At 33.3% G+C, this 144,179-nt stretch overlaps 6 protein-coding genes, 1 long non-coding RNA gene and 1 pseudogene across 7 annotated transcripts; 5 read left to right on the forward strand and 3 right to left on the reverse strand.

Annotated features, from left to right (window-relative positions):
* Nucleotides 1-29,539: 29,539 nt before the first annotated feature.
* LOC110613269 (lysine histidine transporter-like 8) lies at nucleotides 29,540-32,094 on the forward strand. Its single transcript, XM_021754319.2, has 5 exons — nucleotides 29,540-30,104; nucleotides 30,195-30,331; nucleotides 30,467-30,894; nucleotides 31,143-31,274; nucleotides 31,457-32,094. The coding sequence occupies exons 1-5, from the start codon at nucleotides 29,692-29,694 to the stop codon at nucleotides 31,940-31,942; spliced, it is 1,596 nt and encodes a 531-aa protein (XP_021610011.1). The 5' UTR covers nucleotides 29,540-29,691; the 3' UTR covers nucleotides 31,943-32,094.
* A 3,573-nt stretch (nucleotides 32,095-35,667) lies between these two features.
* LOC110613181 lies at nucleotides 35,668-38,205 on the reverse strand. The gene is made up of 3 exons (XM_021754188.2): nucleotides 37,591-38,205; nucleotides 37,311-37,496; nucleotides 35,668-36,040 (listed from the first exon to the last, which is right to left on the reverse strand). Exons 1-3 carry the CDS (start codon nucleotides 38,023-38,025, stop codon nucleotides 35,753-35,755), a joined length of 909 nt encoding a protein of 302 aa, XP_021609880.1. The 5' UTR covers nucleotides 38,026-38,205; the 3' UTR covers nucleotides 35,668-35,752.
* Nucleotides 38,206-53,448: 15,243 nt separating this feature from the next.
* LOC110612846 (L-ascorbate oxidase homolog) lies at nucleotides 53,449-56,967 on the forward strand. The gene is made up of 7 exons (XM_021753667.2): nucleotides 53,449-53,681; nucleotides 53,810-53,919; nucleotides 55,027-55,297; nucleotides 55,399-55,501; nucleotides 55,585-56,296; nucleotides 56,425-56,503; nucleotides 56,618-56,967. The coding sequence occupies exons 1-7, from the start codon at nucleotides 53,526-53,528 to the stop codon at nucleotides 56,828-56,830; spliced, it is 1,644 nt and encodes a 547-aa protein (XP_021609359.1). The 5' UTR covers nucleotides 53,449-53,525; the 3' UTR covers nucleotides 56,831-56,967.
* Nucleotides 56,968-65,048: 8,081 nt separating this feature from the next.
* LOC110613728 (rop guanine nucleotide exchange factor 1) lies at nucleotides 65,049-69,715 on the forward strand. Its single transcript, XM_021754989.2, has 5 exons — nucleotides 65,049-65,679; nucleotides 66,151-66,267; nucleotides 66,379-66,917; nucleotides 68,371-68,724; nucleotides 69,140-69,715. Exons 1-5 carry the CDS (start codon nucleotides 65,403-65,405, stop codon nucleotides 69,566-69,568), a joined length of 1,716 nt encoding a protein of 571 aa, XP_021610681.1. The 5' UTR covers nucleotides 65,049-65,402; the 3' UTR covers nucleotides 69,569-69,715.
* Nucleotides 69,716-71,635: 1,920 nt separating this feature from the next.
* Nucleotides 71,636-78,300, reverse strand: LOC110613439 (F-box protein SKIP23). Its single transcript, XM_021754567.2, has 2 exons — nucleotides 77,011-78,300; nucleotides 71,636-72,223 (listed from the first exon to the last, which is right to left on the reverse strand). Exons 1-2 carry the CDS (start codon nucleotides 78,208-78,210, stop codon nucleotides 72,173-72,175), a joined length of 1,251 nt encoding a protein of 416 aa, XP_021610259.1. The 5' UTR covers nucleotides 78,211-78,300; the 3' UTR covers nucleotides 71,636-72,172.
* A 16,106-nt stretch (nucleotides 78,301-94,406) lies between these two features.
* Nucleotides 94,407-96,164, forward strand: LOC110613064 (premnaspirodiene oxygenase). Its single transcript, XM_021753988.2, has 2 exons — nucleotides 94,407-95,330; nucleotides 95,428-96,164. The coding sequence occupies exons 1-2, from the start codon at nucleotides 94,410-94,412 to the stop codon at nucleotides 96,061-96,063; spliced, it is 1,557 nt and encodes a 518-aa protein (XP_021609680.1). The 5' UTR covers nucleotides 94,407-94,409; the 3' UTR covers nucleotides 96,064-96,164.
* On the reverse strand, nucleotides 95,323-95,948 carry LOC122723508. Its single transcript, XR_006350414.1, has 3 exons — nucleotides 95,834-95,948; nucleotides 95,639-95,761; nucleotides 95,323-95,508 (listed from the first exon to the last, which is right to left on the reverse strand). It is a non-coding gene; the product is annotated as an uncharacterized LOC122723508 (long non-coding RNA).
* Nucleotides 96,165-100,545: 4,381 nt separating the features above from the next.
* Nucleotides 100,546-102,259, forward strand: LOC110612602 (annotated as a pseudogene).
* The last annotated feature ends 41,920 nt before the right edge of the window (nucleotides 102,260-144,179 follow it).

A 144,179-nucleotide genomic window follows, 5' to 3' on the forward strand; every position in this document is an offset into this window, starting at 1 on the left:
TTGCGTAAGATTGATCTGCAATGGAAGAATTAAAGGAGTTTCATGCGATGGAAGCTGAAGAGGTGCAACTAGAAGAGTTGCAGGACTGTCCTGCGGTCCAAGCTGAGGTGGTTCAGTTGGAGTTCCTTCTGACTGCACAAGATTGATCTGAAGAGGTGTGATTGGCTCTCCTTTGTTCTGTGCGTGTTCGCAGTCCACCTGTTGGATGTAACAGTTAGTTTCTTTCAATTCTGGCTCTTTCTGGGTTTCTTCCCTGCAAAGATCATCATTTAGTATATCATCTTGAAAAACATTTTCACTTAAAGAATCAATGATATCTAAATTATCAACAGGTTCTGTTTGATCAGTTGGTTTGGACAAATAGTATTCTGGTTGTATTTCTTCAGAAGCTTGTTCTTGTACTTGCCAACTTTCCTCATCATCCTCTACATCTTGAAGCTCTTCCTCTCTTCTTAACATGATCGCATTTAATGAGGTGGCCATTTGACCCATTTGTTGTTGGATCATTTGTAAGGTCTTCACTACCTCATTCATAGTGTTATTGTCCACTGGAGGTGCTGGTTGGGCTTGATATTCTCAATAATCCTGGTAGTTGTTAGCCTCAACATAACCATAGTTCGGTTGGTCTCCCCAATATGGATTGCATGTGTTATGGTGGGGATCATGTCTTGGCTGTTCATAGAATCCTCCATATGCATGAACTGGTTGATCTCTTGCATAGCCATAATTCTGAGGGTCTCCCCAATATGGATTGTATGTGTCATGGTAGGGATCATGTCTTGGTGGCTGAAAGTGTTGAGCTCGACCTACGGTATAGCTATCCACAAGAGCGGTTAGTTTTGAAATTCGAGAATCAAGATCAGATGTACTTACCTCATCCATGATTCAGATCTGCGATGGAAGCTTTTTGTGCTCATTTTTTTTTTTTTTTTTTTTTTTTTTTTGGTATCTTAAGGAAGAATGTCCTTGAGTGCAAATTTGGCCCTAAAAGAAAAATAAACAAGTTAGATCAATTCCCCGGCAACGGCGCCAATTTTTGACTCGCGGTTGTCAAAGCCGGCCAAAAATAACCTTTCTGGTTATCAACAATTTACAACTGCAGATAGTGGTGAAAGGATCGAATCCACAGGGAATTGAGTACTCACCTATTTCTCTTATCAAGACCAAGAAAACAATAATAAACTAAAAATGAGATAAATACTGAAAGTGGGATCAAATGAGATAAATAAAAAAATGAGATAAAAATAAATTGCAATAAAAGTAAAATGGGGGTTTGAGATTGATTTAATTAATAAACTACTAAAAGCAATTAAAATAAACGAATAATAAAATAAAAGAGAAATAAATAATAAGAAAGCTCTAGTTGAAGTATTGGATCCACTTTAGTCATTAGGATTGATCACAGACACTTTGTTCTTTTGGGTTAATTCAATAGATTAGTTTATGGAGATGGAAGACGCTTCTCACCACCATTATCTCTCCTTATGATTAAACCAATTAGAGAACGTCCTCTAATTAATTACTAATCAACAAATTGCCAAGGAACGTCCTTGGGCCTTAGGCATCAAAACAATTGTCAATTGCATTAAGAAATAGAGAGATCCAATCCTAGCTACCCAAACGTATGGAGATAACGCTAGATCATGCAATTTTCTTGGGTTTTATCCCAAGTGTTCTCATGTAAGAATAATCCAAGCAATTACGGACTTAAATTATTCAAACTAACAAATAATTATTTTGCAATAAAAATCAACGTAGATTTCAATAACAAAATAATATGAGAATTAAATATGAAATTGCATGAATATTGAATCTCCAAAATTAAACAATATTTGATCAAGTCTCACAATCCATTAAATAACTAAAGTTTCAACCAATATTCAACTAGATGGAAAATCAGCCACTCATTAACTGAATTGAAAACAGAAAAATAAAATAAAAAAAGAAAAAGAAAAGAAAAAGAACCCGAAGGTGGTGGAGCTTGCGGAATTGCCGAATGGAAGAGATTGTGCTTAATTCGGCCACTGAATGGCCTTTAAATAGGTGCAGAGGGGCCACGCTGTTTAGGAAAATTGCTGGCCTGGGAGTGGATCGAGTGTGCGAGTGTCTACGTGAAGCTGGAGTGGAGGCGCGTGAAAATGGGAAGTGCATTGCTGAGGAGCTTTGGTTCGTGTGAGCGTGAGTTGCTGGAGCACTTTGGTGGAGCCCATGTGCGCGCGCTTTGATGAAGTGAATTGGAGTGCTGCTTTGGTCCCGTGCAAGTGGAGTCCATGCGCTCGGCTTGGCCCACTGGAGGGATTGGCGTTGAATGCAGGCCATACGAGCTGGGTCCTCGCGAATGGCTTGGTCCACGTGCTGGTGATCGGCCCATTTGCGTGAATTCTTTGGTCCAAGTGCTTCAATATTTAAGCTTTAAAATATTTTCCCCACTCAGCTTGTCTTGAATCCAATTTGGCAGACTTTCTCTCTTTTGCTCCAAATAATGCGGTTTTAGGGGGATTTTCTCCAAATTGTCCTTTTATACCATTTTCTGCAAAATAATATTAAAAGCAATAAATTAAGCAGAAATCATGTAAATATTTATCAATAATATTAATATAAAATGGACTAATTTATGCTCTATCAGTAGTCAACAAGAAATATAAACACATCCATTTAAAAAAAAAAGAAATATAAATGCATACACAGGATGTGAAAAAAACTGAATATTCATTCATATAAAAGGTTGATCATTTGAATGATAACATCAGTCTTATCATTGTACTGATCAAGTCCATTACATTGCAAATGAAATTTTTTTCTATTACATTATAAAATATATGTAAAAAACCTATCTAATTTCTTCAAAATTGTCCAAAATAGCTTCACAATATCTGCATATTTGAAATTACCAGTATATATCCAAAATAGCTGCACATCAAAAGATCTCAAAACCTATAAATGAAATCTGTAAAAAAAAAAAAAAACAAATATCAAAAGTTGCACACTAATTATGTTAAAAAAAAATTACAATTTCATCCAATTTAGACTAAATTAAAACTCATCAAATCTGTCTAAAAAAACATGTTACACATCTAATATATCGAACAAAAAAACTCACAATCTGCACACCTGTCCACAAAAAACATCACAACATGCAAAAATAAATCTGCCCAAAAAAACATAAGTTCCAAAATGTCTTTAATTTTCCAAAATGCATATTAGTTTACTGATGCTTGGCTATGAAGATCCATTAGTTGAGTAGAATTAATATCCACTGTCTCATGTCCAGTCTGCCCCATTTCAAGATGACTTCCCCTGTAACTACTGGTGGACTGCAATCAAAATTAGTAAAAATAGTCAAATAAATTGAAACAGTAAATGGACATATATGTAAATGAAAATAATAATTAAAAAGATATTCTTACCCCACCAAGTGTAACCTGACAGGTTCCTTTGTTATGTCCCAACTTGTAACACCTTCTGCAAACCACTGTGCCATTCCTTGTCCTCTGTGGAGCTGGACCTGCCTCACCATCTTCTCTCCTCCTTGCCTTTTTTTGTCTGTCTGGTTGCCTTTTCAAAGGAAGAGGCTGCATTGATGGGTGATCCTCATTTGGTTGCAAATCCCTTTGTGGTATGAGATGTATTGCATATTGATATACCTTTTTGTATGCAGAAATGGTGAAAACATTCATCATAAAAGTTTTCAATCTCAGCTCTCTTGTATCCTATTGCTCTAGCAGCATGCTTGCATGGCGAACCTGAAATGTCCCACCAACCACATGAACAATGTAATACCCGGCTAGACTCCGGTATCGGAATTCCTACCGTCCGGTGGAATCTCGGGTGTCGGAGACCTCTAGAAGGGTAAAACCATGTTTTTATAAGATGTTTTTATGTGTTTTATGTTTTTAATCAAGAAAGAAAATGAGTTTTTACATGAAAATAACCTTGGGGGAAAACTCAGGTTCAGCCGCCGAACCTCAAGTTCGGCCGCCGAACATGCATGCCTTCGGGAGCGCTATTAGGCCCCCGAAAGCATAAGTGAGGGAAGTCCAGGTTCGGCCGCTGAACATGGCATGCATGCGGAGGCACGTTCGGCTCCCGAATGTGGCCTGGCCAGCCACCTATAAAGGGGTCCCTTAGCCGAAAACGGGCGAGCTTTTTCCCCATTTTCGGCCAAGGTGAGCTCTCCGCCGCCCCTCACCGATCTTGAGTTCCTTCCTTCAAATCTTTCATGATTTTCACTAGTTTTCACTTTGTTTTGAAGATTTTTCGAGTATAAGAACAAGTTTTGAGCTTGGAGATCCAAGGAGCTAAATCTCTCCCAACTCCAAGTTAGATCGCCTCTACTCTCGATCTTCAAGAGGTAAGAGTCGATCTCTAGCTTATGATGTGTTTTAAACAAGTTTTATACAAGTTTATGGAGTAGAAATGCATGTTTAGGTTGTTTTGAGTTTATGGGTTTAAGGTGTGTTTATGAGCAATGTGGGTATATTTGATGTGTTGTAGTTGGGGTTTAGGCTAGTTTGAGACCCCTATGAACTTGTATGCTTGATTGTGTATGATTAGGAGTGTTGTAGAATAGGTTTATGCATGTTTGAAAGGTTGGGAGGCGTTTGTGCATGTTGGAGCTGAGTTTCTGCCACTTTGGAGAAACTCAGGTTCGGTCGCCGAAGGAACTTTCGGCCGCCGAACCCGCTTGTGGAGGCAGCCTTCGACTGCCGAAGCCTGCCCCCGAAAGAGGACTTTCGTCTCTGGAGGGCAGTTTCGGCCGCTGAAGGTGCCGCCGAACCTGCCTGACTTTCGGCTCTGGAGGGACTTTCGGCCGCCGAACCTGCCGCCGAAAGTGCCCTGTCCAGCCCTCCTTTGCATGTTTTTCTATGATTGTTTCATGATGTCCTAGGGGGTTTTTGGGGAGTAATTTAGAGTTGTGTTCATATATGTTTGGTCCCTCATTTGAGTCCACCTGTGTAGGTTCGGACCCGAGGAACCGAGGACCCCAGCAGTGAGTCAGCTGCTCCAGTGTCTGGTCAGAGCTATCCAGAGGTGAGTGGAATAACTCATTACGTTTTAAAAACAAATAATGGACATTTTAGCATGATGCACGCATCATTAATGCCATGAGATATACTAGGTTGTTTGCATTAGAGTTCACGAATATGTTGCATTGCATATTTTGTTGTTGTTGATGTGGATGAACGTTGGATGATCCATAGCCCTCGATCTATGATGTGACGATATGATATGTATGATATGGAATGTAAGACCAGTGGGACCCATTCTACGTTCGCTGGCACTATGTAAGAGAAAGACCAGGACCCATTCTACGTTCTGGCACATTGGAATGTCATGTTATGCTATGTAAGAGAAAGACCAGGACCCATTCTACGTTCTGGCACTATTGGATATGTAGAGGGCTACTCGTGACAAGTTTATCCTTGATGTGATATGTTTGTGATGTGATGCATTCCATGAAAGCATAAAATGTTAATATAATGTTTTTATTATTCTGCTCACTGGGCTTTATAGCTCACCCCTCTCCCTTAATCCCTAGGTTTGCAGGTACAGGATAGAGCGGGAGATTGGATAGAGTAATGCCTTAGTCATGTAATAGTTCATAGTGGACATGATGGATATTGTGATGTAATGTTGAGTAATGTAATGATGATATTGAGGTTTAGAAGTATGCTTGACCATAGTATGTTGTAAATCCCTTTTTAGATACATGATCATAAATGTTTATGGATGATTATGTTTAACCAAACTTAATGCATGATTTTGTCACCCCATTGGAGCTTTGATGAGGACTCCATAGTGGGGTTAATGTTAATGTCCATGTTAATGCATGCACAGGTTGAGTTTGGTTCATGAATGAAAAAGAAAAGTTCAAATTTTTATGTATGTTGTTGATCATGTATGGGATTAAACAGGTTCACAGGATGTATGTTTGGCTTGCTAGGGGTCCCGGCGGCCTTAAGTCGATCTGGATTCTAGCGCCAGTAGCGGTCCGGTCTCCGGGTCGTTACAGAGTGGTATCAGAGCCCTAGGTTCATATGATCGGACCTAGAGTGTCGGGCTCATAGATGTTCTAGAAGGTCAAGCACAATAGGAAGATCATGTCCACTAGGATAGGATGTTGAGTCCTGTCTTGTATGATAATGTGAAATGCCATGAGTACGTGCATGAGCATTAATGCTATGATATGTATGCTATGTATGTGATGCAGGTTCATGTGTTTCCACATGAACCATGTGATGCTGATATTTTTAGTGTTGTATACTGTTTTTCAGAAAACAGGATGAGAGGAACTCGTCGATCTGCACGATTAACTGGAGTACCACCTCAGGATGAAGGCACTGATGCCCGTCCTCCTGTATTGCCTAGAGCAATGTCATGTAGATCAAACAGAGAAAGAGTGTCAAGGGACCCTAGAAGGTCTTTTGATGCTAGCAGAAGGGGGATAGATAGAGGAGGAAGTTCTTCAGATGTGAGGGAGGTTATGGAAGAGGATCAAAGGAGAGATGGGAATCTGGATGTCAGTATGTCGGAAGAAGGGATAGGGGAGTCTCAGGGAGGCGCTCAGGCCTCGGGGTATGGTTTTCAACCCCATTATCCACCCTTCCCACAGGGTTCGGGGTATCCGATGGGAGGCACATCGGATTACTCCAGCTTTAACCCTTACCCTACCTACATGCCTTATCCACCTTTCTATCCACCTTACCCACAGTACCCAGCTTATTCACCCTCACCCTTCTATCCTAACCTAGCAAACCCCACCTCGGGGAATGCTGCACCCCCACCTCCACCACCTACAGAACCAGCAGCCCCAGTTGCTCAACCTTCGAGACCTAGCTCAGCCGGTGGGAGCAAGGTGAAGATGACAGATTACCTTAAGCTGGATGCTCCCAAATACAAGTCAAGGGATGACCCCTTTGAGTACCTGAGGGTAGTGAAGACGATAACGGACGAGCTAGGGGCAGACGACAGCAGGGCCATTCAGATGGCAGGGTTCACTTTAAAGTGCAAAAAGGCACGGGAATGGTTCAAGTGTTATGTGGACCCAAGACTAGACGGCATGACATGGGAGGAATTTGCAAACGAGTTTGCTGGATGGGCTTTTCCAGACAGTTCCAGAGAACTGAAGATGATTGAGTTTGAGCAGCTGAGGCAGACAGAACACATGAGTGTAGAGGAGTACACGGATAAATTCTTGGAGCTATTGCCTTTTTCAGGGCAAGCTCTAGATACAGATTCGAAGAAAGCCAAGAGATATGTTATGAAACTGCATTCTAGGTACTCCTCTTTAATTCAGTCAGTTGAGAGGGAAAGTTTCCACACTGTGGTGGATATGGCCCGAAGAATGGAGGCTAGTGCTATAATTGAGGGGTCAGTGAAGCAGTCAGTGACCCAATCTTCAGGGGTTAAGACCCTAGGTAGAGGAGGCCTAGGTCCCTCTTCTCAGAGTTCAAGTAGCAAGAAGTGGAGTAACACCACCAAGAAGCCGAAGAAGAACAAGTTTTGGAGTAAGTTGAAATCCGGTCTGGGATTAGGCGGTGGCTCGAGCTCAGGCTCAGATGGTACAGAATGCCTAAGGTGTGGGAAGCCACACAAGGGAGTGTGTCGGGCTGGGACTAATGCATGTTTCAGATGTGGACAGGAGGGAAACATGGCTCGGGAGTGTCCTAGAGCACCTTTTATGGGCCAGCCCCAGCAAACAGCTTCTGGTAGTGTGGCACAGCCAGCAGCTCCAGCCAGGATCTTCACCATGATACAGCAGGAGGCTAACACATCCAACACCGTGGTGTCAGGTATTCTCATCATTGGGTGTTCTGATGTGTATGCTTTAATGGACCTGCGTGCATCTCATTCTTTTATTGCTCCGAGAGCCGTTGAGAGGTTGGGTCTGATAGTCTCTGGGTTAGAGTGTCCCCTATGGGTCAGTGGATCCAAGTGTGACCCGTCAGTGGCAGAGTCAGTCTGCCAGTACAGTCCAGTTTTTGTTGAGGGAAGATGCCTTTCTGCCGACCTTGTGGTTCTAGATTTGACAGATTTTGACGTCATTCTAGGGATGGATTGGCTATCTACCCATGGTGCTACCTTGGACTGCAAAGACAAGGTAGTCAGGTTCAGAGATCAGAACGGGTCAGAGGTCATCTTCAGAGGAGACAAGAGGGGTACATCTAGAGGTCTGATATCAGCTCTTCAGGCTCGTAGGTTGCTTAGGAAGGGATGTCAAGGGTATTTGGCTCATGTGAGAGAGTTAGATAGTCAGGTCAGGGAGCCAGCCTCAGTACCAGTTGCCAGAGAATTTCAGAATGTTTTTCCAGAGGAGCTTCCAGGACTACCACCTGCTAGGGAGATAGAGTTTGAAATCGAATTGATGCCTGGAACTAGACCGATCTCTATCCCTCCCTACAGGATGGCTCCAGCTGAGTTGAAAGAATTGAAGGAACAGTTGCAAGAGCTGGTAGAAAAGGGCTTCATCCGACCGAGTACCTCACCTTGGGGTACTCTAGTCTTATTTGTGAGAAAGAAGGATGGGTCCCTTAGACTTTGTATCGACTACAGGCAGTTGAACAAAGTCACTACCAAGGATAAGTACCCATTGCCAAGGATCGATGATCTATTCGACCAGCTAGCAGGAGCGGGTTGTTTCTCCAAAATAGATTTGAGATCTGGGTACCATCAGCTGAGGATAAGAGAGGAAGATGTGCCAAAGACAGCTTTCAAGACTAGATATGGGCATTTTGAGTTCCTAGTTATGCCGTTCGGGTTAACCAATGCCCCTGCAACATTCATGGATCTCATGAACAGAGTATTCAGCCAATACCTGGACCACTTTGTTATTGTCTTCATAGATGATATCTTAGTGTATTCCAGGAATGCAGAGGAGCATGCTCATCATCTGGGGTTAGTTCTACAGACCTTGAGGGAACATGGCTTGTATGCCAAGTTCTCCAAGTGTGAGTTCTGGCTGAGGAGCATCTCTTTCTTGGGGCATGTGGTATCAGAAAACGGAATAGAGGTGGACCCCAAGAAAGTGGAAGCTGTAGCTAACTGGCCTAGACCCACCACAGTAACAGAGATCAAGAGCTTCTTGGGTTTGGCAGGTTACTACAGGAGGTTCGTTCAGGACTTCTCCAAGATAGCAACTCCTATGACCAGACTGACTAAGAAGAACCAGAGGTTCGTGTGGACCGACCAGTGTGAAGAGAGCTTTGAAGAGCTCAAGAAGAGGTTGACTTCAGCACCCGTGTTAGCCCTGCCATCTAGTAATGAAGACTTCTCAGTGTATTGTGATGCGTCCCGTGTGGGACTGGGTTGTGTGCTAATGCAGAATGAAAGGGTGATTGCTTATGCTTCCAGGCAGCTAAAGAAGCACGAGTTGAATTACCCTACACATGACCTAGAAATGGCAGCGGTAATCTTTGCACTCAAGATGTGGAGGCATTACCTTTATGGGGTAAAATATGAGATCTTCACAGATCATAAGAGCCTGCAGTACATCCTGAGTCAGAGAGAGCTGAATTTGAGACAGAGAAGATGGGTAGAACTTCTAAGTGACTATGATTGCAAGATCCAGTACCATCCGGGTAAGGCGAATGTTGTGGCAGACGCCTTAAGCCGGAAATCACTCGGCAGTTTATCCCACATATCAGCAGAGAGGAGGCCGGTGGTGAAGGAGTTTTACAAGCTCATTAGCGAAGGTATACAGTTGGAGTTGTCTGGTACAGGTGCTTTGATTGCCCAGATGAGAGTGGCACCCGTGTTTCTGGAGCAGGTGGCTCAGAAACAGCATGAGGACCCAGAGTTAGTGAAGATTGCCAGGACTGTTCAGTCAGGCAAAGATAGTGAGTTCAGATTCGACAGCAAGGGGATCCTCCGCTATGGGAGCAGACTATGTGTACCAGATGACATAGGGCTAAAGGGAGACATTATGAGAGAGGCTCATAATGCAAGATACAGCGTTCACCCCGGAGCCACCAAAATGTATCAAGATTTGAAGAAGGTCTATTGGTGGCCAGCTATAAAGAGAGAAGTGGCACAGTTCGTGTCAGCCTGCGAAGTGTGTCAGAGGGTGAAGCTGGAACATCAGAAGCCGGCTGGAATGCTTAACCCGCTACCTATTCCAGAGTGAAAATGGGAGAACATAGCTATGGACTTCGTAGTGGGGTTACCGGCGACGTCCAACAGATTGGATTCCATATGGGTGATTGTGGACAGACTCACCAAATCTGCTCACTTCATCCCTGTCAGGAGTGGCTATTCTGTGGACAAGTTGGCGCAGGTGTATGTTGATGAGGTTGTCAAGCTGCATGGGGTCCCTGTTTCTATAGTATCTGATCGAGGGCCCCAGTTCACCTCCAAGTTCTGGCGGAGTCTGCAGAATGCCATGGGTACCAGGTTGGATTTTAGCACTGCTTTCCATCCACAGACGGACGGACAATCAGAGAGGACCATCCAGACGATAGAGGATATGCTCATAATGTGTGTGCTGGACTTTGGCGATTCTTGGAGGCAGCATCTACCTTTGGTGGAGTTTGCCTACAACAACAGCCATCATGCTAGCATCGGGATGGCTCCATATGAAGCTTTGTATGGGAGGAAGTGCAGATCGCCTGTTTGCTGGGAAGAGATTGGAGAAAAGGCCTTGGCAGGGCTTGAGCTAGTAGAGATCACCAGCAGGGTGGTACCCATAATCAGAGAAAGGATCAAGACTACTGCAAGCAGACAGAAGAGTTATGCAGACATCCGCAGGAGGCAAGTAGAGTTTCAGGAGGAGGATCTGGTATTGCTCAAGGTGTCTCCTATGAAAGGAGTGGTTCGCTTTGGGAAGAAAGGTAAACTAGCCCCACGATACATCGGACCCTTTGAAATCTTGCAAAAGATTGGGAATGTGTCGTACAAGCTGGATTTACCTGCTTCAATGGAAAGGATCCATCCGGTTTTCCATGTTTCCATGTTGAGGAAGTTTGTGTCAGATCCGGGCAAGGTTCTTAGTGAGCCTGATGTGGAGATCCAAGAAGATCTCACTTATGTTGAGCAGCCAGTACGGATCATAGACACCCAGATCAGGAAGCTGAGAAACAAGGAAATCCCGATGGTGAAAGTCCTGTGGAACCACCACAATTTGGAAGAATGCACTTGGGAGACACGGGAGTCCATGCTCCAGCAGTACTCTTATCTCTTCTGAGGTTAGTTTTATGTGTGTTTTATATGTATGATGTGTGTTATGCCTTGCTTGTACTAGTTGAGGAACATTCGGGGACGAATGTTCTTAAGGGGGGGAGAATGTAATACCCAGCTAGACTCCGGTATCGGAATTCCTACCGTCCGGTGGAATCTCGGGTGTCGGAGACCTCTAGAAGGGCAAAACCATGTTTTTATAAGATGTTTTTATGTGTTTTATGTTTTTAATCAAGAAAGAAAATGAGTTTTTACATGAAAATAACCTTGGGGGAAAACTCAGGTTCGGCCGCCGAACATGCATGCCTTCGGGAGCACTATTAGGCCTCCGAAAGCATAAGTGAGGGAAGTCCAGGTTCGGCCGCCGAACATGGCATGCATGCGGAGGCACGTTCGGCTCCCGAATGTGGCCTGGCCAACCACCTATAAAGGGGTCCCTTAGCCGAAAACGGGCGAGCTTTTCCCCCATTTTCGGCCAAGGTGAGCTCTCCGCCGCCCCTCACCTATCTTGAGTTCCTTCCTTCAAATCTTTCAAGATTTTCACTAGTTTTCACTTTGTTTTGAAGATTTTTCGAGTATAAGAACAAGTTTTGAGCTTGGAGACCCAAGGAGCTAAATCTCTCCCAACTCCAAGTTAGATTGCCTCTACTCTCGATCTTCAAGAGGTAAGAGTCGATCTCTAGCTTATGATGTGTTTTAAACAAGTTTTATACAAGTTTATGGAGTAGAAATGCATGTTTAGGTTGTTTTGAGTTTATGGGTTTAAGGTGTCTTTATGAGCAATGTGGGTATATTTGATGTGTTGTAGTTGGGGTTTAGGCTAGTTTGAGACCCCTATGAACTTGTATGCTTGATTGTGTATGATTGGGAGTGTTGTAGAATAGGTTTATGCATGTTTGAAAGGTTGGGAGGTGTTTGTGTATGTTGGAGCTGAGTTTCTGCCACTTTGGAGAAACTCAGGTTCGGCCGCCGAACCCGCTTGTGGAGGCAGCCTTCGGCTGCCGAAGCCTGCCCCCGAAAGAGGACTTTCGTCTCTGGAGGGCAGTTTCGGCCACCGAAAGTGCTGCCGAACATGCATGAGTTTCGTCTCTGTCTGGGAGTTTCAGCCACCGAAGGTGCCGCCGAACCTGCCTGACTTTCGGCTCTGGAGGGACTTTCGGCCGCCGAACCTGCCGCCGAAAGTGCCCTGTCCAGCCCTCCTTTGCATGTTTTTCTATGATTGTTTCATGATGTCCTAGGGGGTTTTTGGGGAGTAATTTAGAGTTGTGTTCATATATGTTTGGTCCCTCATTTGAGTCCACCTGTGTAGGTTCGGACCCGAGGAACCGAGGACCCCAGCAGTGAGTCAGCTGCTCCAGTGTATGGTCAGAGCTATCCAGAGGTGAGTGGAATAACTCATTACGTTTTAAAAACAAATAATGGACATTTTAGCATGATGCACGCATCATTAATGCCATGAGATATACTAGGTTGTTTGCATTAGAGTTCACGAATATGTTGCATTGCATATTTTGTTGTTGTTGATGTGGATGAACGTTGGATGATCCATAGCCCTCGATCTATGATGTGACGATATGATATGTACGGTATGGAATGTAAGACCAGTGGGACCCATTCTACGTTCGTTGGCACTATGTAAGAGAAAGACCAGGACCCATTCTACGTTCTGGCACTATTGGATATGTAGAGGGCTACTCGTAACAAGTTCATCCTTGATGTGATATGTTTGTGATGTGATGCATTCCATGAAAGCATAAAATGTTAATATAATGTTTTTATTATTCTGCTCACTGGGCTTTATAGCTCAACCCTCTCCCTTAACCCCCAGGTTTGCAGGTACAGGATAGAGCGGGAGATCGGATAGAGTAATGCCTTAGTCATGTAATAGTTCATAGTGGACATGATGGATATTGTAATGTAATGTTGAGTAATGTAATGATGATATTGAGGTTTAGAAGTGTGCTTGACCATAGTATGTTGTAAATTCCTTTTTAGATACATGATCTTAAATGTTTATGGATGATTATGTTTAATCAAACTTAATGCATGATTTTGTCACCCCATTGGAGCTTTGATGAGGACTCCATAGTGGGGTTAATGTTAATGTCCATGTTAATGCATGCACAGGTTGAGTTTGGTTCATGAATGAAAAAGAAAAGTTCAAATTTTTATGTATGTTGTTGATCATGTATGGGATTAAACAGGTTTACAGGATGTATGTTTGGCTTGCTACGGGTCCCGGCGGCCTTAAGCCGATCTGGATTCTAGCGCCGGTAGCGGTCCGGTCTCCGGGTCGTTATAAATAAGTTCTCCTTTCAAGTGAAACTGCAAACCTACAAGGACCTTCATGACATTCAAATTCATCATTTCTTCCCGGAATTAACTTCACACATCTACTCTGGTTTATAATTTGCCTCAAAGTCTTCTGAATTCTTGGGGTCACCTTACCTTGCCAAGTTGCAGCCTTCTCATACCTTTCATGGAATTTAAGCATACATTTATGCCTTACCTTCTCAATTATCTGAATGATTGCCAAACCCCTCAGATTTCCAATCTAACTGTTAAATGATTTAGTGAAATTGTTGGTGTAGTTGTCACACTTTGCTGTTGTCCAAAATGCATGTCTTGACCAATGTGAAAGTAGTATATTCAACAACCAATCATGAGGCTTCTGCTCCTTCTTAGGTTTTATATTTTTCGTATGCAGCATAAGGAGCTTTGGCTGCATTCTAGAAGTCCTTCTTTAATGTCAATCTAGGAAACTCTTTCTTGAAATTACTGTATAAGTGTCTACAGCAAAACTTGTGAGCAGCTGAAGAAAATATATCCTTCATTACTTCCTTTAATCCCTGCAAAAAAAATAATTAAATTTTCATTATATAAAGTCTATTAAAATAATTGTAAAAGGGATATAATGCAAATAATGAATATATACCTTTTGTCTATCAGACATTATTGTCCATAAACTGTCATCTGTACCTTGCCCAATACGTGATTCCATGCATTGTAGAAACCACCTCCAGCTATCTCCACATTCAAATTCAACTACTGCAAAAGCTAAGGGCAACACTCCCCTGTTGCCATCCAATACAATAGTACATAGGAATATCCCACCATAAAGTCTCTTAAGATGACATCCATCCAATCCAAAAAAGGTCTACATCAATCTATGAATTCTGCTCTAACAGCATCAAACATGATAAACACTCTCTTGAAGACCCTAGGTTCATTAACATTAACAGGTTCGGTACTTTGAATTTTCACCTTAGTACTAGGATTGAACATCTTCAAGTAGTGTATATACTTGTGCAATTGTTTGTAAGAGTCTTCATGCAAACCATTTTTTTTTTTTTGCCTTACATTTGGCTCTATACAACTGCCATATAGGGAGCTCATCACCCCACTTTTTCTTCAACTCATTTTGCATCAATTCATAACTTATTTCAGGATCAGCTCTCAAACTATTGTTAAGCTTTTCAGCAATCCAAATGCAAGTATGGTTATGATTTTGGTTGTCAATTGATCTTATGCATGTATGTTCATCTTGTAATATTTTAATTATAAATATAATCTTGTCAGGTAAAACAGAAGCATGAAATCTCCAAGGACAAGTACTATTGCCACGTACTGCAGTCACTCTTTTATTATTATTTTTCTTTCTAATTATTGTAAAGCTCCCTTTGACTGCATAGTCCCTAAGTACATTTCTAACTGCTTGGACATTATAAAAAAATTGACCAATTTTAAATTATATTTCTTCCCCTCCTTGACAAGAAAATGGATATGAGTATAATCCTTTTAAAAGATCTTTTCATTTTCTCTGACAACCCTGATAATCTATAGTTCTAGCTTCTTCATCAACACTATCTTCATCTCCATTATGAAAATTAGAAAAAGGGATAAAATCACTTTCACCCATCATTTCATCCTCCATCTCATCCTCTTTATATAATTCATCATTATTATTATCTTCATTATCAGCACCCACAGAATCAGCACCAACAGAATCAACATCCAGAGATTCTGTACCCACAGAATCTGCATTATCCTAAGCTTCTTCTACATTTTCCTCATCTCCTTCTATGTTTTCCTCTTCTACATTTTCCTCCTCTCCTTCTATATTTTCCTCACTCTCTACATTTTCCTCCTCTCCTTCTACATTTTCCTCCTCTACTTCTATGTTTTCCTCACTTTCTACATTTTCTCTACCTTCTACATTTTCATCTTCTCCTTCTATGTTTTCCTCCTCACCTTCTACATTTTCCTCATCTTCACTATCCTCAGTATTGGGACCCTCAATATTAACTTCATGAAACACATCCTCATTGCCCCTAACAGAACCTGCATTATTGCAACTACCACTTTTCCTCTCATAATTTTTAACTAGTACAGTTTCAACAGCATCAACTTCCTGCTCAATTTCAATATAACATGCATTTTTTCCTTTCCTATTTCGTTTAGGTATTTCTACATTTAATGTTACTGCCTTAATTGTAACAGCTAAGGGTATTTCTTCGTTTTCCTTGTAAAGCTCAACTATAAGCATTAAATCAACATCATTCTCTATTGTGAAACCATTACCAGCCTTAATATCTGTAAAATAACTCTTAAAATCCAACAACTCATATATGTCAGTCAACAGTCTGATGTATGAGTACCTGTCAGCAAGCAAATTGTTCATTCTCTCCTCACGCCCTTCATATTTGATTAACAAATTGTATCTCTCAGATTTATCCATTGCTATCTGCAAAAATGAAAAGAAAATTACAAAATTAATTTCCAAATCATTAAACCTCTAATCTTAACAGTAAAACAGTAAACCCTATAAAAACCAATAAATAAAAAATTACTTATTGTAACTCAAAAAATTTAAACAATAAAACAACGAATTTATTTTCACCGTAAAACAAAAGGGTTTTTCATACCTTCGAAATGGACCACGATTTCGTTTTCTTCTGCGTATATGAATACTGACTCCACCTTCAGAATATGGTGGGTTCAGTGCTTCTCGAGAAGATCAATGAATGAGAGACAATGAGATCACAGAGAGAGCGCGAGAGAGAGAGACAATGCTTCAACAGAGATAGAAAGAGCACGAGAGGGACAAGTTTCAATTGAGACAGAAGGGTTTAGTTTCGATAGAGAGAGCAATATAGAGAGCGTGAGAGAAAGGGACAAAACTGAGAGAGAGAGAAGTTTAGACAAAGACAGAGAGAGCACGAGAGAGAGGGAGAAGAAAGAGGAATATGGTTTCGTGATTTTGAAATAAAGAAACTTTTTGTGAGGGTCAATTTTATCAATTCACCTATCCCAAACGATCATTTTGGACGGAATGACTACGAATTCGGACGGAAGAGAAAGTGAGGAACTGAAGTGTTGGATCGTCAAAATAAAGGGACAAAAGTATTAATTATGTTAAATCTCAGGGACTAAAAAATAATTTTTTTTTAAATTTTATAAATATATATATTTTACAATAATTATTGAAAAATTATTAAAGTAATAAAAATAAATAAAATTTTCAAAAAATATAAGAAATATTAACATTTTAAAATATAAATAATTAATACATTCTTACAAATAACAGAATAAAATATTAATTTTAATTAATAATAATGTTATCCATTTAATATAGTTTTTATTATCTTAATTTATATATATATATATATATATATATATATATATATATATATATATATATATATTGTCAAAATTAAATTAAACTGATTTAATTGAAAAGTTGAATTATAATTTAATTTAATTTAAATAATAAATCCTTTTTTTAATAAAATCGAAATTAAAGCGAATCAATCAAATGTTAATCAAACTGCATTTACCGATCAAAATTCTAAAAAATCTTATGCTCGCAAAAATTAGTATCTGAACACCTTCACTGTATTACTATAATATTGCACTACTTATATCCTTTGTAATTTGAAAAAAAAAACACTATTGATAATAATTTATTAAATTACTTTATTTTATTTTTTTCTTAAAGGTTAAAACATACATTAATTTTATATGTATTATTTTATATAATTTTAATATAATCATATTTATTTATTTATTTATTATTATAAAATTTCAATTTTAAGTTTTTCTCATTAAATACAGTTATATTATTATTTAAAATTCTTAAATTTAATTAAATCTATTTTAATAATTATTTATAAAAATATTAATTATAATAAAAATATTATTATTAATTTTATTATATTTATCTAGTAATATAACAGTTAAATCGCCATTCGATAATTTAAATTCTTAATTCTCATCGGTTGATTGATTGGATCAGATTTAAAAAATAAATTAAATATATATATAGTTTTTCTTGAATAGCCTTAATAAATCAACTCATAGAACCAATCTCCAACACGTAATCATATTAGGTATGAACTCCTTTTAATCTTCTAGATACGGAATATGAAATATTTTTAAAATTTGAGAGTAGTATTTTACGTTTTTAATTAATGAGCTAATTCGTCGGATGGTGAATAATATAAAAAAAATAAAAAAAATTGAGCATAACTAATTATATATTTTAATTAATTGGCAATTGATTTTGGTAAATTCACATTAATTATTTAGATTACATCATCGTTTGCATGTAATAAATAATTAATTGTTGAGATTCTGTCCCTCAAGAATTAGGATCAAATCCCCATCTCATTTACTCAGATCCAAGCTAACAGATTTCTCAGGAAGTATATGACTATAATTCTGATTTTATTACTTTAAATATTATTTTTTTAAAATAAAAATTTTGTAAATTAAAAAAATAAAAAATTTTCATTTCAAATAGCATAATTGATTGAAAAGAATCAAATGAAATTTTTATAAAATTTTTAATTTCAACATATTATAATATTGAAATGTAAGTAAAATTTTTTATTTCAATCAAAAGATTATATTATTGAGATCTGATTGGAAGGGAAATAACTTTAGATTTCCGGTTCAAGTGGGGGCAAATCGGACGTTATCTCCAAGCGGTGTGATTGGGGTAATCGGCAGTGCTCCTAGGTTTTCTATAATGGGGTTGAGTTGATTCGATAATTGTTTCTATAATTTGATTTGTTTGAATTATTTTAATAATTTTTCAATCTAAATTCATTTAATTTGTTCTTTGAATTTTTTTTATAAAAATAATTTATATTTATCTATTATCTTTTTTTTTCTAAATATATATATATATTTATTTATTTTATTATACCGGATTAACATAATTTGGAAGTATTATTTTTTAAAAAAAAATAAAATTTTATTTATTTATAAAAAAATAAAACATTTAAATTTTCCATCACATTAAAGGCAAAAATAAATCTACAAACACCATAACTTAAAAATATTTATTAATTATATGAATAGCTAACATATAAAATATTTTTAATTATATTTTTTATTTTTTAAATTATTTTAATACTCTTAATCTTCATTGGTTCACCTATTTATTTTGCATTTCTTGTTGACAGAATCTAAATTCGTTTAACTTGTCTTTAAGATTTTTAATACAATACATGTTTTTACAATCTAAATTATTTAATTTATTTTTAAAATTTTTTTTTTAAAGTTGATTTAATTTATCTTTTAAATATTTTTACACAATTGAAATACATTAAATTTGTCTTTTGGATTTTTAATAAAAATCAATTTACATTTCTCAATTAATTTTGTTATATATATATATATATATATATATATATATACACTCTTATACTGAGTTGATACAATTTTAAAGTGTTATATTTTTAATTTTGAAGTGTTATATTTTTTAAAAAAAATTCAGCATAACAAAGATAATAACAAAACGCTAGGCTTAATAATATTTATTAATTATATTGATAATTAATATATAAAATACTTTCTAACTAAAATTACTATTATATAGTTATAAAAAATAATTATATTATATATATCTTTAATAAATAAATCTAATCTTTATTAATTAGTATAATATAAAAATTGAAAGTATAATATAAAATATTGTAATTTATTTATACTATTATTCAAAATAAATGTAAAAAATATATTAAAAAATTTAATAATTTTATGTGATATTTTGATCGTGAATTTTGATTTCAAATTTTAATAAAAAAACTCTGATTCTTTTATTTTTATTACAACTTCAGTTACTCTAAATAATTTTTTTTAAAGTAAAATTACTGATTGTATTAATAGAATATCATCTCAAACAGAGAGAGGATTATACCTAATAGATTCTCTAGCTAAAGTATGAACAGATAGAGTAGCATTACAATGAACCCATCTAACAGAAATATCAGTTTTAGAGTCTAACAAAAATTTACAATCATTCAAAATCAAACCCTTGCATAAGATAATTTGGCAAAAATGCTTTTTAAGTGTATGTCTAAACCCCTGTATAAGATAATTTGACAAAGATACTCCTCTTTTCTCATCTCTCGAACATAAATCATTAAAGTCTCCCGAACAAAATCACGAACGAGAGCTTCTACGAGGTAAAGCTCAAATAAGGTTCCAAGACTGACATCATCGTTGCGATTCTAGAAACCCATAATAACTAGTAAACCTCCATTGAACATTACCTTCTAAAACAACCGAATCAATAAAATTTAAAGAAAAACCAATCACAGAAACATAGACATGACTCTTCTACATTAACGAAAGGCCTCATCCCAATCATTGTCTATTGACTGAGAAGCAACCATCAAAATGTAAAAAACTACGAAAAAAATTTCATACGAGAACTAAGAACTTTTGTTTCCATCAAAAATAAAATGTCTGGCTTGTAACTAGTAACCAAATCCTTCAATGCATTAGCTGTCCGAGGATTGCCGAGTCCTCGGCAGTTCTAACACGGGACGATCATTGCTTTCGGCTATCTCGACCTTTGACGGGATGAGCCGCTTCACTGTTGCGTGTCAAATTAACATTCGCATGGGTGTTGTTAGAGGCATCCTGTTGAGAGAAAGGAAAACATGTAACAACGTTATGTTTAGTGTTTCTTGGCCTTTTTTTAGCATCATTATTTATTCGGGCTGCAATCTCCTCATCAATCTTATCAGAACTGCCTTGGCCCATGGAATTCTTGTCCATGTCCATAATATGGTTCTCAATATCCTTATTTACAATGGGTTAGACTTTTATCCAATAAGGAGAATTGCCTATTATGTGCTGCCAAATTAGTGTTTTCAAAATTGCTAGTTGATGCCAATCCTGTCATAAATCCCGGTGGAGCAGAATTGTCAGAATCACGCAGCCACAGGCTTATCAGTCTCTGATTCCGACGAACAGGTACTCTGAGAAAATCACCCCAACCAAATTTGATATCTTTTTTCTTCCACTTCAGCCGCAAGTCCAAGAAAGCCTCCACATGACCCAGTTTCCCACATAGATAGCAAACAATAGTCAGCTTTTTCGTATTGAAATTTTACAGTAAATACAGTACCATCATTTCCAACAAACTTCTTCCATCGTTTTAAAGGTTGCCGAATGTTCAAACAAACTTTAACTCTCGTAGGGCCCGGCAACATAACTGAAATATTTTTTATATCATACTCTTTATAGTGGCCAACAAAATCCCTGACCAATTTAGCCAACGTCTCATTATAATAACCAGAAGGGAGGTCTTTAATTAGAATCCAAAAATCAGAATGAGTTAGAGGGATATAGAGATGATTTTTATTACCTTGTATCTCTTTTCAAACAAGCAAGAATCGATTGTACAACTAAGGACTCTCATTCCCTGTATTTTCAAAATCAACATTATTAAAAAACTGAAAGAGATATCTTTTTGCTTCTAATTTCATAATAGATACCCCTCTAACGGATGCCATAAATCTGCCAAAGAGGTATACATATTTTGAAAATTGATTGGATTGCATATGAAAAACATCCCCACCATACAGAAATCATAAGTGACGATCGGAACATCCCTGGAACTCTTAATAGGAACAACAACATTTTCTTCTTTATCGATAGTCAATTAACGCAGATCGTCTTCCACGAAAAAGGGAAAGAAGAAGTTACATTTAAAAAATAAGAAAAAGTGAGAGTATCGAACCACGAAAATACCATGGAAGAAAACTTATTACTCTAAATATTTTTAAAAGTAATATAAACCTCTTAATTATAAAAAAAAAATTATTTTTTATTTTTTATCAATAAAATTAATAACTATAAAATTAAAATCTATGCAATACCGATGGTGTCAGACCAATTAATAAATATATACTATTTAATTTTATACTATTATATTATATATAAATATTAATATTAATAATTAATTATAATAAATATGTATGAGATAATTGAAATAAAGTTTATATATATAATAATTATATTATTAAATTATTGATATATATAAGGAAAAAAAAAAAAGAAGAATTTTATATATATGTATATTAGTGGTGGGGAAGTCATGTGACGATTGACAATAAGAAACTATTTTCCTGAAAAGCGTAACTAACAATAAACAACTTTATGGCATCCCATGATCATCATATGAGCCAATAATTAATTAAAAATTCTTCTAAGCAATCAACACATGTTCATTGTTCTTTATTATTTTAGGATATTCATATCTGTTTTTTTATTTTAATATGAAAAAATCTTATGGTTTAATTAATTCTTCTTTATTATTAAATTCTCCAAGATTCTATCCTTTAGAAACAAAACAAAACAATTAATTATTTTAATGGAGGATGTATATTGTATACTTGCCATCCACGCTAAGGGAATTAATTTATAGATGATTTATAAAAATATTATTTGAGTATTGTTATTATTAAATTAATTTATATATTTTAATCAATTCATAAATATAATTTTAAGTTTTAAATTTATTAAATACTTTCTTAAAAAGTAGGCAATAAACTATCACTGTATATAAGGACACATGATAAAAAAATTTAATAAAATCAATAAAAGATTTCACCCGTATAAAGAAAAATTCGAATGGCTATAATGCTCGGTATTAAGAGAAAAGAAAATACAGGTATTTAAGAACATATTGGTCTCAAATCGATTCAGTTCATCGGAGTTTGCCCTCTAAACTATAGGACGATACTCATAAGAAAATTAATGTTAATAATTACAATCCAGTTAATAATTACAATCCAGCAAATCCTCTTCACGCTTGTAATCACGGGATTCCCGACTAACTAGCCGATCAAAATCCCTTACTAACAAGCCAACCACATTATTATCGGATTATCGAAATATATTATATTTACCTCTATTTTCTTATAGTATAAAAAAGGAACGATTACAGATAAAATGGTATGCTATTTTCTAATATAATTACTCTTAAATTCTAAATATTAAACTCGTCAATCTCTTTAATTTACTGAGCATTAGAGTAGCGACAATAATAGACGCCAACCATTTTATATTTTATATCTTATAAGTGAACTAATCATAATACGACTCCGTTAAATTACTCGGTATAATTCCATTTTGATCATATCATAAATTTAATTTAAGCAACATCAATATTTACCAACAAATTTATAATGAGCATATAATTAGCAAAAGATTTGGAATTTGTTGATAATTGCTACCGGTTTTATCATTGTTATTTATCAACTGTTATATGAGAGAAAAATAAAAAAATAAATATTATTATCTCTCGATGAATTTATGGATGAATTTTAAATCTATTTATAAATTTAAAAATAAATTTTAAATTTAATATAGTTTTAAAATTTTAAAATTATTTATAATTAAAATGATAAATTTTATTATTATCATTTAAATTAGTTTAGTAAGATTTAAAATTATTTTCTTAGTATAAATATGTTTTTATTTATATCTAATAATCGATCTATAATGAGAAAAAATAAATAAATAAATGAAAGAAAAATTTTATTAAAATTGAAATTATATCTAATTTTAAATAATTCTATTAAAATTTAAAAATTAAATTAGATCGTTAAATAATTAAAAAAAAATTAGTTTTTTCTTGTTATTAGGAGTATTACTTAAATTTTGATACCAAAGTCTTGGCTGAGGGGCTTATTCGTACACTCCATTCCTTGTCCCGGTATTATATTTACAGGAATTATTTTCTCGTCCCTTCTTGACAATTTGATTTACATTAATCTAAACCTCTATTATTTGTGAGAAAAAAATTTATATTAGAAATACTTTTTAATAAAATAATTTATTTTTATTATTTAATTTGAATTTAAAAAATAAAATATATTAATAAATTATATATAAATATATTAATAAATTATGTATAAATATATTAATTTTTTATTTAATCAGAAAAATACTTTAATAAATTGAAAAAAATCTGAAGCAGTCCAATCTAATCCATTTGCTGCGCAGACTCTCAACCCCAGAAGGCGAACCAACTTATTGACTTGAAAGAGATGAATACAAAACACAGTCAAATACAATTGCAATTGCAAATTGAATTACTATAATAATTCTATTTTCAAATATTGAATTTTGGTTTATTGATTATGTCTTTTTCACACTTTTTTAAATGGATATTGAAGAGAAAGTAAAATTTGAAATTTCTAAAATTTATTTAAATATATTTATTATTGTATTAAATCTGTAAATAAAATAAATATTATTTTATTAAAAAACTAAAAAATAAATAAAATAATATTTTATGACTACCAGTTTAGCTCACGTGGAAAGAATTTAGAAACAGGAGGGTTCTAAGCAGCATCGTTTAATCATAGATTAGCGGCAGCAGACCTTATTTGAATTCAATACAACTAATCTTCCTCTTAATTCCATTTGTTTCCTCCCTATTACGTACAAAATTATATAAATTTAAAAATAAAAAATCTGTCATTCTCTGTCTTTATTAACATGCATGCATCAAAGAATATTATTATTTTTTATTTATATATTAAGATTTAAATCTAAAATTTAATTATTATATATTATACAGCACTATGATATTATACTATGCAAAATATAACTTTTTTCAAGAAAAAAAAAAAGACTAACTAAATAGAACAAAATCTGCTATAAGTTACGCCACGGTGATCGTAGAAAATTCAATGCCGATGGTCCGGAGGGGGCTGGAATAGCTCATGCATATATTGACAATGAAATCAGCAGCGATCCAACGCTGGCACTAGCAGGAGGGGCCGCCACATCAGGCATGACATGGATACACTCAATCAATGGAAAGCTATTAAAAGTAAAGGTTTTATTGTGATGAAAAGAGCATTACAGCGATCTATTATAACAATGTCCCATGACTCTCAAAATTTAATTCTAACCTTTTTTTTAAATATTCACAATATTAAAACAATAAATAAATATACCTCGCTAACTAAAAGAAGCCCACCCATTAATAATTGATAACTTGGCAAGTCTTCGCCTGTTGACTAGTGGTCATAGAGCATCTTATCCGTAACCTAGAATGCAAGAAATCTTGCTCGAATAAGACCAACTGAGGCACCATTACTTAGCCGTTGCTGATGGAAGTCTTGCTCGAATAAGACCGACTGAAGCTCCATTACTTAGCCGTTGTTGATGGATCAACAGTCAATACATAATTAACACAATCTCTATGATCATGGATACACTAATTAGTATCTTTGAATTTTATGGGCTTGGATAATTGATTTCATTTTCTTGTTTTCAAGTATATAATTCCTGCAATTCAATAACATTTACTACTTTTTAAAGTATTTTATAACATTATTATTGACTTAGATATCGTCGGAATGATTGCTACGAAATACTAACTACCTCAACATTATTTCATTTTATAAATAGTTATTTGGATACATCAATGTCTATATTTTAAATAGCAATGCAAAATTTTTTATATCACATCCCCTTTTAGATGCATGAAACAATTATCAAATTTAATCCACAACTTGTTAGCATTGAATCTCCTACCCAACTTAGGCCTACGAACAGGGCTCACAGCTTTGCCACCAACTATGAACAATGGCCTTATCAGGCTACAAAACCCCACTCTCCATTGATCTCCGATAAAATTAGGGATGTAAATGAACTGAGTCGAGTCGAATTTTAAAGAATTCAATCTTAATTTGTTAAAGATTTTTCGAGTTCGAGTCGAACTAGAGTCTTACTCATTTCGAATTCGAACTGAGTATTAATAAATTTAAGATTGATTCGTTTAGCAAACGAGTTTAGATGAGTCGAATTTTTATCAAATTTAGTCTCCAAAAGTTCGTAAACAGTTCAATTTATTTACATGTATAATAAGTTTTAATTTAAAACTCATAAGTTTAAAACTAAATAATTTTAGTTAAATAATTATATATACAAATCAGCTCGTAAATTTGTAAAAAATAAAATTTTAAATCTTAACGATTCGAATATTTAGAAATTTTAAAAGTGTAACTAAACTATATAGAGCTGAATTTAAAAAAAAAAAAGTTTGACACATGAAAATTATATGAAGGATTTGAATTTATTTCTTTTATAATATTAATTTCAACCTACTCAACAAAATCATTCACTGAGTCTGTTCGTGAACTTACTCATGAACTGAAAAATGAGCTGAACTCACGAGTCTTAACAAATCGAATATTATATAACTCAAATTTGGCTCATTTACTAAACAAGTCTAAAATTAAGTTCAAATTTAATTTATTTAAAAATCGAGTCAAACGCAATCAAACTTTTATCAAGTTGAATATCAAATAATTCACAAACAATTTGATTCGGTTATGCTCAAGTAAAATATACTACTGTTAAATCATACCAGTAAAATTAACATATTCCCATTTGAATTTGTTTAATTATATCTACATATTTGAATTTATTTTTGAATTTATTTTTTAGTAATTTATAAATTAATTGCATTTATCTCGAAACTCATATTTAATTATTAACTAATCAAGTGTTGCTTGAATATTATAAACTTACTTAATGTTAATAAGTATAATTTTCATAAAAATATTTAAATTTATTTTATAGCATTCCCAAATTTGTAAACATCATCATTTATAAAAAAAATCTCATATTAATTAATTATTTACATGTGAGTAATCAGTATTAAATATCTAATTATAAAATCTTATTTTGATGTGAATGCAATTCTCAAACTCATTCTAAATAATCATAGTATCCATTAGCTTATTTTGAAATCATTCATTTTATTAAAAAAAAAAAACAAAATAAATACTTATAAAATTATACACAAACTTTTAATTTTTTAAATTAATTTTTTTAAAATTAAAAAAAAATTAAATTCTTCCATTTAAAATAAGTTTATGTAGTTTAAAGTAACTCACATGTTAGTATTTTTAAAGTCAGCTATTTAACCATTGGAATTTTAAAAATCTACAAATTATTGACTCCAATAAAAAATATATATATTTTTTAAATCATCAAATATATTAAGAGTAAAAAACATCATGAAAGGTTCATTTATAACCCTTCTAAGATAAGAAGATTCACAGTAGAGTCTAGAAGCTTAGACTAAATTCAAACCAATCATCGTGTGTTCTGAAAGATAAGCATCCACAATCAACTTCGCATCCATCTCAATATGAATATCACAAAATAAATCACCACACAACCAACTCAGAACCTCTCTTAAAAAAAAAACTTCAGATAAAGCAGACAAAATGTGACCATTGTAAGTGTTAGACAAGCTAGAGGCAAACATACTATTAGAATCCTTAATAACCGTTCCAAAGGAGATACACTTCAAATCCCTATGTAGGGAGCAACATCCACATTATATTTCAATTTGCTAACTATATGTTTTTTATTAACCAGACAGAACCATAAGGTTAGAAACTCCAAGACAACTTACTCGAACAGACTGTCATTCAGTCAAAAGGGAAGAAACCACTTGAATAATAACAGCAGCACTAGCAACCTTTTCTTGCCACACAAGCAAACAAGCAAATTCCTATGACACCATATACTCTATATAGTAACAAAACTGTGTAAAGAAGAAAAAGACATCAAATCCACACTTAGCAACAACAAAACAATGCAAAAAAATATATAAGTCATCCTCAACCATGCCACATGTAGGACAATCCACAGCTAAATCAATAGATCTATTGGTCAAATTTACCCGAGATGGCAAAACTCCTCTTAAAACTCTCCAAAAGAAATTCTTAACTTTAGGGGAAAGATGAAACTTTCAAATCATCTTCCACTCACTTGGCACCACAAATTGAGAGAACCCTTCATCATTCCTACTAGCAACATGATACCCAGATTTGATAGAGAACTTTCCATCCTAGTGAATTGTAATCCCTTTATCCATATGACTAGTCACACTAAGAGGAATTTGAGGAATACTTTGCACATCCTCCATTGTAAAAAGCTCAGTAAACAAATGTTTATTTCAATCTGTACCCGTCATCGACTAAACCTGACACCTTAAACTCCTGCAAACCATCAATTAGAGAAGTCTGAATGAAAAAATTATCCTTATTAGGAAGCCATGGATCACCCCAAATATTAATCAAAGAACCATCCCCAATTCTCTATCTAACACCAACATTTAGCAAATTTTTGAACGGTGAAAGACTCCTCCAAATAAAACTAGGATTAGAGCTCACCTCTATTGAAAGGAAATTACCATCTGGAAAATATTTAGTTTTGAGTCATAAATAAGTTTCTAACCCTACTTTCCCAGCGTTGCTAAATTAAAAGTAGCTATCTCTTAATTGGCAAATAAGTAATAGTAATTTACTTTAATATTTGAGAGTAAATGATTTTTTGAAGTAAGATTTTTAAGATATTTAATTAACGTCTGAAAACTTCAATTTGAACTTTAAGTAAATTTTTTTTTCTTTTTTTTTTTAATAGAGATTCGTGGGATTACATACTCAAATGTAAATCTATCTGTTTGAGTAATATATCTTGAATTACTAAACCAAATTAAGTTAGTATAGTAAATTTTTTTTAAAAAAAAATTTAACACATTTAAAATATTTTCATTCGATTTTTAAATAATAAAAATTATAAAAATTTAAGAAACCACCTAACAGCTTTGTACTATACTTACGTCCACGAGTAATATAAATAAAAATCATAATAATTTAATTTATTCAGACATGTTGACTTTTTATAAACCGCTTACATAGAGGGTGAAAAACAACAAAAATATTTTGGTTGGTTCTTTCAATATTTCTCTTAATGCCACATCATCTTCAACCGGCATTTAAAAGCATTTTTTATTTTTTATTTTTATTATCAGCCAAATCCAAAGAAAAAAATTTATACTATATACTATTATCCTGATGGACAATAACTTTTAAAATAGTGTTATTATTTTAATTTAATTAAAAAATAATATTAATTAAATATTAAATAAATAATAAAAAATTAGTTAATTTTTAACTAATTATTATCAGAAAATTTATCAATGTTAAAATAATTAAAAATTAATAGCTGCTAAAACAGACTGAACGAGGTATATATATATAAAAGATGGTACAGCTGAGAGAACTGTTGATTTCATTTTTAAATAATACCCATATGTTCTCTTTTTAAATAATACCCATATGTTCTCTTTTTAAATAATCCTTCAACTTGTATGTGCTGTCTTTACACATCCCTCTCTATCTCAAAAAAAAAAAAAAAAATCCCTTCTCATGTGGAAACCATTGATATTATCTCATTACACTTAACTATTTTCTTATTTTATTTAATAATTTCACAAACATTTAATTATTATGAAATAGAACTCCAAATCCATTCTCACAAGCTAATCAAATCATTCTAATTAATTGATTTTTTGAGAGGTTTATGATAAGAAAAAGACTCTATAGCCCATTAATTATTATTTGACCTATTAAATTTTTATTGAATTAAAAAATTATTTTTTTATATAAAAAAATTATTCTCACATAACCGATGACATGACACATATGTCACAATCTATATATAATCCTTAAGAAAAAAATTCCATCAGTAATAATTAATTTTTTATATATATTTATTAACTAATTAAGATTTATAGCGGATATGTCAGTTTGTTAAAAAAATAATATTTTTTTAAATTTTTAAAAATATTTTATATTTAAAATTTAAATTTGAAATTTTTAATTAAGTGTTATTCTATTTTAGTAATAATTGATTTTAATGTTGCATAACTTAGGACTAATTCCAAGTCAAAGATAGAGAGGTGAGGGCTGCTTTTTTAAGTGAATAGGGGTAATAAATTTTGACCAAAATTTTGTGAAGCTGCTTCATAAGACCGGCGATATGTATAAAGAAATGGGAATGGCCTTTGTTTGACGAATATGGTTGGCTGCTTATATCCTTTTCCATGTCCTTCATTCCAAGTAGAATATTTTGTATCATTTTTCTATACTCTGCGTGGCTCATTTCCAATTATTATATTTCACTTTAGGAGCAATTTTTGCTTGCTGATCAGACCGGTCTGATTTATAATAGACTCAAAATATTTGAATTTTCATTATTTGTTTACATATTTCGATGCAGGTTGGACACCCTTGAGCAGCAATTTAGCTCTATATATAGTTGAACTTTTATTTGTTGGGTTTGGAACATAGGAACTAGCCTCTCCTCTAGCTTCAGGCAAAGTCTTGGAAAGGAAAAATGGCTGATGCTTTTGAATTTGGCTCCACTCCTGCGACACCGAAACCAGCTTCTGTCGCAGCCTCGACGCCTCCTATATCAGCTCCGCCTTCACAATTCCACTCTCCTTCCTTGTCTCGATCACCGTTGTTATCCACCGGTGATCATATTCAGCCTGCAAGCACAAACAGAACCCCGAGGACTTCAACTCCGAAGATATCAACTCCAAGACTTCGAACGCCACGGTTTATTACCCCTTTAGGTAGCCCCATCAGAAGGGCTCTTCACCTTACTAAGCTTGACCCTCAAGATGCTTGGCTTCCTATCACCGAGTCCCGAAATGGGAACAAATTTTACGCAGCGTTTCACTGTCTTTGCTCCGGGATTGGTGTTCAAGCACTCATCCTTCCTGTTGCCTTCACCACTCTTGGTTGGTAAGTGAGAAAGATATATTCTTGGTTGGTTTCAAGCAAATTATAGCAAGCAGCTTGAGCTATATTCATTTGATGTTTGATTACGTACAGGGCCTGGGGAGTCATAGACATGACCTTGACATTTTTATGGCAATTGTACACTCTTTATCTCTTGGTACAACTCCATGAATCTACAGAACAAGGCATTCGATACAGCAGATATATGCAGCTCGCAAACGCTACCTTTGGTAAGAATTCTAGTGTTTGACACAATTTGCTATGAAGTACTTCTCTTTCTTTGGTTCTTTGGGTATTTGGAGATGATTAATCAACTAATAATCACCAAGTGTTTGATATATTGTTCGTTTGATCTTAATTTTCAGGTGAGAAGTTATCAAAGTGGCTTGCGCTCGTCCCAATCATGTACCTATCAGCAGGGACATGTATAGCTCTAATCATCATCGGAGGATCAACATCAAAAATGTTCTTTCAGACAGTATGTGGAGAGACATGCAACGTCAAGACATTAACAACTGTGGAATGGTACTTGGTGTTTACATGCGGTGCAGTTGTTTTGTCTCAGCTTCCAAACATGAACTCCATAGCTGGGGTGTCGCTAATTGGAGCCATCACTGCTGTTGGGTATTGTACGATTATATGGGCAGTTTCGGTCGCCGAAGGAAGAATGCCTGGGGTTTCATACAACCCTGTGCGAGGTTCTAGCGATATAGAAAGAGTTTTTGATGTGTTAAATGCGCTTGGAATTATTGCTTTTGCCTTTAGAGGTCACAATCTCATACTTGAGATTCAGGTATGTATAAAAATCGTATATATGCAAGTTTGTCAATTCAACTTCTTGATTTCCTAAATTAAAAAAAATTCTAATCTAAGAAAAGTTAGGCATGGGTATAGATAATTTTTTAGCAATAAGCCGGAGATGTTGAAATTTCACAAGTCATTTTTACATAACAAAGTATGTTGGAAGTCAAAGTTGAAAGCTTTATTTCATTTACAAGGCAGTTAATAATATTAAATGCAAGTCTTAATGTAAATCTGCAGGCTACAATGCCTTCAAGTGAGAAGCATCCATCACGAGTGCCCATGTGGAAGGGTGTGAAGGTGGCTTATGCACTTATTGCTATGTGCCTATTTCCTCTCGCAATTGGTGGCTATTGGGCTTATGGTCAAATGGTATTAACTCCTTTCCCTTTCTTCATACTTGTACAACCTTTTTTTTAATTCTCAAATCAACAAAATTAATTATATTACTTAGGAAAAATTACTTTTATATCCTTAGGATTTATCAAAATTAACATGGGTATATATAATTCTCATATCTAATAAATATTTATTTATTTACTCTTGACTTGCAGATACCAACAGGAGGCATGTTAACAGCCTTATTTATGTTCCATGGAAGAGACACTTCACGGTTTATTCTAGCTTTAACAAGTTTATTCGTCATAATTAACGCATTAAGCTCATTCCAAATCTATGGAATGCCAATGTTTGATGATTTAGAGTCATTATACACTCGGAGAATGAAGAAGCCGTGTCCGTGGTGGCTCCGGGCGATTATCCGAGCATTGTTTGGTTTCCTGTGCTTTTTCGTGGCGGTGGCAATCCCATTCCTGGGAAGCATGGCTGGGTTAATAGGAGGAATAGCATTGCCAGTGACATTAGCTTATCCATGTTTCATGTGGCTTAAGATGAAGAAACCAGAGATGTATAGCCCAATGTGGTTCCTCAACTGGGGACTTGGAATCTTTGGTTTGGCTCTCAGTGGAGCTCAGATTGCTGCTGGGATATATGTTGTTGTTAGTACTGGTACCAAAGTTAGCTTCTTTAATCCACAGTAGTTTGATTAATGTCTTTAATTTGGAATAGAGTGGAGTGAGCATAATTGTAATTCTAGGGTTTTTTTTCTTATTTTTTATTTGTTCTTGTGTAATTGTGAGATTTATTTTCTAAAGAGGAAATAAATATAATACCAGAATTTTTTTTTTTTTAAATAAGGTTCTATGTTTTTCTGCATATAGGTATGTGTTTGCTAGCTACTTATTTAATTAGAGACATTTTAACACAATAAATTAGGTTATGATCATGTGATCATCTCTCTCATAATTTTTATTTATCATTTTATTTTTAATTGTTTCAAAATAATTAACTTTCTTTCTTATATATATATTATCTATATCTCATAATTTTTATTAATTTTTTTAGTTGTGTTTAAATTATTATTACTTTATTTTTTTCATTATATATAAAAATTCACTATTACAATCTTATTTAATTTTATTTTTAAAATAATTTCTCATTAATTGTTATTTTTTAAATAAATATTTAAAATATATTTTAATATTTAATAAAATTTAATATATTTAATATAGATATAATTAAAAAATTAATAAAAAAATTATTTTTTTAATATGTGTAAAAAATAAAATGGACAAAAATTATAAAAATAAATGAGTATTATGGTTAATATAAATTAACTATTATAATTTTATTTTATTTTATTTTATTTTCGATATAATCCCTCCTTAATCATTTTTAAATGAGAATTCAAATAATCTATCAACATTTAAATCAAACTATTATATTATTAATAATGATTTTATTATTTTAATAAAATTAAAATATGTTATAATTAAAAAATCATCAATTTAACTAAATAACTATTATTTTTAATTTAAATAAAAAAATTAAAATAGATAAATATTATGGAATGCAGGAGATATTTATTTTACTAATTCAAGAATGGTGAAAAAATTTCAAAATAAATAAAAATAAAAATAAAACTAAAGTTATAAATCTCACCTTTTATATAGTATCGGTGGTGAGTGATAAAATTCACCACTTTTTTATACTAATTTTAATAATTTTATTATTTTGATGGTAATAAATTAATTTTTTATTTAAATCTTGATTTTAGATAGAGTTGAAACTGAAAATATGAAGGGAAATTAACAAAGGTATTGTAGAGCTATTTTGAACGATTCTTCGTTTTTCTTCGTTTATTATTTAAATTAAATAAATTTAAAGTCTATATGAATTATACTCCAATTTATCTACTCTATCTATAATTATTATTAAATTAAAAAAATTAATTTTAATTAACGAATTCGATACCCATCAATTAAAAATTCTAAAATATTATTCATAATCCACTAATAATATATATAAAGAATTTGTTGGAATAGCAAAAAAAATTAGAAACTAACTAATAAGTCTTATTGAGTTAGCAACCCTCCTAAAAAGTTAGATTATGTAGATATAATTGGAATCATAATAAAATAAATAAATAAATAAATTGAATCATTTCACACAATTTAAACATTAAACTAACAAAAAATTCAAAAAATATATAAAAATTTCTAATATCAATAAAAATGGATAAGGATCTTTAGAAATTGAAAGAAATATATTGCTAATTGTAGGCCAAAAAATATACTAAATTTATAAATAAAATTTAGAAACGAATTTCATTCAGTTTTTAATTTAATTTTAAATTGTAAATGTTAAAAAACTCAAAAAAATTTAATCTCTTTTTATATTATAAAGCAAAAAAACTCCAAAAATAAATAAACAAATTAATCTGTTTTTAAACTCCAAAGTTAAAAAAAAAAAACTAAAAATTTAGGAAAAAATATTTCATCATGTTTTATACCATTTCTAAATAATTAAGATTAAAAAAATCCAAAATTTAGAAATATATTAGATAAGGAATTTAATGGTGAATTTCAATCCGTTTCTAAATTAATAATTTTTTTGAAATTCGTTTCTAAATTGTGAAACTTTATAAAAAAAATGAAAAACTTAAAAACAACTTTGAAAATTTGTTTCTTTAGGGTCGGATACAAATTTATTTTTATTATTATCAGATTGCAATTCATAAAAATTGCAAAGAAATATAATCTACATTTTTTTTTTCTCTGATAATTTTCTTCCCTTTATCTTTTGCTTCCTTTTTTTGTATATTTTATTTTTATTTTCTTTTACTTTTTCTCTTTCTTATATTTCCATATTCACTTCTTTTATTTTTCATTACCTTTTCTAATTTTTCATTTTATGTATTTCACTTTTCCTTCATTTCTCTCTTTCCTCTATTTTTTTTTTCCATTTTCTTCTTTTCATCATTATTCTATTAATTTTTTCTTCTTTGATAACTATTTCTTTTATTTTATTTTTATTATAGTATAATTATAATACTTTCTGTAATTTGTTTTTAATATTGATTTTATTTTTCTTTTGATTAATTTAATTTTATTAGTAATTTCATTTGTAATACTACTATATTTATTTATTTAAAGTATTATTTGTGTAGTGATTTTAGTAGTAGTAGTAGTTTTTTATTGTATTATATTTTAGTTTATTTAAAATTTTTATTTTATTTTTGAATGATTTAAAATAAATAATTTTTTTTAAAAAAAAATTGAATAATTTATCATATAGCCCTTGAGGTTTAATAAAACCTACAAATTAATCCCTGCTATTTTAGTTAGAAATAATTTAGTTTCAATATTTCATTTTGTTAATAAAATTGCCTTTCTGTTAAAATTCACTGTTAAAGTATAATTCTTTAAATTTTATTTTTTATAATAATTTAATTCCTTTATTTGTAGTAATTCATAATAATTTAGTTCTTACAATCTTAATATTTATAAAAATTTAACCTTTTTAATTTGAATCGACTTTATTAATTTATGATTAACAATAAATTTCATAAAAGGACTATATTGTAAAGGTTAATTAACCAGTTTTCGTGAATTCATATTTATATCTTAAATTTTTAATTTTAAAAATTTAAATTAAACATTTAAAATTTATTACGATTTTATCCATAAATCTAAATTAATAGATGGTACGTGACATTTTCATATTTCGATCAAAATTGATTTGGACTCATAGATAAAATTGTAATAAATTTTAAAAGTTTGATTTGATTGTTTAAAATTAAAAATTAAAAATATAAATATTAATGAAAATATTTAAATTATTTAGATTAATTGGTTTATTTGTAAATTACCCCAATTTTTTCATACCAAAATAATATAAATGTCAAAATGCAAGCCCAATTTGTAATATTCGAGTCCAACTATACAGATTTTTAGTAACAGACAAAGCTTCGAAACCCAGCCAACCAAAATCCCTGCATGCTACTCCGATGGCTACCTGCATGCTACTCCGATGGCTACCTGCATGCAACTGGTGGCAAATCTGCTATTCCTTTCCGAAATCATAATAGAAAGACCAAGTTAACCCTCGGCTAAATATATTTAAAAAAAATATTAAAGCATTTTTAAAATTTTAAAAAATCTTTTAATTAACCCTTTTTTTCTTAATTTTAGTAATTAAATATTATAAAAAAATTTAAAATATTCTGCATAAAATTTTTTACTCAATTAAATAATAATTACCTTCCATTTATGGCAGATATCCACAGAAGTTAGAAACTTGAGCATATTTCTACAATTTTATGCCCATAATGTTTTAAAATCTATAAAGGCTATACCAATTTGCATATTTCCTCAGGCAATAGCATGTAAATCATTTTTGTGCAAAGAGGTGAATTGCATGCATATAAAAAAAGCAATACCTACATGAATTAGTAAGAGTTGATATTCACTAGAGACAGAGAAAAGCAGAAGCTTAATTAACATCCTTCTTCAATGGTAAATACAAGAAGATTTCAAATCAATGGGATTGCCAAGTTTGTTTCCATGAAGAGTAACTGGGCATCTGATATGTTTGTAGAATTTGGACTTAACCAATCTTCCCAAAATGTAAGCTCTTGACCTCACCACAAATGTCAGATTCAATGGCACTGCTACTTTTTCTATGTGATCTTTTGCATTGGCAAGAAGTGGCACTCCTCCATACAGTGGAATTTCAGAAGCTTGCACTACTGTTATCACTCTCCTCTGGCTCTTCCTTGATTGTCTGAACTTTTTCATCTATGTGCATTCATTTCATTCACCCATCAAATTTTCATGTAGAAAAGGTTGAAATTTAGCAAACAATGAGCTGATATTAATTAGACATAATATTCACAAACTTATTTTTAAAAAATAAAAAAATTACCACTTAATCCCTATAATATTAAAAAATTTATTAATTGATCCTTCAGATTTTTAAAAACTATTATTAATTGATCCTTCGTACTAAAATACCTCCAATAAAACTTTTACACTCAATTATTATTTATTTTATTAGTTAATTAATTAAATAAATATATGAAAATTAATAATTCATTAAAAATGTTAACGATTACAAAATAAATGATTAAAAATTATTTTAATAAATAATTATAGTTTTTAATTTTTTATATTATTTATAAATATTAAATAAAAGTAATAAATATACTAAATAATGGGGATGTGCAACACACTATTTACCTTAAACATTCACTTTCTTAAATTGATTGAATAAAATAAAAATTTTCTTATACACAAATATAACTCTCATGTTATTTATTTTAATTTTATCAATATTATTATTATAGTGGTTAATTATTATATATTTATTGTAAATAAATTTTTTTTAATAGTATATATATATATTACAATTTTATTTCTAATAAATATATATTATCTTTAAGGGTAATTTAGTAATTGAAAATAAATGAATTTCAATTTTGAAATTAAATCAAACAAAAATGATATAAAATTCAATTGAATTATATAATTTTTATAAAACTATATAATTCTGAAATTTAATTGAATTTCACATGATTCTAATCATAAAATTGAACTTCATAATACCTTTAATTATAAAACTGTGAAAAGTGATAATTTTATTTAGATTTTTAATAATAAATAGTTAAATTTTGATATATTTAATATAGAGTAATTTTTGGTCTTTTTATACCATTTAGAGGATACAACATATCCACGTAATTTTAAAATAAAAAAAACTCTTTTGCCCCCTTTTTTTCAAAAACAAAGTTTAATAATTAAAATGACCATACAAACAATGGGCTCCATGCCATTTCTCTAACAAAAAGGACTGGTCTATGTCTTAGGGTTGGTACTGTCCGTTTCAGGCACTCCATTTAGCCAACCAATACAATAAATGGGGCCCATCCCCCAGCGTTTCCAATTCTCCAAAATCACCCAAAATTCCTGTTGGGTTTTGTCCCTGAAACTACTTTCGAATGACAATTCTACCCTTCTACTAAGCAGCACTACATTTCTTAACCCAGGATGAAAGAGTATATTCACTTACCTGCCCAGAGGCGATCTTCAGCTGGTAATAATGTAGCTCCAGAGGAGTAGAGGTGACGTGCACGGCGAAGAATGTGGCGGGATTTCTGTAGTGAATCTTCACCGTAGAATTCAATGACAGCATGTCTGTTGGAACTCCTGTCTGATCATTTCCGGCTTGCACGTTAAAGTTCTCGAAAACCATGTTCTGCTTTAATTAATTAATTTTGCTTTAGATAAATTTTCCCACTTCCCAAACACAAAAGGCATAAAAATAAAGAATTACAAGGCTAACACAGCACCTTAACGAAGATTTCAGGCTTGTAGGCCTTACTGGCGCCCCACAAAATCAAGCAGAAGATAGTGAACAGCAACACGAAGATAATTAACCCAAACAGATACAATCTCACATTCCGAGTTGAACCACCATCATCGCCGTCCATTTCATCATCATCATTGTCATCCTGATTAATCTTTACGTGCTTCCAGGCAGAGAGGCTTCTGGGATTCTTAAGAGACTCCGAGAAACGCGACGTGGAGGATTCTCGAGAGTGGTGAATAGGTGAACAATGGTAGTAATGGTGGGCTGGCGAACCAGTTGGGCTAGACCCATATGACATTTTCTCCACGTCGTGGTTTGAGGGGCTCTGTACGTAGTACATCGGTCGCCGCGTTGGTGATCGCGGCGGCCATGAGGTGTCAACACTGGTTCCCTCAGAGTCTGTCTTGGCGTGCATATTGGAAAAGAGAAATGAATTGAAATTTATCGACAAGAAAAGGAAGAGACCGGGACAGCTTCCTAAGGAAGCAAAGAAGCAGAGATAAAAAGAAGGATTAACGAGAGATTCTTGAATCACGAGACGAGGAAAATTGTATCGATGGGACTAATGGGGGATTTTTGAATCACGAGACAAGGAAAATTGTATCGATGGGCTCTGTAGCTCGTGTCGTTTTGGGGAAAATGGAAAAAAGCCGACTGTAAAACGACGCGCGTGCGTATTGTTGACGCTCTAATCCAGTGGGACGCTTTGGTGATGCTGTGTTCCAACTCTCAAGGCGTAGTCGCTGGAGAAAATAAATCCAAAGGTGAAAACAGTAGAGGTGAGATCCACTTTCTTTATGGTGGTTTGGTATTCAAGATAGTAGGAGGCAGCCCCAGCCACGCGCGAGATTGGTCCTAACAGGGAGTTTTAATACGTACAATTTAACCGATGATAGTTGGAACGAGTAATTGGAAATTTTTTTTAATGTAATTGAGAGTATGATTTAATCAAATAAATCTCATATATATTTATTTTATTTTTTAATAAATAAAATAATATTTATGAAAATAAAATTTTAGTAGGAGCAAATTTGATATTTTTAGAAAAAAAATAAAGTAGATGAAAAATCTGAGAAAGAAATAAGAGAAGGATGTGGGGGGAAATGGCCTGGATTTTGCATCCCATCCCCTCCCGACTTGAACCAACTTAATTGCAGCCATCATAACCTGACCCCTACCATCACATACCTGCATCACTATTTACTCTATAACAGAAAATATTTATTTAGATTGGATTCTTATAGACCATAATATTTACTCTATAAATTCTTAAGAACTCTATTTATATAAGAATTTTTATAATTTTAAAACTAAAACTCTAATTTAACTATTTTTATTGAAAAAATTATATAAAATTACTTGAAAAATTGCTTTAGATACATTTATTTCAGGTTCTTGATGGAAGGTGTCTGGGCGTACGGGCTAGAGACGGAGCTACGGCGAGGCAAGAGAACCATGGACCTTCTGAAAAATTACAAATTATATAATTTTATATATTGTAAAAAAAATTATTATTAAATTTCTATATATTTAAAAAATTTATTAATTAGTTTTTATTTTAAAATTATTTAATTAAAATATTTTTTATTTTATAAAATTAAATTTTTAAATCTTTTATTAAATAAATTCTAATCTGCTTTCAATAATATTATTTAGTTCATTTAATGTTAATTATTTATTTGATTTTATCCCTCTCATTTTTTATTTTTTCAATTCAAAAAATTTATTTTTTATTTTTAAAATTTCAATTCTAATATGTAAATTTTTTTTAAAAAATTATTTATTTATTGTGTAATTTAATTTTATATGCTAATTTTATTATTAAAAAATAATTATCTCACTTAATTAATTTCTAATTTATTTATATAATTAAAATTATTTGTTAAGGTATCTAAATTTTCAGAAATAAATTTTAAATTTTTATAGATAAAACTATTTTATGATTAATGTTTTATTAATTAATGAGTTTTATAGACTATTTAAATTTAAAAAATAATTTAATTTCAAAAATATAAGTTTAATGAGTAATGGGTTAAATATTTAAATATAAATCAAGTATTATTTTTTATAGATAATAAGTTAGATTATTTAAATTTAAAAAAATGAAATTAAAATATTATTCCTATAACTAATGGGTTAGATAATTTAATTTTAAAAAATAAAATTTATAATAAATATTATATTAAATTATGATGTTAGTTTAATATTATTATTTTTTTTATGGATTTGATGCCATATTCATAATAGAAAGATTTTTTTTATAATAAATATTATTAAAAATTGATTTCATAATAAAATAAGAGATAAATTCATTCAAAGGTATATTTATAAATATTAAAAATAAAATTATTATTATTATATTTTAATTAATAAAAAAATTAAATAAATTGTAATTTAATTATAATATTATATATATATAATTCGCTTTAAAAAATTATTAGAAAAATATAAAACTTCCGTGTAAAATATGAATACTTTAAGCAACAAAATAACCGTATAAGCCGGAAAAAAAAAATAAAGGCCAACCGTTCCTTTAAAAGCAGAATTTCAATTTAAATAAAATTAATATAGTAATAAAATTTAAAATTTAAAAAAATAATTCAATTTTATATTAATTTTTAGCCAATCAACATAGAAGTAGAAATTCTTAAAAGAAGTAGAAATTTTTAAAATACCCAAAACAAATATACAAAATAGAAAATTTTGGCCGTTACGTAGGTGATTAACGGGTTGAGTTGGATATTGCCATATTTTTAAAAAAAAAAATTCCATTTTTATAAAAAAAATACTTTTCTATTTTAAATTAATAAAAAAATGTGATTTAACTAAAAACTAATGTATATAATATATAATTAATAATTAATTTTAGTATAACATGTATATATACGTATATGTATGTATAATTTAAATGAATATAAATATTAATTTTAAAATTTTTTTTTTTCAATTCATACATAATATATCTAAATTATTTAGTTGTTTATATTCAAACAACTGTAATTTCCGAACTTGTTTCAATTTATTATTTGAGATAATTCAGTTTTTTTTTTTTTGTATTATGCAGTTGATTTTTTTAATTTTTTTTTAAAATTAAAATATTAATTTTAAATTTTTTTTCTCTATTATAAATTCCCATTATGTAATTTTCTTTCAAGAGTTTATAGTTAGCTTAAAATTTATTTATTTATTTATTTCTATTTATTTTAGTTTATAGCTATATTAAAACTTATATAATTTGATTTTATAATAATATTATATTTTTTATTTTTATTTAATGTAACCTAATTTTAATTTTACTTCTTTTATTTTAATATAAGAATATTCTATTTTACTTTATTTTAATTATATTCAAACACTAGTTAATATCATTAATTTTTTTCTTCATATAGGATGATATTAATATATTATTTCTAAACATATTTTACATAAAAATTATATATAAAATAAATTTAAATATTATATTTTTAATAAAATACGTTAAATTTCTGAATTTTAACAAAACCCACGAGTTAATCTGTGTAGTAATTGAGTCTTTAAATTTTAAATCTGTTAAATAAATTGGTCATTTTGTTAAAGAAACACTAATTTACAGTTAATTAATTTTCTAAAGACAAAATTACCCTTAAACAATTATAATATTTTCTTTCCCTGACCTCTCCATTATTGACCACCTGCAATCACTAGAGCTTATAGCCATGGCATTTTCAAGCGTCCTAACCTCACTCAAACAAGGCAAGCCCCAAACTATTGAATTTCTTTTTACAGCCTGCTTAGAAGATTGAAAACAAAAGTCAATGAAGCACATATGTTACGATAGTAACTGTGGCCAAAATTATTTTCCTGATCATGATCTATTTTGTAGTTCCCGAGAGCAACGAGGGTGCCATAGCCGAATTTCTAACCAGCGAAAATGCTGAGATCTAAACATCGTTTAGATCTCCCAACTATCCACTAAAGGCTCAAAATGCAACGTTCTTTATACTTGGACCATATGCACAAGTGTCTTCGCAACTTTGGTTGAAAGAGTGAATAGATTTTCCATACTCTTTAAACAAAATGATTTGAGGTTGAAAAAAAAATATGAGAGATGGTAAATTTATTTTTTATTTTATTGAACTGATATTTATATATATTTGTAGAGGATTTTAAATTTGTTATTTTATAATATTTACAATAAAAATAAATACTACATAAAGAATTTTTATAAAAAGAATGAGAAAGGACACTATATTTTGCAACCTCTTGTTGTATTATTCTGGTCCAATCAACATTTTCAGTATCAGTTTTGGCTTTTGCATCTGTCTCTGGCATCTTTTCTACAACATTTGCTACCATGTTGCTTTTGTTGAGTCCTCTTTTTTGTTTGAATTTTGCAAACCATTCGAGATAGCCATGCAACTTGAAATAAGTATCTTTGGTGTGTCCAATACTATTGTAGTAATCACAGGTTCTAATTCCTTCTTTCTTTGGAATCTTTCCTTCTGAAACTGATTCTTACCGACATAGCAGAGTTAAAAATATCGGTAGAATCAACATTAATTTCTTTTTATTTTTCTACTCTTAAGACTATAGAATAAGCCTTATTTATACTTGGAAGATGGTCCATTAAAAGGATTTGGTTCTTAACATGCTCATAGGTGTCGTTCAAGCCCATTAAAAATTAGATAAACTTATCTTCATTTGTGATAGCATCTAGTTCAGTTGCAGCACTACATTCACATATAGGTAATTGTTTTAAACATGCTAATCCATCCCACAGCCATTTGAGTTTAGTAAGATATACCATAATGGATGCGTTGGATTGAACCAAAGAAGTTATCACCCACTTAATTTGATAGAGAAGGGGTTCATTACTTTCTCCAAACCTTGCCTTTGAGTTCTTTCCAAAGCTCCTTTGAGGATGATGCATATATGAAAGCATCTATTAATTCCTTTGATATTGAGCTTAAAATCCATGATGTTACCATACTATCTACCTTCTTCCATTTCTCCATATTTGCATGTTCAGTAGGTGGTATCTCACAAGATCCATCAATGCAGTAATAAGTATCGTACCAAGATTATCTGAGTTTTGCAAGTTAAGGAGTCATTGTTTGGTGGACTTGTTCTCTGGTAGCACGTGGTACTGCAATAGGAGGTGCTTCAACAGCTTGGGCATTAGGATGACTATTTGCTAAAAATTATGAGCTGAGAGATTAAGGTTTACAATAGTACAGATGGCTCTAATACTATTAGGGGTGAGCATTCGGTCGGTTCGGTTCAAAACGAACCAAACCGAATAAACCGAAAACCGAAATTTTAGTGTTTATGAAAACCCAACCAAACCGATTTTGGTCAGAAACCGAATCGAACCGAACCGGTCTGATTCGGTTCGATTCGATTCAGTTTGATCGGTTTCGATTTTTAATAATTTTTTTATTTTTTACACTTTATTTTTAATATTTTAAAATTTAATTAAAATATTTTAATCTTAATATGATTTAATTTCTCTATCTTATTGAAAAAATATATTATTATCACTAATCGGTTCGGTTCGGTTTTTTCGGCTTTTTTCTGATCAAAACCAAACCGAACCGAAATAACCGAAATTTCTGAAATTAAAAACCGAACCGAAATGTATAAAAAATCGAATCAAATTTTCAAATCGATTCGGTTCGATCGATTTTTTCGGTTTGAACCGAATACTGCTCACCCCTAAATACTAGGGTGTAGTCCATAGATTTTGGAGGTCTGGAGTCTTAAAGTCCCCTTGAAAAGTTGCAATATAGAGCTATTTTGCACTTCTCTTCCTCCCCGTTGGTCTCTGCCGAATGTTGGGATGATCAAACATGAATTTGGATGCCACGACTCAAGCTTCATCTTATGGTCTTTGTTTAGTAGTTGAGCTTCGATTTTTTTATTTTGTCATAATATGATACTAGAAATGGCTAATTGACTAGTCGAATGAAGGTTATGTCTTGAACAATAGCTTAGCATAAGCTATTATGCTTATTGTAATAATCCGACTAAAATTAATTATTTTTTTCACTTAGTCTGATTATTCTAAGTTGTTTTAATAGTTTTGAACTAGATTACATATAACTTTCAACTTTTTAATATGAAACTGATATGAGACTTAATATTCTCACTTAATTTTATTAGTTTTGAGCTAGGTCATATATAACTTTTAACTTTTCAATATGAAACCGAGGTTATTTAACTTAATTTTACGATACTCTTATCATAACTATGCTATGTTGCACTATACTGAATTGGATATAATTATTAAACTAAATCAGACTCTTAATATTATAGTGTGTTAGTGCTTTTAGTGATTCAATCTCCCTTATCAGTAGCTATTTTCTTACATACCCATTAATTTTGTATTATTTTTTTAATCTAAAATAAATTTTAAATTCATTTTCTACCTACCTCAAAATAGCTAATTAAATTATTTTAATAGTTTTGAAATTGAGTCATATGTAACTCTTTAACTTTCCTATATTAAACTGATATGAGATTGTGGCACTTTTTTTAGATTATGCTGAGTCCATGTTTCACTTTTTGTTTCTGATATTATGTAATGAGGGAGAGCAAACCAAGTGGCCCATACATTAGGTGAAAAGTCCATCTGTACTTTCCTCTGCCCTTCAATTTGATTTGGCTTCAATAGGGAAAATTATTTTTTAGTTCTTGAGATTTAACGTAATTAACACTTCTATTTCTCTATTTTGGCGATCCAACACTTAAGTCTCTCACTTTCTCTTCCGTCTAAATTCATAGTCCTTCCGTCTATTTAAGCCGTTTGGTCAAAAATTTAAAAGTGAGAGGTTATAATTTTTTCCAAAAATATCATCCTCTTAATGTGAAATTTCTATTTTTCTTCTCTTTCATATATTTTCTATTTCATTTTATCCATTGTTAAATCTCCTCTTTTTTTTCTCTCTCTCTCTTTTTTTCATCTTTCTTCTCTCTCATATTTTCTTTATTTCCTTTTGACACTTGTTCTTGGAGGATTTCACTCTCCTTTGGACTCAATTTTGATCTAGGAATGAGATCAATCTGATGTTGAATATCCCGTAGAGGTGGAAGCTTGGATGATTCCTCCACTATCTTAGGAAACGCCTTCAACTTTTTTTTTCTTTTTTATCTTTTTTCTCCCTTATATTTTTTCTATTTTTTTTTGACATTATTGATTTTTCTTTTTTTTTTTCTCTTTTTCATCTTTATTCTCCATCATATTTTCTCTATTTCCTTTTGACATTGTTAATTTTTCTTCTTTTTTTTTCTCTTTTCCATCTTTCTTCTCCTTGAATCATTATTTGAGAGTTACAGAAAGGGTAAGAGTTATGGTGAAGAAGAAGAAGAATAATAAGTTACAGAAATGGTAGGAGTTATAGTAAAGAAGAAGAAGAAGAAAAAGAAGAAGAAGAAGAATTTACAGTGAAGAGGCATTGGGTTTGAGTTTTGTGATTTTGAAATAGCGGGACTTTTAATGAGAGTCAATTTTGTCAATTCACGTTTCCCAAACGACTATTTTGGACGGAAAGACTACGAATTTGGACAGAAGAAAAAGTGAGGGACTTAAGTGTTGGATCGCCAAAATAGAGGAATAAAAATATTAATTACATTAAATTTTAGGGACTAAAAAATAATTTTTCCGCTTCAATATAATGAAACTCTCTCTTTGTTTTGAAAAAAACAGGAGGTGTTTTTCTTTATTATTAACAGATTTAAGAGAAATTATTTAATAATAATAATTAAAAAAAAAAACAGGTGTAAGAGCAATTAGCGCCGAGACTATTTGGAATATTATCCTTGCGTTTGACTATGCAAAGGGAAACAAGAAAAACAAGTGTATATAAATTTTTTTAAATTTTTTTAGTTAAAATTTAAGTATATTATAATTTTTATCTATTTTAATTTTTTATATATACTAAAAAATAATTTTTTATTAACCTTCTAATTATATTTATATTAAAATCATTGACTTTTATTAAATACTATTTCCGTATTATAATTTTTAAAAATTTATTAAAATGTATCTGAATTTTTTAAAATTTTATAAAATAGTTTCTGCACTAATTTTAACTTAACTATTTTAACTATTAAGCAATGAAAAAAAAGTCTGAAGTCCTTTGAATTGGAGAAGCTAATTAATTTAAATTTTTATAAACTTATGAAACCAACTATGAATTTTTATAAATAAGTTATCAAATAATTAATAGCAAAAATAATATTTGAATAGAAAAATTATTATTTTATTTTTATAATGTAAAAAAATTTACTAATTAAATTTTTAAATTTTAAAAAATATATTAAAACGTGTTTAAATTTTTAAAAGTTTTACAAAATAATTTCTGCATTAATTTTAATTTAAAAAAAATTTAAAATACTTTTAATGGAAGGGATGAGACCGATTATATTTTTTTTTATATTATAGAAATCAAATATTAAAATATTTAATGTTTAAAATTAATGAATGATTAATTGGTATTTTGTTAATATTTTAAAAATATTTTAATATATTTTTTAAAATAAAAGAGGTAATTAATGAATTTTTTTATGGAATAAAGTTTAAATAGTAAATTATCCTATTTTTATTAAATTTAAATGCTCAGCACTATTGCCCTTCACAGCCATGGACTTCCTTCAACAAAGAAAAAAAGTCCAAAGAAAAAAGAGTTGGGCGTTAGAATTTGCTAAAAGAAAAGGCAACACTAGAAAAAGGAAGAAAAATAAAAAGAAAAAGAAAAAGCGCAACGCTAAGGCTTTTTGATTGGTGGGAGACACTACGGCCCGCAGTTCTTCTGGTGGGCAAGACCTGATCGGAGCGCGATTTCATTCTTGTAGGCCCAAAAACTGGGGCTCACCGGTGAATCAGAAAGGACATTTATGAATTATGCAATGATGATTCATCATAATTCCATAGATTAATTGTATGGTTCACTTCATGCCAGCTGCACACCATTCAAAATTTTAATTATTTTTCAGTGGTAATATGAAATCAAACATTACCAAATTCTTCTTCTCTAAAATAAATTAATAACAACAATAATAATTTATATTACTTATTGTTTATCAAAATATAGTTTTATTTTACTTACTATCACTTATTTTAAAAAATTTAATTTATTTTCAATTATATAATCACATTAATATTTACACCATATAATATGAGATCTCTCAAATTTACTCAGATACATTTACTATTAAACTAAATCACACATAGACATAACTTTGTTATCTAAATTGTCTATGTGGTTGATGCTTTTTATTACCTTTAACATGTGAGTTGTGTTGTGGTCAAAACCGTGAGCTTTGGTAATCTTATTTCTTTGGAACATTGTCCTTCCACATCAACTTTCTTTCCTTTGCTATGCCTTTCAACCTTCTCAAGAATATCTTTTTTTCACTTAAGATAAAACTGTTACTTGTTCTTGTGGATTAACAATGTGCTAAGCTTCATTGTGTTATATTATTACTTAAGCATGTTAGTTCCATGGATGGGAAATGCCCCTTGGTATAATTTGCCTCAAAGGCAAATAGATGATGATGTTGTTAGGTGGATGAGTGATGTAGAATCATAAATCTATCACATGAATTTTCATATGTATGTCTTAATTCATATAATATTTTAAGATCAGTATTCATATAACAAATTTTTAATATAATAACATATATTTAACACAAATAATATTAAGAGTTTCACGGTTTAAATGTATATTGATGTTTTGAAGTCCAGAAAATAGGGTTTACAGTACCCTCTTTATTCCTTTTCCTTTTATTCTTTAGTGACGTATAACCGCCTTTCTGCTACAATGCCACCTGTTTCTGTCACTCAAGCCGTACGGACGGACGGGTCAGAGTACCTCTCCACGCCAGACGGTCATTTAATTCCCTCGACGCACATGCTGGCTGGAATGCAAGTGACTGAGCTTGCTTCCCTTATTTTTTGTCACATCACCGGGTCAGATTTTTCATGGGTAGACCCGCGTGCGTAGTCAATTCAATCTACTTCTGATCACAAGATTGGGTCGTGCGTTGCTGAGCCGACTTACTTGCATACGACTCAATGGGCTTTGGATCTTAATCTTGCTCCAGGGCCAAGCCTCCCCTTGGAGACAGAAGGCCGTTGATCATCATGTTCCTTATATAGAGAATTGAAATACTCCACTTAGTTATAAAATAAGAGTCTTCATAGAAATAAAAAATAAAAAACAAAAAATCAAAGCCTTTTTCTCATATTTTGCTATTAACACTTTTCTATTTGAAATTTTTTCACTTTTCTATTTGAAATTTGTTGCTTTAGTGTATTAACACAAGTAACAACTTAGACTTTAATATATATATATAGAGTTTATAATGCAAGTTAAAGGAATGTAATCTCTTAAATCTATAGCATAAGGACGTTAGTAAAGACATATCTTAATAAAATGGAATTAGGTTAATTCATATTTATGACTCGTTCTAATTTTTTTCATCTCTTATTCAAACATTGTGCATACTCTTATTTAAATTTTTATAAATTTTATAATTTCCAAATAGATTATGTTATTTACATATATATATATAGAGAGATAATTAAGTTATTATCTATATGTTAAGATAATTTAGTATCTCAATTAATATATTTTAAAATTGATACAGTATACAATATTTGTAATATCCATCTAGATTTTAGTGTTAAAATTTTAAATTTTCAATAGAATCTCTATTAAAATCTAAAATCTCAATATTGAGAATCTTAGACAACAGTAAAATATAATTTTTATAAATGTATCTTAAAAATATTAAAAAAAATTTTTTTATGTAAAATAATATTCGGTTCCGCTGAATATCTTCAAGAGATTTTTCAAGATTGAAGTCTTTTCCTTGGATGTTTTCTTTTATATATATGGATTATGAATAAAAGTAGCATACCTTATGGTTTTTGGACCTTTAAAAGGATTATGAATATTTGCTTCTTTGTCAACCATCTCCAATGGCTTCAAAAACGATCACAAGCCCTATCCCTGACACATGTTATACAATTCTAGTTGTGTCTATGCTCGCAATCAACCTGGTGACTGCTTCCAACTTCCTTTATGAAGCAACCTCATCTGGGCGAAACCACAGTCTTCCCAAGGAGCTTACAATAGGAGCATTCACGCCTTCCTTTATGGGTCTATTTATAGACATGAAACAAGTTGTTTTGCTTATCAAGTTATGCCCTGCAAGCTCTAAAAATAAACATTTTAAAATATAAAAAAAAATCTCATATTAAATAAATGTATATATGTTTGAATGAACCCTTCTTTCAACCAATTTCTGGAATAAATAAATGAAAGAAAAAAAAGAAAGAAGGAAAGAAGAAATCAAGTTGTACTTGATTCCATGCATTATCCATTACGTGGGATTGTTGTGCAGAATAATTGGTTGCCACATCAATGATTCCTCCTCATATTGTGTTGCTTATAGCATTCATGCTCTTTCCAACAATGTGTCATGGAGGAGGCTCAGCAGTGCAAGGTTTGAAGAGGAAGAATGGCAAAGCTATTAGCTAGTACTGGTAGATTTTATATAACAGATTGATGAGGCTATTAAGTTGTAAATCTTGAGTGAGTCCATGGATGAGCAGATGGAGAAATGAGAGTGAGAGAGGAGGTAAGAGAAAAACTATAGAATAACGGTAAAGAGAAAAACTTAAATTCTAATGTTATTAGTAAATTAAATGTTGTAGAGTTGATCACATGGTTGTTTCCCGTTGGGAACTAATTAGTAAGCCGATCATAACTAGTTTAATAACTAAGAAACTAATTAGTAAGCTGATCATAACTAGTCTAATAATTAAGAAACGAATAAATCATTAGACTGTACGTATCAATAATTATAACTGTTTGATTAAAAATTAAAGTATAAATCTTTACATCTATAATCAATCTCATGAATTAATACTGAGATATTCTTAAAAGTAGGTATTCTTCGCATTTCATCAATTAATTCAATTATTTTTCGTTTAATCAGTATCTTTAGTTTTAGATAATTTTTTATCATATAAAATTCCTTTTTTTTAATATTTTATTATTTTCTCATTGATTTGTTTTGTCAAGGATAGAATAAATATTTTTCTTTATGAATTTACTCACCATATTTATAATTCACATTTGTTCAAAAAGTAGGATTATTTTTAATGGATTAAACTTTTAGCATCATTGCCAGAGAAAGTTCTTTAATTAATTTGATTCTTTGGTCTTAAAGAGAAAATCTGATCATATAATGCAACTTTTCTATGATAAAAAAAATTGTAAAAACCGCTAGAAGCTTAAAGAAAGAAAGAAACTAAGGAAACTAACCTCTATAAGCACATGTATAATGGAGATAGAAGAAGCAATCATCATTAAAGAAGAAGAATTAGTCTCAGGATTAGTTGATTCATCAAGCGAATGAGAGTATGAATAAAAAGCAACGGCTTAAGAATAAACTCCGAGGAAACTAGCTACCACACCAATTCTAGCCACCTCTTTGTATCAATTATCTAAATTTATAGGTGGATTTTGAGCTAAAATCTGTGCTAATACATTTGCTATTTAAGGCTACGTTAATTTCATGAAAAATATTTTCTAGAAAAACATTTTTCATATTTTATGGAGTTTAAAACATTTAGAAAATTTAGTTAACGAAAAATATTTTACTGATTAAAGGAAAAAAATCAAGCTATTTTAAGAAAAATTATTTAAAAAAAAAAAACAAGTCATTTTCTACGCTTTAAGATTCTTATTAAGATCTCTATATATAAATTTGTTAATAAATTTATTTTTTAAATTAAAATTAAGTAATAAAAAATAAGTTATTTCGCTGGAAAATATTTTTTCATTTATAAAGTATTTTTTACGTATAAATTATTTTCTATAAATATACATAGTCCAAATTTTAAAGGAGAGAAAATGAAAATCCTCATAAATATCTCAGGGCATTTTATATAGTTTATTTAAACAAAGACCATAGAAAGAATTTAAGAAGAAACTAAAAACTTAATTTTATGAGAAATCAAATAATAATACCAAGTTTGCCTTCATATTCGTTAGATCACAAATATCAATAGATTAACTACAATGAACTTTTGGCTTTTATGACTTTGCCTTGAGAAACTTTTGTTCTTCTAAGCACTATTGGATTTTCATACTGCAAATTTCATTAGCTTTGTATTTGTGTTTAGTTTAGTGAGAATCTTTCTCATAGCGAAAAGCATATTAATATAAATATAAACTAAAAAGAAATATTATCTAATAAAACTTAATTAATTCATATTCATAAATATCTTAGACAATAATTTACCATCATTTTCACTAAGGCCTATCATTTTCATTATTATTTTACATTTTTTTATGGATTATTAACAGCAATTATTTATATTATTATTGTATATTAATTTTTATAAGAATAAAACTCAAAAAGAAATTTATTTAGGTTGGGTTTATATAGTCTCGCAGTGTAACATAGTAGTAGAACCCACATGAAATCTCACGCATTTATACTAAGAATCTATATAAACCGGTTTAGGTAAGAATTACTCATAAAATTGAAAAAAACTAGATTAGTGTGGGTCTACATAGATTTATAGTGTAAATTAACAGTGATATTTACATAAAATTTCATGCATGTACACTACATGTAGATCCGGTCTAGATAAGAATTGTCTATAAAGTTAAAACAAACTTGACTAAGTTATGAAACTCTACACATTTACGGTATAGATTTATATAGACTCCATCTAGATCAGAATTGTCCGATAACAGTAAGATTATAAAATCTCATACATTTACACTATAAATCCATTTTGGATTTAGACCCGATATAAGTAAGAATATATTGCTTATAAAATTAGAAAAAACTTGTATAAACCAAATTTATTTATAAAATAGCAGTGAAACCTATATGAAATATTATATATTTATACTATAAATTTATATAGATTCAGTTTAAATAATAATAGCCAGTAAACTTTAAAAAAAAGCTTATTCATATCAAATCTACATGAACTCAAAGTTTAAATTTTTTTATTGTAAATTCTAATATTTTGATTGTAGGCTTAGCTTTTTTGGCCTTCATAATCTGATTGAAAAAAAATTAAAATTTCAAGAACACTAAGTAAAATCAAGCTATTTTTTTTATCAAGAAGTCAAACTAATTTGCTAAATAATTAAATTAAAAGCAAATCAAATGACTTTATTTATATAATTAATTAATTAATCATATGATTTTTTTTTTTTTTTACATTTTGATTACTTCAATTATAACAGTTAACCAACTGGATATTTTGGTTTAAGGTAGATTCGTTTCTTTTTCCTTTTTTTAATTTTGATTCTTTTCAATTTATCTATTATTTTACCATTTTTTTTATTCGCCATACAAACTATTTTAATAGCAATTAATTATTTTAATAGCAATTAATTATTTTAATAACGGTTAATAATTATTTATTTATACAGTTTTTAATATATAATATTCATAAAAAAAATTATTGATTAACCGCCAATGGAAAATTATTAAAAATTATAAGTAAATAATGAAAATATGATAATAAATAATAATGTATATATTAAGCATGGACTTTAATTTTATTAAAAAAATAAAATAATATAAATATTAAAAAGTTTATAATTAATTATTATAATTTTTTTTTTGAAATGAAGATTGAGATTAAAAATTGAGAGTTAGAAAGTAAAATTTGGGACAATTATTTTCAAATATTAAACGTTAAAAATGACAGATTTTTAATAATTATTTATTTAACTTTCAAATATTAATATAAATAAATTCTCCCCAAACACTTAATTCAAATGTTATAGTATTTTAATTATTACTGAACACAGTCTAATCATCAAAAAAATTTTGACCATTTAAAATTTTAATTTGATTTAATTTAATTTCGTTAATTAAATGATCACTTTAATAGATTGTTAAATGTAAAGCTTTCTGAGATGGAAAAGAAAATTACTCGAAGCGATTCCATCACGCACACATATTTAATCAAATTTTAAGAAGAAATTAAATAATCAGCAGTCATCAACACAGTATGATAAAATTGACTTGAAGTTCATCCAATATTTTTTAAAAAAATATATATTTCTTTACATGAATATTTAAATGGACTAATTACTATACTTGTCCACATTCAAAATTCAATGCCCAAAAATCTAAAAAAATAAAATATTAAAAATCACGTTTCTGTTTTTCCACCACAGAAATGATGAGAAATCCAGCCAGCTTCATTACAGCTCTCTTGACACTTCTGTCATTTCCGTCATCAGCGAATTGGAATGTCCCAGAAATTTCAATTTGAAGTTTCCGCGTAATTTTAATTTCTATTCCTTTCCCGTTCACATTCCAATTCCCATCACTACCGTTGATTTCCTCGTGGGTCCATCATAGAGAGCACATCTCAGCCGTTAGATTCCCCCCAATTTGGTGTGTTCGGTTCGTCAGCTAATCCCCACATGGACTTTCCGTGTGTCGCGTCAGTAATCACGGGCCTCGCGCCATCATCCAGCACATAAATCAAAAGAACCACGCGGTAATCCAGTCTCCAATCGCCTAATCCTCGCCGCACCGTAACAGAGGTGTTTCAATTAGAAATTTTAACACATGGTTTGTTCTCGTTGGCTCAAATATTTTCTAACGTGGAGCCCTCCACCTTTTCTATTGGACCCCACACACTATACAACCGACACGGCACCACTAATTTATTGATTTTTCTTTCCATTTATATATTTTTTTTCTTATGTTATTTTATTATTACTATTATTATTTTAATTTTCCCTCCTTTGAGTTGCCACATTTAACAAGTCAAGACCTATATATAATCCCCCCTTCAGTTCAGCAGTCCCATTGCATTCAAGTGTCTCTTCTTCTATTTCTCTCTCCATTTCTAGTGATCACTTGTGGAAGCTTTTCATGTTCATGATGAGTGGGATAAAAAGTTGGCAGCTGCTTGTATTTGGGTTGCTTTGTTCTTGCAATTTCATTAGTGTTCTTACCGAGGATCCTTACCGATTCTTCGACTGGAATATTACGTATGGCGACATTTATCCACTCGGCATAAAACAACAGGTACGTGAATTGCATTGGACATTAAATTCATTGATATTGAAATCATTTTGAAAACTATAAAGTATCATGTTTAAACATGTTAGAATTGATAATATGAAAAGAATGATTGTTTAAATTTATCTTTGCAGGGAATTCTTATTAATGGACAATTTCCAGGGCCGGATATATACTCAGTCACCAATAACAATCTCATTATTAATGTGCATAATAGCTTGCCAGAGCCTTTTCTTATTTCATGGTAAGAATTCTGTTTTTTATTTTCATAGGCTTTGTGAATACATTTACGGGTTAAATTCGTGAGTTTATTTATGAACTTAAAAACGAGCCGAATTTATAAATTTAAATGAATTAAATATTATTAAATTTAAATTCGGCTCGTTTATTAAACGAGTCTGAAAGGTGAGTTTAAACTGGGCTTGTTTAGAAAACGAATCGAGTCCGATTGAAATTTTATCGAACCGAATTTTTAATAGCTCACGAATAATTTAGTTTGTTTACGCTCTAAATAGAAGGTTTAGAAAAATATTTTTTAAGAAAATAATTTATTATATATATATATATATAATTTAGTGCTGTTGATAAGATTTTTTAATTATAAAAATATTTTATAGCAGTCAATTTTATTAAACTCTCAAATGCCGTAAAATGCGGATTTGATGTCTTCTGATTTTATGAAATTGAACCCATTTCAAGCAGTTTCATAATTAGTGTGATGTATGACGATGAAATTTACACGGTTTGCCAACTAAAAGAGGAAGAAATTTCTTAGGAATTACGTTACCTAATTGGGCAAAATTATCCAACTCAAATCCGCGTACCTGCAAATATGGCAATGTATTGTTAGTTATATATTGCCATTTGGAATTATCAAGTGAATAATTGTTTTCTTTATTTGATAATTATGACGTAATTATTTTTTTTATTTGGCTAATTACTGTTGAAAATGATAATGAATTAAAAGAAAAAGAAAGATTTGACAACTTTTAATTAAGCAGAGGTTATGATGGTGGATTTGAATCTAAGCGGATGATGTCCCGACATTCTGGTTCTAGTGTTTTAGATATGTGAATGTGAATGTGACGTTCACTCCAATTTTTTGCCTTTATGCTTTTAGTTGTTTGTCTGGTAGCGAGTTTTTATCAAACAACTGTAAAGTCCTTTGCTTCTTGTCACGAGTCAAGTTTTCCCTTCTTTCTTTTCCATTTTTTAACCATTAAAATAATTTAAAAAAATTATTTTTTTTTCATTCTATTTATGATATAATGTGACTTTAATTTACAAATTTAGGTAAAATTTACATTGTATTGGTAGGTGAATTGTTGATAATTGTGGAAAAATATGGCAGGAATGGGGTTCAGCAGAGGAGAAATTCATATCAAGATGGGGTATATGGAACAACTTGTCCAATTCCTCCAGGCAAGAACTTCACTTACACATTACAAGTCAAAGATCAAATTGGCAGCTTTTACTACTTCCCATCTCTTGCATTCCACAAGGCAGCTGGTGGCTTCGGCGGCATCAGGATCCTTAGCAGGCCTTTGATTCCTGTCCCCTTCCCTGAACCTGCCGACGATTTCACCGTTCTTATCGGAGATTGGTATCTCACCAACCACACGGTAATTAAAAATCTCCCAAAACCCATTTAGTCTAAATAAATAAATTATTTTTTAAAACATTGATCTAGAAATACAGCTAAATTTGAGATGCCATGTGTCAGAAATTGAAGGCCGTTTTAGATCGGGGGCACAGGCTTCCTTTCCCAAATGCCATTCTGATCAACGGGCGTGGACCTAATGCTACAACTTTCACTTTCGAACAAGGTAATTTCTATTAGCATCTGCTGATTCAGAAGCCGTTACAGATTTCCAGGAAATTTTATAATCTAGTGGTTTTCTTTTTCCAGGGAAAACTTACAGGCTCAGGATATCCAATGTGGGCCTTCAAAATTCACTCAATTTTCGGATTCAAGGCCACAAGATGAAGCTTGTTGAAGTTGAAGGGACCCACACAATTCAGACAACCTATTCATCCCTGGATGTCCACGTTGGCCAATCATATTCAGTGTTAGTCACAGCTGATCAGCCAGCTCAGGACTATTACATTGCTGTGTCAACTCGTTTCACCACCAAGGTTCTTACCTCCACTGCTATTCTTCACTATAGCAACTCCGGCAAGACAGTCTCCGGTCCAGTTCCCGGCGGACCCACCACCCAGATCGATTGGTCACTTGAACAAGCTCGCTCTATTAGGACAAACCTGACAGCAAGCGGACCAAGACCAAATCCTCAGGGATCATACCACTATGGACTGATAAACATTAGCAGAACAATCAAGCTTGAAAGCTCAGCAGCTCAGGTTAATCGCAAGCAGAGATATGCAGTTAACAGCGTATCGTTTGTCCCTGCTGATACTCCCCTGAAGCTCGCCGACTACTTTAAGATTGGCGGCGTTTTTAAGGTTGGAAGCATATCAGATTATCCAACTCGCAAGCAGATGTATCTTGACACTTCAGTCATGGGCGCTGATTTCAGGGCCTTCGTTGAGATTGTGTTTCAGAATCATGAGAATATTATCCAGAGCTGGCACCTCGATGGATACTCCTTCTGGGTAGTCGGGTAAGAGTTATCCCGCCCGAAAAAACTTATATTCATTACTAACTTGATATATAAATTAGGAGACCAAGTTTAAGCAAGAATTTCTCACATTTAATCGGAAGCTTACTAATTTTAACCTATGCTTGCAGAATGGATGGAGGAGTTTGGACGCCGGCGAGCCGTGATCAATACAATCTTAGAGATGCAGTATCACGTTGCACTACACAGGTGAGAATTAGAGTCTATTTGGCATTAATTAAATCTTATTTGACTTCTTCGTCTCTATCACCATGGTGAAGTAGAAGAATTGATGATGAGAATAAATGGTTGGTGATGTTGCAGGTGTATCCCAAGTCATGGACTGCCATTTATGTAGCACTTGATAATGTGGGAATGTGGAATGTGAGGAGTGAATTTTGGGCAAGGCAATACCTAGGACAGCAATTTTATCTGAGGGTTTACTCACCAGTGGAATCAACAAGAGATGAATATCCAATTCCCAAAAATGCCCTTCTCTGTGGGAGAGCCATTGGCAAAACTACACGACCTCTTTAAACAAAGTTTCTGCTGAATTATACAAATCTTTGCTCTTTTCTATGACCCTCAACTCAGGGTCTTATTCTTTTTTCATTTATATTTGTATTTAATAAGTTTATTTTAGTTTATAGCTATGAAATTTCTTTATTCACAAATGAGTCTCGACACAATTTATGACTGTACACGAATTTGACACATTTAGATAATAGTTTAGCAACAAAACTCTAAAACCATTCAAAATATTGAAAAAAATCCTGCATTTGAGTTGGGATGGGCAAAAGTAAGAGCATATTATCGATAACATTTGCACAAAGAGATAGCATGAAACTCATAGAAAAATAGTAGTAATAATCACTAATGAAACTATTGTCGATTAAAGTTCACGTAAAGAGATGGCACAAAATTTACAAGGGAAAATTACTATATGATCCCTAAATTTTATTGAAATTAATTAATCAATCTTTATAATTTTACAACTAATTAAAATATCTCTTACATTTTCAAAATAAAACTATCACATCCTTCTGTTAAAGATTCTGATAGTCAATCAGTGAAATTATAGGTCAAAAGAGAGAGGGCATTAAGAGATTACAAAATTACCCTTAGAACAATTAAAAAATAACAAATTGACCTACAGATTAGAAATCTCTTTACCTTAAACTAGTGAATTTCGATAGAAATTCAAAGAAAGAGAGAGGGATCGGGCATGTCTTCATCGTTGGCAAACGATCCACGCCAGCTAACAGCAGTGAAGCCTTACACGCTGCCAAGGATTTTGTTCAAAATCTTCAGATCGATTATGCTGGTTGTATAACCGAAAGCCAATCTGTTCTGCATGCTATCTCTCTTCTATTATGCTGGATTTAGAAGTCAGTTTGCTATTTGCTACAAAGACAATTTAGGAGGTGTGTTTATTTATACAAGGATAGTATTAATTGTAGTTGAAACTCTTGCAATTGAGATTTTATGTTTCTGCTTAGCAGACCATGGAAATGCATTTCCATTTTTTCCAACGCCATATACCTGGGTAATTTATTCATGAGACAAACTTGTTACTTTTTTAACCAAATGATGAAACAATTAGTAAATTTTAGTTTTTATTTTAAAACTAACTCTTGATGTTAATTAGGAAAATAATATGCAGAGTTGACATATATATGAGATGACAAAATTTGACAGAGAGTGCAGATTTGTGATGATGATACCCAACTTTTGATTTTTCTTTGTATTCTTTTTATTAGAGCTGGTGAAGGAAGTGAAGTTTAGATTTGAATACTTATTTGATATCTAAAGCAGTTATTGCCTAGTAGATATTTGATAAAATGCTTGAGATCAACGAGTGTACTTTTGACTAACTGAATTCTTAACAGAAAGACTAAATGGTTATATTTTAAAATAATAAGAGATATTTTAATCAAATTTAAGAATTATAAAATCTAATCAGTTAATTTCACTAAAATACAGGGACTTTATAATAATTTTCTCAATTTACAAACTATGAGTAGTAGTAGTTACTGACGAGAGTTGTTGGTGATGAGTTCTGGCTTCATGTAAGTCATCAGTAACATGAGTTAAAAAATAATAATTTGAGAAGTTATAAGAAATATGTAGATGTAACATGTAATTGATAAATATTGACTGTCGCATAACCATTAGTATCGTAGTTTAATTATAAGTTAAAATTTAAAAAGAAAAAGATAGTATGTTGGTACTTATAGACTACAGTCTAATTATTGGTGTAATGATCTGAAAATTGGACCGTTATTGATGCTAGGATTCATATTAATTTAAGGTCGTCAGAGCCCGTAGTAAGTCTATTATACATCATGTTACACGTGATATAATCTCGTACATGATCACACAAGCATATATAAAACATTTTCATTTCATTAACCAAAACTCGACCTGTGCATGCATCATGACTGAAAAATAAAAAACACATACTAGAGCCATCTTCAAATGCTCTAATATGATCAACATTATATGCCTCAAGTTTAGTTCTAACATAGATTATACTTTAATACTTTTACATAAAAGATCATAAATAAGAGATTATAAAAGGAAATTCGGGCAAAGTACAATTTTAGTCCACAAATTATTACATGTCCATAGCTATACTATTACATAAGAACTAAACCAAACAACTTTGCTAATCTCCTAAGCTAACTCTGGCCTTACAAATATAGAGTTAGGAAAAAATGATAAGCTACAAGAGTCTAGTTAACAAAAACATAAATAAAACAGTTTAATAACATATATGATCGTATGAATACGTCACAATACAAATAATTGACATCAAGATGGAGTTGTCACTAGTCACCTTCCATAATTTTAATAGTGTCTGGCCTACAACGGGTACTGTTCGGAACTTCATCTTAAACATAACATAACATATCCATAGTGTTAGGGGCGTAAAATGGGCAACTCTGATCTTTTCTTTACATAGTGCTAAGGGGATAGAATGGGCAAGCTCTGGCCTTTCCATATCTACCATAACATATTATAACATACTCGAGGACTAGTGGGTCATTCAACATTCATTCTCAACAACAATAAATTATGCAATACATTATATTCATGAATTCTAACACAATGCAACCTAATCATATATACATGACATTCATGATGCATGAGCATGCTTAAAACGTTTGATTTCTTTAAAATAATAGTTCAATTTAGTTCTGTTCACCTCTGCCTGACACAGGCCTAACTCTGAAGTAATTATCTCACTATAAGTCTCTACGGGTCCGATCCTATACATATGGACTTAAATGAGGGATTAAACCTAACTTTTAAAACTCTAAAACTACTCAAGAGACCCCTAAAACATATTTTAAAAAATGTAGAAAAAAGCTGAACAAAGCTAGACATGAGACTTTTAGCGACAGGTTCGACAGCCTAAAGTCCCCTTATAGATCCGAAGGTCAAATCTTCGGAAGCAGGTTAGACAGCCTTCATAGACAAGTTCGGCAGCCGAATTTGACTTCGGCCCCTCAACCCTCTTCTAAAATTTATTTTAATATATTTTTAAATGTATTTGATATTTCATTATTATTATTAATATGTGATGTAGTTGAAATAAAATTGTGCTGCAATTAGTCATTCTGCAAACAAAAAAAATGTGAGATAGTTAGCATTTATAGTAGTCATTCCAATATTAAAATCAATAAACTAAAGAAAAAAAGTAAATATAACGAATTATTTAAAACTTAAGAGTAATTATATAAGAATACTTATTTTAGTATCTTTAATCATTAAATTTTATACTATAAAAAAATAGAATTAATCATCATATTTTTTAAAAATCCGATTGTTACCGACTAATTGATAAGAGTTTTGATATTTTTTTTTTTTTGAAAGTGTAATAAAAATCGGTTCGATTATATCTGCTAATGGTAATTTGATATGAAAATTCAATCTGTTTAGGAGAAGCTGAATTTAATAAAAAAAAAATCAAATATTACCATGAGTGAAACCGTATATCGATTTATTAAATTTTTATCATATAATACTATTTTATATTGACAATTCATGACTTATTTTTTCAAAAATTATTATGTTACATCGCTATTAAATCATTTAAGTTTATATATTTAATATATACATATATATTTAATATTTTTTATTAAAAAAATTATATTAAAAATATATTTCTATAAATTTTTAAATTTTGTCACTAACAATATCTAAACAATGTACAAATATATCATAAAAATATATTTATATTTAATTAACTATTTACATCTCATTCTAATAATGTATAACCCAAGTAATTTTAAATATAAATTTAGATCAAATTTAATTATATATTATTTAAATACAATTTAATAGGATAAGATACTAGAATATCCCATCAATTGCCATCCAAGGCTTCACTGGACGTAACACGCTAGCTGGCTGCGTGTGGTGGGGTCATCCATAATTCCAAGCCGAGGGAGTACGTAGCAGCCGACCTATGGTCACAGACGATGGCTTGTCACGTGCATCTACCTGTCTATCATCATATGCTAATGCTACTGTGATGACTGATGAGGATGAGGAACCGGTGGTCCTCATTCCTCTCAGTTGGTACGGTAGTCCAACCTTTTCATTTTATATATTTAACTAATTAATTATATTACATGATATTTATTATTATTTTAATTTTTTTTAATTCAGTAACCCTATGCAAATATTTCAAATTTATAAATAAATTTAGATTGAATTATAAAATTTTTAATTTTTAATTCCACATCAACTTTGTTAACCCTAGTTAAGGGGTAACTTAAATACTATTCACGTATTAAAATCTCAGAATTACTAAAGTTCAATTCCTAAAATTATAGAACCTTCTAAAAGATACCCAAATTTGCAAACTTGATATTTAAGTCTGATAGTCACTGTAAAAACACAATTTAACTCTACCAGGTGCAATGTTATAAGAACCATAAATCTCTACAAGACACGACAAACGAAGAGTTATTATCCATTACCCATATTGTGCAATAACCAATCATAGAATGACACACAATCCACGACTCATGAACTTTGATGAATAAATAATAATTAATAAAAATAATAATTAATAAAAAATTATATTAAAAATAAAATAAAAAAATAATAATTAATTTATAGCTATTATAACATAAAAAAGTGATAATAATGTTGAAATTATTAAAAAAAGAAAAAATAATAAAAATTATGAGATATTTGGAATCAGCTTAGATGAGATCAAAGCAAGTCATATAGTGACACGTATTTGGCTAAGCGTTTTTGGGCCAAACAAAACATGTTCCAACCGCCGTTCTCTGACCGTACATCAACTTTCATATATGAAAAAGGAAATGCTTATAAACGATGCGGGAATTCTGATCGTTTCGGACTCCCTTGTCAAGTGAATCAAGGTGAAAGTCAATCCTATTGGGCAATTTTTAAGACACTCTACATCATCTACCGCACAGGATCCTACCAACGTATAATGGAACTCTTCACGGAAAAAGATAACAAATCGCATAATTATTAAAGCTCTTTAATTAATCCCAACACGACGCTTCTAAAAGCGAGCACACATCTCATAAACTGAGCTCCACCGCTTTGTATCCTTATCTCCCGCGAATACCTCAATTTAACGGCGTTTGCTTTTCATCTCTAACGCGCGCAATTCCCAGGCAATTTCGTACCAGTATTCCATCCGCACAATTTACTCTCTTATATAAATTCCTGGGGATAAGTTCGGCAACCTGAGGATTTGTGTTTTTTATTTTTCTTTAAATTAATTTTTTTAATTTTTATTATTTATATTTTAAAAATAATTTTCTAAAAATTATTCATATAAAAGTAAGTTTATAAATTTTCATATAAAAATAGGAATAAAAATATTTTTTAAGTATAATATTTAATAAAAAATAAAAATAATTTTATAAATAATTATACATGAAAATAAAAAGTAAATTATTATATAATATAAGAAAATTTATTAGTTAATCTATAAATTTTAAAAAATATATTAAAATATTTTTAAAATTTTAAAATTTTTACTAATTAATTTTTTTAACTTTTAACTGTTAAAGATTATAAAAAAAATAAAAATTACTTTTCAGACTTCATAATATAAAAAAATCACTACATTATCTATTAATTTTAAATAATATATTAAATTATTAAAAAATTTATTAGTTAATCATTTTATCCATTTTAATGGTTAAGCGTTGTAAATAATTTTAAAATTCTCTCACTCAAATGATTAATTAGTAGAAATTTTTGTAAAATTAAAATATCAATTAATAAAATATTTAATAATTAAAATTAATTAATATATTTTTAATATTTAAATAATATTTTAATATATTTTTTAAAATTAAAATTGAATTAATGGATTTTTTCATATTATAAAAAATAAATAGTAAAATTTTATTAAAATAATTTCAAATGCCCCCAATGTGAAGAAATTAATTAGTAGGTATGTCTACAAGACTCATATAATGACCAATGAGTTTTTTTCATACTACATGAATTAAATAGAAAAATATTTTAGTATTTGACAATTAAAATTAATAAAAAAATTAATTAGTATATTTTTAAATCTCAATAATATTCTAATTTATTTTAAAAACCAAAAACCAATTAATGAATATTTTTATACCATAGGAATTAAAAATTAAATATTAATTTTTTCGTATAATAATAAAATAAAATAATTTATAAATATGTATTAAAAATAAAAAAAATACAAATTTAATTAATCAAGATAAAATCTTGAAATTTTTAATAATAATCTAATAAAAGTTGTAAAAAAAATATCAATATTTTTAATTTTCAGTTTTTATTTTTAATTTTAAAAATATTTTTTAATAAATAAAAAAATAAAAATACAACACCAACAAATAAATATATTATATATTTTTTATCAAATAAAAAATAAAAACAGAAACCACAGCGATTTATCATTGTAATTTTTTTTCTTGAACATTAAAGTAGTGCGTATATATAAAAATAATTTAAATATATTATAGAAATTTAATTTAATTATTGAATGTCTCCAATAATTAATAAATATCCAAACAGTTAATTAAATATTTAATAAATCTTTAAAATAGTAAATTAGAGTTAATATGCAACTGAAAAAATATTTGTCAGTTATATTTTCTATCCGCTCTGCAATTAAATTATTTTTATTGGCCTGTAGTTTATCTGATTTATTTTTTATTCACATTATATTATTATTTCTAAGTATGTAAAGAGTTATTTCATTACTTTGAAAGTCATTTTACCGTATGAAGTTTATTTTCATTTTTGTTTAGTTTCATTGGATTATATTGATTTTATTATAAGTTATGATGAATGAAATTCTTTGATTTTTATTTTAAAAAATATATTTTATATAATTTTTTAGAATAAATTATTATAAAATTAACTAGTTTGTCTCTCCAAACCATTCAAATTATATATCTTTATATTTTATAAAATATAATTCTTTAATCATTCTATTAATAAAATTATTAGTTACTTTAAACTATTTATATTATTTAGTTTTCATAATTTTATTTATATATTATTTAGTTTATATAATTTTAAATATTTATACTATTTGATTTAAAATAAAATGAATTGATTATTTTAAAAAAATAAAAAAATTAATTTTATAAAATGTAAATATTCTTTAATGGAGAGATTTTAAAACAGAAATGGTTTATGAATCTTCTAAAAATTTAAGGAGTTGGAGTGATTTTATTTTTATTTTTATTTTTATTTTTATAGTATTATATTTTTATGTATGGATTTTATATTATTATCATGCTAAGAAATTAACGGAAAATATTTTATGTTACATTTTTCTTTATGTAATATTTTTATAAAAGGAAGTTAACAGAAAGTAGAGAGTAAAGGTATGGGTTGAAATAAATTGTATCGAATTAAATTTTAAAAGAATTTAAGTTTAATTTGTTAAAAATTTTTTAAATCAAATGTAAGTCTTACTCATTCTAAATTCAAGTCGAGTATTAAAAAATTGAAATTTGACTCATTTAGTAAATTAATTTAGACGAGTTAAATTTTTATTGAATTTAATTTTAAATAATTAATAAATTATTTAATTTATTTATATATATAATAAATTTTAGTTTAAAATTAATAAATTTAAAATTAAATAATTTTAATTAAATAAATATATTTATAAATTAACTAATAAATTTATAAAAATAAACTCTTAAATCTTAACTATCTAAGTATATATAAATTTTAAAAGCGTAATTAAATTTTATAGAGTAAAATTTTAAAAAATTTAAATTTAAGTTATAAAAATATATATACAATTTAAATTTATTCACCTTTAACCATAAATTTAGAAACGAATCTGAAATTTATGAAACTTAATAAATCAAATATTATAAAATTTAAATTTAATTTATTTATTAAATTAAATTTATTTATTAAATTAAATTAAAATTAAATTCAAACTGATTTATTTAAAAATTAAATTAAATTTGATCGATTTTTATTGAATCGAATATCCGGTAAGCTATCAACGGTTGGTTCGTTCAGACTATTAGGAAGGGACTGCAAATTCCCTCCGTAACAGTCCAAATGAAATTACAGTAACGTAACCATCCCAAATCCACCGTGTCAATGAGGGAAAAGCCTACGAGGCAAGGCAGAATGGGCCCACAAAAAAAAGGACCGTGTCGGGTGCTTAAAACACCTCATGTTACGGAAAGACGACAAATCATCCGGAAACGGCCGTTATCTCTCTCTCTCCATCCTCACCATGTGTTCACTGTTCAGTACAATGTAGAGAGAGAAAAAGAAGGTAGCTAACAGAAAGAGACCACAAAAATAACCATTGAGAGAGAGAGAGAGAGGATGAAAGAGTACAGTGTGAGTAAACCTCAATGTGAGCATGCTTTTTATTTGTCTGCTATAATCACCACTTTTTTTCTTTAACAATCATCACCACCACCTCCGTTAGCACCACCGACACCACCGGTCGCCGCCACATTGTCTGGTTTGTTGATGTGATGAGATGTGTTTAATCTCATTGTTGCTGATGCGTTCCTGAGACATTTTATTTTCTTTTTGAGTTTTTGTTTTGGAGTGTTGGATCTTTGTTCAGAGTATGGGGAGTATATCTTCTGATGAAGGCTCTGATCAGCAGAGCGAGAGATGTGGTAGTTATAGTTTGAGTGCTGACGTTAGCGAATCAGAGAGTTGTAGTAGTTTCTCGTGTCGGCGGTTTGATGGTGAAGGTGCTTCTTGCTCTTTGACTTCGTCTCCTCGTCCTGCGGTAGCCTCCAGTTTCTGTTTTCAGTCTCCGGTGTTGCTGCCGGTGGTTGGAGGAAAGGACATGATGATTTGGGACGTCAAGCCTGAGAAACGGGAGATGGATTTGTCTGGTACATGATTCAGATTCTGATTCTTACTATTATATTTTTCTCTTTTTTTTTATTAAAAAAAAATTTTGGTCATGTTATTTCACTTTGATGTTATTTTTGTGAATCCGATGGATAGGAGTGAGATTTTAGGTCAAATTTTGGAAGCTGTTTGATTTGCTTCCGTTTTTTCCGGCAGTCAATTTTATGGAGATCACTTGTTTGGTTGCTGAGAAAAGCGACGAAATCATGAAAATTGAGTTCTTAGGATTTTGTTTCTTCTGAGTTTGGAGGAAATAGGAGAACTTAACCTTTAATTTGTCAAATTTTTAGGCTTCTTTTTTATTTCCATTTAGTGTTTTTCTCCTCAAGGTTTCTTTACAACCAATAGGCCATTATAACTCCAAATTATAGATAACTTTTTGTCATTTAGGGATTATCCGTTTTAATCATTTCTCTGTTTAATACTTTCTTTTTATGTACACATTTTTGTAGAAGTTGAAATGATGAAGGAGAGATTTGCTAAGCTTCTGTTGGGAGAGGACATGTCTGGAGGTGGAAAAGGAGTCTGCAGTGCACTTGCCATTTCAAATGCCATCACAAATCTTTCTGGTTCGTATAAAGTTTTACACTCTTCTTATGTATGCAGTCCTATTTGATTTTATATGTTAACTAGTACAATGTGAGTATAGCTCTAAACTCGACTTTTGTTGGATATGGCAGCAACTGTGTTTGGTGAGCTGTGGAGGTTAGAGCCATTGGCTCTACTAAAGAAATCAATGTGGCGCAGAGAAATTGAATGGCTCTTATGTGTGAGTGATTCAATAGTTGAACTTGTTCCTTCAATACAACAATTTCCTGGTGGAGGCACCTATGAGGTCATGGCAACTCGACCACGATCAGATTTATACGTGAATCTCCCTGCACTGAAGAAGCTTGATGCTATGTTGATTAGCATGCTTGATGGGTTTTGTGAAACAGAATTCTGGTATGTTGATCGGGGAATAATTGTGGCTGATGGTGGTGATTGCGGTGCTTATCCATCAAGTAATTCTAGTGGGCGACCTTCAATTAGGCAGGAGGAGAAATGGTGGTTGCCTTGTCCAAAAGTACCATCAAATGGGTTGTCTAAGGATGCCAGGAAAAGGTTGCAGCAGTGCAGGGATTGCACAAACCAGATCTTAAAGGCAGCCATGGCAATCAATAGTACTGTGCTTGCTGAGATGGAGATACCTAGTGTATACTTAGAGAGCTTACCTAAGGTATGGTTTGTGCATCTCTTTAATTTCTGCTGTCTTGCTTTTTAATTAATAGCTTTATGTAGATTAATAATTTTCTTTAGTTTATGACCATTAAAAAGAATATCCTTTATGTGAGATTTTGTAAGATTTATGTTGCTGGTCACCTGGCATTTATTTGATTCTCAAAGAACTTGAGAGCATTTATTGATTCTCAAAGAACTTGAGAGCATTTATTGATTCTCAAAGAACGTGAGATTCCATCATACTATATCCTGATTTCTCATGTCAGCTAGCCATTGGGGTGGTGCCAAACTTGAAATTTGCAATGCTATAAAAATGATTCAAGATATCACCTATTTTTGTTTCCAAACTACAATAATGTTCTTTCCTTTCAGTGATATAGTTTGGAGAGCCTTCAAAAGGATTAGTTTTATAAATAATGCAGTTCTAGTGTACGCAAAAGATATGACTATAAGGAACCACACGGTTAAATGATGATAGATAATTAGATATCACTGAAGGAACCACTAGGGAGCACATTAATTATTTCTCATAAAAAGAAACACATAGTGAACTGGTGATAGATGCCAGAACGTATACAACACTCTGGTTTTTCTTATTCTTTTTGTTTTTTAATAATCTTATTTGAAATGTTCTTGCTGCATCACAAACCTTTGAGGCATGCCAGTATAGATAATAAGATTATATATGTCAAAAAGTATGTTGAAAGCATACTCATCATTTGATGGATGACAAAATTTTATTGCAAATCATACAGCATCTTGTAAAATTTAGAAGTGATCAATGAATTCTAATATGTAGCTTAGTATCTTGCTTCTTTTTTGGAATAAGAGGCCTTTGACTACTTTTGCTAACTGTTAACAAAATATTTCTCCTTTCCCTAGAGTAATGCACAATTAATTTGTCAGTCATCAGTTTAATGGATAACCATTCCTGTATAGCTAAATATATTTCAAAACAATAGTAGCACAAAGTTGTTAATGTGAGCTCTTCTCATCACTTCAAATCCCATTTTATATATTTTTCTATTGCTTGACAGTATCAGTTTTATCCTCTAATCAGCTAATAGTTACTTCTGTAGGCTCTTTGCGCTCATCAATTTTATTTCCTAGAAATCCTGTTGCCTTTAAGACTAAAACGGAGATAGACCTGGAAAACAATGGATTGCATTTTTGCAGGGTGGAACTAGAACTAGAACTTTAATAGTGACCATGAAACTTGTGTATTTAAAGATTTTATTTTCTTGTTGGCTTCTCATAATGGAATTTTTATTGAACAGATATAAATTTATTGCATAGAAGTTGGCATGCCCTTTTAATGTCTGTACCTTCTTTGGCAAAAATAGAAGAAATCTTGCAATTTCTCCCTTACTCATTCTTTTATTCTATATTTGTTTCCTCCCAATTCAAGTTCTAAATTTTCTTTTTCTTTGTTAATTTTTGTTCACAATCAGAGTGGAAAAGCTTGCCTCGGAGATATCATCTACCGCTACATAACTGCTGAGCAGTTCAAGCCGGAATGTCTTCTTGATTGCCTAGACCTCTCAACTGAGCATCACACTCTGGAAATAGCTAACAGGATTGAGGCAGCAGTGCATGTCTGGAAGCAGAAAGACAATAAAAAGCTGACACGTCACTTGAAAGCTAGCCATTCATCATGGGGTGGCAAGGTCAAGGGCCTTGTTGCTGACACCAAAAAGAATCATTTTCTGGCCCAACGAGCTGAGACACTCTTACAAAGCCTAAGGATCCGTTTTCCTGGCCTTCCACAGACAGCATTGGATATGAACAAGATTCAATATAACAAGGTATGTGCTCCAATACTCTTAAGAATGTCACAAAAGTAATAACCACTAGCTAGTCTTGATTGCCATCATGGAAAGATCACTTATAATATATACAAGGGAAATAAGTCTTTGGGATATTCGCTGATTGCAATGCCTTTATAACAAATAGCTCAAGGGGTGATCCAACTATTGCAGTCATGTAATTTAAAGTACCAATACTAATAGAGCTTGTAAATAGAGTACAAGGCACTAGCATGATATTGATTACTTTATGTCCCCATCATTTGTTAACGTTTGTAGTTTGAGTTGCTTACTTTAGACCCTACGAGAACAGCTGTCCTGTTGAGCATTGATGTGGCCTAATGTGCAGTTGGCATCTTTAATATCTGATAAACTGAAAAATTAGAGAAGACGATAAGAGTTTGTGTCAATGCAGGATGTTGGACAGTCCATTCTTGAAAGCTACTCGAGAGTAATGGAGAGCTTGGCCTTCAACATTATGGCGAGGATAGATGATGTTCTTTATGTAGATGACGCCACCAAGTCTGCTGCAGCAGAATCAATGTCCCTATTCAATAGGAACGGTTTGGGTGGTATTCCAATCCAGAAGCGAATGTCTCCTAGCCCCTTCTCCATCCAACACAGCCCCTTTGCCTCTCCATTTGCAACCCCAACGTTTTGTTCTTCCACTCCAGTGGGTGGAAGCCCAGGAAGGGTACCATCCTCTTTTAGAAAGAACAATGCTAAGGAAGCATCTGATCAGAAATTGGAGAAACCATGCCCAGCTGAGTTTGAGAAGGTTTGGTCATACACCGGCAACCTAAGTGCAAGAAGAGTTTCTGGAGATGCCCCTGAACGAGATTGACTTTTCAAAGAAGTCACCATCTCAAACTAGGCCTAGTCTCATAGATTTGCCATGTACCTTATGGCTGTCGGGCCTTAGACTTGGTATCTAACGTTGTATATTCTTTAGCAATAGAAGATCAAATATCAAATTCTAAAGTTTTGATCATTCCTCTTTTTTGGTGAAGTTGTGATTGATGAAAGATTAGCTATGCTGTTCAACAAAATTATGCTCTTATATGAAGTTATATCCCCCGACTCTGGAGTCATCATCCTTGAAATTCAATTGTGCAATGTGCGGACAGCTATTTGCAGCAGCTAATCCAATAAGGAAAACAGCGCAATTGAGTATGATATAACATAAATAAAAGGGGTTTTTTACAAAATAAAGTTAAAAAAAATATATTTCTTAAATTCTGGTCTGCGAGAAAATATTTTCCGAATTAGGGTAAATCGGTCCTCTACTGCACTTATAAAATGCGGCAGAGAGTCATGAATTCAAAAATATTAATCCGGCAGAGAGTTATAAAATGCGGCAGGGAGTCTATTTGCAACAGTACTCCACTGTTGTATCTGATGATATCTATTTACCATCGCATTATACTACAACACAAGATCCGAACTCGGTGACTCCTGATATAAATATTAATCCTGCTGCTCCTGAAGGTGAAGGTACAAGTGGTGACCGCAGACCATATAGAACTCGACGTCCACATGAAAGAAGGGGACGTCCATGTGGCACAGGAGTACATTTGGGACATCATTAGCATTATTTTTCTATTTTATTATTTGTAATTATATTATTTTACTTTATTATATTACGTAATTTTAATTATTTATATATATTTTTTTAAATTTTTATGATTCATAAATATTTTATTTATTTATTTATAAATATAATTTTAATAAAAATAATAAATTCTATAAATAAATATAAAATATATGATATTATTTTTAAAATAAATATAATTACAATGTTATATATATATAATTTTAATTATTAAAATAAATTTATATATTATTATTATTATATTAAATGATTAATATTAATATAATTTTTATAATTATATATATTTGTTTATATATAAATAAATAAATAAAATTAATATAATATATATGAAACAAACCTTTAGATTACGGGACGTCTCTAAAGTGCGGTAATTTAAAAGTTAAAATTTTTTTATATATAAATAAATAAATTAATTAATATAATATATATATTAAACAAATCTTTGAATAAAAATATAGAAATTAATTCAAATCTTTGTAATCTTCTTAAAATTTGCATAACATTTTACTGCACTTTTGCGATAGAATTTTTATTTTAAAAAAAAATTTAAATCAAATTCTACCACACGTCAAAAGGGCGGTAAAATTTTTTTTATTTAAAAAAATTTTATTTTTGAATTTATGACTCTCTGCCGCATTTTATAAATGCGATAGGGAGAACCGATTCACCCTGGTTTGGAAAATATTTTCTCGCGAACCAGAGTTTAAGAAATATATATTTTTTAATTTTATTTTGCAAAAAGCCCAATAAGGCACTTGCATGTCTAAAGCTGCAAAAGGACCAGATGATGTGCACGTAAGGAGGCGACAAGGGCCAGTAAGTTTTGGGTGGAAAAGTGGACCACCATTATCATTCGGCTTCTAGCAGAGAGAGTTTTGAATGTTGAGCAATTAAGAGTGGGCTCTGCGATGTGCTTTTGGGAGTGAAACAAGAAAAGCAATCCTGTCAGTGTTTGCTAGCATCTTTGTCATTGATGCTGCTTTCAGCCTTCAAATTCACCAAATCATAACCAGTGGAAACTCCGAGAATGGATTCTTCATCGCCTACAAAGTAGCTGCTTCACATTGTAGCTTTTGAGCAATAAGTTCTATTATATTTGAACTAGGTCAAGGCATCTACGTAGCCTACATCAAATCAATGCCACCCACAAACTACTAGTCCTCTCGACAATACAACTCCAATTACAAATAGCTCATGTAACGTCTCCAAATCATCCAGCAATTGTTCAGTCACAAAAATGGCAGTCCCTGTCCACCCTGTTCATTTTTAGCTTTTTCTGCAATGGTAGTAAAAGAACTATTTGCACTATAACAAGAAAAAAACTATTATTAAGTTATTGCTGCTAGGTCTTCAAGGTCTGTACAAATCCAAAAGGATTTTGTGAAAATTCACCAGCTATATTTTGGTTAAAAGACAAACTGCACAAGAACATATGAATTAAACAACACGCCCTAATAGAAAGGGAAATTAAGTCAGCATTGAACAGCAGTCTGATTTGGTCTCAGATCGAATCAACGAAATGATAACTGGAGCGATCCAGTAACCACCATCTTAATCTCATTTCCTTCCTAGACAGAAGATAGCAGATGCTCAACTTCCAACCATCATGAGACAATTCTCTAATCTGTCTCAGAACTTTCAGCTATTTACAAAAAACTGATCAGAACTCAAAGATCGCAGAAGGTTTCTGTTCATATTCTTTGACAGCAGGACCAGTATTATTTCCAAACACTTCCTATCACCAAAATCAGTCCAAGATCATTCAAAGATTCAGCTCTAGATATCCAAGTACCAGGCCATGACTACATTTAGCAGCATTGCCATAAAGAAGAAGAGTTAATCATCATTTTTCAAGGACAACTCTTCGACTTTATTTTGAGTTTGTACCTGTCCCATTCATAAACATAGCACTAAGTAAGCATTATATATAGAGAATATAAGCATCAGTAGTAAATAACACAAAAATGTAGGTATAACTGATACATTAAAGCACAAACATGATCAAGCCAAAATAATGTGGAATTGCACCAGAATTGCAAAATGCTCTGCAGATTGGTTAGCAAGACAAGTTAGAGTTAATATGTTAAGGTAGGATTGGATTTCAAATCCTCCTCCAATCTTTTTAAGTTTGTAATGACTCTTTTCAGATCATGATCAATGAATTGCCCTTTATGATAAAATAAAAAAAAAAAAAAAAAGCAAAAAAAAAAAAAACTACAAAGCACGTACTGGTACAATTCAATGGGAAACAATGTTATCAAGGTGAGAGGCATCAAGGTCCACTATCGCCTTAGGCAAGAGGCAAGGTGACTCCTTTTTGAAGTGAGGCACCATGCTTATACATATACATGTGCACATATATATGTATATATGCAAGTATAATGCATATATATATATATATGTGCATCGGAAATGCTTGCTTCCTCTTCTCTCTTCCTCCTCCTCCTCCTCCTCTCTTTCTTCTCTTCTTCACGCTAGCCCCTTCTTCTTCTCACAGAAGAGTACTTTTTTCCCCTTTTCTCTTCTCCTCCTCTCTCCTTTCTCTCCTCTTCTCCCTTTCACTACCCCGGCCCCACGCCTACCAGAAAGTTTTTTTTTTCTTTCCTTTTTTCCCCTGCAATTTTAGTTTATTAATTGATGTATTCATGTTGGTTTTATTGCTTGTCATTGATTATTAGAAATTATAGATTGCTTCCTTATTTGTTTCAAATGGGTGTTATTGATTTGTGATGAATGTTGTTGCTTATTTATTTTAGTGTTGAAATATGAATTACGATGTTGCTTTGTATATGAAATATGAATATGATACGAGTATGACTATATTTGGATGTTGTAATTTTTGGATGTTTTTGCTTATTTATATGTATTTTGGGGTTGCTTTGCATATGAAATATGAATATATGAGTATGGCCATATGTATATGATATATGAAATATGACTATATAACTAAATGAATATGCCCATTTACATTATTGTTGCAAGTAATATTTTTTTTTTCTTTTCATTTAAATATGTTTCTTTCCTTTGAATATGGGTGCTAATTGATGTGTATATATGTATATTTAAAATATATGAAAAAATTTTAGCTTTATCACCTTTATCAAAAAGGCATTCCCTCGCCTCTCGCCTAAAGCGATAGGAGATTTTGTCGCCTTAGTATCGCCTCTTGCCTTAATAACACTGCAAGTATGTAGATAATTATTTTTTTCCTAATTAGTTAATATATATATATATATATATATATATATAATTATGCTAACTAATTAAGAATATATCTCCAATTAATTAGCCTAATTATAAGATATAAATCCCTAATTAATCAGCATAATTACGGAGGATATATTCTCTAATTCAAAGGAAAATATGTATTAGGGTTTAGTCTTCAAAAAGAAAGAAAAAAATAAGCCATAAATGTTATTTTCAGGATGTGACGCCTCACCTCGCGCCTCAAGCCTTGAGCCAGGCGAGGAAAGGCGCTCGCTCTTACAAGAGGCCTTGCCTCGCCCCACCAGCGCATTTAATAGCACTAATGGGAAATCTAGTGGATCCAAGTTGCAACAGAAAGTAAAATTAAATACTATATACATGAGCTCCCAAATTAAGACAATGGCCCAGGAACATTTGCACCCATTATCCAACTAAAGCATTTGAAGTTCTGGACTTTAACAACAATATTTCAAAAGTCACAAAAAATCTAATAAACCAAGAATGAGGCAACATTTAACAAACCAAGTTGTCATTTTATTTAAATTGTTAAAATTATATTTGCATATCTTAGTTCATTTTGTCATTGTTTCAGGATATTGCCTCGTGAATTTTCAATATAAGTAAAAAATTTCTTTTTTTTTTTCTTTAGGAACTTTTATACTATTAGTTTCTATATTTTGTTATAATATGTAGAATTTTATACAGCATTTGCATTTTAGTTCTTTTTCTTCTTTTTTTTAACCTTTATAATTGTTAGAATGGATGAGATTCCATGCTGCAATTAAAAGGGGAGTGGAAAGTTATTCCTATTTAATATAGAATTTGTATTCCTAAATAGATAGAATAATATATTCCAAAAATAGAGGGATTTGACATATTCCTAATATAGTTGGAGAATCCTTTAATTTATAGTATCATACCATATATGTCTTGAATCCTCCATTATAAATAGGAAAGCCATTGTATTATGAAAAGATAATCTAATTCAATAAAGATGTAACCCTTTGAGATTTTGTGTCTATGGATACAGGCTCGCGTAGCCAAGCCACATAAAATTTTCTTGTATTATTTTCTTCTCTTCTCTATTATTCTAACTTTAACATGGTATCATAGTCTTAAATTCTTTAAGACTTGGCATTGCTCATTAGTACTGTTCACAGTATTGTTCATTAATACTATTCACGGGTACGGTTCATCATTACTATTAATGGGCCCCATTTACCGGTACTTTTATGGGCACTGTTCACACTTATGTTTGTGATTGATTGGTGTGGTTTATTCAATCCTACGAGTTCTTTTGTTTTGATGTTTCCTTGCCGATATTGCATGTCGAGAGAGATTTTGCGTTAATATTGACTTGCCAATATTGCCTATGGAGATGGACCAAGAAGAATAGTCGGAAAGGGATTTTAAGTTACCTTCAACCCTTTCTCAAATCCAAAAAGTGGAGTTCAGAACAAGAAAGGTTGACAGATGAACTGAAAATCATAGAATTTGAAGTTGATAGGATAGGTTCCCTCGGGTTTTGTATTCATGTTTCCTCGCTGGTATTGCCTTTGGAGATGGATTTTAAGTTGATGTTTCCTCGCCGACATTGCCTTTGGAAAAGAAAGTGCAATTCTAAGGATTATTTTGTATTTTAGTATTTTGTGCGAGTATTTTTGAATATGCTCATGAGTTGTTGGTTGTAAGTTGTTATGATGAAGTTTCGTGTCTTCTACGTAGAATCTCATTAAAAGAGCGTGTTAGAATTGATGAGATTTCATGAATTAATGAGATTCCATACTTCAATTAAGGGAGAGTATTACGGAAAGTTATTCCTATTTAATAAGGATTTGTATTCCCAAATAGATAGCATAATATGTATTCCTATTTAGAAGGATTTAGTATATTTCTATTATAGTTGGAGAATCTCTTAACCTATAGTATCATATTATCATATATGTCTTGGATCCTATATTATAAATTGAAAGGCCTTTGTATTATGAGGAGATAATCCAATTTAATAAAGATGTAGCCCTTTAAGATTTTGTGTCTGTAGATGTAAGCTCTCGTAGTCGAACCACGTAAATCTTTTTGTGTTATTTTCTTCTCTCTTCTATTATTCTAACTTCAACAATAACAAATAAATTTCTTGAGAAAGGAACAATATTTAGTTGTGAAGGGTTTTGTCTGAGTAAAATTCCAGAGACGTAATATAGTTGCAAAATTCAACAGTTATGGGCTCTAATGAAGCCTAAATTGATGAAGCTGACTAAACAATGCAAATTTTTTAATGGCATATTTGGTAGCATATTATCACAACATTGATTGTAGTTTCAATTATATAGCAATCAACCATATTGGATTGATTTGATAAATTCATCCCAACCTGCCAAACCAAACTTTATGTAGCTCTGAAACCAGATGAATACTACTGCTACAAAAGGCTCCGTTATGCAAATGCATACACAAACACCAAAGGAGGTTCTGCAGTAACATTTTCAAACAGGTAGACCTTTTACTGATGAAAACAAATCCTATAATTACGAAAATATTTCATTCACAACTAAATCACCATGTTGACATCCTTAATACAAAGTTCCAAACAAACACAAAAAAAAAATTGATTTGCCACTTTTGAAGAAAAACCTATGCAAGAGCGAAATGAACATTCTTTTGAATTCTTACCACTCATGTATCATGCATCTGAAAAGTGACTATTTGTCATGTGATTAGAATCAACAAATGATAGCTAAAATTTCAACCCGGTCAGCCAATGGTTTCTTTTTCCCTGAATCTAGTCATTATTCATTAGCTGCTGATTCCATTCAACACTTTTCTTTTTGACTCTAAACTAACTACAAAGAGTGGCAATAAAGTCATCACTTATTCAAATAAACTAACCAGTAAAGTAGCACACTTGTCAATATATATGAACTAGAAAAAAAAAGTATGCATAAATAGTTAACGGACTGAAAAAACTTGTTTTTACATGAACCTTCAGATATGGTTCATTAACATATAATTGTTGAAAAGTGAAAACCAAAAGTTCCTCCAAAAAAAAGAGTGTGTGTGTGTGCACACACGTGCATAGGATAATTAAAGCCTATAAATATATGAACTAGAAAAAAAAACCCATATACATAAATAGTTTAGTTAACAGACTGAAAAAACTTGGTTTTATATGCACCTTTAGATATGGTTCATTAACATATAATTGTTGAAAAGTGAAAAACAAAATTCCTCCAAAAAAAATTCGTATGTATAAGAAAATCAAAGCCTATGAACACAAAAACAAGTTGTGTGAGTGTGGAACAGTTGCTTCTGAAGCATTAACCCCAATAATAACCAGCTAAGAAAAGCCTACTCAAACAAGCTGATAAAATGAATGAAAATATTATTAATGAAATGCCAAGCAAAATCAAATTAACGCACAAAAATAAAAAGAGGCACTTCATATCAGTATAACAAAGGAGAAGGCTTACTTCCAAGGATGTCATAGTAATCCAATGGGGAGGTGGCCAGAAGATCCTGGCATGTTCAGGGTACCTCACCAAAGGTCCTATACAACCATTCTCGAAATCATACACACCTACATCTCGACCAGCCAATATTCCGTCATCACCCTCAGCTGGACTCTCATCCCTGGCATAAAAGAAATTATCTACAAAAAATATACAATTCCCCTCGCACCCAGAAAGATCCGAAGCTGTCGCAGCAAAGGTAGAATCATCACCCAAAAACAACACACGATCACCCAAGCTTTTCAGCACAATCCAGCTTTTGGCTTGTTCATCCAACTTATAAACCTTGAACCTAACTGTCCTCTCGCTCATATACTGGGCAAGGTGCTCCAGATATTCCTCACCAAAGCTCAGACTCTCTTCCCCAGTATCAATGCTCAAATACATATCAACCAACAATAATTCGCCATTGGACTCGACCAAATACTTCTTGTCACCACCAAAAACAGGATTTGCAATCAAACTCAACTCTGAATTCAACCCCACAACCACAGTCCTCCCTGTGTTGTCAACCGCATAAAAATTACCTTTATAAACAATCACATCATCGTAAGGAGATGTCATATCTTTTATTATAGTCCATCTCCTATCACCACTTCTAAACAAAGCCAATTTTCCAGAAACATGAATGGTAAGCAACATAAAATCACTTTCAAAATTCAGCAATATCATTACCACTTTCTCCATGTATAGATTACCAGCATCACTGAAAGATGAAGAATTGGGCTTATAGTTAACGTGATGCAGAACATATTCTTGACCCAATTCGCAGATCCGCAAGTTCAGCAAATTCATAACGCGAGGAAAGTTACTAGGTAAAGGATTCAATTGTTGCCTAGATAGAGGATTCAATAAGCGCTTTCTATCAGGGATATCTTCTTCGATTTTGACGAGCCAGCCCCCTGGAACCATTTGGTTATCGGAATCGGGTGGCCTGATGAGGAATATAGTGCGTTTGGACAGGTAGAAACCGAATGAGGTGCGGCAGATTCCGTCGTTCGGAAGAATCCGGAAAGCGCCAGATAAGCGGCGCGGCTTTGGGGAGACAGAGGATCGCCATGCAGTGCAAACGGAGCGGAAGCGAAGAAGATCAGTGGAGGTGTCGAGACATTTGGAGATTTGTTCTAGGAGGTCTTTTGGAAGAAAGGTCCAATCCGCCATTTATGTCTGATTTTCCCGGGAAAGTGAAGGAAAATTAGACAGTGAGAGAAGGAAAATGAAGCCACTCGCGAAGAAGAGCCACACTTAAATAAGGAACAGAGGAAGCAACTGAGATTTAGCTTGCGTAGAAGCTGGGGTGGGCCTCGGCCCGTAAGTCCAATATTCAGGAAAAGAATCAAAGTGCATTTCAATTCTTTTTTCTCACTTTAATCTATTTTCAAAAAACTATTTCTTTTTATAATTAGTTAAATAATTTAAATTTTTTACTATTTGAAAATTCTAATCGACAGAATATAATTAAAAATTTCTCATGATTTTTTTACTAAATTTGAAATATCTTTTTCTTTTATCGGATTAAATTTATTATGACTAACTACGTTAGTATTTATCTATAAATATTAAGAATATAATCAACCTAAAAATCTATAATTTGACCAATTAGAATTTAAATAATTTAAGTTTAGTATGTAGAATCCATACAGTTCAAAATCCAGACGGAAAAAATTTGTGATTTCTTTTATTTTCAAAATTTGCTATTGATTTAATATGAGAGATCTTTTAGTTAAGTTTTTAAAATTATATCAATTGTATTTTATTTTTATTTTCCTTTCTAATCCAAATACAGTGTAAATCTTTTTATTCTCTTGTTAGTGCTCCCTTGATTAAGCTATAGATATTTTTTCAAAAAATTTCTTACCATTTTGCTGTTGAATTTGAGAAGAAAAAAAGAAAAAGAATATGGAGGTCATTACTATCAATTGATGGTGGTGGCTAGGGGTCAGCAGTTTCAAACCGAAAAATCGATTGAATCGAACTGATTTGAAAATTTAGTTTGATTTTTTATACATTTCGATTCGGTTCAGTTTTTAATTTCAGAAATTTCGGTTATTTTGGTTTGATTCGGTTTTGATCAGAAAAAAATCAAAAAAACTGAACCGAACCGATTTGTGATAATAATATGTTTTTTCAATAATATAGAGATATTAAATCATACTAAAATTAAAATATTTTAATTAAAATTTAAAATATTAAAAATAAAGTGTAAAAAATAAAAAATTATTAAAAATCGAAACCGATCAAACCGAACCGAACCGAATCAGACCGGTTCGGTTCGATTTGATTTCTGACCAAAATCGGTTCGGTTCGATTTTTATAAACACTAAAATTTCGGTTTTCGATTTATTCAGTTCGGTTCGATTTTAAACCGAACCGACCGAATGCTCACCTCTAAATTGGTGGCGGTTAATTGCTGGTGACCAATGGCCACGATCCGAAGCGGATCATGAATTGAACTACAATCAGACCGGTTAAATTTATAATTGTATCAGCCAATCGATTTTAATTTTTAAATCCAACTAGAATTTTAAATTAAGAGATTGATTATTGTTTTTCATTTTATAAATCAAAATTGAAATTAAATGAAAATTAATAAATTCAAATCTGCCGTCCGATTTATTTTTTATTTGATTTTTATTTTTAAAATAAATTATTTTATAAAATTATACCACTTGAATTAATGTATAAATAAATTAAATTATCAAATAATTAAGTTTGAATTTATTTTTAACTTTTAAAAAATATTATTTATATTTAAATATAATATTATTTATTTTTTATAGAATGTAAATAGATACATTTTTTTATAATTTACTTATTTAATAAAATAAATATTCAATAATATTTAAATTCTATATTTATTTTTTTACATTTTATTTAAACATTTTACTAAATTATATTAACTTTTTATAAAGACAACGGTTTTAAAATGAATTAAAATTGTTAAAAATTAAAAGCATGTTAAACAGTTTAAATTGATTTGATTTCAATTTGGTTTAAAAAATAATTTAAAAAATAAATCACACCGTCGATTTCGAATCGAAACTTCGCATGGCGACGTCTAACCACCGGTGGCTATAGTCAAATATGATTGTTGGTGGCTACTTAATGGGTTCCGTATTCAGATCATGTATTTGTATGTTTTTTTTTCTCATACATTTAGTAAATTTGTAAATGGAAATAAGTTGCACTACAAAATAATAGACTATCAGCGATGGATTTTTCCGTCGCTGATAGTCTGAAATCCGTCGCTAAAACTTTCAGCGATGGAATTCCGACGGACTCAAATCCGTCGCTTAAAGTCATGTCGCTAATTTTTCAACGGATCAGGATTCTGTCGGAAACAGTAGCGACGGAATTCCGACGGATCTGAAATTCGTCGGATAATTTTGCGACGGATAATTCCGTCGGAAAGTTTTGCGACGGATTTTATTCGTCGCTGAATCCGTCAGAAATTCCAAAATCATCTATGAACAATCCGTCGCTAATCTGTCGAAAATAATTAGCGACGAAAAATTTCCGTCAGAAATATTAACACATTTTAACGAATATTCTCACAAATATGTCGCTAATCTGTTAAAATTCAATCACAAAAAATAACTTTCTGCTTTTATTTAGATATTTCCTATATAATCAAATAATTTATAATTAAAAATCATATTTAATATAAATCAAATATCATTCATAATAATTATAATTAATGTTCATAATACTTAACAATATTCATAAAATTTAAAATAAATTCATAATATTTAACAATGTTCATAAAATTTAAAATAAATTCATAATATTTAACAATGGTCATAAAATTTAAAATAAATCCATAATACTTAACAATTTTCATAAAATGTAAAACTAATCTATGAATTTATTGAACCATCTAATAAAATGTCCCAAATTCGGACCTCTAGTTCGAACTGATATAATGAAGATGCTCCTATGTTTCCTCTTGCACCTGTACTGCATCATCTATTTCATTCATAGAGAGCTGTTGGCTATATCCTCTACCTCTAGATGATACTGCTCTTCGAGGCATCTAAAAAAATAATTATCCATAATTTTAAATTAACAATAAAGATAAACAATATATAAAACTATAATCAAATATTAAGTCTATGAATATATATAAAAATATGATATACTTTACAACGTTAAAAATATTTCATTGTTTATCCAATTTTTAAATTATTTGTTATCACTACTTTTGATTACCTCTATAAGCAATTCATCTAATTTGCTAGAAAAAAATAATTAATAATTAAAATATAAATATTGGAGGCAATTTACAAAATGGGAACAAAAAAAAATTTAATACAACTGGGCAGAAAGGCAGGGCAGCAGCTAGCTTGCTGCTGCACAAGCAAGGCAGCAGCAAGCTTGCTGCTGTGCAGCTGTAAAAAGTGCTGAGCACTTATTCTTTTTATAACTAATGAATATAATTCTACATTATTTTTAACATAAATTTACAAGCTGTATTTCATGATTTATAAAAATTAGTAGCATAATAATCATGTCCTCAATAATTGATGTCATCTCAAATCCCCAAATAAATAAATAAAAAACATAAAAACAAAAAATTAAGCAATAAACCCATCAAACTCAATGGCTAAGTAATCCCCTAATCTTTTTCAAAATTATTAATTTAATAATTAATATAAAATTAAAAATTAGTAGGACAAGCATACATTAGGATCAACCAATCATTCTATCACTAAACTACATGGAGTGGCGACGATCGACAGCTGCAACGGCGATGAGTGGCGTTTGGTGGTGGCGGCAGCGATGGCAACTCCAGCAATGACGACACAGCCGCGGCAACAGCAATTGCTACGGAGAGGCGGCAGTGACAGTGGCAAGAAGAAGGATGGAGCGTTAAGGAGAAGAGAGGAGAGGAAAAGGGTGGCTGAAATCAAAAGAGAGTCCTGAAAGAGATGGATTAGGTTTTTAAATATACTTTTTGCATTTTCTGATGGATTAGCGACGGAATAAATTCCGTCGCTAATATTTTAAAAGTCCTTCGCTAATCCGTCGCAAATCCGTCAGAAATATAAATATTTAGTATTCGTCGCTGATCCATCGCTAATTCCGTCGCTAAATTTTTTTTTCGACGGAAGTAATTTCCGTCGCTAAATCCATCGCTGATAGTCTTTTTTTTTTGTGTTGAAATTTGTTCAATGTAGTTTTCATAAACACCAAATAAGTTTAATTTTAATTTTTTTATCATATAAACCTATATCTTTAGACTTTACATTAAGGCTCAAATAAACTACAGATATTAAAATATTTATTGTTTTAATAATAAAATATTATTTCTATAATTTTTAACAATAAAATACATTATTTTTGAAGTTTATTCAATTCCCTAGAAAAATAATATTTAATATTTAAAAATTATAAAAATAATATTTCAATATTAAAAATTAATATTTTAGTATTTGGACAAAAATTAAAATTGAGTTTATTTACCCTCAATGAAAAGTATAGTCCAGATTTGGACTGTAAATATCTGGCAAATGAATTTTTTCTTTTGCAAAGAGTCATTTTCTTAAAGATTAATTTTTCTTTAATTAAAAAAATACTTTTATTGATTAATCTTATCCTAAATATTAAAAATGTGAAAAAAAAAATTTCAAGTGAAGATTTCCCATGAAAAATTTGAGCTTCAAATAAAAAATACATGAAATTGAAGCCAAATGAGATTTAAATTTTTCATGCATAAAAATTGATATGAAAATTTTTTTTTATAAAATTATTTTTCACATTTTCTGATATTTAAAAGTATTTAAAATATTAATTAACAAAAAATATTTTTTTAATTAAAAAAATTAAATTATTATAAAATAACTTTCTCTTTTCAAAATACAATCATTTAAAAATTTTATTAAAATTTTTATATATAAATTTGTTAAATATTTTATAGTTTAAATTAAAATTCTATAATAAAACTGAATTATTTTTACTACAAAATGTTTTTATAAAAAATAAAATATTGTCATTGAAAATATTTTTAAAAAATAATTTATTTTCCAGGAGTTTAAAATTCAATTCCTCATCTTCTCTAAATACGTAATGACAAAAAATGCCTATTGATACCTAAAGAAATATTAAAAACAATTCATTTCACGATGAGAAGATGCATAGTTTTTTGCTTCACATTGGGATGAGGTGTTCGAGGTCATCATATAATTTGAATAGTGTCGTTTTGCTTTTTGCAATTGATAGTCCGTTGCGACAATTAAATTCAAAATAATTTTATAAAATCTAAAATTAGGCCTATTTATATAAAAAATTTAAAATTTAAAATTTTTAAATTTAAATGTCTTGATAAAATTAAATAGATTATAATACTGAATTTATATATTATTATAATTAAAAAATAGTATATTAGATAATAATTTTTTAAAAAAAGTATAGAATAAAAGAAGTAACTCATTTTCATCTCTGTGGTGCAAGAAATTATAATATGTTTTCTTTTTATTTTTTAGTTATATTTTATTTAATTTTTTTGAATTTTAATTATATTTTTTCCTTGATGCAATGTCATACACGTGTCTTTAAGTGCTGTCTTATATTATTAAGTAGTACCATAAAATTAATAGTAAAATAATAAACAATAAAATTATAATTTTTTTTTATTATATTGGTATGATTTCTTATAAAGAATATACTAAAATTTATTGTAATGAATACCTAATATGAAATTTAAAAAGTAAAACTCTAATAAATATGAGATTTATTGTAATTTTTATTAAAATTAATAATAAATAGAAAGAAATTAAAATTATAGTTTTTTATATTAGATCAGACAAATATGAAGAAAAATAAATTTAAAAATTTTGAATTAAATTATATTAACTTTTAAAATTTAAATTAAATTGTAAAATAATTAAAAAAATTTAAATTTTTTTTATCAATAATATTTATCTATATGATAGATGAGTATAATAAAATAATTTATATCAATGGTCACATTATTATTAAAACATACTCTTTTTAATTTAAATTTTAAATTTAAATATAATTACAATAAAATTCTTAATTTTAAATAATCTTACCAACTATTAAAGTTTTAGATTAATTTATTTTTTTATCAATTTGTCTCCCTCCACACATGCTGCAAACAATAAGTGCTAAAATTCTGCAAACTCCTAATTAAATGTACTAAAACCAAAATATTGCCCATAAGATCAACTTGGCCAGAAATCATATGGACTACTAGAAGATTATTATTTTCAATATATATTTTATCAATAGGCTATAAACCCATGGACCCAACATCCATTGGTATCTATAACAAGTCCTTCACAAAAAACCATTAAGTTTGTATCTAGCATCGAGCCATCAGTATTTAATTTAAACCAACCCATCTGTGGAGGCCTCCACTCACCCAAACATCTCTCTTACTTTTTCGACAAACAGCTAATTAATTATACACCGCAAAAATCTCATTTGCCATACCTTTAATTTCATTCACATCAGAGGATAATCCAACAAACCCCTCTCCGAATAATATCAAATTACGATAATTCCAAAAACAAATATTTTAGACCAACTTCTCTTATCAGATAAGGGATCCAAAATACATAGATTCCTTAGGATCCAATCTTTTATTCTAGAAAAACTTCCAAAGAACCAACTTTTTACCATAGAAGGAATAAGATCATTCCACATGGAGTACATCCAAGAACAATTTCGAAGTACATGCATACTTATTTCCTCATTACTCAAACACATCAGACAAGCCCCAAATGAGCTCAAATGTCCCCTTCTTCTTTTTCACATTCATCAACAGTCGATCATGAGAAGCTAGCCATAAAAAAGATCTAACCCTCTACTGGCACTTCAACTTCCAAATCTTTCTCCATACTGGATCGCTTGGAACACCTTTGTCTACAAGTATATTATATGCAGACTTAATCGAAAACTCACCTAAAGAGGTAAATTTCAAAATAACTATGTCTAACCTCAATAGAGCATCAATGGGGAGAAAGCTGTTAAAGCTCTCCCATTCCAAAACACCATCTGAGCTAACAAAATTAGCAACTAATAAAGATCTCACAGAAAGAGACACATCACCCACAACCTTATCAATAAACTTAAACCCTCCACTACACTAACAATCACACTAGAATAAAGCTCTCCTTCCATCCCCCAACACCCAAGCAATCCCAGATCTCAAAACTTTTCAATTCTCATACAGGCCCCTCCAAAGCTTAGAACATTTGGCCGGTGATGAAGCCACTTCTAAGCAATCATTTTCAACTTTGTATTTTGAACATAAAATCTGAGCCCAAAAAGCAAGAGACCCAAAACAAATAGCCCACCCTAATTTCATAAGAAAAGATCGATTCATCAATCTAGAATCATGCAAGCCTAAACCTCTCGCAACCTTCTCCTGGCACACACAATCCCATTTAACCAAGCCTAAACCCCCGCATCCTTCTCGTGGCACACATAATCTCATTTAACCAAGAGAATATTTCTCTTTCCATTGTTGCATCCCCACATAAAATTTCTACAAATCGAGTCAACCTCTTTGCAAATAGAAACGGAAAACTTTGCAGTTTGCTAAGAATAAAACAGGATAGTAGAGATCACTAAATTAGCCAAAGTGATTCTACCTGCTAAAGATAATTGATGAGCATTTGAATATGATAATCTCTTCCTAACCTTTTCCACAATATAAAGATAAGCATTCCTGGTTACTCTAACTTAGATAATAGGAACCCCTAGATATTTCCCAAATTCTTACACCTCTTATAGACCCGCATTTTTACTTATAACACTTCTCAAGCTAGACATCACATTCTTGGAAAAGAAGATTTAAGATTTTTGAAAATTAACCTGTTGTCCATAACATATTCAAAAATCCTCCAAAATGTCATTTATTAGACTAATCTGATCTATCGACGCCTCAGAAAATAACACCAAATCATCTGCAAAGAATAAATGGGAGATCGGAGGTCCCCCCTTGCCTGAAACCACCGGTTTCCATTTATTCAGCTGACAACTCTACTCAATAAGATAAGATAAACGCTCCTCCATACACAAAACAAAAAGGTATATGGACAAAAGATCTCCTTACCTTAAACCCCTAGCAGGCTTGAAAGAATCCGTAGCACTTCCATTCCACAGGAGTTACATAGAAGAGGAGGAAACACAATGCATCACTACTTTAATAAAACTTATTTGAAAACCCACTTCAAACAAAGTATCATATAAGAAATCTCATCTAACTCTATCATACGCCTTCTACAAATCAAGTTTAATAGCCATGAATCCTTTCTTGCCCTTCTTCTATTACATAGAATGAAACACCTTTTGTGCAATAATAATATTATCTGTAATATGTCGTCTTAGAACAAAACTTGACTGCATAGGACTAATAATAGTTGGCAATGCCACTTTCAATCTATTGGCAATAACTTTTGTAACCACCTTATAAAACTTACTTCAAACAAAGTATCATATAAGAAATCCCATCTAACTCTATCAGATGCCTTCTCCAAATCAAGTTTAATGGTCATGAATCCTTTCTTGCCCTTCTTCAAGTACATAGAATGAAACACCTTTTGTGCACTAATAATATTGTCCGCAATATGTAGTCCTAGAACAAAACTTGACTGCATAGGACTAATAATAGTTGGCAACATCACTTTCAATCTATTGGCAATAACTTCTGTAACCACCTTGTAAATAACATTGCATAAACTAATCGATCTGAATTGAGACAAAGAGATAAGGCTCTCTACTTTTGGAATCAAAGTTATAAGAGCTGAATTCATATCAATATTTAAAAGACCTCCAGCAATAATTCTCCAAACTTCACTGCAAATGAACCTCCCTACTGCCTCCCACTGAGATTGAAAATACCAACATGTAATCCATCCAGGCCAGGAGCCTTCCAAGGCTTCATATCAAACAAAGCCCCCACGAATTTCCTCATCTAGAGCCACTGCACTAAGTTTACTCATAAAAATCTCATCACAGGTTGGAAAGCAATTTCTTATAGGAAAAGAAGGAGCAACTATCACCTCCTCCATGTATAGCTTAGATAAAAATTTTAAAGCATTTTGTCTTAAAACCACTTGATCCTCCTCCCATCCACCATCATTATTCTGAATACGTTCAATCCAATTCTTCTTTCTTCTCTGAACAGGTTTCAAATGAAAAAAAAAAGTGGTATTACAATCACCCCCATGAGCTAATCTCTACGCCGTTTGTGCCCACAACACTTCTTCCCTAGCCAAGACTTCCTCCAAATCTTTTTTGAGTTGTTTCTCTAACCGAACCAGAGGCTTAACAAACCTCCTAGCTAGAGCACGTTGTCATCCAAAGCCACTGCACTAAGTTTACTCATACAAATCTCATCATAGGTTGGAAAGCAATTTCTTAAAGGAAAAGGAGGAGCAACCATCACCTCCTCCATGTACAGCTTAGATAACAAATTTACAACATTTTGTCTTAAAACCATTTGATTCTCCTCCCATCCACCATCATTATTCAAAATACATTCAATTCGATTCTTGTTTCTTCTCTGAACAGCTTTCAAATAAAAAAAAAGTGGTATTACAATTACCCCCCTGAGCCAATCTCTACGAGCTTTTTATGCCCATAACATTTTTTTCCTAGCCAAGACTTCCTCCAAATCTTTTCTGACTTGTTTCTCTAACCGAACCAGAGGCTCAACAAACCTCCTAGCTATAGCATGTTGAATGCCATGCAAACGAGCTAATAAAATTCTCTTTTGGCGAAAAATATTACCAAAAATTTCATTGTTCCACACTTTAACTTCCTTTGAAAACTTATCAATATTTAAGCTGATATCCCATTCTTATCCCATACCGAAGACAACAGCCTTGAAAAATCCTTATAGGTCACCCATGCCACTAGGAAAAAAATGGTCTATTTTGGCAATTCCTAGGCTAGAAGCTGCATAAGTTTATAAGAACCAGACAATGATCAGAGCCTACTCACGGGAGATGCATCACCATCACCTCTGGAAATTTCATTCTCCATTCACTGTTGCATATAGCTCTATCCAATCTTTTAAACAAATTTCCTTTGCGCCAAGTATACCTACACATTTTAAAACCAAAATCAATCATACTAGCACTATGAAACCAATCAACAAATAACTTGAAAACTCCAAAACCATGACGACTATCTCCAACTCTGTCATTAGGACTCAGAATAGCATTAAAATCACCACTTAAATGCCACAGGCCTGTTATATGACTTGCTAACAACTCAAGCTTGGGCCAGAGAGTAGATCACTTACTTTTATTGGGATACACATAAACTGTTGTAAAATTCATCATAAACTGTTGTAAACTTTTTTTGGCTATGATTGGACGAAGGTTATGGTCAAATACCGAACATTTATAGGCGGCTCGAGAAACAAGACAATTATCATTTATAAGCAGGTGCATACAACGTGATGCAAGCATGGAAGACTAATAGACTACGTGCCCTGGATCCTAAAGATAACTATCACATTCGAATATAAAGAATCGAAGACCAGTGGGGGACCTCTGATATTACATAATAATCGCCCAAGCCAGGATATGAGTTGTCATCCAAAGACAGGGTCACGCAACAAGATTCTGATAAGCCAGTATACAGTCCTACTTGAGTAAAGGAAGACTCGGATACCGTGGCACTTGATTTTTCACCAAGACTCGCTCTATTTAGAAAATGTCGAGTCTTCACATAAAGTTAATGTTAGCGGATATTATACAGTAGATAGCCATTACGCCTGTAATCGCATGATCACCAATCAATCAACTGGCGAGATCTCCTATTAATTGATTGGCCACATCATTGCTGAATTTTCAGAAAATACTATAATTGACCCGTCTTCTTACAATAAAAAAACTAATAATCACAAAGACAAATATATGTAGATGCCAACCACCTCATATTCTCTTTATTACAGAATTGACCAATCACAACAAAATTCTATTTCAACCACATATCACCTTTGTTTCAGTAATATCATTTATCATATTAAATTTTTTTTTTAAACATCATTATTAATATTTTTATAATATTTAAAATCTAAATTTTATATAATTTTTTATCATCAATTACAAATTAAGATGGACTATTTTTTAAAAAATTAATTAAATATAATGAAATTCTTAATATCAATTATAAATCCGTTAAATATTAATACTTAATATTAAAGTAAATTTTAAATGAAGCAATTATTAATTAAAAAAATAAATAAATTTGAAGTTACAATAAACGAAAAATAAAACATAAATGGAAAGGAGAAAAATAGAATTGTCAAGAGCTCATTAACTGATTTTAATATAAATAGGTTTAAGTAAAATTATTTTTTAAAAATTTTTAAAAATTTCGATAAAAATTTATTTTTAATTTAAAATTAATTTTCATAAGAATTAAAAAAGTAAATTATTATAATTTTAGTTTTATCTAATAAAAAAATTAAAAAAATAATTTAATTTATTTAAATTATTTTAAAATTATCATTCCAAATAAAGTATATATTTTTCAAATTTCAGCAGAGGAAATTATTGTAGATACCAGGAGTCTTTCAATTGTCTAGGCTTCATTTTGTCTGAACCAGTGAATAAATCCATAATACTGATAGTTTTATTAAATACATAATTATGTATGTTATTTTGTTATAAAAGAATGGGAATATATAATATTAAATTTATATTTTTAAATAAATAAAAAATTTAAATTAACAATTTATTACATTCTATATATTTACTTAATAAATAATACCTTAATGATAGTTAATATTTATTTGAACATAATATAATTATGTCTTCAAAACAACACTTTTATTTTCTAACTGGTATTAAAATTATTTAAAAATTATTTTATTTTTTATATTTTCTTTAAATATATAAATATGTAATATTTTTTAATATATTTTATTTAAAAACACAGAAAAATAACTGTAATAAAATAAGTACTAAAATTCAATAATGACAGGTAAAAATTGTCCAGCATAATCTTCATAAATAGAGCTTCAGAAAGAAAGGGAAAAAAAACATGGAGGAAGAAGAATAGCACATTTACTCCTTAAGGTATTATAGTCCCTAAACCCTTGACAAGTGTCCCTTAGCTAACATTCCACTGAAAAATGTGTCGTAAAGAAACAACGCCATGTGTCAATCACACATAAGACAAATGGCCTTATTAATTTAATGTTCATTAAATTAATTAATGGAGCTTAATTAATTACCAATAAGTAGGAATGGGCTTTGTTAACTTTAAAGCCGAGCCCATTCAAGTCCATAAATAGAGAAGCCCATGTAAAGCTAAGCCCAATTAGAAATTCCACTTAGGCCCATAATCAATTCCTAATTGGGCGAAAGCTACCACATATAGAAAAATTTCTAACTCCAAATTTTTTAAGTTAATTCATTTTTTATTTAATTTAATTACGATACAAATAAATAAGAGAGAGAGTCAACAACTCATCATCAGAATAGATGGGTATTGAGTCGGTTCGATTTAAAATTAAACTGAATTGAATAAATTGAGAATCGAGATTTTAATATTTATGAAAATCAAATTGAATTAATTTCGGTCAGAAATCAAATCGAATTGATTCAGTTCAATTCAGTTTGATTTGATCGATTTTTATTAATAAAAATCAAGTCGAATCGAATTGAAAATAATTAAAAATTTTGAAATTAAAATCGAATTAAATCGAAATGAATAAAAATTCAAATTAATTTTTTTAAATTAATTCAATTTAATTAATTTTTTTGATTTGAACCGAATACTATTCACTCCTAATCATAAGCCTCTTCCAAACTGAAATAAAGGTTTTGTTTGGTTGAGAATTAAAAAACTTGAAGTTCCAAGGAAGTGTGAAAATTATTTTTATTTGACCATAATTTTTTTTATATTTTCTGAAAAGTTAAAATGAAAAAAAAAATTTATTTATTTTCATCCAATTAAATTATTTTTTAAAAAGTGGATTTTTTTTTAAAAAAAAAAGACATTTGAGCTAAACAAAGTTAAAATTAAAAGAACTCTGTGGGAGAACTTGGTTTCTGGAGAGAGAGAGAGAGATAATAGTCAACATAATTATTTCTATGAAAAGGATTCACATTAAATTGTCAAAATTTTAGACCTTTTATTTTAGATATTTTTGTGGCTTCAAAATTATTTTTAAAAAAATGCAAACAAAGAAGGAAAGATGGTTTAGTGATAGTCTAATAATTATTTTTATGATTCTATGAAAAGGATAGACGGCGGGTGAATAGTCAGAATTTCAGATTTTTTTTATTTTTCAAACTGTTGAAAAAAACAAAAGAAAGAAAGAAAGCAAGAAAGAACTGGTTTAGAGTATGACAGTTAAAATCATAGGCAGATATAATATATTTATTTAAAAAAATTATTTATTTACACTCATAAATTTAATTTGATGGTAAATATATTTAAATAAATTTAAAAAATTTTAAATTTTATTTTTTAATTTTTATTTTTATTTAAAAAGTAATTATTTTATTATAAAAAATAAAATTTATATTATTTTAGATAATTCATAATTTCTTAAATCTGTTTTTTTTTAGTATTTCTATGAAAAGGATTGACAGTTGATAGTCGACAGTCGAAATCTTAGACTCTGTTTTTGGATTTTTTGTCGCTTTAGAACTATTAAAAAAAGAAAGCAAGAATTTATTTAAAAAAAAAAAAAAACAAGAAAGACAGGAAGCTGGTTTAGTGATAATCTACACAATTATTTCTAAGCATGTTTAAAAATACTGAAAAAAAAAAATTTAAAATATATATATATATTTTTTATATATAATTGCTAGGTTTTGAGATTTACCATTGGTTCTCTCAATAATACGTTATAGATATAGCAGTATTGTATCATCAGTTATAAAATTATTATTATAATAATTTAAAATTACTATAAAATAAAGGGAAAATTATTTTTTAATTTCTGAGGTTTAACGTAATTAATATTTCTGTCCCTTTATTTTGGCGACCCAACACTTAAGTCCCTCACTTTCTCTTCCGTCCAAATTTGTAGTCCTTCCTGTTCATTTAAACCGTTTGGTCAAAGAGTCAAAGGTGAGATGTGATAATTTTTCTAAAAATATCCTTCTTTCAATGTGAAATTCTAGAAAAAGAAGAAGAAGAAGAAGAAAGAAGCAGATGAAGCTGCAGAAAGAGTAGGAAAAAGAAGAAGAAGAAGAAGAAGAAGATGGTTAATTTTGTCAATTCACGTGTCCCAAACGGCTATTTTGGATGGAAGGACTACGAATTTGGACAGAAAAGAAAGTGAGGGACTTAAGTGTTGGGTCGCCAAAATAGAAGGACATAAGTGTTAATTACGTTAAATCTCAGGAACTAAAAAATAATTTTTCCTAAAATAAATTTAATTTTCTCGTTATATATTATTTATTTTAATAAATAATTTATTTTATATTTAATAATATTATAATTTTAACTATATTTTTTATTTATAATAAAAAATTAATAAATTATAATTTTATATAGCAAATATAAATACTATAATTCTAAAATTATTACCGTTATAATTACAGTTTAAATATATAAAAAAATAATTTATGTAAATATTTTATATCTATTTTTGTATTAGTATTTAATGGTGTCAAATTAAAATACCTTTTAGCCTAAAAATTCACTCTCCGAAATTCAAACTAAATCTAACTTATATAGACTTCATGGCCAGAAAAAAATTATAAACTTGGTCTATTTATGACTTGATGTAAATTCAATTTAAATAAAAATTTTCCTTCAAACAAAACAGTTTCCCGGAAAACTCAGTCACCACCTACCCTTCATTTTAAGTACTAGACCAGTCTACCATGACCTTTCTCTTTCCTTCTTTGTTAGCTGCAACTTGCAATCCCCATTTTAATTGCAAAATCCACTGCTAATCTTTATTTTTATAATTTAATATTTTTTTCTTTGAAATTTAATTTATAAAAAGTAATTTTCTCTTTTAAATATTTTAAATGTCAAAAAATATAAAAATAATTTTTTAAAAAGATATTTTTATGAAATAAACGAAAATTTAATTTCAAATAATTTAAACATAAAATTAGTTTTGAGATTTTGTGGACAGAAATATCTTGAATTTGAATTTCCAATTAAAAAAATAGCTGCCTTTATATTTAAGATAATTTTATTTTTTTATGTGAAAAAAGAAATTATGAATAGTAAATCTTAGTCAAAGAAGTTAATAACAATAATGAAACGAGAGATGCAAATTTTGTTTTTTTTCCTAACAAAGTCAAAATAAAATTTAATGGATCAATTATTTCATAATAATTTTCCCACTTGGGAAACTCCTTATTTTCAACATTAAAAGTCTTCAAATGGAAAAGCTTGAAATTGACTTTTATTCTATGAAAAGTAATTTATAATTTTATTATTCCAAAAAGGTATAATTACGACATTCATATATTTTATAAAATAAAACTCTTTAATATCTTTATAAAAAATCATTAATAAATCTTTTAACTTTGATAGGAGAATAAAATAATATGAATATTATTAAACTTAAATCCAATATTAATCTAGTTATACTTAAATAATTAAATAATGTAGTTATTAAATAAATATTTATTATAAATAAATTTTTCTCTGTATCAAATATTACATATAAATATTATATATTAAAATATTTTATTAAAATTTTATACTCATTATTATTATAAATTATATACATATTAAAAAAAATTATATTTTATATTAATAATATTAAATAAAATAAAATATTACATACTTTTATATTCTTTTATAAATATTTAGATATATACCACACTTCTTATAAATTATTTAAAATATTCAATATTTTTATTTTATTAATTTTATAAAAAACTGTATTTCATATTAATAATATTAAATAAAATTAAATATTATATATTTTATTTTGTAAAATTTTTATATTTTAAATTTTTATTAAATTACAATATATACATATAAATAAAAATATAAATTAATGTAAACGTTTTAATTTTTTTATTTTTTAGGTCTATTAAGAAATAAAACAACGTGCACATGTGAATTAAAAATTTTTTGATTAAAATTTATTAAAAAAATAACTAAATTGAGATAAATATAAAAAAATTTATTTTTCATTTAAAAAAAATTATTTTATTATCTAAAATTTTAGAATTAAATATAAATATAAAAAATATAAATATTAAAATTTTTTTTATTCAATAGACCTATAATATAATAATACTGTTACAAGTGCATACAGGCGTGCATCCAACTGTTGTATGGAAAAATTTTTCCTCTGCTCTTAATCTACATCCGTGATGAAAAATATCTATATAGGCATAAAGAAAGGTTCTTCTCTAACACAAAAGATTCGTCCTTGAGTGATGGCATCACTCGCTTTCTCCTTCAAGATGGGAACTCCAACTTTTGTGTCTATCCCCTTTAGTACTTCTTCTTCCTTTACTTTAAAAGTAAATTGCCAGAAAACTCTAGCGGAAACCAGTGCCAAAAACCTCCCTCCAGGGCCAAGAAAATTGCCTCTGATCGGAAACTTGCACAATTTGGTGGGCTCACTACCACATCACGTTCTTAAAGATCTAGCCATAGAACATGGTCCTCTTATGCATCTTCAGCTGGGCGAAGTTCCAACTGTTGTTGTATCATCAGCTAAGATGGCTCAGGAGCTGATGAAGACACATGATCATGTGTTTTCTCAGAGGCCTGAAATTCTTGCTTCCAGAATTTTGTCATATGATCATACTGATATAGTCTTCTCCAAAGGAGATTATTGGAAGCAAATGAGGAAAATTTGTTTAACAGAACTTCTGGGTTTAAGAAAAGTCAAGTCCTTTGCTCCTATTCGCGATGATGAGGTCTCAAATCTCCTTGAATCCATTCGCTTGGCTGGAGGATCGTCTCCTGTCAACCTGACAGAGAAGATTATGTGGCTGACTAGTGCCATAGTTTGCAGAGCAGCTTTCGGCAACAGATGGGAAGATCAAAAAGCAGTCATATCAATTGCAAGAGAAGCTGTATCTCTATCAGGAGGTTTTGACTTGGCTGATCTATACCCTTCTAAAGAATTTCTTCATGTAATCACCAACATGAAACCCAGGTTAGAGAAAATGTATCTGAAGTTGGACAAGATTTTGGACAACATTGTAAACGAACACAAGCAAAAATTGGCGAATCGCAAAGGTGAACCTGCAGATGATGAAGATTTAGTTGATGTTCTTCTCAGGCTTCAGGGAAGTGGGAGGCTTGAGTGTCCGATCACTATTGACAATATTAAAGCTGTCATTTGGGTTAGTATTTCTACTTCAAAACCTGTTTTTTTGTCGATTATTTTTACAGTAGACTAAGTGATTAACGTGATAATTCTGTTGTTTTAATTTTCTCCAGGATCTGTTCGCAGCTGGAACTGATACTTCATCAACAACAACAGAATGGGCTTTAGCAGAAATGATCAGGAACCCAAGAATCCTGAAGAAGGCACAAGAGGAGATAAGGCAATCAGTTCAAGGAAAGGAAACAATCTGCGAAGAAGACATTCAAAGATTACAATACTTGAAGATGGTGATCAAAGAAACTCTGAGAGTTCACCCGCCATTACCCTTGTTAATTCCAAGAGAAAGCAAAGAAACATGTGAGATTGGTGGCTATGAAATCCCAGAAAAAACAAAAGTAATCGTCAATGTCTGGGCTATAGGGAGAGATCCAGAGTACTGGAAAGATCCTGATAAATTTATACCAGAGAGATTCCATGACAATTCAATTGATTTCAAAGGGATTAATTTCGCATACATACCATTTGGAGCTGGAAGGAGAATATGCCCAGGTATCAGTTTTGGTCTTGCCAATATTGAGCTTCCTCTCGCTAATTTGCTTTACCATTTCGATTGGAAGTTGCCGGGGGAGATGAGACCTGAAGATTTAGATATGACAGAAGCCTTTGGAGCAACTGTTGGAAGAAAGGAAAATTTGCAGCTGATTGCTATTCCATACAAACCCTCTTCCTCATATCAGGCCTCAACCTAATTCTGGTATACATTTAGCTAATAAAAAAATATGATGTATTAATTACAATCATAACAAATCCTGCAATTTTATTTAAAATAATAAAATTTTATTATACGGGTGCACATGCACGTGTTTTTTTTTATATATTATCAAATTAATTTGGATTACAGGTTTTGAATTCAAAACCTTTTCTCCAATAAAATTAAAATTTTAAAAATATAACTAATATAAATGTGATAATTATATAGACCAGTGCCAGTGGATCGCAATCCAATTCATTACTTTTTGTCAGTTTATCGCACCAAGTTTTTTTTTTTTTTTTTTTTAAATCGAAGATAGAGAACATTATTAGAGAAAGATAAAAGAGCAACAAGCCCTGTACAAAGTGAATCTGGTAGGCTGGCTTATTGGAGAAGACCGGATCCCGCAATGCTTTTCTCGCCGACTTCTGTGCTATCATTCCTTTATCTCTCAATTTTATCAAAATTGTTTAGATGGTATAATAAATTAATAAAAATAAATAAATAATTTGAACGCTTCTGCAACCTGTCGCTTGTCAGACCGGTGATAGAGTTTATTGAGACAATTTCGGATAGGATGGAGCTTTCTGGTCAGTGGAGCCCATACTTGACTTGGTAATAGAGATGTAACTTTCTCATTATAGATATGTAGTTGAGTTTAGTTCCTGCACATGCACAGCGCAAATGCCAATGAATATCAACAAACACATGGAAAACTCACATAAGATTTATATTCATTTATTTTTGAATCCATGATAATTATGTCCAATTAAAAATTTTTTATGATTAAATTTATTAATTAAATAATTATTTTAATTTTTTAATGAATATTTTTTACGTAAAAATTTTGATATTTTATATTTATTTATGATTATATAGTCTAATTTTTTTATTTTATATAACAAAATTCGTTCTTTAATATTTATTATAATTATAGTTAATAATGAAAATAAATAGTGGGAAACTAGAATTTTAATTAAAGAGGAGCAAACTTTACGTTTTAATTAAACTATTAAATATCATTTTATAAAATACTAAAATGGCAAAAACAATACATTGGTATAGCTTACTATATTTATTAAACTCATATATCTTGATAGCTTGATACAGTTTTATCATATGAAAGATGAGATAAAGATGAGATGAGATATATGTGGATTTAAATTGAAAAAATTAATTCAATTAAATTAATTTAAAATTTTAATTTTAAAAATTTTAATTATTTTAATTCAATTCAGTTTTAATTAAAAAAATTCGAATCGAATTAATTAGTAATAATAATATATTATTTTTTATAATATAGAGATATTATATCACAATTAAAATTAAAATATTTTAATTAAATTTTAAAATATTAAAAATAAGAGAAAAAATGAATTTTTTATTAAAAAATTTAACCAATCAAATCAAACTGAACTGAATTAAATTGATCTAATTTTTATTTAAAATTAATTCGATTCATTTTAATTTTTATAAATATTAAAATTTTAATTTTTAATTTATTAATTCAATTTAATTTTCAGTAGCTATATAAGAGATTAGGACATTCATGGCATGTGATGGGCCAAAATGCCAAAATGATGGTACTTTATATCTTTCACATTTTTGTTATAGAGTTTTGTGTCACAAGTCATATCATTCACGTTCTGCTGTATATATTATATTTTAATTTTCAAATATAAAGCGGGGCCAATAAGAGTACTTTGATTTACCCTTATTGATGTCTAAAGGGTAAATAATTGATTAAATTCTGAGTTTAAATTTCTCAATTTATTTATTTAAAATATTTTTTTAATAGATCAATTATTTCTCCAACTTAGAAAACTTCTTATTTTCAACATTAAAAGTCATCAAATAGAAAAAAGAAAAATTTGAAATTGACCTTATTTGCAGTGATCAATGACTATAAAATATTAGGAGAATTATTATAACGTCTTTAATTTTTTTTAAAAATTCATTAATTTATTTTTATTTTAAAATTATATAATTATAATATTTATATATTTTATAAAATTAATCTAAGAGACAATAATATGAATACATATTTAAAAAAATTATTACTAATGCAAAAAATACATCTTAAACAGTGGTAGAATATTGCTTATTTATATATTTAAATTATAATTAAAAAGTTAATAGTTATTCGAGAACATTTATAAATATAATAATTTTTGCTAATAACAAAGAGAAAAGAAATATTATTAAACTCAAATCCAATATTAATGTAGTTATACTTAAATAATTAAATAATGTAGTTATAAAAATATTAAAATAAAATTTTCAACATGTTTTTTTCAATAATATTTAGTATATATTGTTGAATTGTATCAATTTAATACTTTATTGTTATTTTAATTTTGTAATAGAGTGTTATTGTGTTTTATATTAATTGTTAAGGGCTTTTTTATATTTTTCCTTTTTAGTCTTGTAATAGCCACGTGCTATCCTCATGTCTTGTTCTTGGATATAAAATGAAATACATACGTTTCTAGATATTCTTGTAATGTTACAATCTCAAAAATAAACTTTAAGATTTTTTTTTTTCTCTTCTTTCTCACTTCGAACATGGTATTAGAGCTAGGGTGTGACTCTCAGCAATGCGTCATCTTTTACGTGCAAGTGAACTTGAAAGTTCTCGAGAGATCTGATGATAACGAAACGAGACAACAGTAGTAAGGAGCAGATATCAACGATGGTGCTGAAAATAGGACAGATTGTGGTTCAAGGAATGAGAAATCCACTGAGTCTATAGTCTTTCGATCATCCAGGTATGGTTTTGGTCTTTGCAGCTCTCATAGGAACTAACTTTCGATATTGGAATAGGGCCTTTAGAATAGCCCTAGGTGCCAAGATGAAGTTAGGGTTTGTCATAAGTACAGTTTCGATACCTAGTAAAGACTCTAAGGGCTACAAGCGCATTTGACTCTTGACTTAGGAGAGCCTCTATTTGAACTTGATATGTACAGGAGGCTGCTTGGTAGACTTTTTTATATAAATTTAACAAGATCTGATATATGCTATACTGTACAATACTTGAGTCAGTTTATGAGCATGTCTCGAAAGTCATTAGGAGGCTGCTTTAGATGTGCTTCAATATCTTAAGGGGTCCTTACATCAAGGATTCTATTTTCTTGTGAGCTCTAATTTATCTCTCAATGCATATTGTGATTTTGATTGGGCCGCTTACACATATTCACAAAATTATTATCTGGTTATTGCATTTTCTTGGGGCCTTATTTCACATCTTGAAAAATAAAGAAACAAACTACTGTTTCTAAGTCTTCTGCAGAAGCTGAGTATCGTGCTATGGCTAATACAGTTTGTAAACTTTTTTGGATTAGCTACATTCTTCAGGATTTACAGGTCTACATTCAGTTGCCTATATTCCTTTATTGTGACAGCAAAGCAGCTATACATATTATTACTAATCTATTATTTCATAAATGCACGAAGCATATAGAAATCGACTATCATATTGTGAGAAATCAACTCCACCGGAAATTTATCTTACCCAGTCATCTTCCTATACAATACCAACTGGCATACCTCTTCATCAAAGCATTATCAGCTTGTCGCCATAAGTTGAACCTCTTGGCTTTACTTGCTTCAACTTAAAGAGAGGGCGTTGAATTGTTTTAGTTTAATGCTTTACTATTATTTTAATTTTGTGTAGGGCGTTATTGTGTTTTGTATTAATTGTTAAAGCCATTTATGTATTTTTCTTTTTTGGCCTTGTAATAGTCACGTGCTATCTTCGTACCTTATTAAAAGAAGCACAGAAACTTTCAGACACTCTTATAACTTTACAATCTCAGAAATAAACTTTAAGATATTTTTTTTCTTTTCTCTCGCGCTTCGAACATATATATATAATTTATTTTTAAAAAATATTTTGTAAACTCTAGTGCCAAATCCATTTATTAAAATAACAAAACACTATAATAAATAGTAGCAAAAAGTTTTACAGTGCTATTACAAAAACTAATATATACTATCAATATGAATAATTATCCTCACTAATACATAAAAATATATAAAATAACGAAAATGATGAACATTAATAACTATTTTTTTTCAATAGCGAACATAATTTTAATATAAAATATCTATAATTATAATTTTATAGCAATACCATACACTAATCACAATGGCTGTCATAAATTTTTAACAGTAAAATTTTATATTTTTGCTTCTTAAAACTTTTGATGCTAAATTTAACGTTTTTTAATGAATCTCAACCTTCATGTAAAATCGAAGAAATTTTATAATTCAATCGTATGGTTTTATATATAACAGTTGTTTATAGTTATCAATCATGTTAGGTTACACGTGGGTCCTACAATAACCAACGGGTAATATGCAGTCCTTACACATGCAACTTGGATTTAATAATTTTTCCACACTCTTAATCTACATCGAAAAATATTTATATAAGCAAACAAGAGTTTTTCCTCTAACCCAAAAGATTGGTCCTCGAGGGATGGCATCACTTGCTTTCTCCTGTAAGATGGGAACTCCAACTTTTGTGTCTATCCCCCTTAGTGCTTCTTCTTCCTTTCCATTAAAAGTAAATTGCCAGACAACTCCAGCAGAAAGCACCGTCAAAAACCTCCCTCCAGGGCCGAGAATATTTGGTGGGCTCACTACCACATCACGTTCTTAAGGATCTAGCCATAGAACATGGCCCTCTCATGCATCTTCAGCTTGGTGAAGTTCCAACAGTTGTTGTATCATCAGCTAAGGTGGCTCAGGAGCTGATGAAGAAACATGATCATGTGTTTTCTCAGAGGCCTCAAATTCTTGCTTCCAGAATCTTGTCATATAATCATACTGATATAGTCTTCTCCCAAGGATATTACTGGAAGCATATGAGGAGAATTTGTTTAACAGAACTTCTGGGTTTTAAAAAAGTCAAGTCCTTTGCTCCTATACGGGAAGATGAAGTGTCAAATCTCCTTGAAACCATTCGCTTGGCTGGAGGATTGTCTCCTGTCAATCTGACAGAGAAGATTATGTGGCTGACTAGTGCCATAGTTTGCAGAGCAGCTTTCGGCAACAGATGGGAAGATCAAAAAGCAGTCATATCAATTGCAAGAGAAGTTGTATCTCTAGCAGGAGGTTTTGACTTGGCTGATCTATACCCTTCTAAGGAATTTCTTCATGTAATCACCAACATGAAACCCAGGTTAGAGAAAATGTATGTGAATTTGGACAGGGATTTGGAGAACATAGTAAACGAACACAAGCAAAAATTGGTGAACCGCAAAGGTGAACCTGCAGATGATGAAGATTTAGTTGACGTTCTTCTCAGGCTTCAGGGAAGTGGGAGGCTTGATTGTCCGATCGCTATTGACAATATTAAAGCTGTCATTATGGTTAGTATTTCTACTACAAAACCTGTTTTTTTCTCGATTATTTTTACATTAAACTAAGTATTTCTACTACAAAACCTGTTTTTTTCTCGATTATTTTTACATTAAACTAAGTGATTAACGTGATAGTTCTCTTGCTTTAATTTTCTCCAGGATATGTTCGTAGCTGGAACTGAAACTTCATCAACAGCAACAGAATGGGCTCTAGCAGAAATGATCAGAAACCCAAGAATCCTGAAGAAGGCACAAGAAGAGATAAGGCAATCAGTTCAAGGAAAGGAAACAATCTGCGAAGAAGACATTCAAGGATTACAATACTTGAAGATGGTGATCAAAGAAACTTTAAGATTTCACCCGCCATTACCCTTGTTAATTCCAAGAGAAAGTAAAGAAAGATGTGAGGTTGCTGGGTATGAAATCCCAGAAAAAACCAAAGTAATCGTCAATGTCTGGGCTATAGGGAGAGATCCAGAGTACTGGAAAGATCCTGAGAAATTTATACCAGAGAGGTTCCATGACAATTCAATTAATTTCAAGGGGACTAATTTCGCATACATACCATTTGGAGCTGGAAGGAGAATATGCCCAGGTATCAGTTTTGGTCTTGCCAGTATTGAGCTTCCTCTTGCTAATTTGCTTTACCATTTCGATTGGAAGTTGCCAGGGGAAGTAAGACCTGAGGATTTAGATATGACAGAAGCCTTTGGAGCAACTGTTGGAAGAAAGAAAAACTTGCAGCTGATTGCTATTCCGTACACACCCTCTTCCTCATATCAGGCCTGCAACCTAATTCAGACGAGCAATGAAAGTTCTCGAAAATAATTTTACACATATTGTATACATTTAAGGGTATAAATGAATCAAACCGTTCGTGAGCTGCTCGAGATTCGGTTCGATAAAAACTCGACCGAGCTCGACTCGATTTCTAAATGAGCCAATTTTGAATTTAATTTTTAGACTTAATTTGGTAAACGAGTGAATGTTGAACTGCATAGTATTCGGCTTGTTAAGGTTCGTGAGCTCAACTGGTTTCTGAATTCACGAGCAAACTCGCGAATAAGACTCTTTTAAGTAAAAGTAATAAACTCAAACTCTACATATATTTTCAGAAGTCAAACCTAAATTTTTTAAAATTCAACTTTATATAGTTTAGTTACACTCTTAAACTTGCATATGTTTGGATCATTAAAATTTAAAAGTTTATCTGTATAAGTTTACCAGCTAATTTGTATATATACTTATTTAACTAAAATTATTTTAGTTTTAAATTTATTAATTTTAAATTAAAACTAATTATACATGTAAATAAATTGAACTAAAAGCTCGACTCGTATAAATTCGTTTCCTAAACGAATTAAACTTGAACTTCTTAATACTCGACTTGAATTCGAAATGAGTAAAACTCAAATTCGGCTCGAGATCGAAAAAATTTTAACTAACTAAATTTGAACTCTTCAAAACTCGACTCAACTCGGATCATTTACCCCTATATACATTTAGCTAATATTATAGTAAACTTCTATTTATATAATAATACTTCTTATATAACTTGCTTATATAATAAAGTTATTAATTATATAATTTTGTCAAAAACATTATTATAGTACAATTATAAAATAGATTGTATGTAAAATAAATAGTATATTAATCATTAACTTTATTTTAATGTAAATATAGATCAATAAATCATTGTTATTATTATAATAAACAATTAAATTCTCCTCAATTTAAAACTAATAACAATAATAATGAAAATAATATTAGAAAATTATTTTATTTTTATAATATCATAAATATTTGTTGACCTAAATAATTATTTTAATTAAAAAAATAATTCATATAAATATTAAATAAATTAATTTTATAATTATTAAGTATAATGTATTATAAAATAGAATCTACAAAAAATTACAGACTGAGATTCTATTAATATTGCTTCTTATATTTTTTATATTATTTAAAATTTTAATTATTGGAATTAATTATTCATTTTTATTGTAAATTTTGCCTTAAAAATTCTCACCAATACACTTTTTCTTTTCATCTAGAAAATCAACTATTTTTTAGTGATTTGAAACAATTATCATTAAATTGCCAACGACGAAATTTCATAATTATTTTTAGTGTAAAATACTAAAATGGACAAAACGACAACTTGGTAGCTTACTGTATTTATTAAACTCATATCTTGACAGCTTGGTACAGTTTTCAGATGATCGATGTTGTGAAGGTTAGAGCATTCATGGCATGTGATGGGCCAAAATTAATTAAAAAAAACCCTGCAGCATCCTTTCTCTGTTGGGTTTGGATTTTATCTATTCATGTGCAAATTCTTATAAATTTGGCCAGGAAGGATATATCATGACTATAAATATACTAAATTTTAATTTTTAATTTAAATTTATCTCTAAATTATCATTAAAAAAATTATTTATTATGATTTTAAAATTCAAATTATGTTCTATTTAGTATTTTTATTTTTATTTAAACTTATTTAGTATTTTAATAATAATTTAAAGATAAATAAAAATTGAAAGTTGAAATTTAGTATGTTTTTTTTTTGGTCGAAAGAAGAATTCATTGATTAAAGGCTTAAAAGCCTAGTACAGAAGCTTGAAGGAAACTAGATACAGCTTTTCCAGATAAAAGCCCAACCCATAAAAAGAAACCATAGTAAAGAAACTAACCCGACCCGGATCCAAAGGAAAAAAACAAATGCTAAGAAAACCAGCACCGCTCAACTGAAACTACTGCATGGCAAGGAGAACCATGAAGCGACCAACTGCTTTAGTTCACATATCGGTGCTGATTAGCCATCCACCACTAAAAAAATGAACCAAGATTCACCAGGATGGAAGAGATGCAGCACCACCAAAACAAACTTTAGCTAGAGGGATAACAGATCAAAGAAGCACCTTTTTGGGTTTTGTCACTAGCCGATCGCTAAACAGAGACGACCAAGGAAGTCGATCCAGCATGCAAGGAGCACAAGACCAAGAAAACAGCCGCACACAAGGGAGAGACAGGAAAGTGCTCAAGCCATTCTCAATCTCTTATAGGCGTTTGGAGACTGGGAGCATACAGGTTGATGCCGTGAGCGCCCCTGAGCTATTCTTCCCCCTTCATAGCAACTCAAAGAGGAACAGCAGGACTCAAGCTCAAATAAACCTAGAAAAGCCACATGCAACAGCTCTGAGAGAAGCAGGTTTAAACAGACAAGGCCCCTTCTATCAAGATTAACCTGCGGCAAAATGAAAAACATAAAAGAAAAAGTTATGTACAACCTAGTGTCAGAGACTATAGGAGGGGAAACTCTCTCTCAAGAAGTCGTCCCCTGTCCGGACGGGGCAGGGAAAGACTGGCGGTTCGGCAACAAAAAAGGCTCTGAAAGCCTAGAAAATAAAACAGAGAAACAAAGAAACCTTTCTCTCTCTAAAGGAATAAATACTTATAGAATTATTTTTACATGGTATCTTCAAATTCGGATGTTACTCAATATGGCAGTGGATGTGCTATTTGGATTGATGACTTCATGGATATGAGATAATTATCAGCTAATTTGAGGACTTAAACTACATATTCAAAAGAGTTTTTCAACAAACGGGTATGAACTTGCTGTTGTTTTGCTATTTATGGACATCTAGATGTAAAATTTCATTTATTATAAACATAATTGATCATGAAGATATGTGATGAAACTAGCCAAAATAAAGGGATATGATGAAGAAGAGAATGCATTGTACAAAAAAACTCATGAAATGAGCAATTTCAAAGTGAATTTTTTATGCAGCCCCTCCATTTTCTGATTGTAATGGCAACTGCGAAAGTATTAAGAAGAATCTGTAATTTTTTGATGTTTTAAGATTTATTTGTATTGTGTTTTTCTAATTTGATTTAGAGTTTTATTTTGAATAAGGTAATTAAGTCTCTTTCACAGTGAGGAGAATAGTATCTAAATGGACTGTTGTCTTTATTAATTAATAAAATTAAATCGCAAGATTTTTTTTAATGTAATTTTAAATACAAAAATATTTTAATTAATTAGATTAAATTTCAGAAATACAGATGATAATTTATCAAAAAGAAATCAACTACACCATTTCAAACAAAATACTAATTAAAAAGAATTAAATTAAATTTTTGTAAAATTTTTCCTTTTAAATAAAAGATAAAAAAATACTTGCATCCTGAATTATAGACAATAACACTTTATCACTGTAATAGCTTAATTTTTTTTTTTATGAGGAGACGAGAACTTAAAATTTTCTAGAATTTAACTATTATGTCTAATTCCTCTGTTATTCTTGGGCATAAAGTCAGAACAATTTTAATCAGGATGAAACTACACTGCATCAGAAAGACTGTTATTCTTGGAGATAAATATACTGATCATGGTATTGAAATGCTAAAGTCAGAACAAGAGTCGGATTAGTTTGCTAATGATCAAAAGTCATTTTATTTTGAGACTTCCAAATTTGTCAAAGAAAGAAAAAAAAATGATTTAGCATATTAGAAACTCTCTAATTGAGTTTCAAGAAAATGAGAAATTTCTGTCTATAAGTCCATTATTGAATGATCTTAGAGCATTGTGGTATGAAGGCCGAAAAGGGATAAAAACCAAATGTTAGCCATTCTTGGACAATGGAAGAAAAGATGACTATGAGTCTTTATCTTACCACAAAAAGCGCAATTAATGGAGACGTTGCCCAATCTTCTATTCAGCAACTCTCTCGTGGGGAGTCTCTCGTACAACAATTTCCAAAGAAAAGTGGCAAGTTTTTTGGGGAGGGTAAGCCTCCAAACATTTTTCCAAAAGTTCTCCATATTTGTATTACAAGAAGGTCCAGGTTTGGAAATCTGAGTATTGTGGCGATTTAGTGAGTAATTCCCTTGCTACAGAGTATCCCGAGTTAACAGCATAATCACCATGACGAGTAAAATGCCATATGAGTTTATCTTCACGCTCAATCAAGGAGATTGGAATGGCTCGTATGTGCTACACATCTTCTTCAGTAAAGTTCCATCGAAGAGCATTAATGCCCCAACATTTTCGATTCTCATTCAGAAGCTGTGATACCCATACGACTACCCTATCATGTGATTTTTTAACTATAGGAGGGTTAGGAAAAGATTTTGGAATCCAACCATCCTCTTTACAAAGAACTGATTTCTCATTATTGATCTGCCACCTTAAGCCCTTCTCTAGAACTCTCCTCTCCTAAAGGACGCTTCTCCAACCCCAAGATGGGTTACTGCCAAGATTTGCATTGAGGAAGGATGTGCAGGGGAAGTATTTGCCCTTCAGAACTCTTAATAAAAGAGATTATGGTCTTGTTAAAATCCTCCAACCTTGCTTAGCTAGGAGAGACATATTAAAAGCTTCAAAATCCCTAAAACCCAAACCTCCTTTATATTTAGGAAGGCACATTTTATCCCAAGAGATCTAATGGAGCTTCCTTTCATCTCTCTTTTGTCCCGACCAAAATCGAGACATCATAGATTTAATATCAGTGCATAAAGATTTTAGTAGCTTAAAATAATTCATTGCATAAATTAGTAAGGCTGTAACTACTGCTTTTAGCAAACCTCTCTCCCCCCTTCTGAAAGAAGTTGTTCCTTCCAACTTGCTAATTTGTGTTGTATGCAATCTCAAATTTAGGCAAAAGCCTGCATTTTTAAGCGGGGGATAACCGAAGGTAACCCGAGAAATTTATCTTGCCTATTCATATTTGGTATTTGAAGAATAGTAGAGATGCCCATATAAATATCCCTTGGCGTATTTTTACTGAAAACTAGAGAGGATTTATTCAAGTTAATTGTTTGCCCACCAGCTTCAACATACTGATGGAGAATTTGCTTGATCAACTCCGCATCTTCAAAGGAGGCCTTGGAGAAAATAATGGAGTCATCAACAAAATGCAAATGAGAGGCTGTTGGTCCTCTCTGTGAAATGGATATACCCTGAAGGAATGACTAGTTCATGCAGTGAGATAGTTCCTCAAGGAGGAAAAGATAGGGTGACAACGGTTACCTTGCCTCAACCCACAACTCGGTTTGATAAGACTTGATTCTTGCCCATTAATATTGAGGGAGTAAGAGACCGTGGTAACACATTCCATAATTCAGTTGGTCCATGTATTGTGAAAGTCAAAACAGTAGGGGAGAGCATAAATCGGTCTAAACCGAAAAACCGAACCAAACCGATCAATTTAGGTTTAATGGTTCAGTTAATCGGAAGGTTCGGTTCGGTTTAGACATGTTAAATAACCGAAAAACCGATTTTATACATAGAAATACTGATTTTATATATATTTTTAAACTTTATATGGATTTTTTAAGTATTATTATTATGTATTCAAATAATATTTATTGATAAATTTATGTGAAATATTTATTAAATTATTCTACTGAAATTAAAAGCAGAAAATTAAAAAAAGTACAGATTTCGATTTGAATCGAACCGAACCGAACCGAACCAATTTTTATCAGTTTGGTTATATTTTTATAATCAGTTTTTTCGGTTTTTAATATTTTTATAATTCGATTTTCGATTTTTTCAATTTGGTTCGGTTCGGAACCGAACCGACCGATTGCACAGCCCTACAAAACAGTATAGCATATGTCTCAGATAGATCCATATCATGCACTCATATGCTTTACTAATATCCAATTTTAAAGTCATGTTGTATGTTTTACTATTCCTCCTATTATTGAGAAAATGCATCACTTTATGGCAAAGAAGAATATTATCTAGAATAAGACGCTCTTTAGTGAAAACGCTATGTTCTAGACCAATAATTGTATCCATGATCCATTGGAGTCTATTTATGAGAATCTTGGAAATAATCATATAAATCATGTTATATAAACCAATCGGCCTCAAATCTCTCATAGTTTGAACACTGTTAATTTTTGGGATAAGAGTTATCACCGTGTGATTTATGTTTCGCAACATCCTGCTATTTTTGAAAAAATCCAAAATAGCCTCACAAATATCATTACCAATTATATGCTAATAAGATTGAAAGAACATACCCGTTAATTTGTCATTCCCCGGGGCTTTCTTTGGATTTATGGAGAAAATTGTCCGCTGAATCTCCTCTCTAGTGATGGGTCTTATCAACTGGTCGTTCATATCTTGGGTGATTCTTGGATGAAAATGTGTCGTGATGGCACTGAAATTATTTGATAACATTGAAGTGTAAATATGGGAAAAAAAATTCATAACTACCTCTTTTATTTCATCCAAAGTGTAACGATCCGGAAACCGGACCGCTAGGATCCAGATCGACTTAAGGTCACCGGGACCCATAGCAAGCCTACTATACATCCTGTATATCTGATAAAATCTCGTACATGATCATACATTTCCATAAAAATTTTAAACTTTTCATATACCAAGCTTAACATGTGCATGCACCATAACTCTATACATACAAACCCCATACTAGAGCCCTCATCAAATGCTCTAGTTGGGTCAACATTACATACATCAAGCTTGGTTCAACATATAACATCATTAAAATATTTCATAAAGATCATATACCAAAAGGGATTTACCATACATTAGGGCCAAGCACAATACTAATCCTCATTACATTACTGTACAATACTTTACATTACATTACATGTCATTTCATGTCCACTACTAATCTATTACACTTAATACAACCTTCAACCTTGACGACTTTCCAGTCTATCCGGAACCTGCAAACCTGGGGGGTTAGGGCAAAGGGGTGATGTAATACCCGGCTAGGCTCCGGTATCGGAATTCCTACCGTCCGGTGGAATTTGGGTGTCGGAAACCTCTAGAAGGGTAAAAGCATGTTTTTATAAAATGTTTTCATGTATTTTAATGTTTTAAAGTATGATTTTAAATAAGTTTTTGCATGAAAATTCTTTAAGGAAAAACTCAGGTTCGGCCGCCGAAACTCACTTTCGGCCGCCGAACATGCATGGACTTTGGGAGGCACGTTAGGCCCCCGAAAGTCCAAGTGAGGGAAGTGCAGGTTCGGCCGCCGAACCTTATGTTCGGCCGCCGAACATTGCATGGATGCGGAGGCACATTCGGCCCCCGAACGTGGCCTGGCCAGCCACTATAAAAGGGTCCCCTTGGTCCGCACGGGCGAGCTTTTTCTCTCCCATTGTCGGCCAAGGTGAGTCTCCACCGTTCCTCCCTCGATCTTGAGTGTTTCCTCTAGATCTTTCATGGTTTTAACAAGTTTATAACTTTGTTTTGAAGATTTGTGAGCTTTGAGCAAGTTTTGAGTGCTTGGAGGTTCAAAGAGCTTAATCTCTCCATCTCCAAGCTAGGATCGCTTTCCTCTCGTTTCTTCAAGAGGTAAGGGTCGATCTTGAACCCTTTTTATGTTTTAAACAAGTTTTAAGTAAGATCTATGGGTAGAAATGCATGTTAGGACATATGTTGAGTTTATGGGTTTTGATGAAGTTTGAGCAATGTAGCTTGTTTGTGTGTGTATGAAGTGTTGTAGATGGGGTATATGCATGTTTGGGACCCCTAGGAACTTGTATGTGTGTTTTAGTTGAGAAATATGCATGATTTATGGTTTTGGGAGGCAGGAGGTTCATTCGAACCAAGTTTCTGCCGTTTGGCAGAAACCAGGTTCGGCAGCCGAAGGGAGTTTCGGCCGCCGAACCCCTCTTGTGAAGGCAGCTTTCGGCTGCCGAAGGTGCCCCCGAAAAGAGACTTTCGTCTCTGTCTGGCACTTTCGGCCGCCGAAGGTGCCGCCGAACCTAGCTGAGTTTCGTCTCTGTCCAGGACTTTCGGCCGCCGAAGGTGCCGCCGAAGGTGCCCTGTTCAGCCATTTCATGCATATTTTCTATGATGTTTTCATGATGTTTTAGGGGGTTTTTGGGGGATATATTAGAGTTATGTTTATATATGTTTGGTCCCTCATTGGAGTCCACCTGTGTAGGTTCGGACCCGAGGAACCGAGGACCCCAGCAGTAAGTGAGCTGCTTCAGTGTCTGGTCAGAGCTAACCAGAGGTGAGTGGAAACAAGTTTAATGTTTTAAATCAAGTAATTAAATGTTTTGAGCATGTTTCATGCATCATGATGACATGTAATAGGCTGATTGCATTAGTTCACGAATATGTCGCATTGCATTTATTTTGTGGTTGTGGGTGAATGCTGTATGATCCAATTAGTCCACGAGACTTAATATATGATATAACAGGAAGACCAGGACCCCATGCTACGGCCTGGCACGAGACTTTATGTATGTATGACAGGAAGACCAGGACCCCATGCTACGGCCTGGCACGAGGCTTTATATATGTTATGACAGGAAGACCAGGACCCCATGCTACGGCCTGGCACGAGACTTTATGTATGTTATGACAGGAAGACCAGGACCCCATGCTACGGCCTGGCACGAGACTATGTTGGGACTAATTGGTGACAGGTTCACCCTTGATGTGAATTGTCTGTGATATGATGCATTTCATGAAAGCATGAATTTTAATATAATGTTTTTAGTTTCTGCTCACTGGGCTTTTAGCTCACCCCTCTCCCCTAACCCCCAGGTTTGCAGGTACGGGATTGTTAGAGAAGAAAAGAAGAGAAAAGTCATATGTATGTAATAGCTAGAGTATGTGGACATGACAAATGATAAGAATGTAATGTAAAGTTTTGAACAGTTATGTTTATGTAGTTATGTTATTGAGGATAGAGTTGTGCTTGACCATAGTATATGTTAATCCCTTGGTATGTACATGATCTTGTGTTTTGATATTGATGTAAACCAACTCACCATATGATGTATAGCCCTTGAGGCTTTGATGAGATCCCACAGAGGGATTAATGTTTATGTATATGATGAATATAGTGCATGCACAGGTTGAGTTTGGTGTATGAAGAAAAAGAAAAGTTTTAAATTCTTATGTATGTTTGTTGATCATGTATGGGATTAAACAGGTAAACAGGATGTATATAGGCTTGCTACGGGTTCCGGCGGCCTTAAGCCGACCTGAATCCTAGCGCCGGTAGCGGTCCGGATTTCCGGGGCGTTACAGAGTGGTATCAGAGCTCTAGGTTCATATGGTCGGACCTAGAGTGTCGGGCTCATAGATGTTATAGAAGGTCAAGCATAATAGGAAAAAGTCATGTCCACTAGGATAGGATGTAGAGTCCTGTCTTGCTATAATGATGTGATATGTATGTGATGAGGATTCATGTGTGCCCACATGAATCATATGATGCTAATATTTGCTGTGCTATGTGCTGTTTTCAGAAAACAGGATGAGAGGAACCCGTCGATCTGCGCGATTGACTGGAATACCACCTCAGGACGAGGGCACTGATGCCCGTCCTTCAACATTGCCTAGGGCAATGTCAAGTAGGTCCAACAGGGACCGAGCAGTGAGAGACCCTAGAAGGTCTTTAGATCTGGGAAGGAGCAGATCAGTCAGAGGAACAGTGCAGGGAGGTATGTCAGAGGATATGGGGGATCAGATGGATGTTGATCAAAGGAGGGATGGCAGTTTGGGCGTCAGTATGTCAGAAGAGGGTATGGGAGAATCCCAAGGAGGCACTCAGGCCTCGGGATTTGTTCAGCCACCTCACTATCCGCCCTACACCCAAAATCCCGGGTATTCGATGGGAGGTACATCGGATTACCCTAGTTTTAACCCCTACCCCACACAGATGCCATACCCACCATACTACCCACCATATCCACAGTACCCAGTGTACCCACCTCCACCATACTATCCAAATCCAGCAAACCCTACCTCAGGGGATGCTGTACCTCCACCACCACCAGCACCTACATGCCCAGATACCCAGATACCTCAGCCTAGCTCATCTGGGGGAAGTAAGGCTAAAATGACAGATTACATGAAGTTGGGTGCTCCCCAGTTTGAGTCAGGTGATGACCCGTTTGTGTATTTGGAGAAGGTCAAGATGATCACAGAGGAGATCGGAGCTGATGATAGTAGAGCCATTCAGATGGCTGGTTTCACCTTGAAATGCAAAAAGGCCCGTGAGTGGTTCAAAAACTATGTGAAGCCGAGGGTGGATAGCCTATCGTGGGAAGAGTTCGCTAATGAATTTGCAGGATGGGCTTTCCCTGATAGTTCAAGGGAATTAAAGATGATAGAATTCGAGCAGTTGAGGCAAACTGATGACATGAGTGTAGACGAATATACTGACAGGTTTATGGAGTTGCTGCCTTTTGCTGGGCAAGACCTTAGCACAGACCAGAAGAAGTCGAGGAGGTATATCATGAAGCTCCATCCCAGGTATTCCTCCTTGGTACAGTCAGCAGATAGAGAGAGTTTTCACGCCATAGTGGATATGGCTAGGAGAATGGAGGCTAGTGCCATCGTTCAGGGGACAGTCAAACAGACAGTGGCACAAGCTTCTGGTTCTAAAACTCCGGGTGGGGGAAGGTTAGATCCCTCTACCTTGAGTGCAGCAGCTTCAGGCAGTAAGAGATGGGGTAAGCCCAAGGGTAAGAAGAATAAGTTCTGGAACAAGGTCAAGTCTAGTCTGGGATTTGGCAGTGGTTCTAGTTCTGGGGCAGATAATGCAGCTTGTGCGAAGTGTGGTAGGCCACACAGGGGTTTATGCCGGTTTGGGACAACGACCTGCTACAGATGTGGGCAAGAGGGGCATATGTCATGGCAATGTCCTAAAGCAGTTCCTACGGCACAGACACAGCAGACAGCTTCAGGAAGTGTGGCACAGCCAGTAGCTCCAGCTGCTACACAGGCCAGTGGCAGAGGCAGAGGGAGAGGGTCAGCTTCTTCCTCAGCAGGATTCAGAGGTGAAGGTCCATCAGCTCCAGCCAGGATCTTCACCATGACGCAGCAGGAGGCTAACACATCCAACACCGTGGTGTCAGGTAATCTCATCATTGGGTGTTCTGATGTGTATGCATTAATGGACCCGGGTGCATCTCACTCTTTTATTGCACCGAGAGCCGTTCAGAGGTTAGGATTGATGGTCTCTGGGTTAGAGTGTCCCCTATGGGTCAGTGGACCCAAGTGTGACCCGTCAGTGGCAGAGGCAGTCTGCCAATGTAGTCCAGTTTTCATAGAGGGAAGATGCCTTTCCGCCGACCTTGTGGTTCTAGATTTGACAGATTTTGACGTCATTCTAGGGATGGATTGGTTATCTACCCATGGTGCTACCTTGGACTGTAGAGACAAGGTAGTCAGATTCAGAGATCAGGATGGGTCAGAGGTCGTCTTCAGAGGAGACAAGAGGGGTACACCTAGAGGTCTAATTTCAGCTCTTCAGGCTCGTAGGTTGCTTAGGAGGGGATGTCAGGGGTTTCTAGCTCATGTGAGGGAGTTGGATAGTCTTGTTAGAGAGCCCGCCTCAGTGCCTGTGGTGAGTGAGTTCTTAGATGTTTTCCCAGACGAGCTGCCAGGGTTACCACCTGCTAGGGAGATAGAGTTCGAAATTGAGTTAATGCCTACCAGACCGATCTCTATCCCTCCCTACAGGATGGCACCAGCCGAGATGAAAGAGTTAAAAGAACAGTTGCAGGAACTGGTAGACAAGGGTTTCATCCGACCGAGTACCTCACCTTGGGGTGCTCCAGTACTCTTTGTGAAGAAAAAGGATGGATCCCTCAGGCTTTGTATCGACTACAGGCAGTTGAACAAAGTCACCATCAAGAATAAGTACCCATTGCCAAGGATCGACGATCTATTCGACCAGCTAGCAGGAGCGGGTTGTTTCTCCAAAATAGATCTGAGATCCGGGTACCATCAGTTGAGAATCAGAGAGGAGGACGTGCCAAAGACGGCCTTCAGGACCAGATATGGGCACTATGAGTTCCTTGTAATGCCGTTTGGGTTAACCAACGCCCCTGCAGCATTCATGGACCTCATGAACAGAATATTCAGACCATACCTGGATCACTTCGTTATTGTCTTCATAGATGATATCCTAGTGTATTCCAGGAATGCAGAGGAGCATGCCCATCATCTGAGGATAGTTTTGCAGACCTTGAGGGAACATGGCTTGTATGCCAAGTTCTCCAAGTGTGAGTTCTGGTTAAGGAGCATATCATTCTTGGGGCATATAGCGTCAGAGAATGGAATAGAGGTAGACCCCAAGAAAGTAGAGGCTGTGACTAACTGGCCCAGACCCACCTCAGTGACAGAGATCAGAAGTTTCTTGGGTTTGGCTGGTTATTACAGGAGGTTCGTACAGGACTTCTCCAAAATTGCAGCTCCTTTAACCAGATTGACCAGAAAGAATCAGAGGTTCGAGTGGACCGATCGATGTGAAGAAAGCTTTGAGGAGCTCAAGAAGAGGTTGACTTCAGCACCAGTGTTAGCTCTGCCAACCAGCAATGAGGACTTCACAGTATTCTGTGATGCATCCAGAGTAGGCTTGGGTTGTGTGTTGATGCAGAATGGTAGGGTGATCGCTTATGCTTCAAGACAGCTAAAGAGGCATGAGATGAATTACCCCACACACGATCTGGAGATGGCAGCGGTTATCTTTGCCCTCAAGATGTGGAGGCATTACCTCTATGGGGTAAAATGTGAAATCTTCACAGATCATAAGAGCCTGCAGCACATCTTGAGTCAGAGAGATTTGAACTTGAGGCAGAGGAGATGGGTAGAACTGCTCAGTGACTATGATTGTAAGATACAGTACCATCCGGGTAAGGCTAATGTAGTAGCTGATGCCTTAAGCCGGAAATCACTTGGCAGTCTATCCCACATCACGGCAGAGAGGAGACCGGTGGTGAAGGAATTTTATAAGCTCATTGAGGAGGGTCTACAGATGGAGTTGTCTGGTACAGGTGCTTTGATTGCACAGATGAAAGTAACCCCCGTGTTTCTGGAGCAGGTGGCTCAGAAACAGCACGAGGACCCAGAGTTAGTGAAGATTGCCAGGACTGTTCAGTCAGGCAAAGATAGTGAGTTCAGATTCGATGATAAGGGGATCCTCCGCTATGGGAACAGACTATGTGTACCAGATGACATCGGGCTTAAAGGAGACATTATGAGAGAGGCTCATAATGCAAGATACAGCATTCACCCTGGAGCCACCAAGATGCATCAAGATCTAAAGAAGGTTTATTGGTGGCCAGCTATGAAGAGGGAAGTGGCACAATTCGTGTCAGCCTGCGAAATATGTCAGAGGGTGAAGCTGGAACATCAGAAGCCGGCTGGAATGCTTAACCCGCTACCTATTCCAGAATGGGAATGGGAGAACATAGCTATGGACTTTGTAGTGGGGTTACCGGCAACATCCAACAGACTAGACTCCATATGGGTGATTGTGGACAGACTCACCAAATCTGCTCACTTCATTCCAGTTAGGAGCAACTACTCTGTGGATAAGTTAGCGCAGGTTTATGTGGATGAAGTCGTCAGACTACATGGGGTCCCGGTATCTATAGTGTCAGATAGAGGGCCCCAGTTCACCTCCAGGTTTTGGCGGAGTCTGCAGAGTGCTATGGGTACCAGGTTAGATTTCAGTACTGCCTTCCACCCCCAGACTGATGGACAGTCAGAGAGGACCATCCAGACCATAGAAGATATGCTCAGAATGTGTGTGCTAGATTTTGGCGGTTCTTGGAAGCAACATCTACCTTTGGTGGAGTTTGCCTACAATAACAGCTATCATGCTAGCATAGGGATGGCTCCGTATGAAGCTTTGTATGGGAGGAAGTGCAGGTCACCCGTTTGCTGGGAAGAGGTTGGAGAGAGGTCCTTAGCAGGGCCTGAGCTTGTTGAGATCACCAGCAGGGTGGTGCCCATTATCAGAGAAAGGATAAAGACTGCCACCAGCAGGCAGAAAAGTTATGCAGACATCCGCAGGAAACAGGTAGAGTTTCAGGAGGGGGATCTAGTATTGCTCAAGGTGTCTCCGATGAAAGGGGTGGTTCGATTTGGTAAGAAGGGTAAGCTAGCTCCGCGGTACATTGGACCCTTTGAAGTCCTGCAAAGGATTGGGAATGTATCGTACAAGCTGGACTTGCCTGCTTCTATGGAGAGAATCCATCCGGTTTTCCATGTTTCCATGTTGAGGAAGTTCGTGTCAGATCCGGGCAAGGTTCTTAGCGAGCCTGATGTGGAGATCCAAGAGGATCTCACTTATGTTGAACAGCCAGTGCGGATTCTTGACACTCAGATCAGAAAGTTGAGGAACAAGGAAATCCCGATGGTGAAAGTCCTTTGGAACCACCACAATTTGGAAGAATGCACTTGGGAGACCCGGGAGTCCATGCTCCAGCAGTACCCCCACCTCTTCTAAGGTTAGTTGAGATGTGTTCCATGTGCTATATGTGTGTATGTTATGTTTGTTTCGCTATGCATGTACTAGTTGAGGAACATTCGGGGACGAATGTTCTTAAGGGGGGGAGAATGTAATACCCGGCTAGGCTCCGGTATCGGAATTCCTACCGTCCGGTGGAATTTGGGTGTCGGAAACCTCTAGAAGGGTAAAAGCATGTTTTTATAAAATGTTTTCATGTATTTTAATGTTTTAAAGTATGATTTTAAATAAGTTTTTGCATGAAAATTCTTTAAGGAAAAACTCAGGTTCGGCCGCCGAAACTCACTTTCGGCCGCCGAACATGCATGGACTTTGGGAGGCACGTTAGGCCCCCGAAAGTCCAAGTGAGGGAAGTGCAGGTTCGGCCGCCGAACCTTATGTTCGGCCGCCGAACATTGCATGGATGCGGAGGCACATTCGGCCCCCGAACGTGGCCTGGCCAGCCACTATAAAAGGGTCCCCTTGGTCCGCACGGGCGAGCTTTTTCTCTCCCATTGTCGGCCAAGGTGAGTCTCCACCGTTCCTCCCTCGATCTTGAGTGTTTCCTCTAGATCTTTCATGGTTTTAACAAGTTTATAACTTTGTTTTGAAGATTTGTGAGCTTTGAGCAAGTTTTGAGTGCTTGGAGGTTCAAAGAGCTTAATCTCTCCATCTCCAAGCTAGGATCGCTTTCCTCTCGTTTCTTCAAGAGGTAAGGGTCGATCTTGAACCCTTTTTATGTTTTAAACAAGTTTTAAGTAAGATCTATGGGTAGAAATGCATGTTAGGACATATGTTGAGTTTATGGGTTTTGATGAAGTTTGAGCAATGTAGCTTGTTTGTGTGTGTATGAAGTGTTGTAGATGGGGTATATGCATGTTTGGGACCCCTAGGAACTTGTATGTGTGTTTTAGTTGAGAAATATGCATGATTTATGGTTTTGGGAGGCAGGAGGTTCATTCGAACCAAGTTTCTGCCGTTTGGCAGAAACCAGGTTCGGCAGCCGAAGGGAGTTTCGGCCGCCGAACCCCTCTTGTGAAGGCAGCTTTCGGCTGCCGAAGGTGCCCCCGAAAAGAGACTTTCGTCTCTGTCTGGCACTTTCGGCCGCCGAAGGTGCCGCCGAACCTAGCTGAGTTTCGTCTCTGTCCAGGACTTTCGGCCGCCGAAGGTGCCGCCGAAGGTGCCCTGTTCAGCCATTTCATGCATATTTTCTATGATGTTTTCATGATGTTTTAGGGGGTTTTTGGGGGATATATTAGAGTTATGTTTATATATGTTTGGTCCCTCATTGGAGTCCACCTGTGTAGGTTCGGACCCGAGGAACCGAGGACCCCAACAGTAAGTGAGCTGCTTCAGTGTCTGGTCAGAGCTAACCAGAGGTGAGTGGAAACAAGTTTAATGTTTTAAATCAAGTAATTAAATGTTTTGAGCATGTTTCATGCATCATGATGACATGTAATAGGCTGATTGCATTAGTTCACGAATATGTCGCATTGCATTTATTTTGTGGTTGTGGGTGAATGCTGTATGATCCAATTAGTCCACGAGACTTAATATATGATATAACAGGAAGACCAGGACCCCATGCTACGGCCTGGCACGAGACTTTATGTATGTATGACAGGAAGACCAGGACCCCATGCTACGGCCTGGCACGAGGCTTTATATATGTTATGACAGGAAGACCAGAACCCCATGCTACGGCCTGGCACGAGACTTTATGTATGTTATGACAGGAAGACCAGGACCCCATGCTACGGCCTGGCACGAGACTATGTTGGGACTAATTGGTGACAGGTTCACCCTTGATGTGAATTGTCTGTGATATGATGCATTTCATGAAAGCATGAATTTTAATATAATGTTTTTAGTTTCTGCTCACTGGGCTTTTAGCTCACCCCTCTCCCCTAACCCCCAGGTTTGCAGGTACGGGATTGTTAGAGAAGAAAAGAAGAGAAAAGTCATATGTATGTAATAGCTAGAGTATGTGGACATGACAAATGATAAGAATGTAATGTAAAGTTTTGAACAGTTATGTTTATGTAGTTATGTTATTGAGGATAGAGTTGTGCTTGACCATAGTATATGTTAATCCCTTGGTATGTACATGATCTTGTGTTTTGATATTGATGTAAACCAACTCACCATATGATGTATAGCCCTTGAGGCTTTGATGAGATCCCACAGAGGGATTAATGTTTATGTATATGATGAATATAGTGCATGCACAGGTTGAGTTTGGTGTATGAAGAAAAAGAAAAGTTTTAAATTCTTATGTATGTTTGTTGATCATGTATGGGATTAAACAGGTAAACAGGATGTATGTAGGCTTGCTACGGGTTCCGGCGGCCTTAAGCCGACCTGAATCCTAGCGCCGGTAGCGGTCCGGATTTCCGGGGCGTTACAGGTGAGATACTAAAGCCCAGTGAGCAGAACAATAAAACCATTTACTACACATACGCTTTCATGAAATGCATCACAACACAAACAATTCGCATCACGGATGGACATGACACAAAACTCCCTCTACTCTGTGCCTGGCCCTCGGTGGAGCTCCTAAGGACTTCTATCACATAACATAATGCCAGGACGCATGGCATGGGCAGCCCTGGACTTTCTTACATGGTGCCAGGACTAAGGGTGAGCAGTATTCGGTTCAAACCGAAAAAACCGACCGAACCGAACCGATTTGAAAATTTAGTTCGGTTTTTTATACATTTCGGTTCGGTTCGGTTTTCATCAGAAAAAAAACCGAAAAAACCGAACCGAACCGATTAGTGATAATAATATATTTTTTCAATAATATAGAGAAATTAAATCATACTAAAATTAAAATATTTTAATTAAATTTTAAAATATTAAAAATAAAGTGTAAAAAATAAAAAAATTATTAAAAATCGAAACTGATCAAATCGAACCGAATCTAACCGAATCAGACCGGTTCGGTTCGATTCGATTTCTGACCAAAATCGATTCGGTTCGGTTTTCATAAACACTAAAATTTCGATTTTTGGTTTATTCGATTCGGTTCGATTTTGAACCGAACCGACCGAATGCTCACCCCTAGCCAGGACGCGTGGCATGGGTAGCCCTGGACTTTCTTACATGGTGCCAAGACGCGTGGCATGGGCAGCCCTGGACTTTCTTACATTGTGCCAGGACGCGTGGCATGGGCAACCTTGGACTTTCTTACATTGTGCCAGGACGCGTGGCATGGGCAGCCTTGGACTTTCTTACATACCCTATCATACCATATTGAGGGCTAGTGGGTCTTCCCCTGGTCCATCCACACCAACAACAAATAATGCAATGCGTCATATTCGTGAATTCTAATGCAAACAACCTATTATATATCATGATGCATGAACATGCTTAAAAAGTTTGATTGCTTTAAAAAAAATAAAAGAGTTATGTTCTACTCACCTCTGGCTGACTCTGAACTAACTCTGAAGCAGCTATCTCACTGCTGATCACCTCAGTTTCTCAGGTCCGATCCTACACAGGTGGACTCAAATGAGGGACCAAACATACTCTAACATGACTCTAAACATCTCCCCAAAAAGCCCCCTAAAACATCATAAAACATTCATAGAAAAACAGGCAAAGGAGGGTTAGGCAGGGGACTTTCGGCGGCAGGTTGGGCGGTCGAAGGTCCCTACAGATCCGAAAGTCAGGCACTATCGGGGGCAAGGTTTGGCGGCCGAAAGTCCTCCACAAATCCGAAAGTCACAACCTTCGGGGGCAGGTTCGGCGGCCGAAACTCCCCTCCAGAGCCGAAAGTCTAACTTTCGGGGGCGAGTTTAGGCGGCCTAAACTGCCTCCTCTGGCAGGTTCAGCGGCCGAACCTGGATCCTTCTGGGTGGCAGAACTCGATTCCGCCATCCCACATTCAGCCATCCCAACATCCCAACATGCATCCAACTATACTAAAACATGCATAAATACATTTTCAAGCATATAGGGGCATAAAACTAGCCTATACCCCAACAAACATCACATTTAACATCACATTAAGCATAAAGGGTACATAAACCCTAACATTTTAGATCTACTCTAAACATGCATCATATACCCTTAACCCCTTTTAAAACTTACTTAAAACATATAAAAAGGTGAGGATCTACACTTACCTCTTGAAGATCGAAGGTAGACGTGACCCAACTTGGAGATGAGGAGAAAACGAGCTCCGAAGGTCTCCAAGCTTCAAAACATTGATCTAAGCTTAAAAATCTTCAAAAACAAGTTAAAACTCATAAAAACTCTGAGAGATTTGAAGGAAAACATAAAATCAACCATGGAGGGTCAAGAACTCACCTTTGCCCGAAAATGGAGAGAAAAACTCGTCCATTTTCGGACAGGGGGCCTTTTATAGGTGGCTGGCCAGACCACCTTCGGAGGCCAAAGGTGTTTCCACAACTCCACCATGTTCAGCGGCCGAACTTGAAGTTCGGCGGCAACAAAAGGGAGCCACCTTCGGCGGCCGAACATGAGGTTCGGCGGCTGAACCTGGCATTTCCCTTCAAAACTTTCCTTTCTTTTCAAAACTCACTTTTCTTTCTTGATCAAAACCATAAAACATAAGAAAACATTTTGTGAAAACCTTATTTTACCCTTCTAGAGGGCTCCGACGTCTGAGAATTCCGGATTTCCACGGAGATTCCGCCGGAAAGTAGAAATTTCGATGTCGGGGTCTAGCCGGGTATTACACCAAGAATACTTCCACACCCTATGCTCATCTTGGATGCCATGAATTACATTTCTGCATTTGCGTTGCTGCACCTTAGAATGAAAAGAGCTAGTGTTTTTATCACTAACTTGCAACCAGTCAAGCCTTGCCTTTTGTGCCTAGAAATTTTCCTCCCGGAAAAGCTCTGTTTCAAGCTCCTTCTCAATCTTTCTAATGGTGTTTCCATCTCATTCTGTTGAATTCTTTATTATGGTCAAATGATCAGTGAGTTCTTGAATTTTTCATTGAGCATTATTGTAACGCCCCGGAAATCCGGACCGCTACCGGCGCTAGGATCCAGATCGGCATAAGGCCGCCGGGACCCGTAGCAAGCCGAACATATACCTGTAAACCTGCTTAATCCCATACATGATCAACCATCATTCAAAAAAAAAAAAAAAAAAAAAAAAAAAAAAATTAAAACTTTTCTTTTATACATGTGATCAATCACCAACTCAACCTGTGCATACTCTGAACATATACATAAAAGAAGTCCCTCTGTGGGATCTCATCAAAGCCTCGGAGGGCTATACATCATGTGTTGAGTTAGTTTTGCATAAACATCATATCATAAGATCATGTACTTAAAATAAACGGGATTAGCAATACATTGTAGTCAAGCACAACTCTATCCTCAATAACATAATTACACAACTGTTCAAAACTCTACATTACATTCTTATCATTGTCATGTCCACAAACTCTAACTATTACATACATATGACTTTTCTCTTCTTTGCTTCTCTATCAAACCCGTACCTGCAAACCTGGGGGTTAGGGGAGAGGGGTGAGCTAGATGCCCAGTGAGTAGAACTATATAAAAAAAGATATTTAAAACATGCTATAATGGAATGCATCATTGCACAAACATTTCACATCATGGAAGGACCGACCCAAAAATCCCTCAGCTCCATGCCCGGCCCTATTATGGGCACCACAGGACTTCGTATTGCCCGGCCCTATTATGGGCACCACAGGACTTCGTAAATCGGAGCTATTGCCCGGCCCTATTATGGGCACCACAGGACTTCGTACACAGGACTAGTGAGTCGTGCAATGTCCCTCCTCATCAACCACAATACAATAATGCAATGTAGCATATTCGTGATTCTAATGCAAACAACCTATATTATAGTCATGATGCATGAAACATGATAAAACATTCACTTTATTAATTTAAAAGGTTAAGTATAGTTCCACTCACCTCTGGCTGACTCTGTCAAACTCTCAGCAGCTGGCTCACTGCTGGGGTCCTTGGTTCCTCGGGTCCGAACCTACACAGGTGGACTCCAATGAGGGACCAATATATATAATCATAACTCTAATGTATCCCCCAAAAACCCCCTAAAATATCATGAAAACATCACAGAAAATATGCATGAAATGGCTGAACAGGACACCTTCGGCGGCACCTTCGGCGGCCGAAAGTCCTGGACAGAGACGAAACTCGGGTAGGTTCGGCGGCAGGTTCGGCGGCCGAAACCCTAGGACAGAAACGAAAGTCCCTCCTTCGGGGGCACATTCGGCAGCCTAAAGACTGCCTCCCATGCAGGTTCGGCGGCCGAAACTCCTTTCGGCGGCCGAACCTGGTCCCCTCTGGACGACAGGTCCGATTCTGCCAAGCCAAAAAACCAAACTCAACATACCCAAATCCTTACATACTCTCTCCCAACATGCATACTCACTCCCACAAGCATAAAGGAGCATAAACTAACATAAACTCCTCAACACAAACATCACATAACATACACTGGGTATAAAACCCACATAAACCTAAACATGCCATTCTACCCATTCAAAACTCCAATAAACTTACTTAAAACTCATTAAAACATAAAAGGAAGCATAGATCTACACTTACCTCTTGAAGATCGAGGGTTGCGTGATCTCTAACTCGGAGGTATGGAGAATCCAAGCTCCAAAAGCTCCAAGCTCCCAAAACTCCTTTTAAGCTTTAAATCTTCAAACACAAAGGTAGAAATCATGAAAAACTTGAGAGATGGGTAGAGAAAACACGAAAACGACCAAAGGAAGGCATAAACTCACCTGAGCTCGAGAATGGGGAGAAAACTCACCCATTTCCGATCTGAGGGCCTTTTATAGGTGGCCTGGTCGAAGACCTTCGGCAGCCTAACGTGCCCCCTAAACTCATGCATGTTCGGCGGCCGAACTTGACTTTCGGCGGCCGAACCTTGGCTCGTTTAAACAAGACTTTCGGAGGCCAAAGGCGCTCCCGAAGCCTTCCCATGTTCGGCGGCCGAACTCCACTTTCGGCGGCCGAACCTGGCAATTGCCTCCTTGGTCTTTTCCCTTCAAAACTCAATTCTCTTTCCTTTTAAAACCATGAAATCATGTGAAAACATTTTAGAAAACACATTTTACCCCTTCTAGAGAGATCCAACACCTTAGATTCCGCCGGAAGGCAGGAATCCCGATGCCGGATTCTAGCCGGGTATTACATTCTACCCCCCTTACAAAAACATTCGTCCCCGAATGTTAAAACAACAAACACAAGCATGCAAGCAAGCAAGCGAATCCTAAAGCTTCTCTCCAAAGAGAGACACCAAACGCTGGAGTAAGAACTCCCAGGTTCCTAAACTCCACGAGCTTCTGCTGCGCTACTCTGATCCTTCTCTATCTTCCTCCTTCTCTACTCTTACTCGTCTCTTCTCATCTTTACTAACTGGCTTCTTCTCACTACTAACCCAAAACTAACTCTAACTCTCACAGGTAGTACCCGAATTTCAAATCTATCTGGGAAAACAAACAGCTCCTACTAGCTGTCCCAATAGATCATCCATCCTACATGGGAATACCTGCCCTTGGTAGTGACCTTGTTTAACCGCTTACAGTCGTTACAAAGTCTCAAGGATTCATCCTTCATTTCCCACAACCATACTGGAGCAATCCAGAGTGAGGTACTAGGTCGGACAAAACCCCTTGTCTACCAAGTCTCGCCTCTACTCTACTGCTACCTCTCTCTATGCAGGCGCCATCCTATAGGGAAGGGTAGAAATGGTTCTGCGTCCAGACACCACTCCTATACCAAACTCTAACTCCCTGACAGATGGTAAACCTGACAACTCGCCTGGGAAGACATCTAAGAATTCTCTCGAACAACTGGCACTGAGGCTGGTTCCCCGACCTGACTGCTGAACTCTCAAACAAGAGCTAGGACCCTCTGACAACCCCTCCTACGCACCCTACGAACCTTACAGGCTGACATCAAACCTCTAGGCACCCCTACTGTGTCCCCTCAGAAGAAAATCTTTGACCCATCCTGTCCTCTAAATCTGACTACCTTGTTTCTGCAGACCAAGATAGCACCACGAGTAGAAAAACCAAATCCATCCCTCGATTGACGTCCAGACAATCAAGTCTAGGACCTCAAAGTCGAGTGGAAGGCATCTACTCCCAACTGACACAGAACTGGACCGGCAGACTGACTCTGCCACAGATGGATCACAATTGAGTCTACTGACCCAAAAAGAACACTTTAGCCCAGAAGTTATCAACTCAACCTCTCGACGGCTCCTAGAGCAACTAAAGAAAGAGAAAAACACTAGGGTTCACAAAAACTTACACATCAGAACATTCAAAAGTGAGCATACCTGGCACCACCATGTTCGATGTGTCTGCCTCTTGCTGAGCTTGGGTGAAGATCCGAGCTGGAGCTGACGGACCTTCTCCACGGGAACCTGAAGAATGAGGGACTGACCCTCTTCCTCTGCCTCGATCACTAACCTGAACTATGGCTGGAGCTACTGGCTGAGCTAATCTACCTGAAACTGCTTGCTGGGACAGAGCCAACCTGGGCGCAGTGGGACACTCACGTGCTATGTGTCCTTCCTGTCCACACCTAAAACAAGCTGTCGTTCCAACCCGACAGGCTCCTTTGTGCGGCCTTCCGCACCTCAAGCACCTTGAACTGCCCGAGCCAGAGCTTGAACCACCAAAACCCAAACTAGCCTTCAGATTCTGCCAAAACTTCTTCTGCGACTTCCTGAGACCTCTCTTCCATTTCTTACCTCTCGTGGCAGCTGTACTCAGAGTGGAGGGATCAATCCCTCCTGAACCTGAAATCCTAGAATCCTGAGTCTGAGCATCCTCCTGAGAATCTCCCATACCTTCTTCAGGTACTCTGACTCCCATACTGACATCCCTCCTCTGAACATCTGACTCTACTTCCCTCATACTAGCTGACATCCTTCTTGGAGCCATCGCTTCTCTGCTTGCATCAAAAGACCTTCCAGGGTCCCTTGATGTTTCCCATCTGCTAACTCCCCAAGACTGCGCTCTTGGCAGAGCAGGGGGAAAGGTGTCCATACCTTCCCTCTCAGATGGAACTCCAGTCGATTCCACAGATCGACGAGCACCTCGCATTCTGGCTCCTCTGAAGAACAACACACAAGCATACAATCCATCATTAGCATCATACGGTCCATGTGGAAACACATGAACCTACATCATACATACATAGCATTTATGCACATGCATGAAATCATGGCATATCACATCATCATAGCAAGACAGGACTCAACATCCTATCCTAGTGGACATGATTGTACTCTTGATCTTTCTTATTGTGCTTGCCCTTCTATGACCTCTAAGCCAACCTCTTTCCGATGTGCAAGACACCGTACTCTCGAGGCCCAAAGCTCTGATACCACTCTGTAACGCCCCGGAAATCCGGACCGCTACCGGCGCTAGGATCCAGATCGGCATAAGGCCGCCGGGACCCGTAGCAAGCCGAACATATACCTGTAAACCTGCTTAATCCCATACATGATCAACCATCAAATGTAATACCCGGCTAGAATCCGGCATCGGGATTCCTGCCTTCCGGCGGAATCTAAGGTGTTGGATCTCTCTAGAAGGGGTAAAATGTGTTTTCTAAAATGTTTTCACATGATTTCATGGTTTTAAAAGGAAAGAGAATTGAGTTTTGAAGGGAAAAGACCAAGGAGGCAATTGCCAGGTTCGGCCGCCGAAAGTGGAGTTCGGCCGCCGAACATGGGAAGGCTTCGGGAGCGCCTTTGGCCTCCGAAAGTCTTGTTTAAACGAGCCAAGGTTCGGCCGCCGAAAGTCAAGTTCGGCCGCCGAACATGCATGAGTTTAGGGGGCACGTTAGGCTGCCGAAGGTCTTCGACCAGGCCACCTATAAAAGGCCCTCAGATCGGAAATGGGTGAGTTTTCTCCCCATTCTCGAGCTCAGGTGAGTTTATGCCTTCCTTTGGTCGTTTTCGTGTTTTCTCTACCCATCTCTCAAGTTTTTCATGATTTCTACCTTTGTGTTTGAAGATTTAAAGCTTAAAAGGAGTTTTGGGAGCTTGGAGCTTTTGGAGCTTGGATTCTCCATACCTCCGAGTTAGAGATCACGCAACCCTCGATCTTCAAGAGGTAAGTGTAGATCTATGCTTCCTTTTATGTTTTAATGAGTTTTAAGTAAGTTTATTGGAGTTTTGAATGGGTAGAATGGCATGTTTAGGTTTATGTGGGTTTTATACCCAGTGTATGTTATGTGATGTTTGTGTTGAGGAGTTTATGTTAGTTTATGCTCCTTTATGCTTGTGGGAGTGAGTATGCATGTTGGGAGAGAGTATGTAAGGATTTGGGTATGTTGAGTTTGGTTTTTTGGCTTGGCAGAATCGGACCTGTCGTCCAGAGGGGACCAGGTTCGGCCGCCGAAAGGAGTTTCGGCCGCCGAACCTGCATGGGAGGCAGTCTTTAGGCTGCCGAATGTGCCCCCGAAGGAGGGACTTTCGTTTCTGTCCTAGGGTTTCGGCCGCCGAACCTGCCGCCGAACCTACCCGAGTTTCGTCTCTGGAAGGGACTTTCGGCCGCCGAAGGTGCCGCCGAAAGTGCCCTGTCCAGCCGTTTCTTGGGTGTTTTCCATGCATGATTAAGTGATGTTTAGAGGGGTTTTTGGGGAGTTGTTTATGAGTTGTTAGAATGTGTTTGGCACCTCATTCGAGTCCACCTGTGTAGGATCGGACCCGAGGGACCGAGGAGGCCAGTAATGCTAGCAGTTGCAGAGTCAGTCAGCGTCTGCCAGGATGTGAGTAGAACTAAACTTAATCTTTTATGCACAAAATCTAATGCCTAAAGCATGTTCATGCATCATGATTATATGTAGTAGGTTGATTGCACTAGTTTCACGAATATGACGCATTGCATTATTTGATGTTGATAGAGGAAGGGTGGACCGAGGCGACTTCAATAGCCCATATCTGTCACGAGTCTTGTCTTAGTCCTTTGAGAGCCGGACAAGTACATGTAGGAAAGTCCATGTGAGCTCTCTGTGGATCAGACACCATGTCATGTATGTTACAGGCCTTTGTGAGCTCCTATGGGGGAGCCGGGCACCGACAGAGGGATTTTTGATGTCATGTCCATCCTCTGAGAGGAAAGATGCATGCAAAAAGACAGACTCTCAGAAACCAGGGTCCGTGGGGAATAAATATTGCATGAGCCCCGAGACGGACAAGTTATGTGATTTACTTGTGTTATGACGCATTTCATGAAAGCATGTAATTAATGAACTGTTTTCTCTGTTTCTACTCACTGGGCTTTTTAGCTCATCCCTTTCCCCTAACCCCAGTGTTGCAGGTTGAGTCAGAGTTCAGAGGCAGCAGGGTAAAGTCAAGGCTAAGTTAAGTTATGTATGTAATAGTTTATGTTTTGTAGCAGTTTAGTAGTTTTAGAAGTGGACATGTAATATAAGATGATGTAATGTAATTTGAGATAATGTATGTAGCTGATAGTAGAGTTAATGTTTATGGATTAGAGTGTGCTTGGCCCTATAGACTGGTTAATCCCTGTTGACGCATGATTATGAAATGTTTTTATGTTGAGTTGAGAACCAGGCTTGATGTATGTAATGATGACCCAGCTAGAGCATTTGATGATGACTCTAGCATGGGAAAGTTTATGTTCACAGTTATGTTGCAACTTACGAATCAAGCTTGGTGTATGTTCAGATTTCAGGTTTCATGTTAAAGTTTTTAATCATGTATGGGATTTGACCAGGTAATAGTATGTATGTTTGGCTTGCTACGGGTCCCGGCGGCCTTAAGCCGATCTGGATCCTAGCGCCGGTGGCGGTTCGGGCCGTTACAGAGGGGTATCGGTTTCCGGGCTGTTACAATTATGCTTATGAGTTCGATCCAAATGGAATAAGCCATGCCTGCACTCATTTAGTTTTTGAGAGACACTGAACATATTATGGCCTTGCACAGTCTTGACCCACGCTGAATGCACTACTTGCTCTACTTCTGCAACCCCCTTCCATTAGGCATCAAAGATGAACCTCTCTTTGGCTTTTCGAAAAGATAAATCAATATTGAGCAATATTGGTCTATGGTCGAAACCAATATCCTCTAAGTGACAAATCAAAGCATTAGGAAAGGAAAGATTCCAAGCAGTTGAGACCAAAACTCTATCTAGTCTCTCCTTAATATGGTGGTATCCATCCCTGCGATTGCACCAAGTCATACAAGGACCCCTTAAACCCAAGTCTATTAGCCCCATTTGGTCCACAAAATGTTTGAAGGGTCTAATTTTTTAGACGAAGTTGTAATACCTCTTTGTTTCTCTTTCGGCCTGAGAATAAAGTTAAAGTCTCCAAGAGTGATGAAATTTTGAGAGAGATTCAAACGATAACTGTTAAGGAAATTAAACTGTGCAAACCGCAAGTCATCATCACTGCTCATATACACAAAAAGCACATCCCAAGTTATATTCATAGATAAAGAGGTAATACAAGCATGAAAAAAGAAATCCCGAACATTAACAACAAACAGCTCACAATTATTTTTTCAGGATATAAAAAGGCCACCAGCTGTGCCTTTAGTTTTAATAAAAATATAATCATCAAAACCACATCTTTTGATATGTTTCTTCACAAAATCATTGTTGTTCTTTGTCTATATGAGAAATAAAACATCTGGGGAATGGGAAAGACACGTCCCTTTAAGATGGTGGAATGTCAGGGGGTTCCCCAAACCCTGACAATTCTAACTCAGTATTTTCATTTATCTAGGTGGGCCAATTTTTGGCTGGTAGCCTCCATCATTTCAGAGAAAATTATTATTATGCAAAGCTTTTTGCTTTCTGTCATTTCTTCCTCTCCTGAACTTCCCCTTTTTCCATTGGACTCGTCGTTACTCAAGTCTTTTTCACCTTCTAAAAATTCAGCATGCAGCTCCTTAATGACCACCCCCGAGTTGGGCAGTATGAAAGCTCTTGCTCTTCTCTTCCAATTGTATTTGATAGTAGCTTGGGTGCTTTGCTCATTTTACACCGTATTAATTAGAGATGGTTCTGGGATAGTAACTTTAGTAGAAGAGCTTGTTGAGGATTGAGTGGACCCAAACAAAGTAGTTGCAATAAGAATTTATTGATCAAGAGGAATAAACTCTTGGAAATTAAACTCTTGCTGAGGTAAGGAAAGAGCAGGACATTTCTTCATAAAAACTTTTTTCTATTGCTGCCAGGTAGACATAGGGCCTAATGGAGAAAGAGCTTCAATGGCATTAGAAAGGCCTAGTATATGAGGTTGGATTTGGTGGATTGTTTGTGTAGCTAAAGTTTGATGAGCTTGGTAATAGTGTTGGGTTTTAAAGGATGAGCCTCGATCTGTTGCAAGTCCAACAAAATTATTTGCATTTGGCTGAAGGCTAAAAGGGCCCATTTCAGTTGGATGAGCTGTAAAAGGCTGAAGGTGAGATTGAGTGTGAGGGTTTGGTGCTGTGAGCTTTCCTAGAGGGCGGTTGGTTGCTGATTGAGTGTAATGTAGTAGATAAGGAAATTTGTGAAAGAAGGCATTAGAGTCAACATTCTTAATACCTATTGAGGCAAGGTAGTCACTAAACATGGTGGGGATTTGGTCCAAAGTGAAAATCTGGTGTTTGCCAGCCATTGTTGAGTACGCGATAGGCTCTGGACTCGATGATTCACTAAAAAAGAAAGGAATAGACTACTTCCCTTTTGGCTCGTGCAAATTACTATTCAAGAGGACACATCCATCGGAAATCTGAGAAGTAGCCATTACGACTGAGAAGATGGTGGTTGAAAGGGCGGTGGTGGAATTTTTGTTTGTTGAGAAAGCAGTGGTGGAATTATTGTTTGCAGAATTGTCTTGAAGGAAAAGATTTTGTGTTCCTAGATTTGAGGTTTGAGCTAAAGTACATGTCAGTTGGGATAAAGATTGTAATGCTTGAGAAAGGATAATAGAGGTGAGATTTTGATTTATTGGAGGTGAAAGATTAAAGAGTTTGGGAGCAGTAGGTGTGGATTTAGGATGGATCGTTGGCAAGGGTAAGAGAGGTGGTTGCTTAATTGTCATCTTGTCACTAGTGCGATTATTGTGAGCAAGTTATATCTTCAATTCTGAACCAAAAGGAAAATATCAGACGAAAGAGGAATCATCCTAAGCTTCATCACTACTCTCCCTTCTATCTCCAACTTTCGAAATTTAATACTATTTATGTTTCATAAATATAAATTTATTTTTTAGTTATCTTAAATTATAAGATATTTTCTTTCTTTAAAAAAATATCGATCGGTAAAATAAATTCATTAATTTTAAAAATATTTTAATAATATAAATTATTTAATTTTAATGTAGTAATATAAAAGGATAGAAAGATTAAATAATATTTATTTCTTCTAACTATATTTTCTTAACTAATATAAAACTAGAAGTAAACTTATTTTTTAGGATAAAAGATTTTTTTATAAAAATAAAAAACTTATAGCATAAACTTACTAAAAGATTTTTTAGGACAATATTTTTTTTTAAACAAGAAGTTAATTTGGTTTGGTTTGGTTGGATATAACTTGAATTGGATATTTCGATTTCAATTGGATTATTTGCTCAGCGCCTCAGCCTGTGGATTGGCTATAGGCCCAGCTGAGACGTTCTATACCTCGCTTGGGTAAGCCTTATTACCGCATCCAAAGAAGCCGAAACTGCGTCGGAAACCAAATGGAAAGTACACGAGAGCCGGAGCTTCCCGGATATCCCGCCGACAGCCCTGACAGTGTCGTCTCCGACGACTCCTTACAGGAAACTGACCTTGCGCTCTCTCCAAGGCATCTTGAAAACCACATTAACGATCCCCAAAATTATTCTGAAAAACCACCTCCCACACTCATCCAAAAGGGTAGTAAGAACAATCTATTTTTTTTCAGAAGATTGAAGCTGACTGTACAGAATTCCAGTAAACTATCTGTATTTACGAAATCCATCAATGCATATGAAAAGTAAGTACAATGTTGGGTTATGTAGTAAGAACTTGATAGAGAAGAATTGAGCTCAGATATTCAGAAACAGGAATCAGCTAAGGAAGAACCATTCATGGAGGAGAGCAATCGGTCAGGAATTTCGATTTCCCAAATTCTTTCCCTTACATAAGATTTGTTACCAATGTCAGCACTATGAATTTGACAATCTAGAATTGCAGGAATTGGATATTTCAAAGTAGAGTTTCATCTGTATTCTTGCTTTTAAAATTGCAAAAATTTGATGAAATCTTTTGAACAATAATCTAGACTTGTTCAAAAACTACAAAACTTATTGGAAAATCTAGACATGTCTAAAAACAACAAAACATGTTTCTTTTTTCTGAAAGGTAAATTTATTAAAACCATTAAGGTGGCAAAGAAGAAAATACAAATTTTTTTTTATATTATTTAATATAAAAAAAAATTAACAATTATGAAAACTTTTGTTTTAAAAACCTTTGATTATAAGAAAAGCTATAGCCCGTTAATAATGTTAGAAGACAGGCCCACAAACTTTTGATAGTTAAGAGGATAGTAATGAGTAATGGATTTCAATTTGACTCTTTTGATAATGTCTTGGAAAGTGATATTGTCTGCCTTTTTATGTATAAAAAATCTGAGTGAAGATATCATAGAGATTCTTTTTCTCCTTCATTCTCAGACAATTTATCAACTTCATTTTCCACTTTGTAATAATGTCCAACACAATGATGCACTTAGATTCTCATTCTACTTACTGTAGTAATAGTTGAGAATCTGCTAAAATTGGACAGCTCATCAAGATATAGAAGTAACTGATTGACACCTCAAAAAAGCATTTAATTGAAATTCAAGGACGTTCTGTCCAAAAATATAAAGCCTATCTTATCCTCAAAAACACTATTTCCCCTCTGATGTTGACTACTCCCATCACTTTTTAACCTGCCGGAAACTTCCACCTATTTTTAATTTTTCTACATAATAACTTTTAGAAAGATTAGTATTTAATCACCGTAGTATCCAAAAGCCAAAATGAATAGAAATATTCAAATGTTTTTATATTTTGTCAATTATAGTAAATGTTTTTAACTTTATTATAATTTTAAAAATAAGTGTTAATTATAATCAGAAATTTAAACGGTAATATTTACAATCCAATCAACACCCACACACCCTCTAATTATGGTTAACATAAAAAAATTATCTTAAACATTTATTAAAAAATTAAAGTGTGGGTTCCACTATTATAAAAATAAAATATTATTATTTAATTTGTATAAAATAAAAAAAATTCTCATCCATCTTTCGATTTAAAAAAATACTAAAATATTTATAAAATTTTAAAAAATTTATTAATTTAAAAATTTAAAATTTCTTGAATATGAAACGAATTAATTAATAGATATTTTTACTAAACATAAACAACTAATTAATTAATTTTTTTTATATTATAGAAACTAAATAATATAATATTTAATAGTTAAAACTAATGAAAGGTTGGATTCGTAAATTTTTTATCATCTCAAAAATATTTTAATATATTTTTTAAAATTAATTAGTGGTATAGAGTAAATAGTAAATTTTTTTATAAATTTATTTTTATGCTAACCGAACTGCACATATCAGCAAAGTATATGTACCAAGCAAATGTCTGTCTATAATTAACACTCAATTTTGAAATTAGATAAAATAAAAGTATTGAAATTAGGCAAAATTAGATAAAATAAAAGTATTGGTTATAATTGATAAAAAAGATGAAAAGATTGGATTGTTCTAACTATTTTACCTTTTTTTTTATTGAAAGTAAAAAGTTGTATCAAGAAAAATGTCCTAGACCTTAATATACATCACATAAAATACAATAAGCCTGCACCAGTAAAGCCATGGCCTAAGAGAAAAAATCTATCTTATAATTAAGACTTAAATAAAAGTTCAAATTTAATCTAACTCTAATCATGTTAGTAAGAAAAGAAATTATTTTCCACATTCAAATAAATCAAAGTCAACCGTTTCGAAAGTCGTTTGAACTCATTTAATAAAAAAGAGATTTATAATATGAAATTAGATAATATTCTAAATAAGCACAGAAAAAAAAAGTTAAGGAAGCGATAATTATAAGTATGGAAGTCAAAAAAGAGTAGCCACTTAAAAAAAAAGGAGCATATTAGATAATGAAAATCTAAATAAGAATACCCATAATCAGAATGGCTTAAGGACCAAATAAGCAAAATTAGCGTATGTGTAAAAACATGTCTATAAAGGATATCGAAACTCACTTGCTTATCTATTCAAGAAAGAAGTTCAGGCCATCTCTGTGAAATTTTAATCACTTTTTTAATAGGGTTCTAAATCTGCATCAAATTCAGGAATAATTAGACCTACAGATAAAAAAATAACACAAATCAATAAATATATAAATAAGGGTTGTAAATCAAAAAATCTCTTACCTAAACGTATATATCAATGCAAAGGCAAAACATCTATAAAAATTATCTCTTATTTTGAAACTAATTCTACATAGAAAAATAAAAAAGAAGGGAAAAAAATACTAACCAAAGCTACAATACTTAAACTCTAATATCCCCACATTACGGAAAGTAGACTCAATCCTAAAAATTTCAAGATTAAAATTAAGTACATTTTTCCGGTGCAACTAGCGGTCTACTGACCATAAAATTTATTAGTTGTACTCTATGTTTATAAACAAAACACAATTTTTAGAAAAATTATAATAATAAACAGAGTAAAAAAAAATCCCTTATAGTGAAAAAAAAAAGGTAAAGAATATAATATTTTAGATGGATTTATTATTAAAATAATGTGAATTAAATTTTTTTTATAAATTTAATTTGCTTTTAAAATAATTATAAAATTAGTGTTGGTTTAAGAAAATGCTATTCAAAAAAATATTTTTTTATTATATAAATACTCTTAAAAATGTTATTAGAATTAACGTTTTCATATTTAATTTGATGTAACATAAAGTATTGATTGATTAATATTTTTAAAAGTAAAATATTATTTAATAAAAATTAATATTTAATTCATATAATTTAGTAAAATTAATTAATTAAATCTTCAATTAATAAAAATGCATTGAATACCTCGTATTATTTGAGATGTATAATTATTTAGATTATATAATTATTTCTTTGAAATTATGATAATTTAATAATTATATTTTAAAATTGTTGAGATTAAAAAGAAAGAAGGTTTTTTTTTTTTTTTGAGAAAAAAAAACAAAATGTTTATTTAAGCCATCAAAATTAGGCCTAATAATTAAATGAGTTCTAAAAAACATTTTAATCTAAACAGAACTTTCAAAAAATTAAGCAAAACTCTTTAAATTTCAAAACAAAATCAAATAGGCCGTTGCTTTCATTTCGTATCTTTTCTTTTGCTACTATTTTTTTTTGCTAATGCGTGTGAGTTTATATCACTTGTAACCGACTTCATTCAGTGATATATGAGCTTAATTACTTGAAATTCTGTAATTTAAAATTGATGCAAAAATCCTACTCGGATACTTTTCACTTTTGAAATCTTTCAAACACCTTATAAAATTTTAAATTTTATTTTTATTAATCTATTTCAATCATATTAACCTAAATTTTTAAAAATGATATTTTTAAAAATAATTAAATAATTCAAAAAAAATCACTTTAATTAATATTTTCAGAAGTAAATACAAAAGAATTATTATTTAATTCATGTAGTTTAATAAAATTAATTGATAAAGTTTTTTATAATTAAAAGCACACTGAATCTTTCGTATTATTTCAGATTATTTATTATTTAATTTTTTATTAATTATATGAATGAAATAGTTATTATTTTTAATTTATAGAGATAAAATAATTATTATTATGAAATTACAAGATTATATAATTATTTTTTTAAAAATTATATTGAATAAAAAATTATATTTTAAAATTATAAAGATTAAATTATTATTTAAAAAAATCCACTTAAAGTAATATTTTTTTATATAAGTGCTCATAAGAACATTGATTACTTGATTTAATTGAAAGTGATTGAGTGTTTTTGAAAATGTCTCTTTAATTAACATTTTCAAAAGAAAAATTACTTCTAATATTTCTGTGTATAAATATAAAATTATTAAAATCTAAAAGCACTCGTCTTTTTTTTTTATATATAAATATGAAAATATTTTTTTTTAAAAATGAATATAAATATGAAAATATTAAAACCTAAAAATACTCATCTTCATATAAAAATATTAAAACCTAAAAGCATCGGTCTTCTCTTTTTATATAAATATGAAAATATTAAAACCTAAAAGCACTCAATCTTCTTTTTAAAATAAATATATAATTGAAAGATTTTTTTAATATTAAATTATAATTTACTTTCTTTAAGTTTTTTGTGTAATTTTTTTATGTGCCAAAACTTAGTTCAATTGTTTTTTTTCTAATAAATTTTTTATTTACAGTTTAATTGTTTTTATTTTTAAAAATTTATTTTAAAATAAATTATATTTTAAAATCATTGACGATTTTATAAAAATCTATTTAATTTTTTTATAAAATAAATTAGATGAAAAATAAAGAGATTTATGCCTTTGAAACTAAGCCAAACTCAAGCTTGCAATTGACTTGAGAGTATTTTTTATCCTAATCAAATATGCGTATGGTTCAACAAAAATTGTGAAAATAAAAAAAAAATCAATATGTAGATTCTAGACCTTTTTTTTTTTAATTTTTTTCTATAGCCAGTACTTTTTAATTTTATTTTATTTATTTATTTTTTCAATAAATAGGCTTTTCTTTCATTTTCCAAAAAAAATGAGTTTTGACGAGTTTCCTTTAAAAAAAATTATTTAAACTTATCAAACTAATTTTTCATTGATATATTTTTTTATCGAAATTAAATTCAAATTATGATGGTATTTTCTTATTTTTGAATGAATTTCTTCAATTCTTTTAGGTTTTTGCTCTACACTAAATAAATATCTGTCTGATTTTTATTTATACATATAGGATAAATTTCTATAATTATGAAACTCATATGAGATACAGAAAAATAGATAATTTTTTTTTTAATTTTATTGATCAGAAAATATTGAAACTGTATAGATTATTTACATTATGCTTATTATTATCAACCAGAAAAAAAAAATAAAATGAGCGTAAGATAATAATTTTATATTAATTTAAATCAATCCGTACCCTTTTAGCACATGTATAATATGAGATCAACCCAATAAGAAAATCTTATTAATTAATAGTATTTGATTTGATGAATTTTTTATATATAAATTATTTTTAGAATATAATATATTAAAAATAAAATATTATTCATTATTAACATTAGAAAATAAATTTTCAAATGGTAAAAAATAAAAATAAATTATATTTTAGTTCTTAACTTTTAATATAATAAATAAATTGATTTCTAATTTTTTACTCTTATATTTTAATTCATTTAAAAATCAATATTCTAATTTATCAAAAAAAAAAAAGAAAAAAAACTTAAGCCATGATGTATCTCATATTAATATATACCATTTTCTGATCTGGGTAGAACAAAGAATAAAATAAAAGAAAAAATAAAATTTAATAATGGAATGAGGATATCATATGTCCAAATTCGATGAACGTGAAAATGTCCAGATTCAGTGAACCTTTGCGAAGACAGCCAATTACATGCAATGATGGTCAAATCCAATCCAAGGGTTAGCGAAATCCATGGGCCATGCATATAAGTTGATCGATTTTTTTTTTTTTTCTTAAATTTGAGTGATGCTTTTGACAAAAACTATAATTTAATTTTTACCTTTCTTAATCAAAAGAATTAATCTTTTCAGTTTTTACGTTTGCAAAATAATTTTTTTTATTTAAATTTATTGTTAGTAATTGATGATCCGAGATCCAATTGAATAAGGTTTTACAAAGGTTTTGTATTACTGAATAAGGCTTAAGTTTTCTGAGGAGGTGTCTCCTCTTTTATACATTATCTTGCTTGCTGGTGACGTGTAAAGGTTTCTCCAGGATTGGGCCACGCGTCTCTGCCATCCGGATTCGGAGGTACTAGGGTATCAGCCGCCTGCTCCATGCGTAACGGCCTCTGATTCTCCTCATACGTACGTTCGAGCGGATTTGCCAGGCTGTCTGGTGAATATCATTCTGGATCCTGGACTGGGCTTGAGAATTGGGCCGGATGCTAAGCCTGAGTGGAGAGGGCCTGCTTCGTGCGGGTCGGGCCGGTTTGAGTGAGGAAGATGGGTCGAGCCCAGCCTTGAAGGTTGGATGAGCCATGATTGTTATATGTATTAGGTGTGTGGGCCTCTACGTCATGGGCCTTGGGCTGTGGTCAAGCCCCTGGTCCGGGGTGAAGGAATTCAGCGGTCATCAATTGCCCCTTCACCTTCTCGGCAGTTATTGCTCCAACTGCCGAGGGGGTGAATACCAAGAACTATTATGATCACGTCTGTTCGGGTTCAGGTGCCTTAATAACACCCTTTCATCTTTCAGTCGTTGCGCAGTTTCTGAATTCTATATGCCCTTTCCTCTTTCTGTCTTTTCTCTATTCTTCTTGTCCTCTGCCGCCTTTACTTTCTTGTCATCATTATCTGGACATCTCCTTTCTTTCCTTTTCCGTGAATACCTTTTAAGAATCTGATATCGCTGGCTTAGAGTCTAGTGTAGCTCTGCCCCGTATTAAGTCCACAGGCTCCAAGTATATATCAGTGCCAGCTTTTCTTCATTCTTGAGCCTTCTGTTGAAATGAAAAATTCGTGTTTTATCTGTGGCGGGTCTATTCGACGCCTTCTTCAAACAGATTGCCTTGTGCCTCAGAGGTTTGTTTTGATTTTGCTCTTATCATCTTAAGGGAGGACTGTTTCTGACTTCTCTGTTTTGAAACTTTTTGCAGTTCCTGAAATAAAAATGGGTCAGCTCAAAATTCTAGAAAATTTGATGTTACCTCTAAGGCGTCTGGATGGTGCTTTGAAGATCCTTCTGGTATGGCCGCTGAAGGGTGGGACCATTCGGAAAGCTGCTGAAACTGCTTTACCCAGGTCGTCTGGCCGGCCTCCTCCTCTGCTTGTTGTCCGGGCTCCAAAGAAGGTCTGGGCTGTTGGGGGGTTCGCTCTAACTTCGCCTTTTTCCGCAGAGAAAAAGGGAATTTCCTCGATGCCCCTGTTGTCTTCTTTTGATATAAATGGGAGTGGCGCCGGCGCTCAGCTCGTTGTTCCTTTTGATGTGAAGTACCAATATTATTATTCCCTTTGGTGTGAAGTACCAGTATTACGTGAGGCTGGGATCTGCTGCATTCAGTCAGGTCTCCAGCGATTTTTTCGAATGTGTACTTCACGATCTCTTCGGGGCCATAGCCTCGAAGACTTATGTTTTTCATGCGTGGTGCACGGTCGGCATACCATATCTGAGCTTGTTCGAATGTACCGTGCATCACATTTGGGTAACCGGATGTTCGCCCAGGGGAACAGTGAGAAATGCTTATAGGAATCAACTTGTTCAGTTCCCCTGTAATAGCGAGACAGATCTTGGCCTTTTCTGAGAAACTCTCATTCCGAGCTACAAGAAGTCCTCCGAGCTGGAGACTAGAATAATAGGATAGGTGATAGTCGTAGATGAGGAAGTATCTGGATATGTAAATTCTTTAAGGATAGTCTTTCATCCCGTAGTGTAGGCCTTTGTAACGCGCTGTAATGTGCTTTTCTTTTAATGAAGTTCTTGTTTTGCTCTCATGCTTAAGCTGTTCTCTTTTTATCATGTGTGAAATACTTCAGATTGCTCGCCTTATAATTTTAACCAACTGAGCTCTGTCCTGCTTTTTCCCGAGCTAATCTAACCTATCTGCGAGCTCTGATGAGTTGAACTCCGGATCCACTTAGTCAACTGGGCTTTCAAGTTTTCGAACTGGACTGTCTGACCGACCTGTGAGCTCGGTCTTTATTTCGATGAATTGAGCTTTGAGTCTCCTTCATCCGTCCGGGCTCTCAGGTCATGTTGTCCGAGCGGAACTGACCGACCTGAGAGTTCTGTCTTTGCTTAGTGAAATGAGCTCTGAGTTTCCTTTAGCTGGCCGAGCTCTCAAGTCGTGCTGTCCGAGCTGGATTAATCCGACCTCTGAGCTCGGCTTCTGATGAGTTGAACTCTAAGTTCTCAGCTTTGTATGACTCCGAGGTGCTTTTGACGCTTCTTTCCGATCTCCCACCCTTTGTTTAGTAGCGGTAGGTCAGATCTTATAACTTTTTGGGTGATGCGCAAGTCTGACCTTTATCATGCTCCCATTTGCTTGTACTTTTGAGTCTTTTCATGACTTGCCCCTCTGTTTCCTTCTGCATTTACTATAGGGATGGTAAAGTAGTAGGCTAAGTTGCTCTGACTGATGAGTTGGGCCTGTATTATGTGGGTGGCAAATGGGCTCTTAAATGATGGACTGTCATCGTATACTTGGCCCTTGATAGATGTAAAGAAGCCCAGCGATCATCCTTTTGCCCCTTTACCGTCTCGCCGGTTGTTACCTAACCGTCGAGAGGGTAAACTTCGAGAACAATTAATGATCGCACAGCTCCAAGACAAAACTGTTCAGTATCGACGCTTTGCCTCATAATAGCCTTTCTTTCTTTCTTTTCGAATTCCTTCTGTCCTTTGAAGAACTAGCGCTTGGTTGCTCTCTGTCTCCCTGCAATTCCTTCTACGTCTCTTCTTTCATCCCATCGTGTTCTCAGGTACGCTTCCTTGTTCTTCTATAGCAAGTTTAAAGCTTCATGATGTTTTTGACCTTGAGTCGCATATTACCCCTTCCAACATAACTAATCACATTTCCCGGAGGCTTTTAGATACTCCGTTGTATCTTATTCGAGCACCTCTTCCAAATGAGAGGATAGTTCTTCCTTACCCTCGCCCTCCTGGTTTAGTAGATCCCCAAGAGGTTCGTAGTATAGTGTTTTTCCTGAAGCAGAGAGAATTTGGTCTACCGCTTCCTTTTACCCCTTTCTTTGTTGAGGTTTTTGAGTACTTTGGGGTAACTCCTCGAATGTTGTCCCCAAATTCCATTTTATTCATGTCCTGTTTCGAATCTATCTGTCTGGGTTGGGGTTTCGCTCCTACGGCCTGTCTGTTTGTCACTTTTTTCCGCCTGGTTAGGGCGAAGCAAAACTTCTATTACTTTTCCCCCCGTAATGGGCTGTCTATTCTTACGGGCTACAAGGATTCTATAAAGGGATGGGTAGAGAATTTCCTTGTGGCGGAGTTGAAATTAGGGTCCTGCCGATCGTGGGATGTGGACCTGAGGTGGGGGGAGATCTTTCCGGGCTGCAACGATCTGCCCGAATTGAGTCTTATCGAGCAGGTCGGGCTGCTTCGACTGACTTCCGTTGAGAGGAAGTATGATGTCGAGAAGTGTATGTCTGCGTCAAACCTTAGGGATATCCAGGACACGGGTATAGTGCTTTGTTCGGTTATTCTGTTTTTTTCTTTGCTCATGATATCAGGAAGTATGCTGACTCTTTATAACTTCTTGTTTCTCGCAGCTTCCGAGGTTAGAATGGATAGCATCAAATTCCCCAAGAATTTTGACCTGTCTCGAGAGAACATGCATGCAATTTTTGACGCCTTTGGGGATGGGCGCTCTGTAACTGAGATTGCTGCAGAGCTGGCTCAGGCCGCTTCTTCCAAGAAGATCAGCCGACCTCTTGTCAAAGCCTCTTTGCGGACTTCCAAGCCGAGCTCTCGCAGCATTAAATCAGCTCGGACGTCTGGCCATGGCGGGTCGAGCTCAACCTCAGAGGTCGTGAGGGAAACTTCCCTAGCTGTTGTGGAGCAGACCCAAGCTACTGAACAAGTGGGGCAGGGTGCCGTCCATTCTACTGAGGAGGTGTTAGGGGGGAAACTTAAGTCCCCTGTGGAAGGTAAGGCGGCCTCTGGGACAGGGATGGAGATCATCCTCCTAGAGGATCAAAGCCCGGAGGTTTCTGGTGAAGGTGCCCCTGCCCCTGTGAGGACTGAGCCTGAGGGATCTGAGGGTGTCCCCTCAAAGACTGGAGGCAAGCGTCCGACCCCTTCTGGAACGCCTGTCCCATCTCCTGCTCGGAAGAAATCCAAGACTGCTGCGGGTCCTTCTCCACCTCTTTCTACCATTGGGAAGGGGAAGGGTGTTTCTTCTGTTCCTTCGTCGTCCCCTACTGACAGTATTCTGGACCTGTCAAGCATTTCCTCTGAGTCTCCGGCCTCTGCTGTTGCCGCACTTCTTCGGGAGCGGATGTTCGGCGGGATAACAGAGGCTTCGGATCCCCGTCTTCTGGCCCTGACTGGTCACTTGGCCAGTTCTACCAAGGAGCAGGTGTCCTTCCAATCTCGCTCTCGTGAGGAGCTCGGATCTACGATTGGAGAAATGCTTCTGATGGTAAGTTATTTTTTCTTTTCACTTCTCTTTGAGTTTGCTTTGTTTCTTTTCTTGACAATTGTTCTTCCGTACTAGATGTTAGGCCTGGTTATGGAGGTGGATGCCCGTGACCTCTCTCTCCGGGAGTCCGTGGACCGCCAGATCGAAGAAGCGCGTCGCGATGAAAACCTGACTGCCACCAGCGACGCGAGGGGCCACCTGGCTGCCGCCCGGGAGCAGATCCAGTCTCTCCAGGTGGAGTTACATTCTGCACTGGAAACCTCTAAAAGAGCTGAGGACAGAGCGGTTGAGGCGGCGGAGCATAGCAAATCCCTGGAATCAGAGCTGTCTCGTACTCGCAGGGTTCTCCAGGAGTCTGATGAGAGGGCAGCTGAAGTGGAAGCTCGTTGTGTAGAGGTTGTAAAACAGCTGTCCTCTATGACAACGGCCCTTCAGGAGAGGGATGAGGCTGTTGGCCAAAAAACCGAGGTCCAGCGCCAACATGAGGCCTTAAAGGCTGATTTTGAGGGGCTTCAAGCTCACCTGAGTGAGGTGAAGGCTCAGAAGGAAAGTGCCCTAGCCGGGGTGGAGGTCCTTGAGCAGGAATTGGGCACAAGTTCTGAACGTATCAAAGATCTGTCTTCAACGGCTGAAGAGTTCAACCTTCGCCAACAACAGCTGAAAAATGAAGTCAGGGTTTTGGAACGTAAATGTTTAGCCCTGCTTGAGGTGGTAAAGTATGCCGAAGGGAAGGTTCAGCTGAAGCGTGAACAGTATATAGCGGAGTATCAGGAGTCTGATGAGCTGAAGGTTAAAATTGATCAGGCCTGTGAAGCTCATCTTCAGGACTACAAAGACTCTTCTGAGTTTAAGGAATTTGTGGCTGAGGCTTGTGAAGAACACCTTGATGAGTATAAAGCTTCTGGTGAGATGAAAAAGGCTATCCTTGATAAGGCCTACCGCATGTATGTAACTGACTACAATCGCGGTTTAAGAGAAGCTAGACAGGCTCCTGATGTGCCGTTGGCCGAGCTTCGGAGGCGTGAAGTGGACTCAGATGGCGAGTCAGTGCTATACGGGGAGGATGATTGCCCTTTGCCCCGAGGAGATTCTCGGAGGAACATAGACCGGCCATCTGAGTCTTCGTCAGAGGAATCTGAGGTAGGGTCGGAGGAAGATGATCTTGATTCTGAGAAAGACGGCCTCCACCCTAGGTCAGAAGTGGCCCCCACTATTAATGTTGAGAGCGCTGGCCCCAGGGACACCGAGCTTCCTTCGGGGATGGCTGTAAATAGAGATAATGCAGGCGAGGGTGTACTTACTGATGTAAGTTCTTTAAGGACTATTTATCCTCCTTCCTCGCCGGAGAAATAAATTGTAATAGTCAGTAATGCAATATTAGTATCTTTCTTGTTTTTCATATTTCTTGACAGTTATCTTTACTCTTTGTATTTGTGATGTAAACTATATAATTTCATTTAGGAGCTCTGAATTTGCGAGCTCAGCTCTTAGCTGATGATTTGGGAGATCAAGTCTCGTACCTTTTTAATGACAATTATCATGTCAGTTTATGGCTTTTAGTCCTGCTTTCTGCGCTGTGACTTCGTATATTTGTTTCAGATAAACTAATTTAGGCTTTGATTATAGCCTTTTTTATCCTTCTAAGGATATTTTATGCGTCCTGCTATGGAGGGAGCTCGGCCGTTCTTTTTTGGCCTTCGTATCTGGATCCTTTAAGGATATAAGTCTACCGGAGTTTGAGAGCTCGGTCTTGGGGCCTTTGCGAATCATCAGTCCGAGCTGGGAGCTCGACCTTGAGTGTCGTAAGAATATAAGTCTGGTCGAGCTGGGAGCTCGGTCCCCCCTCTTTTTTTTTTTTTTTTAGGCTCTGGGCTTTTCTCTTTCCGAGGTCGGAATTGGATTTTTAGGCTCGGGGCCTCGCCGGTTGTTTTTGTTTCCAGGAGATCTTACGGAATCCTGTCTTTTCTTTGAATTTCCTGTAATACCCGGCTAGACTCTGGTATCGGAATTCCTACCGTCTGGTGGAATCTCGGATGTCGGAGACCTCTAGAAGGGTAGAATCATGTTTTTGAAAAATGTTTTAATGTGTTTTAATGGTTTTAAAGTA

The sequence above is a fragment of the Manihot esculenta genome, chromosome 4 (assembly GCF_001659605.2).
Source record: "Manihot esculenta cultivar AM560-2 chromosome 4, M.esculenta_v8, whole genome shotgun sequence".
Taxonomy (NCBI): domain Eukaryota; kingdom Viridiplantae; phylum Streptophyta; class Magnoliopsida; order Malpighiales; family Euphorbiaceae; genus Manihot; species Manihot esculenta.

Excerpts from the sequence above, each read along its gene's own strand:
- LOC110613181 (XM_021754188.2), bottom strand. The coding sequence starts at position 38,025 with ATGCACGCCAAGACAGACTCTGAGGGAACCAGTGTTGACACCTCATGG. Across the intron at positions 37,497-37,590 it reads AGCCTGAAATCTTCGTTAAG|AACATGGTTTTCGAGAACTT; the intron begins GTGCTGTGTTAG and ends TAATTAAAGCAG. Across the intron at positions 36,041-37,310 it reads TGAAGATCGCCTCTGGGCAG|ATGAAAAAGTTCAGACAATC; the intron begins GTAAGTGAATAT and ends GAATGCACATAG.
- LOC110613064 (XM_021753988.2), top strand. The coding sequence starts at position 94,410 with ATGGCATCACTCGCTTTCTCCTTCAAGATGGGAACTCCAACTTTTGTG. Across the intron at positions 95,331-95,427 it reads ATATTAAAGCTGTCATTTGG|GATCTGTTCGCAGCTGGAAC; the intron begins GTTAGTATTTCT and ends AATTTTCTCCAG.
- LOC110612846 (XM_021753667.2), top strand. The coding sequence starts at position 53,526 with ATGTTCATGATGAGTGGGATAAAAAGTTGGCAGCTGCTTGTATTTGGG. Across the intron at positions 53,682-53,809 it reads CACTCGGCATAAAACAACAG|GGAATTCTTATTAATGGACA; the intron begins GTACGTGAATTG and ends TTATCTTTGCAG. Across the intron at positions 53,920-55,026 it reads GAGCCTTTTCTTATTTCATG|GAATGGGGTTCAGCAGAGGA; the intron begins GTAAGAATTCTG and ends AAAATATGGCAG.
- LOC110613728 (XM_021754989.2), top strand. The coding sequence starts at position 65,403 with ATGGGGAGTATATCTTCTGATGAAGGCTCTGATCAGCAGAGCGAGAGA. Across the intron at positions 66,918-68,370 it reads ACTTAGAGAGCTTACCTAAG|AGTGGAAAAGCTTGCCTCGG; the intron begins GTATGGTTTGTG and ends GTTCACAATCAG. Across the intron at positions 68,725-69,139 it reads ACAAGATTCAATATAACAAG|GATGTTGGACAGTCCATTCT; the intron begins GTATGTGCTCCA and ends GTGTCAATGCAG.
- LOC110613439 (XM_021754567.2), bottom strand. The coding sequence starts at position 78,210 with ATGGCGGATTGGACCTTTCTTCCAAAAGACCTCCTAGAACAAATCTCC. Across the intron at positions 72,224-77,010 it reads TTACTATGACATCCTTGGAA|GTACAAACTCAAAATAAAGT; the intron begins GTAAGCCTTCTC and ends TGAATGGGACAG.
- LOC110613269 (XM_021754319.2), top strand. The coding sequence starts at position 29,692 with ATGGCTGATGCTTTTGAATTTGGCTCCACTCCTGCGACACCGAAACCA. Across the intron at positions 30,332-30,466 it reads GCTCGCAAACGCTACCTTTG|GTGAGAAGTTATCAAAGTGG; the intron begins GTAAGAATTCTA and ends CTTAATTTTCAG. Across the intron at positions 31,275-31,456 it reads ATTGGGCTTATGGTCAAATG|ATACCAACAGGAGGCATGTT; the intron begins GTATTAACTCCT and ends CTTGACTTGCAG.